Here is a 136,063-nt window from a genome sequence, read left to right on the forward strand (position 1 = left end):
CTCCAAGTGTGTCTCACTGGAAATAAAGCTGAGATGACCATCAGTCTACTTACTCCTGAGAAACAGTTATCAGAAACATTAGTCTAATTTTTATTGATGTAAACACACTGTTTTTCACAGTGAACCACTGTAGACACTGGAATGTTTCTGTCATCCTCCATGCTTGAGGAGAACAAGTTTCCCTTTGTTTTGTATTAGATTAGTAGTCATGAGTAAACAAGTGCAATCTTTTTTTTTTCTTGACACACCTGGGTAAATAATTCAAATGTAACCTTTTCTTATAAGTCATAAGAAATTATAAATTGTCTAATATGTGCTCAACTGACTTTGTGCTTAAGAGCCAGACATGACTGAACAGCTAAGCACAGCACAGTGCAATATTGTTTATATGCCAATTACAGGCTCAGTGGGTAAAAAAATACACCTGCAGTGCTGGAGCCACAGGAGACGCAGGCTTGATCCTGCATTGGGAAGATCCCCTGGAGGAGAAAATGGCAACCCACTCCGGAATTCTCCCCTGGAGAATTCCATGGACAGAGGAGCCTGTCCACGGGATCACAGAGAGTAGGACATGGCTAAAGCAGGCAGCCAGGCATATGACAATGACACTTCAGTACATCAATGAAACAGTTTAAGAAACAGTAACTACCTAGCAACAGTATCCAGTACTCTAGATATTTCCATTGTACTTCTATTAAAGTAACATGAAATATTTTTTTAAATTGGGTCTTACACTCACTTTGTTGTTGTTCAGTTGCTAAGTTGTGTCCAGCTCTTTGCAATTCCATGGACTGCTGCCTTTTCATACTGTTCATGGAGTCTTCCAGGCAAGAATATTGAAGAGGGTTGCCATTTTCTTCTCCAGTGGACCACATTTTGTCAGAACTCTTCACTATGACCTGTCTGTCTTGGGTGGCCCTACACGGCATGGCTCATAGCTTCACTGAGTTACGCAAGCCCCTTCGCCAGGGCAAGGTTGTGATGTATAAAATAGATAACTGATGAGAAACTACTATATAACACAGGAAACTCTATTCAGTGCTCTGTGGTGACTGAAATGGGAAGGAAATCCGAAAAAGAGGAGATAGGTGTATACATGTGGCTGATTCATTTTGTTGTACGGCAGAAATTAACACAACCATGTAAAGTAACTAACTATATACTCCAATAAAATAAAAGCAAAGAAAAATAATAAGACTGTTACAATTCTGTTTAAAGGCATTAGAATGAGCACAGCTCAGCTAGAGATACATGAATCTTCTAAAGCCTTATGAAGTACTCAGAGCATAATTCGTGAGATAAGAAAATGATGAATGAGAAGATGGATGTTAGCTGAGCCTACAGTAGTAATCATTTCTCAATACGTATCAGTCAAAACTGTCATGCTGTATGCCTTAAACTTATACAGTGATGTATGTCAATTATTTCTCAATAAAGCTGGAAAAGTCATAAAAATCCATTTTAAAATTAAAAAACAAAAATTTAGGTCTTATTGAGGCCATTTAGATCAGCCCCATGAGAAGACTTCTGTCTTCAGGGTGCCTTCCTTCAAACACCAAGATCCAAAATTTCCATGTTTCCTCAGTTCCTTTGTGCAAAATTGAAAGCCTCTGAAATGGTATACAGAAGTGCTCCTAACCTGAACCTTGTAAATTACCTACTCTTATACCCAAAGACTTCTTCATCTTAGGTATGCAGAGTCATTTGTGATTACTTCTGTTCATCACCTCTGCACACGTTGGTCTTTCCTGACTGCCTGGAAAACTCCCAGTATCCCATAAGAGGTAACCTGAGGGTTAAGTTCTCTAAACTGAATCCTATTCAGGGAGTGCACTTGAGCACCTCCCCAAAAGGCTTTTTTCTGTTTCCTGGACCTGCTTTCGCTGCCCCGGAGCCTGGCCCAGCCTGGCGACCCACTACGCTGAAGCCCCAGAGTGAGCCCCACAGTGAGTACGTGCGGTGAATAATTTGTATCCTAACAAACGTGAGCCAATGAACAAGGACTCGCAAGCAAAACTTTTACCGTTGCTATTGCAGGGAATGCCACACGGTGGCAGGCTTTTCTGAAGACCAATTGTGATCACCTGGGAAATGAAAGCTTTTGAGAGTTTTGGCTCATTAGAAAAGACCCTGATGCTGGAAAAGATTGAAGGGAGGAGGAGAAGGGGACGACAGAGGATGAGATGGTTGGATGGCATAACCGACTCAATGGACACGAGATTGAGCAAACTCCGGGAGTTGGTGATGGACAGGGAGGCCTGGAGTGCTGTAGCCCATGGATGGGGTCGCAAAGAGTTGGACACGACTGAGCGACTGAACTGAACTGATTGAATTCAGGGCTGTAAATTAACGTGGAATGTACCTGAATGAACACCCAAAAGCTTTTGCTTTTTTCCTGAGTATTATTTTTTAAATTAACCTTTTCCCCGTATTATAGTAACATTGATACATATGTTGTCAATGGTGGCAGGTGAACTGAATGTATTTTCTATTTTGCTGTTCTGTTATTTCTGCTTTCTCATCATTGTACCCTGATTAAATTCTAGAGATATAACTTATGTTTCTTTTTAATTTACCATATAAACCACTGGGGAAGCCCCTCATCTGCATTAACAGAACAAAAATAATACCAATGTTCTGTCCATCAGTGTTAGAAATCTGATTATGAAATCAGTCAGTTCAGTTCAGTCCAGTCCCTGATTCGTGTCTGACTCTTTGCGACCCCATGAATCGCAGCACACCAGGCCTCCCTGTCCATCACCATCTCCCGGAGTTCACTCAAACTCAAGTCCATCGAGTCAGTGATGCCAACCAGCCATCTCATCCTCTGTCGTTCCCTTCTCCTCCTGCCCCCAATCCCTCCCAGCATCAGAGTCCTTTCCAATGAGTCAGCTCTTCACATGATGTGGCCAAAGTACTGGAGTTTCAGCTTTAGCATCATTCCCTCCAAAGAAATCCCAGGGCTGATCTCCTTTAGAATGGACTGGTTGGATCTCCTTGCAGTCCAAGGGACTCTCAAGAGTCTTCTCCAACGCCACAATTCAAAAGCACCAATTCTTCGGTGCTCAGCTTTCTTCACAGTCCAACTCTCACATCCATACATGACCACAGGAAAAACCATAGCCTTGACTAGACGGACCTTTGTTGGTAAAGTAATGTCTCTGCTTTTCAATATTCTATCTAGGTTGGTCATAACTTTTCTTCCAAGGAGGAAGCGTCTTTTAATTTCATGGCTGCAATCACCATCTGCAGTGATTTTGGAGCCCCAAAAATAAAGTCAGCCACTGTTTCCACTGTTTCCCCATCTATTTCCCATGAAGTGATGGGACCAGATGCCATGATCTTCGTTTTCTGAATGTTGAGCTTTAAGCCAGCTTTTTCACTCTCCTCTTTCACTTTCAGAGGTTTTTAGTTCCTCTTCACTTGCTGCCATAAGGGTGGTGTCATCTGCATATCTGAGGGTATTGATATTTCTCCCAGCAATCTTGATTCCAGCTTGTGCTTCTTCCAGCCCAGCGTTTCTCATGATGTACTCTGCATATGAGTTAAATAAGCAGGGTGACAATATACCGCCTTGACGTACTCCTTTTCCTATTTGGAACCAGTCTGTTGTTCCATGTCCAATTCTAACTGTTGCTTCCTGACCTGTACATAGGTTTCTCAAGAGGCAGGTCAGATGGTCTGGTATTCCCATCTCTTTCAGAATTTTCCACAGTTCATTGTGATCCACACAGTCAAGGGCTTTGGCATAGTCAATAAAGCAGAAATAGATGTTTTTCTGGAACTCTCTTGCTTTTTCCATGATCCAGCAGATGTTGGCAATTTGATCTCTAGTTCCTCTGCCTTTTCTAAAACTGGCTTGAACATCTGGAAGTTCACAGTTCACGTACTAAACTAAAATGGACTGGAATGGGTGAATTTAACTCAGATGACCATTATATCTACTACTGCAGGCAGGATCCCTTAGAAGAAATGGAGTAGCCATCATGGTCAACAAAAGAGTCCGAAATGCAGTACTTGGATGCAAATCTAAAAAATGACAGAATGATCTCTGTTCGTTTCCAAGGCAAACCATTCAATATCACAGTAATCCAAGTCTATGCCCCAACCAGTAACGCTGAAGAAGCTGAAGTTGAACAGTTCTATGAAGACTTACGAGATCTTTTTAGAACTAACACCCAAAAAAGATGTCCTTTTCGTTATAGGGGACTGGAATGCAAAAGTAGGAAGTCAAGAAACACCTGGAGTAACAGGCAAATTTGGCCTTGGAATACGGAATGAAGCAGGGCAAAGGCTAATAGAATTTTGCTAAGAGAACGCACTGGTCATAGCAAACACCCTCTTCCAACAACACAAGAGAAGACTCTCCACATGGACATCACCAGATGGTCAACACCGAAATCAGGTTGATTATATTCTTTGCAGCCAAAGATGAAGAAGCTCTATACAGTCAGCAAAAACAAGACCAGGAGCTGACTGTGGCTCAGATCATGAATTGCCAAATTCAGACAGAAATTGAAGAAAGTAGGGAAAACCACTAGACCATTCAGGTATGACCTAAATCAAATCCCTTATGGTTATACAGTGGAAGTGAGAAATTGATTTAAGGGACTAGATCTTATAGATTGAGTGCCTGATGAACTATGGAGTGAGGTTTGTGACATTGTACAGGAGACAGGGATCAAGACCATCCCCATGGAAAACAAATGGAAAAGATTATGAAATAATATGTTCCAAATTATTTGGAAGTAGTTAGGTCTTTCTTTTTGAAAGGAATGGTTTTGAAATAACCCAAACTTTGGTCTATCTTGCATTTCTGTGTTAAAATAGCAGAGGTATTGGAAACATTCTTTCCATTTACTTTGAACTCTTCTCTGAGAAACTAAACCACGCAGTGCTTTTGCCCATCAGGCTCAGGCAGTTTGATAAAAAAGAATGAAAAAAAACAAGACACCTCAGATGTCTTAAGACAGTCTGGAAAGTGATTTGTCTCACAAGAAAATTCAAGGCTTGAGTTCACTGCTGCTGATGCATGATACACCTCATAAGCATGGGAGGGTCACTGATGTACATACAGGTCATTGAGCATAATCTATCAACCAGAGACCAAGGGTTTCAGGAGCTGTGACAGGAAGCTCTCACTTCCCACTGACTCTGAATCTCTGTGACTTCCTGAACTCCTTGAAAGTGAAAGTCTCTCAGTCGCGTTCGGCTTTTTGCGACCTCATGGACTATACAGTCCATGGAATTCTCCAGGGCACAGTACTGAAGTGGGTAGCTGTTCCCTTTTCCAGAGAATCTTCCTGACCCAGGAATCGAACTGGGGTCTCCTGCATTTACAGATTCTGAGCTCCTTACTTTAATGAATTCTGTCCCCTTCCTCTCTGTTGACTGATAGGACAACAGCCCACAGAGCAGAAAGTCTGGTCCAATAACTGACGATGGGCTCTTCTCTTCCCTTTCCAGTCCTGCCTTTTCACCTCTCTCTCTTTTCTCTGCTCGTTGCTCACCTTTGCCATTATCATTGGGAGGTGGTGGATAGGCATTATTCTTCATCCAAAAAAGAACAAGTAAAAATGCATTGCTATCCTAGTAGAAACATTTTAATTTAGACATAAGAGCAGTTCACAATGAATATGGATTCGTACAGTTTTCCATCGGTTTGTTGTTGTTCAGTTGCTTGGTTGTGTCTGACTGTTTGCAACAGCATGGACTGCAGCGCACCACGCTTCCCTATCCTTCATCATCTCCAGGAGTTTGCTGAAGTTCATGTCCATTGAGCTGGTGATGCAGTTCAACCATCTTACCTTTCGTCGCCCTCTTCACCTCCTGCCATCAGTCTTTCCCAGCATCAGGGTCTTTTCCAATGTGTTGGCTCTTCACATCAGGTGGCCAAAGTATTAGAGCTTCAGCTTCAACATCAGTCCTTCCAATGACTATTCAGGACTGATTTCCTTCAGGATGAACTGGTTGGATCTCCTTGCAGTCCAAGGGACTCTCAAAACTCTTCTCCAACACCACAGTTCAAAAACATCCATTCTTCGGCACCCAGCTCTCTTTATGGTCCCACTCTCACATCCATATATGACTACTGGAAAAACCATAGCTTTGACTAACAGACCTCTGTCGGCAAAGTAGTATCTCTGCTTTTTAATATGCTGTATAGGATGGTCATAGGTTTTCTTCCAAGGAGCAAGCATCTGTTAATTTCATGACTACAGTCACCATCTGCAGTGATTTTAGAGTCCAAGAAAATAAAGTCTGTCACTGTTCCCATTATTTCCCCATCTATTTGCCATGAAGTGATGGGACTGGATGTCATAATCTTTATTTTTTGAATGCTGAGTTTTAATCCAGCTTTTTCACTCCCCTGTTTCACCCTTATCAAGAGGCTCTTTAGTTCCTCTTCAATTTCTGCCATTAGGGTGGTGTCATCTGCCTATCTGAGGTTATTGATATTTCTCTCAGCAATCTTGATTCCAGCTTGTGCTTCCTCCAGCCCAACATTTCGCTGATGTACTCTGCATATAAGTTAAATAAGCAGGGTGACAGTATACAGCCTTGACGTACTCGTTTCCTGATATGGAACCGGTCGCTTCTCCTTGGGGCCCTTGTTGGCTGGGGGGAAGTGGCTGCCACATGAGCAGAGACACAGCAGCTCTGGAAAGGCACAGGTGACCCAGAAGTGGGGCCTCCTGCCTGCCCTCCCCTGTGTGGCTGGACACAGAGGTGGATGCCTCAGCTCCGTCCGGCCAAGCCTTCCAATGCCGGCAGGGCCCATGACATTCTGCCTACATCCTCCAGACACCGAGCTCCCAGATAACCTGCCCCATTAAGAGAGGGAGTGAGAAAACTCTTTCCTAAGCTTATAAATTCTGTCAGGAAGCAGACGGTGATGATGGTAGTAGCATCCTCACAACTGAGCTTCTATCCTCAGCCGCTTGTCTCTGAAGTCTGGTCCGGCCACCTCCACCCCTGTGGCCTTCTCTTTACCCCACGTGTTTCCCAAAACTCCCACTCTCTCGGAACTTTTAAAAGCCCCCTCATGTGGTACAAGGAAATCGGCTCTTTCAGAAATGTATTAACTCATACAGATTTCAAATGTATTATTCTTCCAAACAGCTGAAAACTTTCACCTTTTAAAATTATTTATTTATTTATTATTGTTTATTTGGCCACCTCAGATCTTGGCTGGTGCCCATGGGATCTTTGCCGTGTTATGCAGGATCTTTTGAGTCGCTGTGCAAACTCTAGTGGCTCTGCGGCCCAGTAGCCGCGGCGTGGAAGGTCAGTTGCCCCTTGGTATGTGGGATTTTAGTTCTCCGATCAGCAAGCGAACCCAAGTCACCCTTCGTGAACTTGGGGGCACAGAGTTTCTGGCCAGAAATGGGAACTTCTCCCTATTTTGGCCCAGGAACTTGGGATGCAGAGTTTCTGGTCTGAAATAGGAACTTTTCCATATTTCAGGCAGGGAATTTGGGGCCCAGGGTTTCCAGAGTTCTGTCCAGAATCTTGGGGTGCAGATAAAAATATGGGAAATACATCTTCAGAGTTAACACCTTTTGAATTGTTTTTGAAAACATCATCAAAATTTTTATCTATTTTATGATGGTGTTCATTATCAGAGTGTGGGCTTGGTAAAATGTGACTTTCCCATGGCTTTCTTGTCCTTAATTATCTTGCTGATAGATTCTTTGGCCTCTTTGACTAGTTAGTTCTTTTTGAAGCAAAGATTGAAATGGTCCTTCTAGTTTGTATGATTTTTAATAATCTCATCCAAAGTAATTTCTCAATTTTTTTTCTGTTATATAACATTTCCCATTTTCATTCTGTTCCTTTTTTCTTCTTGTTTTCTTTTGTGTTTATAGCTATACATCCCATCCGTATTTTTTTGTGAGAAGTACAGTTGATTAACATAACTATTTTTGTGTTGTGATACAGCATAGGGATGCAGTATTTTTATGGAATCCACTTAATTGGAATATTACCAAATTGTGAGTTTTTGTTGGTTTTGGAGATGAATTGCTTGTGGGTATCTTGGTTTGCAAATATTTCTTTGCATTCTCGGTTGCCTTCTTCATTCTTGAAGGTTTTCTTTTTGGGGACACCTGCTTTGAAATTGAAATATGTCGCATTTTCCTGGTTTTGGTTTCATTGCTCTAGGGGATGGATTCCAAAAGAAGTCATCCGAACCCAAAAAAGATAGTTTATATCCTCATGTGTCCTGCCTATGTTTTCCTTAACACTTTCATAGAATCCCTCCTGACCTTTAGATATTTATGATTTGGAGTTCATTTCGTGTATGAGGTTAGAGAGTGTTCTAACCTCATTCTTGTTTTCTTTCTTTTAATAAGCCTCGCACAATCCTTCATAGTGTCTCTTATCAACACATATTGCCAGCATCAGGGGAGGAATATTCCCTTTTCTCCATGCCTTCTCCATCAGTTAGTGTTTGTCAAGTTTCTGACTATGGCCAATCTGAGTCCTGTGAGGGGATTCCTTCCTGTGGTTTCGATTTGTATTTCTCATATTTAGTAAAATTGACCTCTTTTCATGTGATTTCTTTTCAAGGGTGAGTTCATGTTACCTCTAGATGTAGCTTCCTGTAACTCGGCCCTGTTTTAAGTTCTTTTGTGATGATCACCCTTGGCCTATAGTTGAGATCAGCTGTTTTTGCCTTACCCTTTGACCCTGAGAATACTCAATGCCCATCAGCACAGCTTTTCAAGCTGTTGTTACAGAAAATGGCCACAAGTCAGCAGCATTACTCAGCCCCATGCATTTCCCACACCCCTGTCATTTCTGTGTGGTTTTATGTTGGAATAGAAGTGATTTCTGATTTTATGCGTGTTTCAGGTGTACAGGAACTTGATAAATTCATGGATGAACATTTATCTATTCTCTTTCAAGTTCTTGTTCCCAACTAGGTGATTACAGCGTGTTCAATAAACTTCCACCTGCTGTTCAGTAGGTTGTTTTTGATCATCTACTGGATACATATATGAGGGTCTATGTTAATTCAAATCTCTTAATTTACTTCGCCTGTACCTAGAGATTGAGGGCTCCTGCTAAGGGCAAGAGGCACTCCAGGAACGTCGTGGGGTCACATTGCCTGCCACATCCTCCCAAGACCCTGAGCCCAAAAAAAATCCAGCTTTGGGACCCAAGCCTGCCCGGTCTCTAGAGATATGATACCAGCCAATGTGACCATGGGATGAGGGAAATAGAGTCAGCATATGTTTCTATATTTATCGTGTTTATCCAGTTATTTGAACCTGCGTATATAGGTGAATTACAAGGCAGTGGGTGGGTGTTGTTTTTTTTTTAAATTCATAGTTACTTGATTTACTCACACACTGATGTGTATATGCTATATTTCAGGGACTGTTCCTGTACAGATTATGACCAAAAGTGGAGTATCATTCCTAGTGTTACCCAGTAGGTCCTTGTGGCTTATTTTCTACATAGTAATGTGCACATATTGGCCAAGTAGCTTATTTCTATGTGCCCAACCCCTTCTTCTCTGCTAACAGTAAGCAAGATGAGTTTTTTCTAATTCTTTGAACTTTTTATCTTGACTCAAAAAGCTCCTATGTATCCATTTTCAGATTCCACCTGGAAGTGACATCATACTCTATCTGTCGCTCCCTGTCTCTCTTACTTCACTTGCTATGATCATCTCTACCTTCTTGCCTATGCCTGAACGTGGGGTTGTTTCATTCTTCCTTATGGTTGATTCATATACCATTGTATACATAGAACCCATTTTCTTTATTCATTTCTGTGTCCTTGTACACTTAGGCTGCAGCAGTGTCTTTCCTTCGGAAATCGGTCCGGCAGGGATGGCATGGGTACCCTTGTCTTCTAAAATGTTTCTTTTCCCTGACTGTATGCCCAGGCACGTGATTGCTGTTTCCTCAGGCACCTCCATGTTTCGTTTTCTAAAGATCCTCCATATTGTTCTCTCTAGTGGATGAACCAATGGAGATTTTTAGTAATCTCATCCAAATTAATTTCTTGATGGGAGTTTCTAGTCCTCAACTTTTCCCATTTTTGTTTTGCTAACCTTCATTCTCAATTATTTTTTCTTGTGTTTGTAGCCATCTATCCACTCTTTCTTTTTCAGTTGAGGTACAGTTGATTCACATTACTCTATTTGCTTTGGGATACAACAGAGTGATTCAGTATTCACACGGAATGAAGTGAAGTGACAGTTGCTCAGTCATGTCCGACTCTTTGCGACCCCATGGACTATACAGTCCATGGAATTCTCCAGGCCAGAATATTGGAGTGAGTAGCCTTTCCCTTCTCCAGGGGATCTTCCCAACCCAGGGATTGAACCCAGGTCTCCCGCATTGTGGGTGGATTCTTTACCAGCTGAGCTCATGGAATATATACCATTTAAAGATATTTCAAAATCATGGCTCTATTTCTCTGTGCTGCATAATATGTCCTATTATTTTTCTTACATTATACATAGTGATTTTTATTTCTTAATTTCTTCTTCAATCTGGCAACACCCACAACCAAATCCCCACAGGTATCCATTTGTTTCTGGATTTGTGAGCCTCTTTCTGTTTCATAGATAAGTCCATTTGTGTCTTATTTGAGATGGAAATTAAATGTGATTTCCTATGGCAGTTTTCTCTGTATTTCTGACAACCTTACCTTAGATGAAACATGTAAATAAATTCTTATGAAAGGAGTATAATTTTCAGGAATAGTATAATGTCAAACGGACTTTTTCCACCTTTCAGCCCCCAGAGTTTCTGGCCTGAAATATGAACTTTTCCATATTTCAGCCTGGGAACTTGGGGCGCAGGGAGCTTAACCAAGGTATAGTTTACTTACAGTTACCTGCACAGGTCGTAAGTATGATTTGAGGAGTTTAGGCAAATGTGAGAACCCATGTCACCTACACCCCATCAGGACCTGGACTATTTCAGGGACTTCGCTGGTGTTCCAAGGGCTAAGACTCCACACTCCCAACACAAGAGATCTGGGTTCAATCCCTGGTCAGGGAGCTAGAACCCACGTGCTGCAAATAAGAGTTCATGTATTGCAACAAACATGGAAGATCCTGCGTGCTGCAACTAAGACCTGGCACAACCAAATAAATAAATGCGTGTATTTTAAAAAGACCTAGAACATTCCAGCATCCTAAATAGTTCCCTCCACTCCCCAGACAACTGTTTTCCTGATTTCTAGCACTCTAGAAATCACACCTTTTCTGAAACTTCATTGAGTTGGTCATACATGAGGTGTTTTCAGGGTCTGGCTAAAGAGCTGTGACTTTACAGATGTACAGTGTAAGGTAAGAAAGTTTGTGTTCAGTGAAATTAAAAAAAATTTTTTTTTAATTGAAACATTAACACCTTTATGGATAGATGTATTGGTCTCTTCCTTGGCAGACATGGAAGGGTGAGATGTTTAAAAACTAAAGATCTTGTACTTTATTTCTCAAAAGTAATTTAACCACCTTGACCACCTATGGGTCCTAAAAATGGTGATTTGAAATAGCATCACTGGGACTTATCAGGTGGTCCAGAGGTTAAGGCTTGTGCTTCTGCTGCAGGGAGTATGGGTTCCATTGGGGGAACTAAGATGCCACAGACTGCATGAAAATGTTAGTCACTCAGTCATGTCCGACTCTTTGCAACCCCATGGACTGTAGCCCACCAGGCTCCTCTGTCCATGGGATTCTCCAAGCAAGAATACTGAAGTGTGTTGCCATTTCCTCCTCCAAGGAATCTTCCTGACCCAGGGATTGAACCCACGTCTCTTATGTCTCCTGCATCGGCAGGCCCGTCTCTTACCACTGGCTCCACCTGGTCACATCTAGAGGCTTTTATAAAAGGATTTCAGCTTAAAATAAAATGAATAAGATATATTAAAACTGATACTTGTTTCTCACATTTCAGAATATTTTCTTATGTGTTGCTAAAAGAAATGTCTCAGGATTTTAGGTTTTGAGTCATCCTTTTAGCAACAGGGTATTTATTACTAGATGCAACCTTGGGGACAAGCATCACCTATTTCACTTCCTACAAATACTTGTGTTTTCACATCCATGTTGAAATGGCTAAAGTTTTCTGAATTCTCTACATTTCCTTTAATAAAAACCCTACCAGTAGGTAAACTACTATTCTAAAAAATGTAAAATAAAATGTGACTATGGCTTTATACCAAAATTTGTTATGATCAAACATAGTAATATCTTTTGAAGCATCATTTGTGAAAACCTTTTTATTGTGAATTTTCTGTCTGGTTTCTTTCTTTCTCTTTCAGAATATTTATTTATTTAGCTGCACCAGGTCTTAGTTGCAACACTAGGGCTCTTCAGTCTTCTCATTGTGGTATGCAGGATCTAGTTCCATGGCCAAGGATCAGACCCTGGTGCCCTGCATGGGGAGCACAGGGTCTTAGCCTCTGGACCACCAGGGACTACCATATGTTTGCTGAGTTTTGACAGATGCACACATCTGTAAAAGAGATCCAGAACATGATTGCCATGGCCCTGGTTCAGTCCCTGGTTGGGGAACTGGGATGCCTCAAGCCTCTGGGCAGCCAAGAAGCAAAACAAAACAAAATATTGTATCAGGTATTATAATTAATCTAGAAATAAAATATGTATCATTTGTGTATAAGTTATAGGCCATACTACAACTTGTAATACTATGCCATTTTATATAAGGGACTTGGGCATACTTGGATTTCAGCGTGTGCAAGGGTCCTTGAACTAGTCCCCTGCATTATAGGATGACCATGAAAAATCACAGCATGTCAGGGATTATTAAAATAGGTGGAAGAACAAAGTCACATCCATGTCCCTCATTACTAACAGGTGGCCACCAGGGCCAATTGCACCAGTTACCCACCTGTAGCCATGGGTAACAGAGAAGATGACTCTGCTTGCTTAATTCCACAAACACATTTATTAGTTTACAGAACAAATAGCCGCAAGCTAGGACAGTCTCCAGGCTCACCCAGCAGACTTTTCCCCTCTTCTCCTTGGCCAGAACTGGTCATGTATGTGCCTGGTCCCTGAACCAATCAGTGGGCAAGTCACTCACACTCATGCAGATAGCTTTTGTGATCTTGGGTCTTAATTTCCAATTAGCAGTTATTTTATAAACTCTTGATCTTACTTTCATTCCCTGGATTTATATTTTATGTTGACAGATAAAACAAGGCAGAAATTACATAAATTATAATAGGATCTTCAGAGACTTACGGCTCATCAAATGATAAGAGTAAAATTATACTTTAGGTAGGGCATTTACAAAGCAGGATTCTGCAAATATTTTCTGTAAAGGGCCAGAGAGTAAATATTTTTTGTCTTTGCTGAACATAACATCACTGTAGCAACTACTCAAATCTGCCCTGGAAGCTGGATAGCAGCCATATGCACCCTGTAAATGAGTGTGTGTAGCTGTGTACCAATAAAGCTTTATTTACACCCATGGGTGATGAGCAGGTTCTGGTCCGCAGGGAGGCTGAAGTTGCTGAGGACAGCCATTATGCAGTTGTGTTAGAACTAAATTAGAAATAAGGACACAAACTCCCAATCTTTGAAATTTATTATTTCCACCTGACAACTGAAGTAGCCTTTAATGTTTTCCACCACAGATTTACGTGCAAATAGGGAAGAGTCTCAATATTGGCTCAGTGGTAAAGAAACTGACTGCCAACTAACCCAGGTTGGATCCCTGGGTTAGGAAAATCCCCTGGAGGAGGGCATGGTAACCCACTCCAGTATTCTTGCCTGGAGAATTCCATGGACAGAGGAGGCTGGTGGGCTACAGTCCATGGGATCGCAGAAGAGTCGGACATGACTGAGCAATTAAATAACAACAGCTTAATATCCAAATGCAGCCTTCAGACTTTTCCCCACCCTGAGGAATAAGGGCTCTTTGGAGACTAGCTGGTTTTATGTTTCAGGGCAGGGCAGGTACACTGTGGGCCTGGGCTATCTCATTGCCAGAAAGAAGGGGTGCTTCTCCAAGTTCTGGGGTGCTGAAGGCACACAGGAGCCCACTTAATGGTATCTCTCATCAATACTGATGAGTTAATGACCAATTTAACTACTCAAATCTGAATGCCATGAATTCATAATTATCCTCAAAGACAAGAATCAAGATTTTTGTTCTTTTTGAAAAAAAGAGATATTTATTTTATTAGGATTTTTGTTCTTTATGAAGCTGCTAGTTCAGTATTCACAGCCTGATTTTATTCTGATGAACCATTTTTAGCATCTCTACATAAAAAGGCTGACATCCCTGTACCATATGATCTATATTCATGATCCAGCTGTATCTAAAGATTTTCTCTATGAGCATGCTCAGTCGCTCAGTTATGTCTAACTCTCAGTTATGTGTGACTGCATGGACTGTAGCCCACCAGCCTCCTCTATCCATGGAATTTCCCAGGCAAGAATACTGGAGTTGGTTACCATTTCCTACTCCTGGGGATCTTGTTGAACCAGGAATCAAACCCATGTCTTCTGGGTCTCCTGCATTAGTAGCTGGATTCCTTACCACTGAGCCACCTGGGAAGCTCATAAAAAGATTCTACTCTTTGTAAAAAACAAACAATAGAACAGATAGTAGATACAGTATTAATATTGGTTACTTGGGATTTAATATAATGGATGAAGCACACGTTCTTTTCTTGAAATTTTCTGGCATTTCCAAGTTCTCTCCTTTATTTATTTATATATTATGTTTAGAATAAAAAAATAAATCTTTGCAAAAATTTTATCTACAGGTTCAAGATGCCTTTGTCTATGGTTATAACATTGTTCGCTTGACCTTCAGGAAATTTCTCACCCCAAAGAGCAGAGGATGGTACATCCTCTGAAAAGCCACTGGTAAAATCTGTAGTGCTGGGTCCTCAGCCCCTAAGGGTAGAGGTTGTCCTCAGGTAAGGGGGACTGACTTTCAATTGTGGGAAAGATATGGAGGGCTTTAATCGTTGCCTACCAGACACCTGGCTTAAGTTGGGAGGAGTCTATATTCTAAAAAGAGTAAGGAAGGTTAGGTGGTTGGGGCTGAGGGTAAGGGTTGTCTTGGAGGGGGCTGGGCAGTTTCAGGCCGTCTTGGGAGGAGGATGGACTGGACTACAGTGCAAACTTGGGGCCCCTTGTTAAAAAATTATTATGAATTTCAAGATGGTGACAGCAAGTGCAGGGGCTGCCCATGAAGCCGGCCCCTGTGGAGACCCAGGGTTCAAAGTCTACTTTGGAGGTAAGAACTGGCCGAGATTCTGGCAGAGATTGGATGCTGAGGCAGAATTTCTTGCCTATGGCTTTCCTGGGTGTCCAAGGGCCATGACCCACAGGCAGAAGTCCCTTCTCCATGGGGGAGACCAGGCTCTAGACCCCCGGGGGTCTCCCAGTCACTTTTTAGATGCTAAATTGTCACAGGTGTTATTGAAGTCCTGTGTTCAGGTAGGGTCTGGCGAAAACACCCTTATGTCTCCCTCTCTACTCAGCCCCTGCCTTCTGGGATATTAAACAGGGTACCCACCCCCCACTCCCTGTTCATCTTCCTGACTCCTGAGTCACTGGTCAGCCTCCCTTCCTTTAGGAAGGCCTCCAGGCTGCCCCTGCACCCCTGAAGTCATACCTTCTGTTACATTCCTCAGGCTGCATCTCCAGGTTGTGACCCCCAGGTTGCTCAAGAGACCCTGTTTTATGGTCTCCTAGCTGCCTGTGCCTCTTCAAGGCATTAGGGCACTCTGACATTGTGGGTGGAGTTAGCTGTTTGTGGGTTGCAGCTCTGTGGACACCGGGCAACTGACACCTGGCTCAGAGGAGGGACCTGTATCTCTGTTGATTCTGGGATGCACAGCCCTCGCCTGCATTCAGCGCTCCCCCCACTGTGGGGTCCCCTCAGCTGACCACCTGGGGTTGAGGCTAAGGTCCAGGGTCCCAGCTATGGGGTTTGGACCCTGGAGTTGGGTCTGCATTTATGTTTGGGGGTCATGGGTCAGAGATTGGGATCTGGGATTTAGGAAATGGAGCTGGGGTCTTAGTTCTGGCGTCCCGGGTCTGGAATCTGAGGTCTGGAGTTGGGATCCAGAGCGTGGGTTCTGAGGCCCAGGATGTAGGAGTGGGATTATGGGGACTGAGGTCTGCTGGTGATTCCAAATCTGAGGTCAGGGTTTTGAGGTTTGAGGTCTGGGGTCACAATTTCTGGATCTGGGACATAGAGTCTGAAGTAAGGGGTCTGGGTTTAGTACCCGGGTTCTGAGGTCCAGGATCTGGGATCTGGGGTCTGAGGTCGAGGATCTAGAATCCGGGGTCCGGGATCTGAGGTTAAGGACCTGGAATCTGGAGGTCCAGTGTCTAACAGATCTATAACCCGGAGTTAGGGGTCTGAGGTGCAGGATTTAGAACCCGGGGTTGGGGATCTGAGGTAACAGATCTAGAACCCGGGGTCCAGCGTCTGAGGCAACAGATCTAGAACCCGGGGTTGTGGGTCTGAGGTACAGGATTTAGAATCTGGGGTCGGGGTCCCAGGTCTGAAGTACGAGATCTAGCACGTGAGGGGTCCCATGTCTGAGGTCGGGGCTCTGGGGTCTAGGCCCGGGGTCTGAGGTACGGTCTCCATCGGCCTCTGCTTGCCCCCGCCCCGCCCCTCCCTCTCCCCTCCCGCTCGGCTCCTCTCCCCTCCGTCCCCCGTCTCCTCGCTCCTCCCCTCTCCTCCCGCCCCTCCCCCGCCCGGCCCGCCCCGCCGGGCGCCGCACCGACAAGATGGCGGCGGGTGGGAGCGGCGGGCGCGCGTCGTGCCCGCCGGGGGTCGGCCCGGGCGCGGGGGGCGGCCCCGGGCCCAGCGCCAACGCCGCCCCGGCCCCCGGCAACGCGGCCGCCGCCGCCGCCGCCCCGGCCCCCGCCGTCCCCGGGCCGCCCCCGCCGGTGTCGGTGTCGGGGCCGGGCGCGCAGGCCGCGGCGGGCGGGGAGCGGGCGGCCGAGGAGCCGGGGGCGGCCGCGCTGCTCCGCGAGCCCGTCTACAACTGGCAGGCCACCAAGCCCACGGTGAAGGAGCGCTTCGCCTTCCTCTTCAACAACGAGGTGCTCTGCGACGTGCACTTCCTGGTGGGCAAGGGGCTCGGCGCGCAGCGCATCCCGGCGCACAGGTGGGCCGCCGTCCGGGACCGCCGCCCGACCTGGGACCGGGTTAGCACCGAGGCCCGCCCCCCGGGACTCCGTCATCCCCCAAGACGCTGCCGCTTCCCGGGACCCGGTCATCCCCGGGACCCGGTCATCCCTGGGACCGGACCCCTACCCCCACCCCCCTCCCCAGGATTCAGTCATTCCTGGGATCCCACTCCCCGCCTCCCCTCAGGAAAACCGCCAGCCCCGGGGACCCAGCACCAGCCATTCCTGGAACCCCTGCTGTCCTGGGGACCTGCCCTCCCCCACCGCCCCCGGGTCCCAGCACCCTTAAGGCCCTGTGACCCTGCCAGGCCTCCGTCCAGCCGGGACTTCCAGATACCAGCCATAGTCCGCTCCTGCGACCCCTGCCCCTCCACCCTCATTGGAGTCTCCTGGCTCTATGATCCCTGACCCTGCGCTCATGCCCGAAATCTCCCAGGTGCGCTGACCTCTTTCACTCGCTGCATCTCTGTGACCCTTCAACCCCTGCCAGGCTTTCCAGGCCTTGCAGACCCCAGCCTGGACAGCCGAAGGACCTGCAGAGACCCCATCTCCTTCCGCCTCCTCCACTGGGCCCCAGTGACCTCCTCCCCCGAGTTCTCCCTCCTGGGGCTGGGACCCCCCAGAGCCCCGCTCAACTCCCACCTCGTGAACCCCAGACCCTGACACCGTACATCCCAGGTCTTCTCTTGAATGGGGTTTTCCTTGGTGCAGGCCCACATCTCTGCCAGTCTCAGGGGTGCAGCCTCCAGACTCCTGGGTGGGGCGCGGCTGGTATCAGAGACCACCCTGCCAACTGCTTGCTGGGGGATGCTGGGAGGGTTCTGTTGGGGGAGGGGGCTGGGGGTTCTTGCAGCTCTGCCTGGAGAGTCCCCAACCCGCTGTGAGGGTTGTCTTCACCATTCTGGCATGTGGCTTTTACTTGGCCTGTGTCTTCGAGATTCTTCTTTCTGGCCCTTTCCTGGTTATTTATGTGCAACTGGGACTAGATTCCTGTCCGAGGAAGATTCCAGGCCTGTGAGGGTGTCCCCAGGACCTCCTGGGGCTTGTCCCTGCCCTAACCCTCTCCCTTCCCCTGCGAATTCCCCAGGGGGCTGGTTGCCTTGTGACCCAGGAGCCCCAGCCTCTGTCATGCCTTTCTTGTTTGATATTCCTGCTCTGTGGATCCTTTTGATGGAAGGTTCTAGTTCCTTTTCTTTTCAGCCTTTGGGTTGTTATTTCATTTGCATTGTGAAATGTTACCTGCCGCGATCAGGTGCGTGAGTGACCCTGGGCTCTCCTGAGCCTCAGTTTCCCTCCACCTCTATGACCTGGGACCGACCATTAGACACTTCCTTCCTGGAGCCACTGGGAGGGTGGACCCTGTGACCAACCAACCCTGGGACTAACCAGGTCCTAATCACAGTGCCTGGGCTCATCCTCCACAGGCTGGCCCCACAGGCTGGTGGGGATGTAACCCGGTGCTCCAGGAAACACTCTGGAGCATTGCTGCTGGAGCAGACAGGAGTGGGGAGAATTCCTCACAGCATGCGCCCAGCTCCAGGCTGGACCTCACCCCCGCCTCCCTCCCGGATGGGCTGCATTAAGGGAGTGGCTTGTAAGGAGCAGATTGGAACCCCATCTTGGGGAAACCCAGCAGATGCCCCTTAACCAAGTGGCTAAGTTGATGGTCCTGGGGGTGTCAGCACCCCCAGCAGGAAAGACTCCTCCCCCCGGTGTGCTCCACCCCCAGCCCTGAGTCCCAGTGTCTTGGGTTGATGGTGGCCCCCAAGTTGTGTCCAAGTCCCAATGCTCAGAACCCATGAACGGGACCTTATTGGGAAAAGGGTCTTTGCAGATGTGATTAAGAGTTTCAAGAAGAGATCATCCTGGATAATCTGAACGGCACTAAATCCAAGTGTCAAGTGCCCATGTGAGAGACATGGAGAAGAGGGACCGGGCAGAGACTGGAGGGATGTGGCCACAAGCCACAGTCTGCCTGGGGCCCCCAGAAGCTGAGAAGGGCAGAGCCTTGCAGGCAGCGTGTCCCTGATCTTGGACCTGCAGCCTCCAGAACTTGAGATTGTCTCAAGTCACCCAATTTGCAGTAACTTGTTAGAGGAGTCCCAGGAAACCAGTCCACCTGGAGAAAATAACCAGATAAACCCAGTGGGGCATGCCTCAGGGCCAGGACACCGGCAGGTCCCCAGGACGGTCCTGGGAGGAGCCTGAGGACACAAGTAAACGCCACGTGGGATTCAGAAACAGGGCCTGGGGCGGGAAGGGCATTAGTGCAGAGCTGGTGACTGCTGAACTGGACCTGAGCTTACTTCACAAAGCAGACTGAGGGCAGGGCTCATGCCAACTTCCAGAAAGGCTGTTGGGTCTGCAGCCACCATTTCCCAGGATCCAGGCTTGTGGTGATCTGGGGCTGGGGCGCAGAATGGTGTGGACTCTGGGTGAAGGGCGACCTGGTGCATGGGGCGCAGGAGGGCCTGGCATACGTAACGGCAGAGGGGCCAGCTCTGGCTAGGGCAAGCTCAGGCCTCGTTCAGAGTCTGCCTCCCACCCCCATCCCCTCTCCACTGTACTGCTTTTTCATAGCTCTTTTTCCTTCTAACTTCCTCTGTGATGGCTGTCCTTGGCTTGCTATGAGCAACGTCTTGCTGCTCTCCCTCCTGCCAAGCCCAGGAAAATGCCTGGCACACTGGGTGCTCAGGAAATGCATCAGTCCAGTGTCTATACTCACAGGGTTCCCTCTGAGGAAGTGCTGAGCATCTTCAGGGTAGCACGGTACAGTTTGATGGCCCCACGTTAATATCTAAAAATACCTTTATTCACATATCACTGGAGACTTAGCAACACAGAGATGTCCCCAAAGTACAGCAATCTCTGTGTGTGCTTAGCTAAATAGCATGTTTTTTGGTGACTGGCTTTGTGGTGGATTTTGACAACTGCTGTGGCTGTTCTTCCCAGTTTTGTTCAAGACTTTTCGTGAAGGCTTTTTCAGCTCGTCTCACACATTTAGCTGTTTCAGGATCAGTTACCCATCTGTCCATCCCTTCCTCCTGTCCATCTCTTGCTCAATCCAGCAGTCTCTGAAATGGTGCTAATAAAAGACATCTCTTTCCCTGTGGAATTTACCTTCCAGGACAGTACCAGCAAATTTTTGTAAAGAGCCAGACAATAAGTAGTCAGTAGGCCACATGGTCTGTGTCCCAGCTGCTTAATTCTGCTGTAGCAGTGTGAACACAACAAGACAGAAATGAATGTGCATGGCTGTGTGCCAATAAAACTTTATTTACAAAAACAACTGGTGGGCTGGATTGGGCCCAAGGGCTGTATTTGACCAGTCCCTGGGTCAGTGGTTCCCTATAATCTTTAGAATCAGTTTGTCAAATGCTTAAGAAATAACTGGAGGGGTTTGTCTTGGCAAAGATACCAGGTTGGGAGAGCTGACAGTTTAGTATACAAAGTATGGGCACATGTTGTCTCCATTTATGCACGGTGCTTTTGTGTTTCCATAGGGAAGTTTTGTAGTTTTATGTTTTGTTTTGGTTTTTTTGGCCACGCTGCCGGATTTTGGGATTTAGTTTCCTCTCTGGGGATTGAACCCAGGCCCCCTCGACAGTGAGCATATGGAGTCCTAACTACTGGACCACCAGGGAACTCGCAGTTTTATAGTTTCTTTGCATAGCTCTTGTGCCCACCCCACTCCAGTACTCTTGCCTGGAAAATCCCATGGATGGAGGATCCTGGTAGGCTGCAGTCCATGGCGTCGCGAAGAGTCGGACACGACTGAGCGACTTCACTTTCACTATTCACTTTCATGCATTGGAGAAGGAAATGGCAACCCACTCCAGTGTTCTTGCCTGGAGAATCCCAGGGACAGGGGAGCCTGGTGGGCTGCCGTCTCTGGGGTTGCACAGAGTCGGACACGACTGAAGCGACTTAGCAGCATGTAGCTCATGCACATTTATTGCTAGGTGTTGGGTTTTTTGGTTTTTGTTTTTTCTGTTGCGCATAGTTTCTCCATTACATATTTCTTAGCTGGTTCTTGCTGTGAAGCTGTGGGGCCTTGCGCATTTACTTTTATCCACTGGAATGATTTCTTTCTGAATCCTTTTTGGTGTTAATAGCTGTTCCACTGATTCCATGGTCCAGTGCTGTCCAGTAGACTTTTCTGTGACAATGGGAATGTTCTAGATCTGTCCTCTCCAGTCTTAGCCTCTGGTCACACATGGCTACTGAGCACTTGAAATGTGGCCCTCACAACTGAAGAACCAAATCTTGTTTTCTCAGCTACACCACATGGCTCAAAGCATCTTAGTTCCCTGACCAGTGATTGAACCTTCGACCTCAGCAGTGAAAGCGTAGAATCCTAACCACTGGACTGCCAGAGAATTCCCAAACTGAGTCTTTCTCTTTTTTTCAAATCTGTTTATTTTCGGCTGCCCTGGGTCTGTGTTGCTGTGTGGGCTTTCCTCTAGTTGCATCGAGCAGGGGCCACACTCTAGTTGCAGTGTGCGGGCTTCTCATTGCAGTGGCTTCTCTTGTTGTGGAGCACAGGCTCTAGTTTTGCCATTTGTAGAAATCTCATATAATTAGAATGACAGAATGTGTAGGTTTTGACCTGGCTTCTTTCATTCAGTGTCTTATTTGTGAGATCCATCCACATCCTTGAATCGACAGCTCATTTCTTTTTATTGCCAAAGTAATTCATCTTACTGCTGAATCCCATTGCATGGATGGACCACACTTTGTCCATTCACCAGTCATATGGGTTATATGGGCATACAGGTTAAACAGGTTATTTCTAGCTTTTTATTATAAGGAATAATACTGCCATGAACATTCAACATTTGTGCAGAAATCTGCGTATGGAAGTACTGTTCCTTTTGGGTAAATACCTTGAGGGTCAAATGTTGGAACCACAAGGTAACGCTTACATGTGACATCTTAAGAAACCGCCAAACTGGTTTCCAAAGTGGCTTCTCCATTCCCCACCCCCCATGATGCCCGAGGACTCAGTAATGTCTTTGGCCTCATAGGTGAATTGGGAAATGTTCCCTCCTCCTCTGCTTTCTAGAAGAATATGCAGAGGGTTGGTGTTAATTTCTTCTGGGAATGGGCTTTTCCTTGTGGGGAGATTTTTTCTTTTTGTTTTTTTGCTGCACTGTGGGGCTTATGGGATCTTAGTTCCCTAGCCAGGGATCGAACCTGTGCCCCCTATAGTGGAAGCTCAGAGTCTTAACCACTGGACCACCAGGGACTTCCCTGTAGGGAGATATTGTTTTTTAATTGGTTGTGCTGGGTTTTCGTTGCTGCATGAGGGCTTTCTCCAGTTGTGGTGAGCAGGGGCCGTTCTTCATTGCAGTGTGTGGGCCTCTCATTAGGTGGCTTCTCATTGCAGAGCACAGGCTCCAGGCACGTGGGCTCAGGAGTTGCAGTGTGTGGTCTTTCGTTGCCCCACGGCATGTGGGATCTTTCTAGATCAGAGATTGAACCCGTGTCCTGCACTGACAGGCAGATTCTTACCCGCTGTACTACCAAGGAAGTCCCAGAAGATTTTTAGTGACTAGTTCACTTGTTATTTGTTTGTTTAGATTTCTCTGTCTTCAGTGAGTGTTGGCAGTTTGTCTTTACAGGAAGTCATCCATTTCCTCTAAGTTGTCTTTGTTGACATAAAGTTGTTTCAAAATTCTTTTACCATCAGTCGTAGTGATATTCCGTTTTCATTTCTGATTTTGGTAACTTGTGTCTTCTTTCTTGATCAGTTTAGCTAAAGTTCTAGCAGAGATTTTTCCCCTCAAAGAGTGACCTTTTGGTTTCATTGATTTATCTCTATTTTCCGATTCCCAGTTTCATTAATTCCTGCTCCCACTTTTACTATCTTCTTTGTTCTTTGGGCTTGATTTGCTCTTTCTTTTCTAGATTCCTGAGATGGAAGATTAACTTGCTGATTTTATTTTTTATTAATTTTTGGTCACTCTGTGCATGTCTTGTGAGATCATCATTCCCTGACCAGGGATAGAACCTAGACCCCGGCAGTGCAAGTGCCGAGTCCTAACCACTGGATCGGCCAGTTAATTCCCAGAAGCTTAGGTTGCTGATTTTAGATCTTTATTTAATGGATACATAATGTTTACCCCAAGCAGTGTTTCAGCTGTATTCCTTACACTCTGATGTGCCGTGTGCATTTTTGACCCAGTCAAGATCTTTTCTAATTCCCCTTGTGTTCCTTCCCTGACCCATGGGTTACTTAGAAGTGTTGTTTCATTTCCAAATATTTGGGAATTTCTCAGAGATCTTTCTGTTATTGGTGTATAATTTAATTCCTCTGTTTGGAGAATAAGCTTTGACTTCTTTTAGTGCCTGTAAGTATATTTGTTTCACCTTGTACCTGGTCTGTCCTGGAGAATATTCCTGGAGTGTGCATTCTGCCATCACCGGGCTGAGGGTTCTGTCTGGGGAGTTTAAGGAATCTATTTTCTGTGGCAGGTCTTGTTTGCAGCACGCGGGGCCTCTAGTTGTGGCGTGCAAGCTCTGCAGTTGCAACATGGGGGCTCAGTTTCCCCATGGCCCGTGGGATCCTAGTGCCCTGACCAGGGATCCAAGCTGAGTCCCCTACACTGGAAGGTGGGTTCTTAACCCCTGGACCACTGGGGAAGCCCCTGGGCTGACAGTTCCGTAAAGGTATGTTGGTGGCGTTGTTCATTCTGGCTGTTGGTCAGTTGTGAAGAGTGAGGTGTTGAAACCTCCAGTGGAAACTGTTGGATTGTCTCTTCCGCCTCTTTATGCTTGGTTTCTCTTTGTGTGGGTTGGGACTCAGCTGTGTGTTTGTTTGCGCTGTTACCCATTCCTGTGTACTGATCCTCTGTTCGTAGGAAACGTCCACTTTCCAGTAACATTCCCTGTCTTCACATCTGTCTTGTCTGGTATCAGGGCAACCACTCCAGCTCACTGGTGCTTTCTGTCTGCAGGGTGTATCTTTCCTCATCTTTCTCCTCTCACCCCCTTCGTGTGTTTAATGTAAAACTTCCGAGCCTGTGCTGTCCATCTGTACGGTGAGCCTTGGCCATAGGGCAGGTTTCTCCACTGGGGTGTCCCTGCCGTCCATTCGTCATCACCCTTCCCTCCTGAGGGATGCTCTGTGTAGACATCCCCTTTCCCCTCCTCCTTTGCCCGCTGTTGGAGTATCTGTGGATGGTGGTTCTAGCTGGAAAGAGTTGTTTACTCTGGCATCTGCCATATGGTGATTTCCTATTTCCATAACTCCTTCTCCATTTGTTAACTGGGATTCTGAAAGGAAAAGCTGTCCCTTCCCTGTTGCTCACACACCTCCTTCGTTATATATTTATTTCATCATGGACTCACAGTTGTTTATCCTGTGGGTCATTGTCTGGTATGAGCATTACTGTCCCAGATTTGGCCTTTGGAAGTCCTTACAGTTGGCTCAATTCCTTTTAACATTGACCTGTCATGTTGGGAGAATGACTACTTTTTGGCCCCACAGGATACCCCAAGTTCATCTCATCATTCTCCTCCCTCAGCCCAGGAATCAACCATTTCTCCTTTTAGTGGAAAATGGTATTTAGAAACCAAGATACAGGTGCTAGGTATGCTCACTGCTGCTGGGGTATTGTTGTTTAGAGACCTTCTTAGCAGATAGAGCGAGGAAATATACCAACACACACACAACCTCTATTTCTGTGTCTCTGTCTCCATCCATCCATTCACCCACCTAAAAGCCATGAGATCAACTTGAGTCCCTCTGGCTCTGGCTCAGCCTTGGAGAGTTCGTCCCAGCCTCCCTTCCCCTCACCTGTAACTCTCTTCTCCAGTTCTGAGAACCTGGCTCTCATTCTGCACATGTCTGCTTAGTGGCACCATATGTGTAGTTTCAGAGCTGCTTTCCCTCTCCTGTGAAAAATGCTTTTTCTGCATGAAGCACAGTATTTGTATGCAGTTCTTTTGGCCTTTAACCTGTTTCCCAAAGCTGCTTAGCTGGTCTTTCTTCCCTGTCCCTTCAGGGTACTATGTCATTCTGTCTTTCTTTTTAATTTTTAAGTTGTAAAATACACATACCATAAAATTCACCCTTTTAACCATTTTTAAGTACACAGCTTGGTGGCACTAAGCATATCCATGTTGTTTGCAACCATCCCCACCAAAACTCTGTCCCCATGGAACACTGACTCCCCATCCCCTTCCCCAGCCCCTGGCCCCACCATCTTCTCCCTGTCTCTGTGGATCTGACTCCTTTAGGGACCTGTGAGTTGAACCAAACTCTGTGTTATTCTGTGTCTGGCTTCTCTCACTGAGCATCATGTCCTCAACGTCTATTCGTGTTGTAACCTGAGTCGAAATCTCCTTCTTAAGGTGACTAACACCCCTTGTATGGACGGACCACTTTGTATGGATGATGTGCTCATTGCTCGTCTGTCATCTGTTGATGGACGTTGAGTCGCTTGCATCTTCAGGAGTCTGTGGATCATGACACGCTCAATACTCTTGCACAGGTTTTGTGAGGACGTGTGTGTTCACTTCTCTCAGGCACATAACCTGGGAGTGGCACTGCCGGGTCGACGGGAACTTCATGTTTTGCCCGCTGGTAACCCACTGGCCTATCCACCACAGCTACACACCTCATGACCCCTGCCCCTGTCATCCTGCTTGAGGACTTGATTTCTCCACATCCTCAGCAGCTCTCGTCATCGTCTAGGTTTTTTATTCTAGCTGGTGGTCCAAGGGATAAGGTCATGTCTCATGGTGGGTTTTTTTTAACTGATGCTTTTGCTTTGATACTGCATTTCCATCATACTTTCTCATTAATTTTTATCTTGCAGAGGCTTTTGACTCTTATCACTGTAAGTGCATGCATGCTCAGTTGTGTCCGACTCTTTGCGACTCTGGACTGTAATGCACCAGGCTCCTCTGTCCATGGAATTTTCCAGGCAAGAATACTGGAGTGGCTCGTGGTGGTTGTTTTTTTTTTTTAATTTATTTGGCTGCATCATATCTTAGTTGCAGCATTCAGGATCTTCATTGCCTCCTGTTGGGGTCTTTGCTTGTGTCGCATGGAATTCTCGTTATGCTGCATGGGCTCACTAGTTGTGGCACGTGGGCTTAGTTGCCCTGGGGCGTGTCAGTTCAGTTCAGTTGCTCAGTTGGGTCCGACTCTTTGCCATCCCATGAACTGTATACACCAGGCTTCCCTGTCCATCACCAACTCCCGGAGCTTGCTCAAATTCATGTCTATCGAGTCACTGATGCCATCCAACCATCTCATCCTTTGTTGTCCCCTTCTCCTGCCTTCAACCTTTCCCAGCATCAGGATCTTTTCAGATGAGTTCTTTCTTCACATCAGGTGGCCAAAGTATTGGAGCTTCAGCTTCAGCATCAGTCCTTCCAATGAATATTCAAACTGATTTCCTTTAGAATTGACTGGTTTGATCACCTTGTTGTCCAAGGGACTCTCAAGAGTCTTCTCTACTACCACAGTTCAGAAGCATCAATTCTTAAGCACTAAGCTTTCTTAATGGTGGAACTCTCACATCCATACATGACTGTTGGAAAAAAACCATAGTTTTGACTAGATGGACCTTTGTCGGCAAACTAATGTCTCTGCTTTTCAGTATCCTATCTAGGTTTGTCATAGGTTTTCTTCCAAGGAGCAAGCATCTTTTAATTTTCATGGCTGCAGCCACTGTCATCTGCAGTGATTGTGGAGCCCCCCCAAAATAAAACATGTCATTCTTTCTATTGTTTCCCCATCTATTTGCCATAAAGTGATGGGACTAGATGCCATGATCTTTGTTTTTTGACTGTTGAGTTTTAAAGCCAGCTTTTTCACTGTGTTCTTTCACCTTTATCAAGAGGCTCTTCTTCACTTTCTGCCATAAGGGTGGTGTAATCTGCATATCCAAGGTTATTGCTGTTTCTTCTGGCAACCTTGATTCCAGCTTGTGCTCCATCTAGCCTGGCATTTCACATGATGTACTCTGTGTATAAGTTAAATAAGCAAGCTGACAATATACAACCTTGACATACTCCTTTCAATTTGGAACCAGTCTGTTGTTCCATGTCCGGTTTGAAGTGTTGCTTCTTGGCCTGCATACAGATTTCTCAGGAGGCAGGTATGGTGGTCTACTATTCCCATCTCTTTAAGAATTTTCCAGTTTGTTGTGATTCACACAGTCAAAGGCTTTAGTATAGTCAATGAAGCAGATGTTTTTCTGTAATTCTCTTGCTTTTTCTATGATCCAAAGGATGTTGGCAATTTGAGCCCTGGTTCCTCTGCCTTTTCTAAATCCAGCTTCAACATCTGGAAGTTCTTGGCTCACATAGTGTTGAAGCCTCGCTTGGAGAATTTGAGCATTACTTTGCTAGCATGTAAGATGAGTCCAGTTGTGTGGTAAACATTCTTTGGCATTGCCTTTCTTTGGGATTGGAATGAAAACACATTTTCCAGTCCTGTGGCCACTGCTGAGGTTTCCAAAGTTGCTCGCCCATTGAGTGCAGCACTTTCACAGCATCATTTAGGATTTGAAATAGCTCAGCTGGAATTCCATCGCCTCCACTAGCTTTGTTCATAGTGATGCTTCCTAAGGCCCACTTGACTTCATACTCCAGGATGTCTGGCTCTAGGTGAGTGATCACTCCATCATGGTTTTCTGGATCATTAAGATCTTTCTTGTATAGTTCTTCTGTGTATTCTTGCCACCTCTTCTTAATATCTTCTGCTTCTGTTAGGTCCATACTGTTTCTGTCCATTTTTGTGCCCGTCTTTGCATGAAATGTTCCCTTGAGTTCATTTCAGTCGCTCAGTCGTGTCCAGCTCTTTGGGACCCCATGAATCACAGCATGCCAGGCTTCCCTGTCCATCACCAACTCCCAAAGTTTATTCAAACTCATGTCCATCGAGTTGGTGATGCCATCCAGCCATCTCATCCTTGGTCGTCCCCTTCCTCTCCTGCCCCCAATCCCTCCCAGCATCAAAGTCTTTTCCAGTGAGTCAACTCTTCGCATGAGGTGGCCAAAGTACTGGAGTTTCAGCTTCAGCATCATTCCCTCCAAAGAACACCCAAGGCTGATCTCCTTCAGAATGGACTGGTTGGATCTCCTTGCAGTCCAAGGGACTCTCAAGAGTCTTCTCCAACACCACAGTTCAAAAGCATCATTCCCTTGGTATCTCTAATTTTCTTGAGGAGATCTCTGGCCTTTCCCATTCTGATGTTTTCCTCTATTTTTTTGCATTGATCACTGAGGAAGGCTTTCTTATCTCCTTGCTATTCTTTGGAACTCTGCATTCAGATGGATATATCTTTTCTTTTCTCCTTTGTCTTTCATTTCTCTTCTTTTCTCAGCTATTTGTAAGGCCTCCTCAGGTAACCATTTTGCCTTTTTGCATTTCTTCTTCTTGGGGATGGTTTTGATCACCACCCTCCTGTACAATGTCATGAACCTCCATCCATAGTTCTTTAGACACTCTGTCAGATCTAATCCCTTGAATCTATTTGTCACTTCCACTGTATAATCGTAAGGGATTTGATTTAGGTTATACCTGAATGGTCTATGGTTTTCCCTACTTTCTTCACTTTAAGTCTGAATTTTCCAGTAAGGAGTTCAGGATCTGAGCCACAGTCAGCTCCTGGCCTTGTTTTTGCTGACTGTATAGAGCTGCTCCATGTGGGATGAATCACACCTGCGTCCCCTGCATTGGTGGGTGGATCCTTAGCCACTGGCCTGCCAGGGAAGTCCCCTCATGGTGGTTTTGATTTGCCATATTCATCATCATGGTTTTGAGGGTGGACGGAGAAGTGGGGATAGGAGACTCCTGGCAGGAGGCCAGTGAGGGGCCTGGTGGGCAGGGCTGCAGGTGGAGATGATCAGATTCCCCTAGACCCAGTTGCTCTTCCAGGCCTGAAGTTTGTCACCTTGTCCACTGGGAACACTGAGGACATGTATAGCCCACCATCCTGGGCCCTGCACAGACACACCAGGCCCGGTTGGTCTGCCCCTTATGTCCTCCCAATGAATCGTCAGGGAAGGTTTTCCCTATAGAAGATCAAGATGCTCTGTTGTATCTAGGAGAAAGGAGGAGCAGGAAGGCACTGCAAATATGGATTGTGTGTGTGGCTGGAGACGCAGATGCTGCAGCAAATGAGTGGGGCTCCGAGGACACAACAGGGCTGGCAGCTGAACAGGGCATGGGCATCCTGGGGTGGCCAGATGGTGGAGCAAGCCGCATCAGTCATCCTCTCTTGGAACCCAGAAGTCTACTATGGGGTATCCAAGGCTGTGCTCCCTCCAGAGGCTCCGCCAGCTTCTGGGGCCCCAGGCAGCCTGCGCTTATGGATGCTTCACCTCAGTCTCTGCCTCCCTCACCGTGCGACCTCTCCTTGGTGTCTTACCATAAGCCATTGCGTCAGGGCCCAGCCTGGATAAGGGTAGCCTGGGCTTAGCAAGTGACATCTGCAAAGACCCTGTTTCCAGATGAGGTCCCATCCTGACGTTACAGGGGGATGTGACTTTGGTGACACTCCTTTCATCCACTACATTTGGCTTCTCACCTGGCCCCCATCTCTGGCCTGGCCTTTGGGGTGCTGTTAAGCCCTGTGCAGGACTAGGGGCCCGACCAGGGCCTGGCAGAGCTGGGAGCACACATCCACGACGGAGGAGTGGGTAGGAGCAGGGGTGGACGGGCTTCTTCTTTCAGGGAGTGAGGGATGCCTGGGTGGGGTCTGCTGGGAGTTGTGGGGAGGGTCACTGGGCAGAGAGAAGCTGGGGAGTGGGCTGTCACTGCTGAGTCCAGAGATTTTGCATGGGGGTGGGTGCTCAGAGCCCTGCATGGGTCACGGTAGGACCCAGGGAGCAGGTGTGATGCAGGCATGGTGGCTTGCAATCCAGAGAAGAGGGCTTTGCAGGGGGCTGGCCTTTTGGGGAAGGCTGTCATGGGGCAGGCCTGGGGACCATGAGTACACAACTGGTGGAACCCTGAGGCCCCCAAGGCCACTCACATCCTAACTCCCCCTTGGCCTCGACACCCTTCCCCACGGACTCAACACGGTTCTAACGTTCCCTCCAGGCCTTCCCCGGCAGCCTGACCCCGGGAGATGTGTGTAGAGCAGTGGAGTGAGTGAGTGGTTGAGCGATGGTTAAACAAGTGAATAAATGAATGAGGGAGCGATGAGGGAGCAAGTGGTTGAATGAATCAGTGAGTGAATGAATGATGGGAGCGAACGAGTTGGAGGGTGCCTGAGCTGCCTGTGGCCTGTGGAACTGGCAGAAAGCTGTCATCCGTGCAGCCCCAGGGAGATGATTTTGCATCTGTGCCCTCTCACTGTTAATCCACAGGCGCTAACTTCTCAGTCCTCAGGGCCTTCCTTCCGGAAGCATCTAGGGCAGGATGCTCTGGGCAGGGTGTTACTATTGCGGGGATGCCAGCCGTCCACATCCCAGGGCCCCAAGAGACCCCAGGCTTGGGCAGTTGGGGACTGGTGGGCCTTGCAGAGGGTAACCAGGCCTTCTCTGACTCCCTAGGTTCGTGCTGGCTGTGGGCAGCGCTGTCTTTGACGCCATGTTCAATGGGGGAATGGCCACTACGTCCACCGAGATCGAGCTGCCTGATGTGGAGCCGGCTGCCTTCCTGGCGCTACTCAAGTAAGACCTTCCAAGTCCTTCCCACCAAGGGGTGGGACAGACATACCTGATGGTTAATAAATAGAACCCTGGGGATATTGCCTCCAGAGTCCCAGAAGCGACTCCCTCGAGATTTCTAGAACTCAACTCCTCAATGAGGGGTGGGCTCTGAACATCCCCCTGTCTTCATATTTTGCATTTTTTGTGTCAAAATATATTTCACATACTGTTCAACTCACCCTTGAAAGTGTACAGTGTACTATTAGTGGCATTTAGTTTTTCCACAGAGCACCCAGCTGCCACCTCTTAATTCCAGAACAGTCCATCCCCAGAACCACACCCTCCCCAGCCCCTGACAACCAAGAGCCCACTCTCTGTGTCTGTGGATCAGCCTGTTCTGGACGTTTCCCGTCCATGGGATCACACCCTGCGTCTCTGCTTCTCTCACTGAGCATCATAGTGTCAGGTTCACTCGTGTGTTGGTGAATCTCCCAGTTTTTATTCCTTGTACTCAGAATTTTTAAAGAAATAACCTAATGTAAGAATTTTTAATTCAACCTCTATTTTTTCTTTCTGAGTTTCAATTTTTTTTCCTCAAGGACTTTAAAACAAATCTAGTGATTTGGGGTAGGGGTGCTATACACAGACTGCAGGAAGCCGTGGGGGCAGCACCAAGGAGGCCGGCAAGCTCTGTGGACATATGTGTAGCTTGGAGGTTATCCTACACGGTCAAATAGCTTTTCAAACGTGGAGTTTACTTTTTTGCCTTTTTTGTTGTTGGCCTCAGGACATGGGGGACCTTAGTAGTTCCCTGACCAGGGATCAAACCTGGGCCCTCAGCAGTGGAAATGCAGAATCCTAACCTCTGGATGGCCAGGGAAGTTCTTTTCCCTTCTGATTATAAAAGTGGCATTGATTTACAGAAAGAGAGAGGGAGGGAGAGAAAGAGAAACGAAAAAGTGGAAGAAAATGGAGTGAACCTGTCCCTGCTCTGAGCACCACGGGCAGGGCCTTGACTGGCTGGTCCCATTCATATCCAGTCCCATCTGTGTTGTGTGCTCCCAGCCCCCTGCCCCAACTGTGTCATCTTCTCCCCTCTGGTATCCACAGTTACCCTCGGATGTAAATCAGTTCCTGTTAGCTCCATCTAACCACGCTGAATTCTGTGGGCTGACCACAAACACTTGGTAGAGTAATCTTACTTCCCTGTCTTTAGGTAGCTTTTCAGACCAGGGTCAACAGGCTGCCTGCGAGAAGGGGCAGAAGGTGCCGCTTCCAATGCTGCCTGCTGATCCTGCAGAAGCGGCCTGGAAGAATCTGTAAACTGTAGGCAGGGCTGAGTGCCAAGAAAAACTTATTTACAAACCAGGTGGTAAAATCACAGTGAGCTGTCACTTCACACCAACCAAGATGGCTATTATCAATATTAAACAAACAAGTTGTCTCAAGGACATGGAGAAATGGGGGCCCTGATGCACTTCTGGGGGAATGTGAAGTGGGGCAGCCACTGTGGGAACAGTCTGGAGGATCCTCAGAGTCTAAACATAAAGTCACCACGTGCTCAGGCAGTCCTACTCTGGGCACAGATCCAAAAGCAGGGGATGCAGGGACCTGAAGAGAGATTTGCACACCCACGTTCACAGCAGCGAATTCACAACAGCCAGAAGGCGGAAACACCCCAGCTGTCGTGAACAGATGAGGGATGGATAAGGTGTGACCCATCCACATGCTGGAGTATTACTCGGCCTTCAAAAGGATTCTGACACCTGCTCCAACATAGATGGATCTTGAGGACATGATGCTCAGTGAAATAAGCCAGATGCAAAAGGACAGGGACCGTCTGATTCCACTAACAGGAGGAACTAGAGGAGTCAGATCCAGAGACAGAAAGTGGATGGTGGGGCCAGGGGCTGGCGGAGGGGACGGGGAGTCAGTGTTTCATGGGGACAGAATTTCAGTTTGGGAAGTTGAGAAAGTTCTGGAGATGGATAGTGGGGATGAATGCACAGTGATACGAATGTACCTAATGCTACTGATGGTCAAAATGGTAAATTTTATGTACATATTACCATAATTTTTAAAAATTAAAATAATGTCTATTTTTTAAAATGACAAAAAAAGTGACAGATTGCAGTTAGCCAAACCCTCCCTTTAGTCTAAGCCTGGCGAGACATGGGGTGAAAGGCTGTTCTGTCTCGTCTCCATCTCTGTGTCTGTCTCTCTCTGTATATTTTTGCTGTTTCTCTTTCTGTCTCTGGGTTTTGACAACCGTGGCTGTTCCTCTGAGAGGGTGGACACTACCGCCGTTGGTATGTGAGGGGCTCTCCCATCTTCTCCCACATGTCCCGGTCTGTTCCCTTACAAGGTCCTGCTCAGCTGCTGACACTGATGGTCATTCTGGCCCTGACCCCGCCAGATCCCCGCTGCTGCTGTGCAGGCTTCCAGTGCGTTCTGGGGGTGCTGAGTGCCAGGAGAGGGGGCACCTTCCAGGAACTTGCTCTTTGGGCTGTTCCCGGTTGGGTTGGGCTTCCACCCTTGCCCTCTTGTACTCCCGCTGTGCCTGTGGATGACACTCAGGTGGTTTCCTGTGCATTGTCCTGTTGTGAACACGCGTCATTTCTCCTACATGCCCAGGGCCACCCTGAGGTGCTTCCACCAGATGGGCCAAGGGCTGCTTTCTCACTCTCTCCCCGTGGTTTTGTAATCGACCCCACTTCTGACCCACACAAAGAGTTGGCCTGAGGACAGGTGGTCACCATGGCCACCATATCTGCAATTCCAGCTGGCATTTCTGGTCCCATCAGTGGTTGAGCTTGAGCTGGCTGTGGCTGGGCCAGAGGGTTGTTCAGAGGGTTTTGGCCCCAGGGCAAGTCCCATGCTGCCCACAGAGGAGTTGGACAGAGGCTGCCTGCTGTGTAGACACATTCCGTGGGTAACGTGTGGGTAGTTTAGCTCTGCTCCTTTTTCCTGGTAACTGCCTTTGAGGAGTCAAGTCCACAGGTCAGAGGGCAACTGGTGCTGGTTTGGATGGTTCCTTGGGCCAGTCTGGAGGGTGAGGGCAGGGAGGCTGTCCTCACCACCCCCCTCTGCCCCTAGGTTTCTTTACTCAGACGAAGTTCAGATCGGGCCTGAGACAGTCATGACCACGCTGTATACTGCCAAGAAGTATGCGGTGCCTGCTCTTGAGGCCCACTGTGTAGAGTTCCTGAAAAAGAACCTGCGGGCTGACAACGCATTCATGCTGCTGACGCAGGTGCAGGGCTGGGATGCAGGGGGCGGGGCTGTGGGGCAGGGCGAGGATGTGGGAGAGGGGAAGGCGTGGGATCCGCTGGGGCACAGGTGCAGAGTCTGGGCAGCGATATAAGTGGGTGAGGACGCCGCCGCCGGGGCTGGAGAGGTCGGGTTGGTGCATTTCTGAGTTTTAGGTGTCTGCTAAATCTTGTGGAAGGATACATTCCTCCCTCACTGTACCCTGCACCCTGCGGGTGAGTTTCCCTGGTTACTCTTGTGCTCCTTTGGACGTTTTGGTGCCCTTGTGCCGGGCTCAGGTGTGGGGAGAAAGGTATTCCATTACTAAGTTTTTTAGAGGGGCACGTTTGAGGCTGTCTGGTCCCATTGACTGGCGGGGCTGGACCACTGAGAAGCTGGCTGGGATAGGGCAGCACCCAAGTGTAGGTGTGGCTCTGTGACCCCTCGCTGCTGTGGTATCTGGGCCCCAGCGCATCTGCTGAGTTGCTCTCAAGTGCTAGAGCCTGGGCTGTCATGTGGAGACTGTTCCCAACCATTTCCTGAGAGCTGCAGCCACGTGGGGCGTCCTGGCCTCCTAGCCCAGCCCTAGGCAGAGCATAATGCATAGGGGTGTGGGTTCGGGCTGCCCCACAGCTTCCCGGGCAGAAAGGAACCAGAATCTCCTCTGTCCCTGGGCCCCACCCTGTGCATGAGTTCTCGTATTAGGGGCACATCTCTGCAGTGTCCTATGGGTCCTTCTCGGCCCTTTCCCCAAGGCTCCTGCCTGACCTGGGGAGGACTGGGCCCACCTCCAGCCTGAACCTGTTAGTGTCCTGACTTTTGAGGTGCAAGCCTGCCCTCCCCCCGCCCCCACCCCCAGACAGTGGTTACTGTGAGTCTGGGACCCTGGAGGATGATCATCTCTGGGCTGCTGCTCGGCTCCCAGGACTTGAAATCCACGCCCAGTGTGGAGCCAGGGTTCATGCAGCTGGGTGTTGACATGCTCTTCTCTTACTGCCCTCCCACTCTCCAGGCAAGACTTTTTGATGAACCACAGCTTGCCAGCCTATGTCTGGAGAACATTGACAAGAACACGGCTGACGCCATCACAGCTGAGGGCTTCACGGACATCGACCTAGGTGAGGCACACTGGTCGCCGCCCAGGGGCCATTAGACCTCATCCCCGAGGTGGGGCCGCACCCGCTGACAGCCCCTCCCTGCAGACACACTGGTGGCGGTGCTGGAGCGGGACACGCTGGGCATCCGAGAGGTGCGCCTGTTCACAGCCGTCGTCCGTTGGTCCGAGGCTGAATGTCAGCGGCAGCAGCTGCAGGTGACGCCCGAGAACAAACGGAAGGTTTTGGGCAAGGCGCTGGCCCTCATCCGCTTCCCACTGATGACCATTGAGGAGTTTGCTGCAGGTAACAGGGGCACTGAGAAGGAGTGTGACCGAGTGTGAGTCACATGACCCTCAGCCTGGCCACAGTGGGTCAGGCGCCAGCCGTGTCCGTGTGAGAACAGGACTGGCCTCGAGACCCTGTTGTTGGAATGACCCCCAGAGGCCAACCATCCTGAGTCTCCACATCTCAGGTGTCCACACACGTGTGTCTTGAGTGTTGCAGATCCCCAACGGGGGCTCACATCTGGGGGATGGGCTGTGGCATCCAGGTCTTCCATGAGCTGTGAAGGGCTGAGAGGTGTCCGGAGCCATGCTGCAGGGCTCGGGTTGGCACTCAGGACCAGGCGGGGTTGGCCCTGGCCCTGCCTCCCGCCCCGTGGGGACCCTCCAATCCTTTGGACCATGTGGCAGTAGCTGCCAACTTGGCACCCTCCCCCAGGAGGCTGGGCCTCCCCTTTGGGTCATTTTCGTGGCTGATGCCAACCTTGGTCCTGGAGCCACACTGGCCTGGGAGGTTCTGGATGGGGCTCTAGCCGACAGCAGGTGCACCACGTCCGGTCTTTCCCAGGTCCATGCTGCTCCTGTTCCTGCTCTGGTTCAGGGTTGCCAGATCGAACAGCGACAGCAAACAGATCGTTTTTCAGTGTGTCTGCCATGCAGTGGCGAGGAGACACTTCTTTTATGGGTCAGCTCTCTATGATCAGAGTTTGACTTGACCTGTGTTTTGTCTGGCAGTCCCTGGTGGCACGGCAGAACTTGAGTACAGCCTCAGAGGCTATCTCCGGTACTGTGGGGCTCACTTTATCCATCAAATATTTAGCACTTCCTCATACCAGACCCTGGCAGCACCACAGTGATGGGGCCGTCCTGGGCACTGTGGGGTGTGGAGCAGCCTCCCTAGCCCCACTCCCTCGATCCCAAGAGCCCCGCTTGTCTTTTTCTTAAAATTTTAATTATTTGGCTGCGTTGTGTCTTAGTTGTGGGACGTAGGATCTTGCATTTTGGAGCATGGACTCTGGTTGTGGTGCACAGGCTTGGTTGCCCTGTGGCATGTGGGAACTTAGTTCCCCGACCAGGGATTGAACCAGAGTCCCCTGCATTGCACGGTGGGTTCTTAACCACTGGGCTGCTAGGGAAGTCCCACCCTTATCTTGATGATCACGTATGTCACAAACATTGCCCAGTGTTCCCTGGGGAGCCGGGACCTCCAGGTGAGAGCCCTCAGCTGTAGTGTTGAGATGTCCCAATCCAAGATGCCTATGTGAGCCTTGCAGGATCCCTCTTTCTCCAACCCCGCTTGTCACCCTGAAATAGCTCTCCTCCTGGTCCCTCAGCCCACCTGGTTGCCAGAGCCCCCCAGGGTCTCAGGTCTCCTGGAAGTACCACCCTCCAGCCTTCCTTGGCCCCCTTGCCCCTCCTCCCATGAGGGTCCCCGGGCTGGAGCACTCTCCCCCCACATGCAAGCTCTTGAGGGTATGTGCCAGACCTGGGCCTTGTCCTTCTGCTATGGGTGGGACCTCTGGGGCTTTGGCTGTTTGTCACTCAACTGTGTTTTGGAGAATTTTCCTGCCCCTTCTATTCCCCTTGAAAATGAAAGTAGAGAGAAGGTTGGGAAAAAGTCCCCCAAAGACTACCTTGGCTGTGTGTGTCAGGACTGAGGTCAGAGGTGGTTTTCGTTCTGTTTTCTGTGCAGAGATTTAAAGAGTGACTCCTGTCTGTGTTCACTCTTGTATCTTATTGATACAAGACATCTTACATACATTGATACAAGATATCTTATCATACACGGACATCTCTCCCCTGTTGCTGCAATCTGCGCACATGGGGCTACCGGGTCTGTGAGCCAAGCCATGGCTGACCTGCCCCAGAAACGAGCCCAAAGCTGGTGAATGAGCGATTCCTGTAAAGGAGGGCAGTGCCCTCTAGGCCTGTCGCAGGCACCTTGTCCTGCCACAGGTGGTGGGCAGGGGCGGGTGTAATCCTCCTGCCCTGGGGCCCAGGAGACCCCAGCAGGGTGATCTTCCCCACCAGAAGCTCCTCTGAGCTCTTGGGTTGCTGCATCTAGGCTCCCACCTCCAGAATCTTCCCCAGCTCCAGGCCTGTCTTGGGGCCAGCACCCCCGCATCTGTAGGTGCCTGGGGTAGACAGGCAGGGGCCATGAGCTCTGTGGACCCATGGTGTTCCCCTAGGTGGTCCCTGAGGAAGTCAGGAGACCAGAGTAGCTGAAAGGGATTTTGCCCCATTAGCCAGCAGATTGGAGCATTGGCCCCATGTCAACCTGGGACCGCTCCCCAAACGCTCTTGGAAGGGCCATTTCCCCCTCACTAACACCCACCCCCCACCCCTCCGCCCCGGGGGCTGCTTGGACCCATGACAGTTTGCAGAGAAGAGAGGCTGGGTCTTATGTCTTGCCTTCTGGTGTCTTTGTGCGCTCACGGTTTGCCCCATCCTTCCCAACTCGCTCCTGTGCCCACAGGGCCCGCGCAGTCGGGGATCCTGGTGGACCGTGAGGTGGTCAGCCTCTTCCTGCACTTCACCGTCAACCCCAAGCCGCGTGTGGACTTCATTGATCGGCCGCGCTGCTGCCTCCGCGGGAAGGAATGCAGCATCAACCGCTTCCAGCAGGTGGAGAGCCGCTGGGGCTACAGCGGCACGAGCGACCGCATCAGGTGGGTGGGGCAAATCGCAGGGGCGGGGCCTGATTGGGGCCTCTCCATTGGGAGGGGCGGGGCCTGGTTGATCAAGGTCACTCTGCATCTCCTTCCTCCCATGCCCTCAGGTTCTCGGTCAACAAACGCATCTTCGTGGTCGGCTTCGGGCTCTACGGCTCTATCCACGGGCCCACAGATTACCAAGTGAACATCCAGGTCCTGCCCCTACCTCCGGGCCCTGTCCCTCCAGATCACCCCTTCCTCTCCTCTCCCCTTCTTCACATCCCACCCCTCTCCCCTAGCCAAGGGGGACCCAGGACCATGCCTCTCTACCCCCACCATTGGCCTCCTCCTTTCAGGTTAGCTCAGTCCTTGGATCTAGGCTGTGTGGGGTCCTGTGGGTGGGCACCAGGTTGTGGGCACCGGGGTGAGCTGTGCCCGGCTCTGGCCCTTAGATCATCCACACGGACAGTAACACGGTCCTGGGCCAGAACGACACGGGCTTCAGCTGTGATGGCTCTGCCAGCACCTTCAGAGTCATGTTCAAGGAGCCGGTGGAGGTGCTGCCCAACGTCAACTACACGGCCTGCGCCACACTCAAGGTGTGCCTGACCCCACCCCACCCAGGCCCCCGACCCCAGAAACCTACCCAGGACTCCAACCCTGAACCTGACCCCCAGCCCAGACTCAGGGTCTTTGAGCCCCACCCAGGACCTCACCTCCCAGTTTAGTGCCCACCTCGAAGGATGTAAGGCTGGGAGGGCACAACCTTGTGTCCTCCTTTGGAGGCCTGCTACGCACACCGGGTGGGCCCTGAGCTTTGTTCTCATGCAGCACATCCTTGCTGACCTTCTGGGTCCTCCCTGCAGGGCCCGGACTCCCACTATGGCACCAAGGGCCTGCGCAAGGTGACCCATGAGTCGCCCACAACAGGGGCCAAGACCTGCTTCACCTTCTGCTATGCGGCCGGGAACAACAATGGCACGTCGGTGGAGGACGGCCAGATTCCAGAAGTCATCTTCTACACCTAGGCCACTGGCCTGGCGCCCCCCAGCCCAGGCAGGCCACCTGGCCCCACTGCTGTGCCTGCCGCCCACGCCGCTGCCCCCTACAGGGCCAGGAGGGCTCCTCTCTGCGTGCGGTGAGCTGGCTGCCTATTCCAAGGTGATGGAGGGGTGGGCGGGGCGGCAGAGACAATCCCCCTCAGGACTTGGGCGGCAGGGTCAGCCTAACCCCGCCCTGAGCAGAGGGTCCGCCCGCCCACCACCCCTGCAGCCCCACTCAGGGTTGGTGCAGGGTGTTGGCTCCTGTTTGTTTCAGCTGCACATGGCAATGCATCCTGAATTCCCGGTTTCTCTGGTAGGAGAGCACGTGTGGGGCCCTAGCTGGGATGCGGGGCTTGTGTGCCTCTGCTCTGTTCAATGGGGAGGCTCAGGCCCCCCAGCCTGCCTGAGGATGAGGGCTCAAGCCCTCCCAAGGTCCTGCAGGCCGGCTTCCTGCCAGGCCCAGGCCCTTCCCCTGGGCCCAGTAAAGGACCATCTGTGTCCAGCCTCCCTGGATGCCCCTCCCCGCCCCTGCAGCTGTGGACGCAGGCGGCAGACTGGGTCTGCCTGGGAGGGGTGATGTTGTGGGCCAGCCATGGTGGCCATGTCCCCGCTGACCCACCTGCCCACCCTGTAGCCCCACTCCCAGCCCCCAGCAAGTACTCTGCCCAAGGTGCTGGAGGGTGCAGCCCCCACCCCACCCCATGCTTCCGTCTGGAGCCTGTGTCCTCCCCGAAGCCATGGAAGGTGTGTCTGCACACCACACCCCAAATTTTTTTTTTTTTTTTTTAAATAAAGGAAAGAAACGTATAAGCCCTGAGACATGTGTTGCTTCCAGTGTAATGGGGTCCTGGCAGTGGAGCCAGAGACTTCTCACCTTCAGCGCATCCAGATCACATGGGAGTTTGCTCTGGGCTCCTCCTGGAGCAGCCAAGAGTGTCAGGAGCCCCGCCCCACACCAAGAATCTTGTTGGCAGGGATGCAACCCAGAGTGGCCCTGCTGGCTCTGCCCAGGGAGGGTGTCCTCTTGCTTCCACAACCCATCCTGGCCCCTCCTGTCCAGTGAGGACTCTTAGGGATGACCCAGACCCAGGACCGGGCTGGCTGCAGAGACTCCGAGCCCCTGAGCTCCAGCCCTTGGGCTCCTCGTCACTTCCTGAGACCTGCCACACTGTAGGCAGACCCCAAGTGAGGGGTCCATGGGGCAGGGGACCAGGCCTCCCACTGTAGCCCCCAGAGCAGCCTGTCCTGGGGTCACTACAGTTCAGGACAGAAGGACAGATGGTGTCAGCCTGGGGCACCCACAGGGTGTGGGCATGCCAGGAGTAAAGGCCAGGCAAGAAGCCGGTGGGCTCATTAGAAGGGCTCCCGAGACGGCTGTGCCCCACTCCCAGGGCCTGCGGCTATTCAGGGTCCCAGTGAGCTACTATGACTGTCTCCTGCCAATGGAACATGTGACCTGCCCTCTGGAGAAGGACAGCAGTGCGAGCTTCCACCAGCATCATTACAGTGTCCTACAGCAGTGCACAGATTATGAAGCAAGAGAGAAAACAAAACAAACAGATCTACATTTACTTCAGAAGCTGGAGTTATCAACGTTCCTTGACATAATAAAGGCCATATATGACAGGTCCATTTCCTCTAAGATCAGGAACAAGACAAGGATTCCCTTATTCAAGAAGGTTTTGGAAGTCCTAGCCACAGCAATCAGAGAAGAAGAAATGAGAGGGATTCATATTGGAAAAGTGAAGTAAAACTGTCACTATTTGCAGATAACATGACAGTATGCATACATTACCAGAAAACTACTAAAGCTTATCAATGAATTTGGTAAAGTTGCAGGATACAAAATTATGAAAGCTGTTGCATTTCTCTAACAATGAAATATCATAAATTAAGGAAACAATCCCATTTACCACTGCACCTAAGACAAAATACCTAGGAATAAACCTACCTAAGGAAGCAAAGACCTGTAGGCCAAAAATAATGAGATCCTGATGAAAGAAAATGAACACAGAAACATGCAAAAATATAGCATGTTCTTGGACTGGAATAATCAATAGTTAAAATGTCCATACCACCCAAGGCAACCTACAAATTCAGTGCAATCTCTTATCAAATAACCAATTGCATTTTTCATAGAACCAGAACAAAAAGTGTTTAAATTCATATGGAAACAATCCTGAATAGCCAAAACAATCTTGAGAAAAAAGAACAGTAGAAGTCCGAACACACTCATAACTTCACATCCTACTACAGAATACAGTCATCAAAACAGCGTAGTACTAACACAAAAAGACATGGAGCAATAGAACAAGCTAGAAAGACCAGAGAGAAACCCATGCACTTACTGTCAATGAATCTATGAGGCAAATGGACTTCCTTGGCAGTCCAGTGGTTAAGACTACAATTCCACTGCAGAGGGTATGGATTCAATCCCTGGTTGGGGAACTAAGATCCTGGATGCCATGCAGTGAGACTAAAAAATAAAATATGCTTCCCAGGTGGCTCTAGTGGTAAAGAACCTGCCTGCCAATGCAAGAGACTTAAAGAGACACGGGTTCAGTCCCCAGGTCAGGAAGATCCACTGGAGGAAGGCATGGCAACTCACTCTACTATTCTTGCCTGGAGAATCCCATGGACAGAGGAGCCTGGTGGGATACAGTCCATAGAGTTGCAAAGAATCAGATGTGACGGAAGCTACTTAGCATGGATGCATATATATATATATATGTATATATATGTATGTAAGGCAAGGAAATACAGTGGAGAAAAGACAGTCTCTTCACTAAGTAGTGATGCAAAGACCTGACAGCTAAATTTAAAAGAGTGAAATTAGAACTTTCTCTAACATCATATACAAAATAAACTCAAAATGGATTAAAGACCTAAATGTAAGACTGGATACTATAAAATCCCTAGAGGAAAACATAGGAATAACACTGATATAAATTGCAGCAATAGCTCTTTTGGCTCCCCCTCTTAGAGTAATGGAAACAAAAGTAAAACAGATGGAAACTAAACTTAAAGGTTTAGAAAGAAAGTCACTCTGTCATGTCTGCCTCTTTGTGACCCCGTAGTCTGTCCGTCTAGTCAAGGCTGTGATTTTGCCAGTAGCCACGTATGGATGTGAGAGTTGGACTATAAAGAAAGCTGAGCGCTAAAGAATTAATGCTTTGGAACTGTGGTGTTGGAGATGACTCTTGAGAGTCCCTTGGACAGCAAGGAGATCCAACCAGTCCATCCTAAAGGAAATCAGTCCTGAATATTCATTGGAAGGACTGATGCTGAAGCTGAAACTCCAATACTTTGGCCACCTGATGCAAAGAACTGACTCATTTGAAAAGACCCTGATGGTGGGAAAGACTGAGGGCAGGAGGAGAAGGGGCTGACAGAGGATGAGATGGTTGGATGGCATCACCAGCTCAATGGACATGAGTTTGAGTAAACTCCAGGAGTTTACTGGAGGCAGTAAACTGCCAGGGAGGCCTGGCATGCTGCAATCCATTGAGTCACAAAGAGACATGACTGAGTGACTGAACTGAAGTCTGTAGCCCACCAGGATCTTCTATCCATGGAATTCTCCAGGCAAGAATGCTGGAGTGGGTTGCCATTTCATTCTCCAGGTTAAAAGCTTTAGTATAGCAAAAGAAACCTTGAACAAAATGAATAGGCTGTCCAGCCTATGGTTTGAGAGAAAACATTTACAAACAAGTGACATATAGGGATTAATTTCAAAAATATGCAAACAGCTCATACCAACTCAGTATAAAAGAAAAAAAAGGCCCAATCAAAAAATGGGCAGATTTAAATAGACATTTCTCCAAAGAAGACATACATATGGCAAAGGGCACATGAAAAGATGCTCAACATCACTAGTTATTAATACTAGGGAAATGAAGATCAAAACTATGAGGTATCACATCTCTGATCAGAATGGCCATCATCAAGAAGTCTACAAACAATAAATGCTGGAGGGTGTGGAGAGAAGGGAACCCTCCTACACTGTTGGTGGGAATGTAAACTGTTGCAGCCACTATGGAGAACAATATGGAGAGTCTTCAGAAAACTAAAAACAGACAATCCCACTCCTGGTCATCTATCCAGATAACACCATGCACCCCTCTGTTCATAGCAGCACTATTCACAATAGCCAGATGTCCATCAACAGGTGAGTGGTTAAAGAAAACGTGGTACATATATACAATGGAACATCACTCAGCCATAAGAATGAAATAATGTCACTTGCAGCAACAAGGATGGACCTAGAGATTATCATACTAAGTGAAGTAAGAAAGAAAGGCAAATATCATTTCACTTATATGTGAAATCTAAAAAATAAGACAAATGAACATATTTACAAAACAGAAACAGACTCACAGATGTAGAGAACAAACTTATAGTTACCAAGGGTAAGGATGGGGGGTAGGGATAAATTGCGAGTATGGGATTACCTACTTAAAACACAGGAAACTATCTAGTATCTGTAATAAGAGAATAATCTGAAAAAGAACATAAATGTAACTGAATCACTTTGCTGTACATCTGAAACAATTACAACACTGTAAGTCAACTGTACTTCAAGAATAATTTATCTCCTGCAAAGCATGGTCTCTGGCTAAAGTGGAATCACACTGGAATCAATCACAGGATAGAACCAAGAAATCCCCAGATGTTTGTTAACCAACTCCTTGACATAAACATAGGCTGAAACAGAAACTATATGGAAATAAGGAGCTATTTTGAACTGAATGATACTGTGATTATAACATACCACAATTTGATGACCCCACTAAAGCAGAATTGAGAGGGACACTTGTACTTTATGCATAGACTGGAAAAGAAGGCTTATTGTTACTATTGTTGTTTGGTTGCACTGTGTTACCTGTAACGTCTCAGTTCCCTGACCAGGGACTGAAACCAGGCCCTGGTAGTGAGAGGGCTGAGTCCTGACCACTGAACCAACTGGGAACTCCCAAGAATAAAAGTTTAAAATTCACAGTCTAAGCTTTCATTTTAAGACACTAGAGAGTTAATAGCAAGTTCAATTCAAAACAGGAGAAATAACAAAATAATGAGACTGAAAATGAAGCAGAAAATGAATGAAATACAAACCATCAGTTGGTTCTTTGACAAAAACACAACAAAAATGTTTCTGTTTGTTCATTTGTTTAAAGAGAGACAACAGAAAAACAAAACAAAACAAAACAAAGAGAGACAACACATGACTAATATCAAGTGAGACAGGGCCACCATGACAGATCCTACAGACATTCAGTAGATAGTAGAAGGGGTTCAATTTCTGGACAGGATATAGACTGATGTGGCAGACCACAGCTTTAGCTGGTTATAAGAAAAGTAGAAAAAGAACAGATTCACTACAGGAATCATATATACGTACAGCCATGGTGGAAAAAAGCATAGAGGTTCCTCAAAAAAATTGAAACAGAATTACATACTTTGGCCACCTGATGCGATGAGCTGATTCATTGGAAAAGACCCTGATGCTGGAGAAGACTGAAGGCAAGAGGAGAAGGAGGTGACAGAGGATGAGATGGTTGGATGGCATAACTGACTCAATGGACATGAACTTGAACAAACTCTGGGAGATAGTGAAGGATAGGGGAGCCTGGTGTGCTGCAGTCCATGGGGTTGCAAAGAGTTGGACACGACTAAAGTGACTAAATACCAACCAGCAATCCCAATTCTGGGTATTTATCCAAAGGAAATAAGATCAGTTGCATTAAAGAGACACTCGCACCCCATGTTCACTGCAGCACTATTTATGACAGCCGAGACATGGAAACAACCTCAGAAACAAAGAAAATATGATATATATGTTGTGAATACATTATAATCACAACATTAGTTAGTTAGAAATCATTCTTAATTTGCATACAGTAGAAATACACACATACACATTTTTCAGCCTTAAAAAGAAGGAAGTCTTGGCAATTTGCAACTTGGATGAACTTGGATGACATTGAGTGAAAACACAGAAAGATTAACTACCATCTGATCTCGTTTATGTGTGGGATGTAATATTAAAGGTGAGATCACAGAGTTCAGTTCAGTTGCTCAGTCGTGTCCCACTCTGTGACCCCATGAACTGCAGCATGCCAGGCCTCCCTGTCCATCTCCAACTCCCGGAGTTCACCCAAGCCCATGTCCATCGAGTCAGTGATGCCATCCAGCCATCTCATCCTCTGTCAGCCCCTTCTCCTGCTCTCAATCTTTCAGGGTCTTTTCAAATGAGTCAGCTCTTCGCATGAGGTGGCCAAAGTACTGGAGTTTCAGCTTCAACATCAGTCCTTCCAATGAACACCCAGGCCTGATCTCCTTTAGAATGGACTGGTTGGATCTCCTTGCAGTCCAAGGGACTCTCAAGAGTCTTCTCCAACACCACAGTTCAAAAGCATCAGTTCTTCGGCGCTCAGCTTTCTTTGTGAGAGTCCAACTCTCACATCCATACATGACCACAGGAAAAACCATAGCCTTGACTAGACAGACCTTTGTCGGCAAAGTAATGGCTCTGCTTTTGAATATGCTATCTAGGTTGGTCATAACTTTCCTTCAAAGGAGTAAGCATCTTTCAATTTCATGGCTGCAGTCACCATCTGCAGTGATTTTGGAGCCCAGAGAAACAGCCACTGTTTCCACTGTTTCCCCATCTATTTCCCATGAAGTGACGGGACTGGATGCCATGATCTTCGTTTTCTGAATGTTGAGCTTTAAGCCAACTTCTTCATTCCTCTTTTACTTTCACAGAGGCAGACTGTAAAACAGTGATTGCCAAGGGCTAGGCTATGGAAAAGGGAGATGCCGGTCAAATGACACAAACTTTCAGTCATAAAATGAGTAAGTTCCAGGGATCTAAACTACAGCATGACAACTGCCGTTGATGATACTGTATTTTACACTTGAAATTGGCCCAGAAAGTAGATCTCTCATCACACACACAAAAAAGTAACCATGTGAATTGATGGATGTGGTAATTACCTTGACTGTATGCGTCTGTATATTAGATCATCGCATTGTCTACCCTATATTATAATAATTACATATAATTTAAAATATATTGATGAAACATGGATGCTAAGAAATCAAGAGGGACTAGATTCCAGTGAGGAAAGAGCCCCTTCCAGGTGAGTAGCCCCCAGCAGCCTCGGAGGGACTGGGCACTGCTGGGGCCACGTGGGCTGGCGGAACAGCCCGGACCCCAGAAGGGCTAGAAGCACTGCCCAGGTTGTCTCCTACGGGACCTTGCCTTGCGCTGGGTGGGGAGTGCATGGGGGTGAAGAGGCAGAGTGAAAAAAATGTTCTTTTCCTGCTATAATGCAGGCGTCACGGGTCAAGACAGTGAACTGACGTCAGGACGCCTGGACTAGAAACGGAGGCTAACGTGGGGAAATGCAGCCAGCCAGCCAGCCAGCCTGACTCCTGTAGGGGACCTGCCCCCTCCGCTGCTCTCTGGTGCAGATCATCCTCTCACAGTGCGTGGGATGTGATAAAAATTTAGATACACATGAAGAAGGAAAATGTTATCTGAAATGAAGAAGGAACAACAGCTGGTAGGAACAGACCTACAGGGGACCCAGCTGTTGAAGTCAGTTGTCAGGGATTTTAAAAATTACTGTAATGAATCTGTTAAAGAATATAGAGGAAAACGGCAGGAGGTTGAAAAGATGGAGGATTTCAACAGAGAAATGGAAACTTAACAAAGAAAGAAACAAAAGGAAGTTCTGGGACTAGCAAATACTTAAACAAGATTTAGAGGATGTGGGCAGCATACAGGCAGACACAACAGAAGGGGGATGGATGTCTCTGAAGACAGGTCGAAATTACCCGAATGGAAGCCCAGAGGGAAAAATCAGGGGAAACAGGCAGAGTGCAAGAGATCTGTGGGATCACATGAAAGTCCTACATACAGGCAACTGGATTACTGGGGGGAGGGGCGGATAGAGAACATGAGCAAAACAAGTATCTGGCGAAATAATCACAGGAAATTTCCCCAAACTGATGAAAAATATCAACCCGCAGATCTAAGAAGCTCACCAAATGGTCAGAAGGATACATAGAAAACTTGTCATACAGATCAATAAAAAAGCACACAACCCAATAAAAAAATGGGCAGGAAAAAAAGACCTATGACATTTCTCCAAAGACAAGATACAGATGGTCAACAAGCACATGAAAAAATGCTCAAGATTCCTAAGTATTCAGTTCAGCTCAGTTGCTCAGTCGTGTCCAACTCTGCGACCCCATGAACTGCAGCACACCAGGCCTCCCTGTCCATCACCAGCTCCCAGAGTTCACTCAAACTCACGTCCACCGAGTTGGTGATGCCATCTAGCCATCTCATCCTCTGTCGTCCCCTTCTCCTCCTGCCCCCAATCCCTCCCAGCATCAGAGTCTTTCCCAATGAGTCAACTCTTCACATGAGGTGGCCAAAGTACTGGAGTTTCAGCTTCAGCATCAGACCTTCCATTGAACACCCAGGACTGATCTCCTTGCAGTCCAGGGGACTCTCAAGAGTCTTCTCTAACACCACAGTTCAAAAGCATCGATTCTTTGGCGCTCAGCTTTCTTCACAGTCCAACTCTCACATCCATACATGACCACAGGAAAAACCATAGCCTTGACTAGATGCACCTTTGTTGGCAAAGTAATGTCTCTGCTTTTGAATATGCTATCTAGGTTGGTCATAACTTTCCTTCCAAGGAGTCTTTTAATTTCATGGCTGTACTCACCATCTGTAGTGATTTTGGAGCCCAGAAAAATAAACTCAGCCACTGTTTCCACATCTATTTCCCATGAAGTGATGGGACCAGATGCCATGATTTTAGTTTTCTGAATGTTGAGCTTTAAGCCAACTTTTTCACTCTTTCACTTTCATCAAGAGGCTTTTTAGTTCCTCTTCACTTTCTGCCTTAAAGGTGGTGTCATCTGCATATCTGAGATGATTGATATTTCTCCCGACAATCTTGATTCCAGCTTGTGCTTCCTCCAGCCCAGCGTTAATAAGCAGGGTGACAATATACAGCCTTAACGTACTCCTTTTCCTATTTGAACCAGTCTGTTGGTTCCATGTCCAGTTCTAACTGTTGCTTCCTGACCTGCATACAGGTTTCTCAAGAGGCAGGTCAGGTGGTCCGGTATTCCCATCTCTTTCAGAATTTCCGCAGTTTATTATGATCCACACAGTCAAAGGCTTTGGCATAGTCAATAAAGCAGAAATAGATGTTTTTCTGGAACTCTCTTGCTTTTTCGATGATCTAGCAGATGTTGGCAATTTGATCTCTAGAGAAACCCAAATCAAAACTACAATGAGGTACCATCTCATACTAGTCAGAATAACTATCATGGAAATGTCTACAAATAACAAATGATAAAAAGGGTGTGGGAACCCTCCTACACTGTTTCTGGGAATGCACATTGGTGCAGCCACTGTGGAGAGCAGTATGGAAGTTTCTTAAAAAGAGAACTTCCCTGGCTGTCTAGTGGTTGGGAATCTACACACCAGTGCAGGGGACACTGGTTCGATCCCTGGGAGGATCAAACATGCCAAGGGGCAGCTAAGCCCAAGCACCACAAGTACTGAGTTCAAGCTCGAGAGCCCATGCTCTACAACCAGAGAATCCACTGCACCACAACCAGAGAGCAGCGCCCACTCCCACAGCTAGAGACACATGCGCAGCCCCACATAGCCAATTAAAACCTGAGACAGGAGCTGCCATTAGATCCAGCAAGTCCACTGCTGGGCATACATCCAGACAAAACTCCAATCTGAAAGGGTACATGTACCCCAGTGATCATAGCAGCACTATATAATAGCCAAGCCATGGAAGCAACCTAAACATCCACTGAGAGAGCAACGGATAAATAAGATGTGGTACCTGAATACAAAAAAGTTTTTGGTGTTAAAAAAAATAAAGAATAAAGATGCTATAAAAATAAAGATGTGGTACATACATATAGTGGAATACTACTCAGCCATAAAAAGGAATGAAATAATGCCATTTGCAGCAATATGGGTAGACCTAGAGATTATCATAATAATTGAAATAAGTCAGAGAAAGACAAATACCGTAAGATATTACATATACGTGGAATCTAAAATATGACACTGATGAACTTATTTATAAAACAGAAATAGACTCAGAAAACAAACTATGGTCATCAAAAGGGATGGAGACTGATGGAGAAATAAATTAGGAATTTAGGATTAACAGATACACAGTGGTATATATGAAACAGATAACAAGGACCTACAGTATAACACAGGCAACTATATTCAGTATCTTGTAGTAAACTATAATGGAAAAGAATCTGAAAAAGAATACTTATGTTTATATATATATATACACAGACACATACATATAACTGAATCACTTTGCTGTACATCTGAAACTAACACTAAATCAACTATTCTTTAATAAAACAGCAAACCTCACATCTGAATCAAATAAATTTAAAACTAAGATAAAACGCACAAAGGACAAGAAAGGACACATTCCTTTGAAGGAGACAGCGCCCACTCTACTCTCATTGGGAACGATGGAGCAGTATCTTCAAAACGCTGAGGCAACAAAGTCACACCCAAGCCACCTGCCGACCCAAAGTTCCACTCCCACCAAAAATACCTTCTGCTGATGCAGGTGAAATAAAGGTATTATCAGGCCACCAAAAGGTGGGAGAATTTGCTGCCAATGAACTCACACCATGGGCATTTTATAGGAAGCTCTTCAGGATCTCAGAGAGAACCTCTGATAGATCTGCAGGAAGACTGACCATGTGGGTAAACACACAAAACTCTTTAAAAAATGTGACTGAAAGACTTGACCATATAAAGCAAGTATGACAACAGGGGAATCATGGGCTTATATGTCAGAAGTACAATAAATGGCAAACAGCACAGATACACAGTGGTATATATGAAAGTGGGTGTAAGTGGGAATGGGCCAGCAGCATACAGGTGGTCCTCTGTTCTGCACTTGTTCCCTGTTTATAACAAAAACTGCCCTGTGAACCAATGCCTCTAGGGCTCCACCACCACAGGGCTGGGCTGGCCTCCTCTGCCTGCCCTCCGGACAGCACCATTTCCACTTCCCCATGACACAGATGGCCTCCATCACCCCACTCCCCCATGCCTGGTCCGGCAGAGCTGACCTTCTGAGGCCTCAGGGCTGAAGAGACGCCTAGGACACATGTGGAAGCCTCGGCTCAGGGTTGTTTCACCAGCTTGCAAAAAGGCTGCAATGCCAGATCTTCCAGCCTGGACAATGCTACCACTTTGCCCTCAGGCATGACTAGTCATCACCTTTAAAACCCAGCTGTCTTGCGAGGACATGTCTTGCGGGTGAGTGTCCTCTAACTCACGGTGGAGACTCCAGGCTCTACCTGGAAAAGTTCCCTTCAGCAGCAGTTTTTTTAATTCATTTTTATTTTCAGCGGTCCTGGGTCTTCACTGCCTTGTGAGGGCTTTCTATAGCTGCGGTGCGTGGGTGCTTTGCACCGCAGTGCCTTTTCTTTTGTTGTGGAGCGTGAGCTCCAGGGCACATAGGCTTCAGCAGTCCCAGCTCCTGGGCTCTAGAGCGCAGGCTTAGTAAGCGTGCTTAGTTTGCAGCACACAGGCTTAGTTGCTCCAGGGCATGTGGGATCTTCCTGGACAGGTATGGAACCTGAGTCCCCTGCATTGGCAGGCAGTTTTCTAACCACTGGACAGCCAGGGAAGTGCCAGCAGCAGCTTTAAGTTCCTGCTCTGACATTTTTCGCTGACTCTGGTCCAACACGGCCCCCGCTGCCATCTCCTGTGTCCGTCTCTGGCTACTCACCACCAGCATTGCCTCTTCACACCCTTGTTCTCCTCCCCAAGCCTTTTCTCTGATCTTCCTTGGAGCCTCACGCACCTTAACAGTTTACTCTTCATTTCTAAATAAAAATTTCACTTATTTTTACCTTTGCTTCCCAAATCTGATTGGCTGGCTCTGGGTCCAGTTTTTGAGTCTGTCCTTCATGTTTGAATTTCTGATCCCAGGTGGTTTCACACCTTCCACTGCTGGGAGAATCTCGTCCATCTCAGGGCCCATGTTACATTCTGGGGAGTCTAGGCCTCCTGGCTGTGGGGGTGGGGGACCTCTACCCACCTTGGCTGGCTGCCCCCAAGGCCCAGCAGGGGTGGGCGGGAGCCAGGCTCCTGGAGGAGCTGCGCACATTATTTCATGGGCAGGACACTGCATGCTGCAGGCCTTCCTCTTGCTGTCAGTGACTTGGGGCCCCTGTGAAGCTGCTCCAGGAGCCACTACGATCTTGGTCAGGCCAGTCAGAGGGCAGCATGGCCGGATCCTAGTGAGGGCCCACCTCCTGGCCTGCAGACGGCCACCTTCCTGTTGCATTCTCCAGAGCAGTGGTCACTCTTCCTTTCTGTATAGGGACCCTGGCCCCATCCTGGGGGCCCAATCTCCTAAGACCGACCCAACTGAGGGTTTGGAGCAAACTCTAGGCCCCCAAGAAGGCATTTCCTCAGCCATTCCAGGGCTCCTTGCTTTGCTGCGGGGTTCACTTGAGACCCAGCCATCCAGACACAGCTGAGGCCCTTCTGCTCCTGGAAGGGAATCCGTCTGAGTGGGGGTTTCAAGTGGACTTGTGTAAACTGGGGCAAAGTTCCCCATCCTTTACATTTGTATTTGCGGCTCCTCTGTTCTCACTGTGATGTAGTTAACTGATTTTCCACTTGCCCCCAATAAACCAACCCAGTTATCTCACTGCAGTTCTCTTACCTTCTTTCCCACCTCCATTTCTCCTGAGCAGCGAGTTGCTACTCCCTGGCTCCCTCCCCATAGCGTGTGCCTCCCTTCCAGACACCCAGCCGTGCGTGTCCCTTCCCAGACACACCCCTTTGACAGACTGGACACCACGCTGGGAATTGGTTTCATTTTCCTTTATTTTTTTTAAAAAAGCCCCTAAGTTCTATGGCTTCCAGGAAGCATCAGAGAAACGGAAGTGCCATTTCTGTACACTTTGTAAAGCCAGACCTAGACGCACGCACCGCGAAGACGCCCCAGCTGCTCTGCCCGCAGCTCGCAGCCCCAGGGGACCACTGGGACCGCACTGACGGGGCTGCCCGCTCCACACACACCTGCGGGGCTCAGACGGGCTTTAAGGCGCTTGTCTCCAGGCTCGGCCGGCAGCGCGGAGCGACACAAAAAGCCCGCACACGCGCCGCCCACGGGCCTCGAGGTGGCTGCCCCCAGCCCAAGTTGAGGCCGGCGGCTCCACCGACAGGTGCCAGGACCCCTGAGGGCCGCGCCTGCCGGCCCAGGCTTTGGTGCAGCATTTTGGTTGGGGGCCGCCCCCACCCCGCCTTCCCCTCCAGTCTGGGGAGGCCCAGGGTGGGCTCACCCCCGGCAGCAACGCCCCGCAGCGCCCCCTCGAGAAAACGGCCTTTGGATCGAGGGAGACAAGCTGGACTTTATGACACTAACGGGCGGGCGGTGGTGCCGGCGGCCGCTCTACTCACTCAGCAGACGCGGGCGGGGGCGCAGGGCAGGGCAGCCGCTGTGGTTTCTCTTTTCCTTGTTTTAAATAGTTAATGCTCTCGGAGGGGAGGACTAGACACAGGTGTAGAAATCTCGGCCCAAGTCTTATGTGAGGGTCGTGACCCCGCGCGGGGGCGGCAGCGCTGCCGGCCTGCAGTCTGCGTCCGGCTGTGGCCAACGAGGCCGTGGACAAGCTGGCCCCGGGGGGCTGCAGCGGAAGGATTCGGGGGTCACTGCCCTGGGGTCACTTGTGTCGCTGTAGCGATTTTCTCTTTCTCCTTTTGAAGAAACAGCAGCACCTGGAAGGGGGACGCAGGCTGAAAGGGGGCACAAGCTGCGCAAGGGGTGAGGGTGGAGGAGGAGCAGCAAGGGTGCGAGGGGGCAGACCCAGAACATCCCTGCTTCCCAACCCAGCTGCGGGCCTTACTTTGTGTCGTCAGCCACCTCCACCTCTGCAGGGGCTGTGATGGGGGCGTTGGAGTGCCCGGCGGTGGGGTCGTCGGCATTCAGCTCCCCGTTGGTGGAGTTAAGTGCCTGCAGGGGGCGGGGAGTCAGGTGGGCCCCGCCTGACACCCCCCCAACACACACACTTTGGTGCGGTCCTTGGCCTGGCACTCACCTGGTTTTTGCTGTAGAGCAAGGCTTTCTCTCGAACCTGAGGCTGCGCGGGCAGGTCAGAGTGAGCCGTGCCGATGGGCGTGGGCTGCAAGGGAGCGAGAGGCAGCTGAGGCTCAGCTGGGGGCCCCCGCCAGCCACCCTCACCTACCAGGGGCCCCTCCCGTGCCAGCCCCCTCCCTCCACGTACCAGGGGCTTCCCGGCCCAGTCGTACTCGTAGTCAAACACGAAGCCGCTGCGGTCGAAGAGATCGGTGAAGAGCTTGCGCAGGTAGTCGTAGTCCGGCTTCTCAAAGAAGTCTAGGCGCCGCACGTAGCGCAGATAGGTGGCCATCTCCTCTGCAGACACCAACAGGGCTAGTGGAGGCCCGGGGCGGGGGCACTGGGCAGGGGTATGCAGAGCAAGGGGGCGGTGGTACATGGGGAGACGACTCTCACCTGGGAAGCTCTCACAAAGCACCTCGATGGGCGTGGCCCGCTTGGTGTCCCCGATCTTCTGGTAGCGTTCCTTGAGCGTGTCAGCCTGCAGGGGAGTGCAGTCAGCACTTTGGCCGGCCTCCCCACCCGCGGGAGACCTCCGGCCTGCCCACTCGGCCTGGCCCACCCACCTTGAGCCCCTGCCAGGGCAGGCTGCCGCGCAGAAAGTACATGAACATGTGGCCCAGCGCCTCCAGGTCATCACGGCGACTCTGCTCTGCGGGGGACAGCAGGTCAGCACAGCCCTCCCAACCACCACCCCCTGCCCGGCCCACACACCACTCACTCACCCTTGCCCAGGTGCGTGTTGATGCTCATGTAGCGTGCCGTGCCTGTCAGGCTCTTGTGCTCGCGGTACGGGATGTGCTTCTTGGTCTCGGGGTCGATGTACTCCTTGGCCAAGCCGAAGTCGATGATGTGGATGGCGTGCTGCCGCTTCGTGCCCGGCCGCCCCACTAGGAAGTTCTCCGGCTTCACATCGCGATAGATGAGGCTCTTGGTGTGCACATACTCCATGCGCGTGATCTGCCGGTGCGCGGGCGGTAGGTAGGCCTCAGCCCGCTCTCTGCGCCTCCCACTTCCGCCCCACCCCGCCCCTTCCGCCCCAGCCCGGCCCGCACCAGCTGGATGGCTATCATGAGCACCGTCTTGAGCGTGAACGTGCGGTCGCACAAGTCGAACAGGTCCTCTAGGCTAGGCCCGAGCAGCTCCAGCACCATGGCGTTGTACTTCCCACACGGGCCGAAGTAGTAGACCTGAGGGACGCCCTCTGCGGATGGAGGACACAGACTAGCGCGGCGCCCAGGCAGGCTCCCCCAGCTCCCCCACGCCCGGCCCTGGGGTACCTGCGGCGCTGAGCTGCTTGTAGAAGCGGTACTCCAGGTGCAGCTGCGGCGCCCGGGACTTGATGGGCTCCTGGGAGGGACAAGAGGACGCGTGGGCGGCACGCAGCGTGCAGTCCTGCCCTCCTCCCGCCCCGACCCTGGCCAAGCCCATCGGGACAGCTGCCGCTTGGGGATAGGGGCAGGTTTTGGACTCACCAATTTGATAGCTACGTATTCATTTGTATAGAGATTCTTTCCTGTGGGAGAAGCAGCACATCAGGCCTGCGGGACTTCCAGCCCATGAGACCGCGCATCTCCTGTTCCCCTCACAGACCCCCTTGCGCTGGTCCCCTCCTTCCCAGTCTGGGAGGGAAAAGGATGCCCGCAAGGGGCTCCCCCCGGCTGTGAGCACCCTCACCCATCGCCATCCCTAGGCCAACCCTGCCTCCGCCCACTGGGGGCTGCTCCCCTGTCCTCAGCGGGATCCTTCCCGCCAGCACGCCCATGCACTCCAATTTCTCCCACCTAGAAGAGTGAACACAGAACAGAGTCCTGGTGACCCCAAGGCCCTTCTTCAGCTCCGGAGACCTGGAGGAGACATCCACACCACCCTACAACCCGTCTCTGTCCCCAGATGCTCTCTGAGCCCCCATCCATCAAGCCATTTGACCAGCACTCTCCCCTCTCAGTTCTAGGGACCCTCGAGGGAGTCCCCCAACCCGCGCCCTGCCTGTAAGTCCAGATAGTTAAGTTGTGAACATCTGCTGGACAAGGCCCACCCCACCCCCACCCCAATCCCCCCATCCCCTGCCGTGGAGCAAGGGCCCCAGGGCCAAGAGCCCCTTCCCCAGCCTGAGGCTTCCTGCACAAAGCCCATCGGGAGGAAAGTAAACCTGCATCCTAGGCTTAGAAACTGACATGCCTGGGGCAAGAGGTTTCCCCTAGCCCCTCACCAGCCACCTGGACCTCCAGGTGTGCATTGAGAACCAGCTATAGTGCTCAACCTCACAAAACTGCAAACACAAAAGCTCCAGAACCCCTGCCCAGGCCAGCTTTTCACCTGCTAGTTCCCACCCTTGGCTGAACCCCAGACAGCACCCAGGGGTGGTGGCCTGTGTGCATACCCAGCAAGCTGCTGCACCCTCTCTGCCCCTCCCAGCACCAGCTGGCCACCCTCTGGGGCCTGAGTGCCAGCAGGCCCCATGGTGTGCTGTGCTCCCAGAAGACCTCATGCTGAATCACCCCGCTGCTCCATCTTGCTTCTGAGAGGGTCCAGCATGGGAAGAGGCCTCAGCTAACCCTCCATCCCCCTGCAGTGGGACAGTATGAATGCCCAAGGTGCTGGGCCCACCTGCCCCACCCATGGGGTGGCTGAGACACCAGTGTGTAGAACCACACAGGCGGAGGCCAGCGCCCACATGCCTGTCAGTCAGCTCCCTCCTCCCTCAATCCTGGGTCTCTCATCACTGTGGCCCCCGCCTGGGGTCTTCAGCTCAGCCCCTGCTCCTCCAGGGCTTCAGTTTCCACTGTGGTGCACAGTCAGCTGGTCAATTTCCCCAGAGACCTGACAACATGGCCCCCAGTTCTGCAGAGGAATCGCGTCTTGGGAATTAACTTCACAAACGCAGGACTCTGTTCTGCGTTTAGTGCTCAGCGTAGTGCGCATACCACCTTCCTTAGGTTTATCCTGGAGGCACCTGGAGGGTAGATTTTTAAATGTTTCTTTTCCAACTGTTGCTCCAACGGAGAAATACAGCTGATTCACGCTGGTACACCCAGCAGCCTTACTAAACTCACTCCCTCCTGTTTACTGAGCAGCTACTCTGGCCTCCGCACACGGACAGTCAGGCTGTCTGGAAGGGTCACGGCGTGTTTCTTCCTGTCCCATCTTTCCACATTTGGTCCGTTCACTGCCGCTGTCAGGAAAGGGTACCCTCTGGGACCCCTCCTGCAGCCTCTATTCTTCCATTCTGATAAGACACCCATGGGCAAGGAGAGAAAGCCTCCATCTAGTCCTGGTTGTTAGGTTTTGAGTAAAAAACAGGCATGCCTCATGTCCCCCAACATTTTATTATGAAAGCTTCAGATACAGCAAACGGGAGAGCTGGGTGCACAAACCCTGCGCCCTCGCCGCCAGGCGCGACAGCTCGCGGTCTGCTCCGCTCTGCCGCCCAGATGCACGGTTGTCACCTGTTCTCTCAGATTCGTCTCAAAGTTGTAGACCTCAGTCCCCTGTTCCCTAAGTACTCCCGCCTACAGACCACCTTTAGTCCGTACTTAGTCCCTGTCTTTCCCTTGGGAAGCGATTTATCATTGAAGAGCCCTGCATCTGATGAGCTCTGTGCCACCCCACCCCGTCAGGACAGAGCGCATCCCACTCACCTCCCAGAAGAGGCCTTCCTTCAGCAGCGCATCACTTCCTGGCCAGGTCTGCTGGCTTGCCCTGCCCTCCACACCCCCAGTCGCCTGGCCGCTGGCTCCTGCGAGGTGTCTGTCTGGATCTCTCGCCCGGTTTTAATCGTACAGCCTGTCTTCTGACTGAGCTATACCCTTTTCCTGTGCTGCGGACACTGGCATCTTGTCCAGGGGTGCTCTGCAAACAGTACCTCCCAGTATGCAGCTCACCTGCCCCTGCTCTTAATAACACTTCTGGATGCTTAAACTTCGATGTTGTCTAACTGGTCCCTTCCAGTAAATGGTGATCTTACTCTATGTCTTGTGGTAGAAACCTCATGTTTTGCCATTTGCGAACTCTGGGGTTCAGCTGAGTTGAAGGTGAATGTGTGGTCTGTGCACACGCACACGTGCATGCGGGCATCTAAAGTCCGTGGTTAGAGTCTCCTCGTGGACCTCAGGTGTTCTGGGCTCGGCAGAGGGTGTGAAGAGCAACAGTCTGCGAGGCATGGTGAAGAACAACTCAGGGGGGACACTGTGAGCAGAAGGGAGATGCCAGGGGCTGCCCAGGGCAGGAACGGTACAGGCACTGCATCCAGGGCATGGAGACTCCCAGAGCTCCCCTGCATTCGGCGGGAAACCCAGAGCGCCCATATATTGGGAGGGGGTGACTCCAGCCCCTAAATAATGTCTGCTCTTGGGCCAGCCTATCAAAGTTGCAAGGCAGCCCCTCATGGGTTCAAGATGAGTCCCCAGGATGAAGCATAATCCAGAACTCACGGGTGCTACCCACATTGTCCAACACATCAAACATCAGTACACATGTGAAAAACGGAACAAAACCGTAAGAAGGAAAAACAGAATCAAAGGGACCATAGACCCTGGCGTTTAAAATAGACACTGCAGACGGGAACCTCCTACACTGCTGGTGGAAATGGAAGGTCGCGCGGCTACTGTGGAGAGCAGTATGCAGGTTCTTCAGAAATCTAAAAACAGAGCTGCCATATGATCCTCCAATTGGGCATATGTCTGGTGAAAACTCTAAATTCAAAAAGACACATGCACCCCAATGTTCACAGTGGCACTGTTCACAGTAGCCATGACAGGACATGGAAGCAACCTAAATGTCCACAGACAGATGAGTGGATACAGATGGGGTACATGGATACAGTGGAATACTATTCAGCCATAGAAAAGAATGGAATAATGCCATTTCCTGGTGGTACAGTCAATAAAAATCCACCTGCCAATGCAGGGAACACAAGTTCCATCCCTGAACCACAGCTACTGAAACCATCCGCAACGAGACACCACCACAATGAGAAGCCAGTGCACCGCAAAGAAGAGCCCCTGCTAGCCTCAACCAGAGAAAGCCTGAGCACAGCAAGAAGACCCCACAGAGCCAAAAATAAATTTTTAAAAAAGATGAAAAAAGAAATGTCTATATATGTGTAACTAAATCACTCTGCTGTATGGTAGAAATTAATACAACATTATAAATCAACTATACACCAATTAAAAAATGGCTACTTTAAGTATATTCAAGAATTAAAGGAAAAGATGGGCAAAATTAACAAACAGATGGAAAAATCTCAACAGAAAAAATAAGAGGAATCAAATGGAAGTGAAAAATACCATTGTATGAAATGAAAACTGTCAGTGGATGTGCCTATTATAGATGCTGCAGGAGAGAAAAAAAAAGGGTGACCATACAATAAAGAAACGCAAGCTCTCCAGATTGAAGAAAGAAAACAGGCTGGGAAAAAACTTGAACTTGAGGGACCTGTGGGCTAGCATCAAACACTCCTGACAGGCTTCTCAGGTGGCTCAGTGGTAAAGAATCTGCCTGCCAATGCAAACCCCTGGTCCAGGAGGGTGCCACATGCCACAGAGCAACTGAGCGCATGGGCCCCAACTGCTGAAAAGCTCGCACCCTGGAGCCCGTGCTCTGCAATAGGAGAAGCCGCTCAAAGAGAAGCTCACACACCGCAACCAGAGTGTAGTCCCAACTCACGACAGATACAGAAAAGCCCACACCGCAAGAAGACCCAACACAACCAAAAAGAAACAATTAAACACCACCACCACCACCACCCTCCTGACCATGTGTGACTGGAGTATGAGAACGAGAAGAGACTAAACAAAGGTAGAAAAAATATTTGGGGAAATAATGGCAATCCTTTCTCAAATTTAATGAAGAAGTGTGCAGATCCTACAAACTCAATGAACCCCAAGCAGGATAAACAGAAAACCATACCCAAACAAGGCAGAATCAAAACCGGAAGCCAAAGATGAAAAGAAATCTTTGGGGGCTTCCCTGGTGGTCCCTGGGGACTCCACTCTGCAATGCCGGGGATACCAGTTGATCCCTGGTCAGGGAAGATCCCACATGCCATGGGGTGACTAAACCTATGTGCCACAACCACTGAACCCACGATCTTAAGCCTGAGAGTTGCAAATTCTGAACCCTGCACACCCTAGAGCTTGTGCTCTGCAACAAGAAGTCACTGCAACGAGATGCCCATGCACTGCAACTAGAGTAGCCCCTGGTGCAGGAAGAGAGGGCCTGTGCCCAGCTTTCTGAAGACCCAGCGCAGCACCCCCCAAAAAAGAAAAGAAATCTTTGAAAACAACCAGAAAACAAGACAAACGATACACAGAACAAGGCTCGACATTAGTCATTGCGGAAAAGCAAATGAATTCCACATTAGGCACCATTTCACACCCACCGACACGCTAGGCAACCCGAAGTGCAGAGGCGGCTGCAGGACAGCCAGCGCCCTCCCGCGCAGCCTGCAGGGTTTAAACAGGTTCCCCGGTTCCGGAAACCAGTCTGGTGGTCCCTCATAAGCACTTACACTCTAGAACAGCGCCCGGGGCGGTTTTATTCACAATAGGACAAAAGAAGAGAGGAACCCAGAGTCAATTAGGCAGGCGCAGGCAACCACGTGACTGAGCGGCGGGGGCGGGCGGGGGCGGGCGGGGGCGGGCGGGGGCGGGCCCGGGAGCAGCGTCGACAGGGCTGGTGCTCCAGTCCCGACCAAGCTTTACACACGAATGGCGCAGCACCCAACACAGCGGTGTTCTGTATCTGGGTTTCGGAGCAACAACCGAACCTGGATTCTTAAAAGGCATTTTCTGCTGAAATTATCCAGACCTGTGAGATTCAGGCTGCCGCCCCAAATGCCAAGGGCAGGAGCCGGGGGTGCGAGTGCGTGCGCGTGTCCGTGAGAGCAGGAGCAGACGCTTACTGGGCAGCAGGGCTGGGTTTCAGCCCCTGACGGGCAGTGGGCAGTGCTGGCCAGGCTGGAGGGAACCCAAAGGAAGGGAGGGTCTGTGTCTCCCACCCACACCCCTGCCATCAGCAGCCTGGCCCCGCCCTTGAACCTGGAGCCCTAGAGCCAGGCAGCGAGGCGCCGGCCCCACTCCAGTGCCCTCGCAATCTGCCAAGGTACAGACTCTGGCCGGGCCTCTCCACCCAGTCCCATGGGCCGCCGAACACATTTGACACTGGCAACAACAGCCACGAGCTGGGCAATGACCACCAGACAGGGACTTGGGATCGCCCAGAGCTCAACCACCAAGGGCTGTGTAGGATATGCTCCTTGTCCTCCGCTCTGCCCCGTCGGGTACCATGGGCCAGGAGCCCCCAGCACAACTGCTCCTTCCCGGGGTCGGGGGGCAGAAGCCCCACGCACTTACCTGTGTCCCGTCCCTACGACTCCCACCGCCCCCGGGGCCCCAGACGTGATCGCACGGGGCTCACCTAGCCGGAGCTCCCCGAAGTTGCCACAGCCTATCTTCTTCCCGACCCGGAAGTTGGGGCCCACCATCAGGACCCCCGAGCTGGTCCCCGAGCTGCGGACGCTGTGGCTGGCCCGACCGGCGGCCTTGGACATTCTCCGGCCCTCCTCCGACTCCCCTTTCCCTCCTTTCTTGTCAAAATCCATAAGTTTGTGGTACCCTGGCCTCTCCACGGTGACTCAGCTGCCGTGCAAATCCGGCTCCACGGAGACCTGCGGTCGCGGCGGCTCTTCGGGGCTAACACCCCATGGCGCCTGGCGCGCTCCGGCTAGTGGGACACGGGCGCGCGCGAGGGCCCGGCCGCAGCGCTCATCTCGGTGGCCTCCGGGTCGCACACGGGGGGAGGACTCATGCTGCTGACGGGTCCCGGGGGCTCAAATCTCGTGGCTCTCGCCTGGAGGAGAAACAGAGGCCCGGGTTAGGAGGACACGCGCCTCCCCGCCACGCATGCCGAGGTCCAGAGCACAGCCTGGCCGGACCTGGGACTGGGCGTTCACTGCTGGTGGAACCTCCTTCTGGAAAGATCTCTGACGCACTGGTGCAACCTGGAGCCTTCTGGGGGCTGAGGGATGGGAGGTTCAGGCCTCTTGAGAATCCCCCGTGTTGCCTGCTGCCTGCCCCCGCCCCGCCAAGGGCTGTAGGATGGCTGTACCGGCAGGGGAGATGCCCAAACGAGTGACCAAGGCGCCGCCCCCCACCCCCCACCCCACCCCGCGGCACTGAGCCCTAAGAAGAGGACAGACGCAGAGCAGTACATGCAGAGGCCTCGGAGACAGGCCCCACCACTGACATGGGGTCTCCAGAGACGCCCCTCCCTTCCCCACCCAATGTCCAGGGGACATCGAGGTCCCTGGGTCTTGTTCCAGGAGCTCGTGACCCTGTGGTTAGGTGGGTGACCCACTGCTGCAGGACAGAAAGCAGGCAAGGAGGGGCTCCAGAAGCCAACACCAGCCTGGCTTCATTTGGCCCAGCAGCCCCCTGCCTTGACAGGGCTGGCTGGGCAGTTGTAGCTGGGGTGAGTCCGGCCTGGCCTCGCCAGTACAAAGCTGGGGTTGTGGGTGGGATGGCAGGCACCCCCAAAGTCCCCCAGGTTGCAGGAGAAGCAGCCCAAGCCAGGGGGTGCGGACACACAGGGCAGGTGCCCTGAAGCAACCCAGGCTGTGTCTGTGGTGTGGGCTCCTCCCTTCCCCACCCCTCCCTACACCCTGTGCAGACCAGTCACCCTGTGTCTCAAGAGGAGGGTCTCCCCTGCCAGCCATCCTCTTTTCTCAGCCACAGTAACTGCACCCTCCAATAGGCCCTCACTGCCTCCTGTTCTCTCACACCAAAGTCACAAGAATCTCTCCAGAAAGAAAACACTAGCATCCTCTTCTAACACCTCCCTAGCCCGCCTCGGCCCAGACTGGCCACTGTGAGGCTCACACCTGTGCCCCTCCCTACCAGGCACTCAAGGGCTGGCACCTGGTAAAGGCCACGCCCACTTAACAGCCAAGGGGAGGGGAGGCAAGGCCAGAGCGTACCAACACCAGGGCCCTAGGACTTCAGCAGGATCAGCTCTGTAGAGCCTGGTGCTCCAGCCCCTAAATGGGTGTTCACACAGCCTCCAGCACTGATGGACGGAAGGGCCAGGCAGCCCCATTGTGTCACTGATGGCACAAGTGCCAAGAACAGGCCCCAAAGAGGGGACCCCCTGGCTACGTGCCCAAAGGCAGGACCACAAGCTGGTAGGACTGAAGCTGGGGTGCTCACACACACGTGTACACGCCAGTCCCCACTCAGGCACAGCCCAGGAGAGTCCCAGACAGGCAGGAGCCCGGGCTTCAGGCCAAACCTCACTGCTTACAGACGGCAGCACCCACACTTCCCAAACACATGAACAGCGTGTACAGACAATCCGACCCCAGCCAAGACCCGCGCACCCAGCTCCACCGCTGCTGGGGTTCCTGGCGGCCACATGCACCCCCGTGCTAGGGCCCAGCCTGGGGCCGTGTGAATGCGGCTCTTACCAGCAGCAGCAAGTGCCGCCGCCTGAGACCAGCGCCCTGGCACCTGTGGACAACACACCCATCACTGGGCTCAGGGGTGCTGGCCTGGCCAAGCAGCTGCTGCTCCGCCTTGACCTCCCATCTCCATTGGTTGCCCTTGTGGGAGACTGGCCGGAACCACTGCGAAGCCAAGGGGGCACCAGACAGCCCGGCAGGAGTGACCGGAGGGAGGGAGGAGCCTGACCGAGGAGTTGGGGCCTCAGGACAGAGCAGGCTGCCCACCCCCCTGCTCCATGGGCTGGCCTCCACCTCCAGGGGCCACGCTGAGCCCCATTTGCCCACAGTTCTCTGTGGGGGAGGCTGTTCAACCTCAAGGATTTGGGAGTTAACTGTGAACAGCTGCTACAAATTTACAAGGAAATAACTATATTAAAAACATTAATATGTAGTAGAGAGCAAATGACTGATAGGGACCTACAGTAGAGCACAGAGAACTCTACTCAGTACTCTTCAATGACCTATATGGGAAAAGAATCTGAAGAAGAGTGGGTATGTGTAAACCTATAAGCGGTTCACTTTACTATATACCTAAAACTAACACAACATTGTCGATCAACTCTACTCCAATAAAATTTAGAAGCAGACAAAACGGCCAGCAAGCCTACTGGGGTGGAGACTGCATGCTTGGTTCTGAGCCCCTGGGACATCTTTATTCACATCTGGAGAGATGACCACAGGGCTTACAACCCCTTCCAGAGAGGAAGATCAAAGGCTCCTACTAGACCTTGGTTTATGCTTGCAAAGTTGTGCTACAATCACCTCTGGTTCCAGAATGTTCCATCCCCCAAAAGCGAGGCCTGTTCCCATCAGCAGTCACCTGCCTCAGCCCCTGACAACCAGGAACCCACTCTCTGTGTCCGTGGATCAGCCTGTTCTGGACATTTCCCACCAGTGGAATCACACCCCGCGTGTCCTGTGTCTGCTGCTCTCCTGAGCATCGTGTTCTCAGGGTCTGGCCCCATGGTAGCGAGTGTCAGGGCTTCTCTTCTTTCCATGGCTGAGGGATGCTCCTGGGTGTGGAGGGACACACTCACCCACGGAAGGACACCCAGCTGTGTCCACTCTTGGGCCCTGGTGAACAAAGTGGCTACAGTGCTTCTGCACTGTCCCCCTCCCGGGCACTACCCACGGCTAGAATGGCAGGGCTGAGGGAGGCTCTAGCTTAACTGCTGGAGGAACTGGAGGCTGCCTCCCGTCAACTGGCCTGCTCCTGGAGCCCTCCGCTGCCTCGGGGTGGTTCTGATCTGCATTTCCCCAATGGTCTCGCTCCACCTCCAGACACACGCCTTCCCTAGCACTCCCTCCCTGCACCCAGCACCAGACACACTCCTGTGAATCACTCACTGCCTGTGGGAACAGCACCCACAGGGGATGCGCTGAAGGGCTGAGGGTCTTCACAGGGAGGCAGGACAAGGGCCTTCCCACCTTGGGAGGAGGTGAACCCGGAGCCAGAGTGCAGCCTGGCTCAGAGCAGCTGGACACCCGACTTCATGGGAGTTTGTGCCCATGACTCAGTAACACGCCAGTGTGGGATTCCTGTAGAGCGAGCCCATGCCCTGCAAACACCTGGGTACCTCCTGCTCCCAGACAACACACCTGCACAGGTGACCCTCCTTTCTCTGAAATCCTGCCAGATTCCACAAGTGGATACCGAAAGCCCCTTACCCCCAGATGGACACTCATGGTTTCCTGCCAGATTTTCTTTCCTGTCAGAAATTAACTAAAACACAGGTCCGTGCATGCAACCCCACCCACAAAGGTGCACCAGAGGGGGCCATAGAGCCCACAGGAAGCTCAGAGACAGCAAGGAGACGCTGGCATTCTCCTGTCTCCTTGCCCGAGGACACTGTGGGCACTGCCGCCCGGTGCCCCTGTCCACAAGCGGCTGAGGGGAGCGTACGGCCGGGGCAGGACACTGCAGGGGACGGAGTTCACCCAGGGGACGGAGGAGCCATGCGGGGAAGTCTGGAGGGACAGCGGCCCAACCAGGAAGACCAAACATGGGAACAAAGTAGGGGAAGGGACGGCTGGAGATTGGGCTCGACTTCCTGGCAAACAAGATATGGGTGCGTCCACGTCGATGGAGGAATGCTGGGCAGGGGCCTTGCAGTTCCCCATGCCGCTGCTATGACCTACTCATCCCACACAGGCAGGGACTGAGGTCTGGGTCCCACTTTGTGCAAACAGCTTTTATGGGGCAGCATCACCAAAAATCACTCTGCCCCAACAACACACACAAGGAACCCTCCAGGAGACCTCACTTCCCTGTACTCCAACCCCCAACTCTCCCGGAGGCCCTCCCCAGTCAGCAGCACAGGGCGCCCACCCCCAGGGTCCTGCCCTGACTCCATTCTGAGCCATGACCCCTGCTCTCAGCCCCACCCCGAGATCCACAGCAGCCTTGTCACCTCTGTCTGGCCTCGAGCTGCAAACCTTTCTGAGCCCGCAGAGCTGCCTTCTGAGAGCCGCAAAGCCAGGAGACTTGCGCCCTCCGGCTGGCTGGGAAGTCACCAGGTGCAGGACGTGAGGCCCAGGGTGGGAACTCTACCCCCGCAGCCCCTCCTCCAGCGCTGCCTCTGGGTAATGCCCAGTGCCTACTCTAAGTGAGCCTTTGCGCCAGGAGCGCCATGCTGGCCCCCATGCCGTGTCCCTGGGGTCCTGGTGTGCAGCACAGGGACAGCAACCAGGCCTGAAACTAGAAGCTGTGGCGGGTGTGCTGCCCCTGCCCGGCCCCCCAGCCCACATGGCCCTGACGAGACACCAGAGGCCCGCCTCATCCGTCAGCCCCTGGACAACAAGGCAAGCGTGTGGCCACCATGAGGTCACCGCCTGCAGGGGACAGTGGACACCAGGAGATGGGTGAGGAGCCCAGACCCTGACCCTCCAGCGATAGGACGCCAGTGCCCACTCACCCCACGAACAGCAGCTACCACCCGCCATGCCACAGGGGTCTTCCTGGGTCCTCTCTTGGGACCTCAGAGGGGGGCGGCCAGAGCGAGTCACCCACTGGCCTGTAGGGCGCAGGAACGAGACAGTGGACACAGGACTAAAAGCAGAGCAAACGCTGCCAGGAGCTGGAAGCTGGCAGGTGCCCCGGCCCACCTGGTGAACCAGGGAGCGGGTATGTGTGATGTCAGCACAGGCGCTAAAACTCATGGGGGATGGAGGGACCCAGCCCTACACCCGACCCGAAAGCAAGCCAGTCTCACCCCACCAGCATGGCCCCCAGTTCCTCCCAAGGGCACCCAGACTCACTCCTCACTCCGGGAAGGCCCCCCAGGGACACCTGACTCTGCTCAGGCCCTCGTGGTCAACTTAAGCCCCAGGCAGGCAGGGCTCCCAGCCCACCCCCAACCCCCCCAGTGACCCCTGGCCTGCCTTCCAGCTCAGGGGGCTTACCTGCTGCGTTCTCCTGGGGGTCCTCCATCTTGTCAGGGCCAGGGCCAGGCCCCCTGCCAGGGGCCCCAGGAACCCCCTTCTCTGACCGTCTCCACCCAGTGATGTCACAGTCCCCGCTGACATCACGGGCACAGCCCTGGGCCAGAGTCAGGATGCATCTGGAGGGGTGGCAGCAGCTTCCCTCCTGGGGGTGGTCCCACCACACACTGCAGGCTCTGCCGGGGAAGCCACCTGGGAAGCGCAGGGCTCCAGGGCGATTCTGGCCACAGCCCCCCTCAGGCACCTCCAGACACACACGTCCCCCTCTTCAGGCTGAGCCTACTGACTTGTGTAGGCAGGGCCTCCCTCCAGGAGTCACCCAGGTCCTGGGTCCCAGCAGCCACGGGCACCCCACGTGCCAGGTCGTGGCATCCACGCACGTGGCATCCCCTGAAAGGGACCCAGGCTCTGGAGATGCGCCAGCCCAGGGGCCGCAGCCTGGAAGCCTGAGATCACCAACAGGTAGTGTTACAGCAGAGAGAAAGGGAGTGGGCTGAGAACGGGGACCAGACCCCAGGATGAGGCCAGCGTCCAAACGATATCAAGCAGAAACAGCTCACGATACAGGGATTTACAGACAGCGGAACACAAGCCTGGATGAATGGGAAAGGAGGGGGCATCGCTGGGCAGGGGCTGCAGCAACCCCGAGGGAAAGGCCCTGTTCGAGGACATGCAGGGTTCATTGAGAAAGGCAAGGAAGACGGTCAGAGCTCACACTCGGGGTCATGAAGAGCAGGTGTGGGCAGATGCGCAGGTTCAGCCAAGTTACAGATGAGCCCAGAAGGATATGGGACGCAGCACTTTCCCTGCAGCTTTCCACGGACTTAAACACATGCATGACAAACCCCTCGGCCCCAGCCTAGCACGCAGCAGGTGCTTCCATGGGGTGGGGGGGTTTGCTGGATATCAGGAATGGGTGGGGCCAGGCCATGGGCATGCTGGAGTGACCACCCGCTCACGCCCTGGGCACACTTGAAAACCCCTACGACTGAGAGCTAAGAGAGAGACGCAGAGAAGAGGGATCGGGGAGGGACACAAAAGGTGCTCAAACCCCACGTAACGCCTGGTGAGAAGGGACAACTGAAGGCACGGAGCCGGGGCTAGGCGGCCACTCTGGCCACAGGTGAGAAGACAGGTACACATACAGAAATGGCTGTACCCCCACAGGAGAGCCGGGACTGGCAGAGCCCGGGGGCCTGGGGCAGAGAGGATGGGGGAAGCACCGGCCCTGGCTGAGGACGATGCACCAGCACCGGCCCATCAGCTGCGACACGAGCGACACTCAACTGAGGTGTGACCCACAGGGACCCCAAACTGATCCACAGACTCGCTATAAACCTAACACTGCTCTGAAACAAGAGTCTATTTAAAAAAACAACCCCCACCACCTCTGGCAGCACCCCCTCAGACCCCCTCTCCCTCTACATGGTGCCAGGTGGGCACACTCCTGCCCAGGACCTTTGCACCTGCAGCCCAGCACCCGCCCAGCCCCTCGGCCTCCACCACAGCACTCGCCATGCCGCCAGTCCAGCAAGCACCCGTCCCAGGGACACAGTGGGCGCCAGGCAGAGGCACGGCTGCTCCTTGGGGTCCACAATCCCCAGAGCAGAGCAGGGAGGCCAGGCGAGGCCCTGGCCAGTCAGAGAGAAAGATGGAGCCCCAGCTGAGCACGGGGCAGGGGCACGAGCCCTGAAAATGATGGAAACATGGGCTCTGGGGCCAGATGAGGGGGAGAAGCCTGATGACCTGCAAGGCAGCCTCCACGGTGCCCTGTGCCTGCCCCACGCCCACTGGAATCCTGGCTGGCCTCTGCTAGCAGGTGCAAACTCTCCTGAGCTCAGAACAGTGCAGAGGGGGATGGGAGAGCTGGGCCACACCACCCTCCAGGGTGTGTGGCCTCAGCCCAGGGCAAGGGGCTGTGTGGGCAGACACGTGAAAGACATTAACGGGCCAGAGCACCTGCGGACCCACCAGAAAACCACATGCCCTGCCTCCCTGTCTTACTGGAGCTGGCTGAGCATCACTCACCCACCAGCTCCCCTGCTGGGGGAGATGGCTGCTTTAGTCTGGACGGGTCCTCAGAGATTGGCACATCCTAGACAAGGACCCAGCCCCTCTGCTCGGGACTGGCGGTGGCGGGAGGACTAGCACCCGCCCACCACGTGGGATCCCGTGTCCCAACTGGAGCCTCCCCAGACCTGGTGCAGCAGCAGGAGGGCCAGGCCAAGGCACAGGAGCACATGCCCCCGGGAGGATGGCTTCACTCCTGTGGGCACAGCTGGAATGGTCTCTCTCCCCAAGAAAGAGGAGACCCACAGCCATTCCCAAGGGGGAGCGGAGTGGAGCACAGCGAGCAGCCAGACCTGTGTGTAACACACCCATGGTGTGTGGGGGTTTGGAAGTATGTCACTGACGCCTGAACAGTGCCCACCGCCTAGATTCTGAGTGAGTTCTCAAAACTTTCCCACGCTTGGCCAAAACACCCATTTTCCTCAATGTGTGCGTGTCTTTTGCCCCTGAAAAACACCGACGACAGGATGGGATCTACGGCAACACGCGGCCAAGGCACCTGGCCTGTGGGCCTGCAGTCCCTCCCGGCACCCAACACACCTGCTCAGAGAGGCACCAGGATGGAAGACCACGGGCCGGCCTGAAGGTCCGAGACATCAAGGGGCAGGGCCACCCTGGCCCATGTCCTCCGAAGGGCTGGCGCTCCAGAAAGTGCAGGGCAGCGGGAAGACGGTCTTCCAGAAAATGGCCAGGGTTCCCAGGCTCGGAGGAGGCAGAGACACCGCGACCCAGGGTCAGACCCTAACAAAGGACAGGACACAGAACCTGGAGAGGGAGCCTGCGAGGACAGAGATCAACAGGACCCTCCTCCACAGGGCACAGAAGATGAAGCAACCACCATGGAAAACGGCAATTCCTCACAAGAGTCACCACTCAATCTACTCAGTATACACCCGGGAGAACCGAGAACACATCCACACAGACCTGTGTGCCCAGCACAGGCATCCACAGCTGCTAGACTCATGACGGCTACGAGGCCCACACAACCCAGGGAACACACGTGTCCCTCCACACGGGAGTGTCCTTCAACCAAGAAAAGGGGAGAAGCCCTGACACTCATTACCACGTGGAGGGACCCTGAGAACACGATGCTCAGTGAGAGCGGCAGACACAGAAGGACCCACAGGGTGTGATTCCGCTGACGGGAAACGTCCAGAACAGGCCGAGGGGCTGCGGTTCTTGAATTGATTTTGGTGATAGTTGCACAATTCGCAAATATACTAAAACCACCGAGGTCTCCTCTCCGGTGAACTTTATGGTCGGTGAAGTGTATCTTAATTAAAGCCAGTGTAGTGTGCGGCATCACAATAAAGCTGTCAGGAAGGGCGTGGGGCTGGGCGGCGGCCCAAAGGAGGGCTCCTCTGTCCAGTGTGGGTCAAAGTCCGACCCCCAGGCCAGAGCCACACCTCCCACTCCTGTGACAGATGCGGTAACCATTTCAGACAGGAATCAAGAGGTGTGCACCCACAGGAAGAGAAGCCAGGGAGAAGGCGGGGAGGGGAGGAAAGAGAGCTTGGTCTTCCCCAGCAGCGCTGGCCCAGGCTGAGGGGACACAGAACTCACCCACTGCTCACCCCGCGCTCTTCAAACCAGCCAGGGCGGCCACCCGGCTCATGCTTACCCGCACCACCCTGGGCTGCCCTCCCCACCCGAGCCACCCCGCTGGCCTCTGGCCTGTCTCTATCCATGAGCTGGCAGCACTCCAACCTTGGTCCCCCAGATTGGCCATGAGCTGGGGAAAAACCCCTGGTCCAGAGGCTGCATCACAATCACCAGGTGCCCCACCTGCCCCCAGATGCTGGCTGGAAGGACCACCACCTGATCGCAGAGGTTCCACTCCAACCCGCCAGCGCTAGTGCAGCCCTGAGCCCCAGACGGACGGGAAGAGGACGCCAGCCCGGGGTGGCCAGACGCAGATTAAACACCAGACGCCCAGCAGACAACAGAAGGTCAGATAAGCAACGAGTTAACCTTTACTGCAAGTGTGTCCCACACACCACCCGAGGTACGTTTATGCCAGGCAACTTTCGACCGTTTGTAGGAACTACAATTGCGCCTGGCGCCCCACGCTTTATCAGCAATATCTGGCTACGCCTGACAGCAGCACCGACCTCCTGGCAGGACTCAGTCCCCAGGGCCCTGATGTTTTCCTACTCAAGCTCTGTATTTGTTAAAATAGAGTGTTTCCAATGAAAACTTAAGCTTCCAAATGGTGATAAGCCACACACCCCCAAATGTGAAGGATGTAAACTATCTCAACAGTAACCTCTCACACCAACTACGTGTTTGGCCGTATCTCAGATTCCCCAAACTAAAGGAGATAAACCTGTTTCTTTCTGCTCTCTAACCAGTACACTGTCCACCATCCATGTAGCTCTCATCCTGTCCGTATCGGGGGCAGGGGCTGTGGGTCTTGACAGATATGTGTGCCTCCAAAAGACTCCAGAACACTTGCCCCCAGGGCACCAGCATGACCATTTCTGACTGGGAAGTTGAGGCCAGGGCGTGAGGCGCCAGGCATGCCCTACAGCCTGCCTGGGTTGGGGGCACAAGTCGGGAGCACAAGCCAGGGGCATGTGGGGACTAGCCAGGCTGGAGCTTTTGGGCCAAGGGTCTCATCACAGATTCTCCCTGGGCTGGCCACACAGGAAGCCCCAAAAGCCCAGCCACAGCCTGGAGACCAGAAAGAAACCAGGAGGGATCCTGCGGGTCACCCTTGGACCAGCCGGAGAGCGGCCTGAGGCAAGAGCGGGGGACAGTGCCCTGTGGGGGGACCTCAGCCAGCCACCACATCCGGTCCACAGGAGCAGTATCCCTTCTGACCTGGTTCCACAGACTTCCTGCTCCCGAGGGCAAAGGCAGGGGGCTTGTGGAAGCCGAGACAGGCTCAGGGAGGCCCTGAAATGGGTACCTGCAAGCCCCTCAGCTGCAGCTCACTGTGCACAGCAGGCTGGTGGGAAACCCCGAGGTGGGCACTCACTGGACCCGACTGCCTTGACACCGGGCAATGCCTGGACATTGTCCCAATGTGGCGGCCCTAAAGAATGACCCGCTCCAGCGCCCACAGGGCGGAGGGAACAGACCCGGCCTAGAGAGCATGTCCCTGCCTATAGCTTCAGAGGAAACAAGCCCATGTCCCGGGGCCGGCAGGTGGAGGGAGGACTAGGCCTGGGCAAAGAGCCCCACAACTGCTCCCTGCTGGTGTGAGAGCAGAGGCCGAGGCAGCGCACTGATGAAGGGCACAAGGGGTCCTGGAATCTGCCAGTGCCGCAGGTGAAGCCAAACAAGCAAAGGGCTGCCAGGCCAGTGGGTCTCTGTGGGCGACTCCTGGAAAGGTGTGGCCTAGTACACGGTGTGATCTGGTTCCTATAAGATGCCAGGCTCCCAGTGTGGGCCCTGGAGTAACCCCCAAGCCAATTCTAGAACCCTCAGGGCTCTGCACTCTAGGCACCAACCCCATCCCTCTGTTGCACCCTTCTTCTCTCTCAAAGCCCTTGGTCTTCCCAGCATTATCTCCCTTGGATTCTTCATCTCAGCCTACTCCCCATCCAGCTGCCCTGCACGCAGCCCCGCTGGGTCACCCACCAGGCTCCCAGAGAGCCCTGCCACGTGCCCATCAGCTGGGCCCTGGGACTGCAGTGAGCATGAGGGTTACTGCAAACACTCATCAAGGTCCCATGGAAGCTGCAGGTCCCAGAGTGAGCGACGCTGCCCTGCAACCTGGGGTGGGGACAGCCAGACCTCCAAAATGGGGATCATGCTGGAGCACGCCGGGGGTGATGTTTAAGCACAACTTTTTAACACTCTGAGGTGTGTCATGAACCAACATGAAGTCGTGACGCATGAGGTGTATCTGTCCTTTGAACAGTGATGCCGTGACCCAGGATGACACAGGACACGGTCTGCACCCGGGCACCCCTGGCCGCCACCTGCAGGAGAGACTTCTGTTGCCTTTCCGCTCCTGCAGAGGCACTGCGGGCGGGGGCGCTGGCGAGAGCAGCCCTGCCTGTGGCTCAGGCGCAGGGACACCTGGCGGGCGCCCCGACGCATGCACTCACGCACACACGTGCGCATGTGTTCTGCAGGCTGGATCTGTGCAGCGAGAGGAAGGGCTCGCCCTCCTTAAACTACCTGGCTTCTGCCACTCACTGAAAGGGACTTATAGGAAAGCTCCAGACAGCTGGGGAAGCCAGATCAGTGGACCATCCTGGGTGCTGAGGGGACATGTAGGGTTCTGAGAAGGAAACGCCGCCATTAACCCCTGCCTGAGAGTCCCACCGGCCATCTGTATGGACCCCCATATCACAAGGGGATGTAGGTTCTGCCAGGAGCTTGGCGGAAAATGGGCAGGACTGAGGGGCCGAGGCCAGAGGAGCCGGTCTTCCCACCCCCGGCCTCCTGCTCAGGCTGCATCCAGTGGGCAGAGATGGTCCTGAGGAGCACCTTAGCAGAGTGAAGGTCCTCCTCCTGGAGGTCACTTGGGCCTCGCTTACTCATATGTAGAAAGGGAGCTTGGGGACTTGCACAACAAGCCCCTGAAGTGCCCAAATAGGGTGCGGCAGGTGCAGAACTGCTCAAGGTTGGACTTTCTGCACCACCAGGCCTCGTTCCCTGACCAGGCAACAGAAAGAATCCTGACTCGTGGCTAGAGCACACCTGCTCCCTAGATCACAACAGCAAGGACCCCATTCAGGTATGAAAACCCCAGAAAACACCAGACACTGACGATGACCACGACCCAACCCACATACGCATCTCCTTTACAAAAGCCCTTTCCAGGGAAACCAAAAGTGCCCCCCACCACACTGACCTGCCCAACGCCCCCCAGCCCCACTGCCAGCTCCCTCCCCAGACTAAAGCCTTGTAAAGCCTCCCTGTAAGGCCTCTGTGGTCCTGGGGGGTGAAGGGGGGAGGTCTAGAAATTTTTCAAGACAGAGACCAAGCCCCACAACAGCCCTGAAGAGAAACACTGCACCTCTGAGGCAACCATGCCAAGTCCATCCGACGAGGCTTTCCTGGTGTCCCAGGCTGTCCAGGGGACATGCCCTGTCCCCAGGCACTGCCTTGTGGGGGCTGGGCCCTCCCTGAGCGCTACCCACCAGTAAATCCCCAAGGCTCAGGTGGCCCCGCGGCTGTCCGGAACACCTCTCAGCTAGCTGGCTTCCCCAGAGCTGGGATGAGCAGATATGACGCTTTCAGTTTATTAAAAAAAAAAAAAAAACCAAAACCTCACCTACTTCCTCTTGCAACCCAGAGGTAATTACTAGGTAGTCAGAAGGAGGAGGAGGTTCAGATGGAATCAGAAGCCACAGTTCAGAGGAGTCTGTGCTCACAGGACCTGCTGTCACAGTTCAGAGCCAGATGATTAGATGCCTGTCCCCAACCCGCCTCAGAGAAATGAGAGGGACCCAGAATCAGATGAGAAGGCCTGACAGTAGTGGGGTAAAAAACCAGAGGCTTGCAATACCCGCTGCAGACCTTGGGGTCTTGCCTATAGCTGGGGTGGAGGTCCAGCCAGCTCCTTCCAGATCTCCTTCCCTCTCTCCACTGCCAGATACAGCAGACACAACTGGCCCCCAAATCTGGGAGCTGCCCCCACCAGCTAGATTCCCGGCCCACACTCACCACCCCCATTCCATTCCTCAGAGGCTGGGCCCCAGATACCACCGCAGGGGTTGAACTAAACATCTGGGGCTCCAGAGACAATAAGATGGGCCAGTAAAGTCTTGTCTAGCCCTGTGTGTGCTGCTGAGGGTGCTACAGTCAGCCTGCCCTCGCACCCCCACCCCAACCTCTGCCTGCAGAGCCCAGAGCAGGCCACAATTCGGTTGAAACACAGCAGACAAAAACAAACTCCTGTTAACAACCACAAACTTCCCCCAGCAGCTCAGTCTGTTCCCTTCGGGGGCCACATCCAGCCCCCCAGCGGCTACCCCCTTCCCTATCAGAGCCATCCTCCCCTTCAGATTCCTGTTTCCCCACTCATCCCTCACACCCTGAGCCAAAGGAGCCCCTGGGGGGTCAGGAAACGCCTATGTCCCTCAGGGCAGGAACGAAGGTGCCCAGAAACCCCTCAGGATGGACGTGTGGACACCCCGGGAGCTCCAGACACTGGCCCAGCCTGGGGCTCCCGATGGAGGGGGCTGGGGAGAGAATGCTGGACTCCACCTACGTGCACGGAACCCTCCAGGCCGTTTCCTGCAAACAATGCCATCCGGAGGCCAAGGGAATAACCCAGCTGCCCAAAGCCGGCCCAGGACGACGCCCCGGACGTCAGGGCAGGGCTTTCTTTCAGGCCCCCAGCCCGGTCCTGAACGCCTCCCCTGAGAAAACTGGGGCAGAGGGAGCAGGGGAAGCGCAGGACAGGGAGGGGGTGGTGTGGCTGCCGGGCACGCAGACGTCGGCCCCCCTCCTTCATCTGAAGTGTTTCCGGAAAACAAAGCCGGTGGCGAGGGCGGAAGGGGGAGGCGCAGCCCGGCCAGCGCCGGGAGTTCCTGAGCGCCCCACAACAGGTCCCCCAGCCCAGACCCCTCCTGCTGTTCCCCTTTCCTGACCCCAGCTCCCCCGACAAATCTGCAGGGCTACAAAGGGGCGAGTGTGCGCGCCAGCGTGGGGAGGAGCGACGGGCCTAGCGGAGAGGGCTGGAGGGGTGGGAGGCCAGGGGGAGTGGGCAGTGGGCTTGAGCACTGGGGGCGGGGCGGGGGGGGGCAGTGAAGGAGGGAGGTGGGGTGGGGCTGAGGGACGGACAGGCCAGCAGTCGGGAGTGACGAATCCGTGGAGAACACTGAGGTCTGGAATGAGGGACAGTAGGGTCTGGAGTGAGAAACGGAGGAGGAGGGGAATAGTGAGGTCAGTAGTGTGAGGATCTGTAAGGAGTGAGAACTGGCAGGACCTGAGTTTGGGAGTCACTGGCAACGACAAGGTCTGGAGTGCAAGGGGGTGGGAATGAAGAGTTGGGTTGACAGTGTGGGGGTCACTGGGTTGTAGGGGCAGATGGGGTCGCCGTGGGGGGTGCAGTCGGGAGTGCAGGGCTTCACAGGAGCAGGTCCACATTGTGGGCGTCTGCGAGGTCCAGGGGTCCGAACTGCGGGGTGTAGGAGGTGCGGGGTCTGAGGAGTCTTCGAGACATATGAGTATAGGGTCTGGGGGTTCGTGGGGGTGGGGCAGCAGGGCCAGGACGCGTGTCCGCCGCCGCGAGCGAGGGCGCGCGCGTCGTTACCTGACAGCCTCTGCCGCGACCGTGGCCCCGCGGCCGGACTGGGCGGCTCGGGCTCCCTCAGCAGCGCTGCGCGGACCCCCGCTCCGGACCCTGTTCGCGCTCCGGCTCTGGCTCCGGCGCCCGCTTGGGTCCCCGCTCCCGCTCCCGCGCCGCCGCCGGCCTCCGCATGTTGGGCGCGGGCCGTCCCCGCCGCGCGGGCGCCCGGCTCGCCCCGGTCTCGCAGCGTCGCCCGCGGCCCGCGCTTACGCCGCCAGCGTCGCGGGGGAGGGCCCGGCGCCCACTGCGCAGCCGCGGGCGGCCTTGGGGCGCGCACGAGACGTCACCAAGGGCGGGACCGGGGCGGAGCGCCCGCCGCTTTGCGGCAGCGGGTGACGCCGCGCGACAACCGCCGCGCTTTGCGGCCTCTCCAGGGTGGCCGGGCCACAGCCCGCGGGACTACCGGAGGCCCGCGGCCGTGAGGACACCCAGGGGCTGGGAATGAACCGGGCCTGAGAAAGACCCGAACCGAGTCCACCCTCCCGGGGGGCGGGGCTCCCGCCGCCGACCCTGGCCCACCCCGCCGTTGCCATGGCGACGCGTGGCCGGTCGCCGCGACACCGCCCCACCGCGCTTCTGTGACGTCAAGGTCTCGCCACTTGACGTCACGGCCGGGCGGCTCCGCGGGGCGTGGTCAGCGCGTGGACCCGCCGACTTCCGGGGCGGGCGGCTGGAGTCGGGTTGGGTGGGGCTGGGAGCGGCGAGGGCTGTAGGTGATGGGCGGGCGGCGGGGCGGCGCTTCTCTGCGTCGTAAGAAGCGGTGACATCAATGAGGAGCCAAGGAGGGGGTCACCCAAGGTACTGGTTCAGCTGGGCCTTCCGGCCGAGCTAGGGACCTGGCACGCAAGCTGGCACTCAACAAGTGTGGTCTGCAGAGTGCTAGCTCATGCACCATGTCAGTCGGGGGTGACTGGCAAGGGGCCCGCAGTGAGACCCTGCTCCACCTGGAGCCTCTTCCTGCGGGGAATTTTTACGGTGGAGGGAGACTCATCCACTCTCGTCTTTATTAAGTGCCTGCTAGCGGCTCTGAGAATAGAATGGTGAACTAGACTGTTGCCTTGGCTTCCCAGCGAGAACTCAGTCCTGAGCCCGGGGGATAGACAGGACAGAGACTAAATAGACAAGACAGTTTCAGGTGGTGTTATAAGGTGGCTTGGATCAGAATGACCGAAGGGCAGACCCTAAAGCCAAAAGCTAGATGTGGCACATGGAAGGAAGATTTCCGTGGTCTCTGATTATCGTCCTGCTGTCCAGCAGCCAAAAACTGGGAAGAAGTAAACCTGAGGGGAAAGGCGGAATGGCAGAGCTTTAGAGCTGGTTCTGCCGCACTTCTCTTCAGCCCCCTTGTAATTGACACCTCCAGGAAGCCCAAGGCACGTGCCAGTGTTGTCCTTTCTCAACTGCTTCTCACCCTCTCCAACCTGACCCTTACCTTCGTTTCAAATCCACCTCCTCTACTAGCCATGCCAGACCAGGGACCAGATTTCTTGCTCACTGCTGTGCCCACACACAGTATAAACTCAGTCTGTGTGGTCACCATGTGTGGTTCATTTGTTATGAACAAAACAACCGACGACTCTAAGGTCCTTCCAGATTCTGGAGAGCTGGGAATTGTATTTCCTCAGACTTCCTGGCCCCATCTGTCCTCTTCACACTTGATGTTCAAAAAAAAAAAAAAAAATCTGCTCTCCAGTGCTCAACTCCCAGAAGAGTAGGGGGCATGGTAGCCTCTCCTCCAGAGGTGTTTGAGCCTTAAACTTGAGCGCCAGCCTTGCCTCTGTAAAATACAGGGTGGCTGGTGCAGATGAAAGACTGCAGAAAAAGCCATGACTGGGGTTGGGCCAGCCAGAGGCTGTCTGACTATGGGTAGGTAACTGACCCCTTCTGGTCCTCTGCATCTTCCTTTGTAAATTGTAACTAATGATACCCCATGCCGGTACATCATGGGAATCCATGGGTTAGTGAATAAAGAATTCCCAGCATAGGACCTTCTGCCTCACATGGACATATTTCTAATCACCTAGGATCTGTGAAAAAGCAAACAGGTTTCAAAGCTTCCTCTTTTTTTAACCTGCTTCAAATGCGGCCCACATGTTCCTGCTTCGTTTCAGCTTTGATCATGGACACCATTTGGGAAAGTTGGGATAGGGAAAAAAAAATACCCTTAGGGGCTCTGACAAAATAATAACATTGTAAAGAGGACGAGCTTGTCTCCCCATTGCCCCCATCCCTCAAGGGTAAGTCAAACAACATCCCAGCTTTCTAATAAATCCCGAACAGCTGCTGATTTCAGCAAGAAACAAACAGGAAGTACTCTCTTCTGTTCCTTTCACCCATGAAAGAGGCAGGTCCATGGAAACATCCCAGGACAGGTTCAGGGCTGCATCCTGGTTGTCCAGCTCCAGCACACAAACACAAGTTGGGGGGCCATGTGCTTTTGTTGAACTGAATGGAAATACCTCTCCCTATGGCCAGGTTTTTCCCCCAATGGGGCAGGGACTTGGACACAGATATTCTCATTGTTGAAATGTGGAAAGTGAGGCTTATGGAGCCCAGGTAAAGTGCCCAGTGTCTCCCAGAACTGACCTCCAATTCAGCTGCCCTCCAGCAGAGGGTAGAGGGTGGGCCCAGCACCCCCACCCCAATCCCAGTGGCTGCAGGCGTGGTTTGGCAACATAAGCTAACCAGTGATTGGTATTGTGAGCGATGTAGCACAAAGCAAGGTCAGAAGACAAGAGGCTGTGTGGAGCAGCCATGAAAACTCTGCGCTTCCACTGCAGGGGGCACTGTTCTGCCCCTGGTCAGGGAATGCTGCATGGTGCAGCCAAAAAAAAAAAAAAGAAAAACCAAGGCCTCAAGGATACAGAAGCTCCTGGGGCACTTCACTCCAGGGGTCTACCCATCATCCTCTGAGAACAGCCCCAAGCAATCAGGTCTGTACCATGTGACTGCCCCGCCATATCTGATTGGCTCATGAGCCAATCAGCATCTCCTCTAGGAACTGGTCGGGAAATGGAGGCCAACGGATCTGATTTGTGTGAAATATGTCCCAGACAATGGCCTTTTGCCACTGCAGGGTCGCCATTGTTGAGATACAGTGTAGGCTGACCAAGCATCTCAACTTCCCTGGGTCTCCTGGGACCCTGACTTCTCATTGCTAAGACCTGAAATCCCACCAAACTAGAACTGTTTAGTCCCCTGAGCACAGGATATACAGTGTCCTACTTGTCCCCAAGGGGTCCCCATTAGGAACTCCTTTGCCCCACTCTTAGGAGCCGAGGTCTGGGCAGATAAAGGCTTGGATTTATTGTTTAGTCGCTAAGTCATGCCCGACCCACTTTAGCACCCCCAAAATTCATATTCCACCTGAAACCTCAGAAGGTGACTTTGCTTGGAAATAGTGTTTGCTGATGTCATCAGTTAAGATGAGGTCATGTTGGATCATGCCTCTTGATGAGGGTCAAAGAGAAAAGTGAAAAAGCTGACTTAAAACTCATTCAAAAAACTAAGATCACGGCATCCAATCCCATCACTTAATGGCAAATAGATGAAGAAAAGGTGGAAACAGTCACAGATTTTATTTTCTTGGGCTCCAAAATCACTGCAGATGGTGACTGCAGCCATGAAATTAAAAGATGCTTGCTCCCTGGAAGAAAAGCTATGACAAACCTAGATAGCATATTAAAAAGCAGAGACGTTACTTTGCTAACAAAGGTCGGTCTAATAAAAACTACGGTTTTTCCAGTAGTCCTGTACGGATATACGAGTTGAACCATAAAGAAGGCTGGGCCCCAAAGAACTGATGCTTTCAAATTGTGGTGCTGGAGAAGGCTGTTGAGAGTCCCTTGGACAGTAAGATGAAATAGTCCTAAAGGAAATCAACCCTGAATATTCACTGGAAGAACTCATGCTGAAGCTTCAATACTTTGGCCACCTGATGTGAAGAACTGACTCACTGGAAAAGACTGATGTTGGGAAAGATTGAGGGCAGGAGAAGGGGGCGGCAGAGGATAGCATCATTAACTCAATGGACAGGAGTTTGAGCAAACTCAGAGATCGTGAAGGACAGAGAAGACTGGCATGCTGCAGTCCACGGGGTCACAAAGACACCTGAGGCCAGCTCACTCCAGGGGCCAGGCTGTGGTCCTGCCCTCTCACCACGCAGGATGCTTCAGAAGATGGTGTCCTGTTAGCATCTCTTGGTCCTTACAGCAACCTTCACTCACACCTGAACAGGGTCTGACTCATGGTCCCCAGTCACCCAACAATGCCACGGGTGTCAGCCAAGTTTCCGTAAATGAATTTACTCTGAAGAATCAACTCCAGTGACCTCCTGGCTGCCTCAAGAGAGGCGCCCAGCTGACCCACTGGGTGAGCAGAAGCCATGAGGCAGTGGAGAAGACATTTTGGGTCTGGTTGGCGATAGCTTAGGTCATAGGAACAGAGATGAAGACTGACCAGGCGAGCAGGCGTGTCTAGGGGTGGCCAGAACAAAGCACCCTGAATGGATGGCTTCAACAACAGAGATTTACTCTCCCCTTTTTCTGGAAGCCAGAAGTTCAAGGTTGAGGCGTCTCAGTGGTGTTCCCTCTGAAGGCGGGAATGAAGGCCCTTTGAGCATCTGGTAGTTCTCTGACCCTGGCTGCATCACCCCCTCTCGAGCAGCGTTCTCCCAGCCTCGGTGTCTGGGTTCACATTTCCCCTTGGATAAGAACACCAGCCATCCATCCTGTGTTGGGGCCATCCCACCCCAGTCCCATTTGAACTAACCCCATGTGCACTCAAGGTGACCTGTCCACATCCTGGTCAAGGGCAGCCCCTCCCCTCAGGGGTCCTGCTGACGATGCTCTTAGCACAGCCTCCCCTGTGGGAAGCCCTTCCTCCCCAGTGGTGTCCACCACCATCATGAACATGGCTCTCATCCACCCAGGGCCCTGTCCCCCATGGCCAGACCCCTCACTGCAGCCTCAGCTCTTCCTGCTCTGAAAGTCAGGGTTTTCCTGGACAGGCTGAGCAGTGGCCCCACGTCCTAAAACCTGGGACCTTCCCTGGAATCAGGGTCTTTTCAGACATATTAAAGCTGATGCAGCTGAGGTCGTGCTGCTGTGGGGTGCACCCCAATCCAAGGATGGTTATAAGGTAAATAAAAACCACTTTTATTTTTTTTGGCCATGCTAATCTTATTTCCCTAACTACAGATCAAACCTGCGTTCCCTGTACCCCTGTAATGGACTTCCCACCAGGGACGTCCCCAGGGATAGTGTCCTTGTAAGAGACAGAAGTTTGTGAGGACAGGCAAAGCCTGGAGCCACTGGGGGCTGGGAAAGGCTGGAAGGCTGCTGCCCTGGGGCCCGAAATGCAGTCTGGCCACACCTGGATCCAGAACCAGGAGGGATCAATCCTTCATTTAGGCCCCAGGTCAGTAGTCCCACCCCAGCAGACAAGCTACCTTCTCGACCTGGCCTCCATCCCCTCACCCCTCCCCTGGGCCCACCTGGGCCACCCATCCTATCTCCAGCAGACACTGTTCATCCTCCAGGTGCTCCTGCCCACCAACCTGTGTCCCCCACAGCCTCCTTGTCTCACTTGTGGATACTCAAGGGCAGCTGTGACGGAGCATGGCGGACTACACCCACCCGTGTATCCCCTCCAGTTTGGGAGGGCAGAGGCCGCGATCTTGTGTCCCAGGCTGGCTCTTGCCAAGGGACCACCTGCCGACCCCCAGCTTTTGGAGATCGCAGCCAATCTGGGCTTATAGAGGCCTCACCCCAACTCTTCCTCCACTTTCATGCAGTCCCTCCCCACATGTCTATGTCCAAACATTCCCCCTTGTGAGGCCCAGTCCTGCTGCGTCAGGATCACCTGCTCCCACACGATGCTCCCTTAACTAACCAGGCAAGTCCTGCTCTGACATGTAGGGTCAGAACCTCACATGAACTTTGGTTTCAGGATGCAAAAGCCCCTATCACTTACTTTGGGTCCTGTCTCTCTCGGCGTCCACTGCCCTCTCCCAGTGTTTGTGGAGTGACAGACACACTGCCTCTGTCTTGCGTCTACATGGGGTGTCCACTCTGCCACCAGGGCCCCCCGAGAGTCAGGTGAGGGCCCCTGCAGACCAAGCTGCTCCTACTCCAGCCGCTTCTGTCCTTGTGTCTTCTTCACAGCAAGTGGTGCTGGTATTTCATTTTCTGCAAATTTCCTTTTTCAAGTGAAAGCTGTTGACCGTGAAGAGAACATGACTGAAAGCAAAGGGAATGACCCCAAGGTGCAAGGATATGGCCGCCGGCTCCTCTGTGGTGGGTCAGGGCAGGGTCCCCAGGCAGGGCGGCTGGCAGCGTGGATGGGACTCGGCCCAGGTGCACAGCATGGTCCTGGTTTATCCCTCTCGAGGCCACAGGCACCAGGATCCATGGGAGGAAGGCCCTCAGAAAGCTCTCTTGGAGGCTCACCTGATGCACAAAGCAAGTCTTTATTTCCCGGATATTTTCACGTAACAAAAACCACAATGCACAATGAGGAGCGGGGGTGGGGTGGGTGATGTGGGCGCAACCTACTACCTGCTCAGCGCCCATCAAGAGAAGCGCCCCAGACACGGGAGGCTTGGCCCCACCGGGAGTGCGACGCTTGCCTCATCACAGGAAGCGGCCTTGGGGACGTGAGGGGACCTGGTTTCCCATCTGGGCCCTAGACCCTGGTGCTCTCGCAGCCGTGGCCACTTTCAGGCACCACAGGGCATTCAGCAGGAGTAGCCAAGCAATCAGGCATAGGGGGTGGCCTTGGAGAGAGACCCGGTGGCCAGTGGGACAGGAAGTACAGCTTGTCCTGAGCGGCCAGGCGGCTGGGAGCCAAGGGGCAGTGTCAGGGCACCCGAGGCCTAGCCCATGAGGGCCGAGAGGACACTGGGAGGCGTCTCTGCCCCTTCCCCTCACAGAAGTGCTGGCTGCTTATGTGGGAAGGAGGACAGGGATTCAGATTCCTAATAAGGCACAGACTTATTGAGTCTCCCTCGTTCTTGTCCTTCAGGTTGGCGACTCCAGCTCCTACCCCACAGCAGGGGAAGGGCTCCTCTCTCAAGATGCACCTGTGTGCCATCTGTTTCCAGTGAGGCGGGCTGGCGGCTCCCTCCCCCTCCACCGCAGGCTCTAATGAGACTCTGCCTGAAGGTCCCAGTTCTGAGACCCCTCCATGGGACAAGCGTGGCCCCAGACAGGGAGGCTGGAGGCAAGCTGCCAATGGACAACAGACAGACAGAAGGGGAGCAGTAGTTCCTATCATGAGACGGAGGAGGTGAATCAGCCTCTGGGCCTCCCCGTGGGCTTGCCCACTAAAGGAACAGCCACCACCCAGGCCCTCAGCCTCCCACCAGACACAGAACCCTGGTGCCTGAACAGCTTCCCTCTTCAAGTCACTGGGCCAGGAGCGACTGCCTGGAAGGAGGCTGTGGGGGTGGACCTGGGCTGGGCCCTTCTCCATGTCATCAGTTCTGAGAGGGGCAGCCCGGTCAGCCCTCCACAACCCCGAGGGAGAGGGTGTGGCTGCAGCACAGTGGACGTCGCCATGACAAACGGTGCTCCAGACTATGGGGGGCGTCCTGCCGGATGGCAGTGGCCAGACAGCTTCCGGGCAGAGCTGCCGAGGAGCCCTGCCTCAAGAGTGAGATGAATGTGGGCTCGGGCCGCCAAGAGCCCCTGAGCTGCCCTCTCAGCTGCGGGGGGGCCTCACCAAACCCAAGGTGGTGGGAGTGGACGGTGAGGGCCAGGTGGGCCAGCAGCCGGCTGGCAGCAGGGCTGCTGGCTCCCTCTAAGGCCACTGGCCACCACTGGCCGGGTAACTGGGCACGGTAGGGTACTCGGGCAGGCTGTTCCCTGAGAAGTTGTTGAACTGGGCCTCCCTGGACGGTGGGTTCCTCCAGGTGCCCGTGCTCCACTCCGTCTGCGCCTTCTGGAAGCTCCCACCAGCCCCTCGGTAGATGCTGTGCACCTGCAGGGGTGAGGATGATGGTGGGGAGGACACTCAGCTTGCGTGCAAGGAGCGGCTTTTCTCAACCGATCGTGACTAACATGACAACACTTGCAAGAACTTTAGAAAACGTGCACAAGCTGAGACGGTGGGGCTCTGAGGGCCATGCCTACACTGTGACTGCTGCCGGCTTGTCCCCAAGGGTCTTCACTGTCCCAGCCAAGCCCAAAACTCGGCACAAGTGCTGCTTCCAGGGGAGGGGCTCTTCTGGGGCAGGTCTGAGGCCTGGCCACCGCCTGGTGACTCCTCCCTCAGCCACGTCAGACCCGGGACCCCCAGGTCAGAAGGGGGTGACATCATTCAATGATGTCCTCAGTAGAGGCCTAGGTGGATAGGCCACTGCCCCTGCACCTTCCAGGAAGGCCAGGCTCCTCAGATGTGGGGCTGGGATGTTTCTGGAAGTCTGGCAAATCCCATAACTGAATTCATTTAACTTGAGGCTCCTGACCAGCAAAGCTGACAGTACTGTCCTTTCCCACCAGAATGTCTTTCTTTCTTCCCAGTGAACTCCCAAACCTGGGGTGGTGCAGGGGACCCCAATGGGGTGGCCCTACTCTGGGGGGCTTGCTTGGCTCGGAAGCCCCTCCCTTCTGCCGTGACACGTCCCTGCCGGAACCACAGCCACCCTGTGTGGTCTTCATCCTGGCCTCTGGCCAAGTCTTTCAGGGTCTGTTCTGCACTGGTTATCTCCCAACCCCCTTCACATCGTCCACACAGTCAGGGGGCTTTGGAGGCAAACATAGGGGGAGCAAGTACCCCTCTGTCCTCCCAGACAGTCCCAGGACCAGGTGAACAGCCCAGGCCTGGAAACCTGAGAAACAGCTGGGACCCTGCAACAAGGAGGCTGGACGGACCCAAAACCCAGGCTTCAGGAGTTGCTGGCCAGGCTGCAGCACAGGGCAGGTCCAGCCTCGCCAAGCAGGCTACCGGGCACATGGCCAAGAAGGTCCCCTCAGGAAGGCCAGGCAGGTGCACTGTCAGCCATCAGTCTGTATGTGGTCCCAGGACAACCCTCGTGTGGCCAATGCCCCAGACTACCGCGCACACGTTCCCACTGGTGCCTCAAGGCACCTGGAGCAGGGCCAGGGAGTGGCCACGATGGTGGAGACAGTCGGGGCCAGCCTTTCAAAGCCTGAGCGCTCAGTATGAGGGCAAGTGCGATGGATGTGAATTTTCAGTTTTAGGTAATTTCACTTAATTTGGGTTTAACTGTAACTAGCAGCACATGGCCAGTGGTGGCTGAATCAGCAGTGTGAACAACCCTCCAGGACACATATGCCGGGGACTCCAGCAGACACCCAACCGCCCCAGTGTGGAAGTGGTCACCCTTGGCCACACGGCGCTGTCTGCCCTCCTCCCTGGAAGGCTACGTGGGCAGGAAGGAAGGCAGTCAAAGGCCCAGATCGCAGAGAGTCTGCCGTGCTGTCAGCACTCACTTCACTTGCCAGCGCTCACTTCACTTGCCAGCGCTTGGCCTCTTGCTCCTAAAACGAGCCAGGACGAGTCCCAGGGCTGGGAGATCAGAGAACAGGATATGAGGGAGGAAATGGAACATCCTGGGAGCTGGAGGACTCACCTTCATGATCATGATGGCCATCATGGCAGCCGACATGGAGAACATGATGGCCGGGAGCAGCATGACCACAGCGGCCCCAACGCTGGTCTGGAAGAAGCCAATGGCTGCCAGCCAACCACTGCAAGAGACGAGAACATGTGTGGGAGCCAGCAGGACCGTCAGACGGGCCCACTACCTCTCATATGTGAAGAGCTCCAGCAAATCAACAAGAAAAAGGTAACCCGCCAGCAGAGACATGGGATTCCCATGAGGACTACCACGGGGCCAGTATACTTAGGGAGTGATGCTCAACCCCACCCACGAAGATGTGCAAGTCAGATAGAGTTGTCGTTCTCACACCACTTTTCTGACACATGTTGTGCAGAGGACAGAGAAACAAACCCTACTCTGTCAGTTTGGGCTGCGCCTTTTCTGGAACACAATGGGGTCCGACCCATAACAAGGCTTAAACATTCATTTCCTTCTCGCCCAACTGTTTCACTCATCCAGTGTCTGTAATGAGGACAATCTGAGGATGATCTAAACATCCATTGGTTGGGCAAAGCATGAACGTCAGTTACACTAAGGAGATGTGAAAACAAAAAAAAGTTGAAGAGCTGGGATAGATCCTGAGCCTGCACGTGGAAGAACATGAATCTGGTGTCCAGGCAGACCAGGGGTGGGGTGGGGGGGAGGCAGGAAATAGGGTACTTTTGAGAATGTTTTTTCTTAGTGAGTAACAAAACCACACAGTTCAGGAAGCTTAGAAAAACACATAATAGATGCCTCTCTCCTGTCAATGCCACTCCCCAGCCCAGAGGGAACTGGCATCCCTCATCTGCTAGCTCACTTCCAGAGAGAGTTGACAGAAACGTGTGCAGGGGATTCCCTGGGTTTGAGGGGTTAGGACTCTGTGCTCTCACTACCAGGACCCAGGTTCAATCCCCTGTTGAGGAACTAAGATCACACAAGTCACACAGCAAAAAAAAGATAAAGTGTGTGTGTGTACCCACACATGTGCACAGGCATACAACCTGCTGGACACGCACACACATACACGTGGACAGGCCTCGCCCCTCTGTGAAGCCAGGAGGGACGTCCTCGCGTACAAATGCACACTGCTCTGCACTTTGAAGGAGTGTAAGCCCACCTGGGGGTCTGGGAAGATGACAGACCTGGAGATAAGGGGGATGGGACGCGGGTATAAGGTGTTCCCCCAGGGCCACTCAGCCAGGAGCTCAAGGGGCCAGAGCCAGGGAGATGGGGATGCAGCCTGCAAAGGCCAGGGGAGGGTCTGGCAGCTCTGATGAAGGTTCAAGAGTTACCATGTGGCCCAGAAATTCCACAGCCAGGCATCCACCAGAGAGAACTGAGAACACTTGTCTGTTTGGACATGTGTACACAATGCACAGAAGAACTACCAGCAACAGCAGAAGAGCAGAGAGCCCAAGAGTCCACCCACGACAAACGACACACACACCGCGTCCCACCAACTCGGCCACCAGAAGGGGCAAAGCCCTGACACTTGCTACCATGTGGACAGACCCTAACAATCCACTTGCTCAGTGAGAGAAGCAGACACAGAAGGACACACAGGGTGTGATTCCACTGATGGCAAACGTCCAGAACAGGCCGATCCACACACACAGAGAGTGGGTTCCTGGTTGTTAGTGGATGAGCAAGGGACTGCTCACGGGGATGGGGCTTCACTTTGGGGTGGTGGAATGTTCTGAAACTGGAGAGAGTGATGAACCTCCACCCTTGTAAACACACAGAACCACGGAGTCGTGCACCTAAGTGGCTGCCTTTCTGGGCTGGGAAGACACCTCAAGGAAGCCCCAACTGTGGAAAGGACAGGTGGTGGGGGCCCCAGTCACGGAGGGTGCACACCCCACCCCACCTGGAGTCCAATGTGGACCAACCACAAAGGCCAACTGTTAACAAGCCGTAGGGACCCCAAGGGGAAGGCCTGACATGATAGTGCTGTGGGTGAGGGCATTGCGCCCACCACATCCGGTAGAGGCGAGGGCGTCAGACGGGTGGGGAGGCAGCTCAGGGTGGACGCTCTACCCCAGATCCACAAACCGCGAAGAAGACCCATGTGAAAAGGTCACAAGCCAGCAGGGCGGACGGGTCTGAGCCTCTGTGGTCACTGTTGCTTCCTAGTGTGAAGCAGCACTGTGGTCTTTTACACATAAGACGTCTCACAGGTTTTAAAAGGCCTTCTGAATGGACTGACAGGGAAGCGTTCATCCAGTGGATGGTGAAAGTCTGGGGCCAGCAGGGAGGGATGGATACCCAGGGCCCAGGACTGGCCAGGTGTCCCTGTAGCTCCACAGCAACTGTGGACCACCCCCCCATGCTGTCCACTGCCCCCTGGAGGGGACTTCCGGGACTGCGGCCAGCCAGACTGGAGCAGGTGGCTCTCTGGAAGGACCAGCCCTGCCAACCTGTGGGTTACATGAATTCTGACCCCCGGGACTTAAAATGAAAAGTTTGTTTCAAATCACTGAACATTAATAATTCACTATAGCAGCAGCAGACACCTCATGTGTTAACGAGTGCTAAGTCACTTCAGTCATGTCTCTGTGACGCTATGGACTGCAGCCACCAGGCTCCCCCATCCATGGCATTCTCCAGGCAAGGATACTGGAGTGGGTTTCCATGTCTTCCTCCAGGGGATCTTCCCAACCCGGGGTTCGAATCCACCTCTTTTATGTCTCCTGCATGGGCAGACAGGTTCTTTACCACTAGCTCCACCTGGGAAGTAATGGAAAATGCCTCTCCCAGATGGTGGGGCATGGCCCTCCCAGTTGCTCTCTGACCCCGGGGACACACAGCTGGACATGCCTGCCAGGTTCTCTGGGGGGCCAGGTGACTGCAAGGAGAACCACTGTGCACAGGCTGCCAACCCGGCACCTCCCAGGGTAGGGGGTTTACAAGAGCGAGGAGCAGACTTCGCTCTTGTCCAGCCATTGGCATTTTGGTGTCCTGGCCAGTGTTCAGCCTGAGCTCATGTCTGTCCTGCACGTGACACATGTCCCCATGGCTGACCCCGCAAGCTTACCACGCACCCCATCCCGAGAACCCGACGGCCTGGATGATGGTCAAAATGAACTGGGCTCCGAAGATGAAGAAAAACGCCATGAAGTTGAAGGAGCTGTCGGATCTGGAGGGAAGCCAACAGCTTTGTTACCAATGCTGGAGGAGAGGGCGGGGTGGAGGCAGTGAAGAGGCGGGGCCGAGGAAGGGCCTGGGCCAACTGGGCAGGACAGCCCTGACCCACCACACCTCCAGTTCCCGCCCCAGGAGGAGGACAACCCTGACACACTCCTCACTGGAAGGGGATTTAGGAGGCCCCACTACACCCAAGGACCTGCCGGTACCCTAAGGTCAATTTGACAGGTTCCTGGAGGGTTTGCGATGCCCTGCTGCCCTGGATAAAAGAGGCTGCAAGGGGCTCACATAGGGCAAGCAAGGAGAGACCCGGAATGGAGGAGGGGCAGGGACCTCGCGGCACAGGGCTGCTCCTGGGCTGCCCCCGAAGCTCTTAGGGGAGAGGGTCCCCATTCTTGCACACAGGTGCTGGAATCAGCTTGGGACCTGAGGCCACAGCGCCCCTTTTGCTTCAGCACAAGAGGACAGGTTTCTGGTTCTTGTCTCCAAAGGGCCCCAGGGGCCCCACCTGACTCCCACTGAGGGTCTGGGATTAGGGGCCACATGGAGCAGACATAGCACCCGCCTGAGTGCAGAGGGCAGGTTTGCGGTGAAAGCCACAGAGCAAGATTCACAGTAGCCACAAGGGGGCAGCAACACCAACGCCATCCACAGATGATGGAGAAATACCACTTGGTTCCTGCACACATGGGAGCATCACTCAGACACCCAAAGGGATGAAGCCCTGACACTCGCTACCACGTGGGTAGGCCCTGAGAACATGATGCTCAGTGAGAGAAGCAGACACAGAAGGACACGTAGGGTGTGATCCCACTGATGGGAAACGTCCAGAACAGGCAGATCCACAGACACAGAGAGTGGGTTCCTGGTTGTCAGTGGCTGAGGGGGCAGGATGGTGCTAATGGGGATAGGGTTTCCTGTTGGTTTGTTCTGGAACTAGACATGCTGGCTGTCCAGCCTTGTATAAACTAGAAACACTGAGCTGTTAAGCAGGTGAGCTGAGTGGTATGTATAGTATATCAACAAAGTCATTAACAAAACAGGGAGAGATGGATGTGGCTTGTGGACCCCAGTACACAGTGTCATCCAAACACGAGAGAGAGGCAGGCTCACACCTGGGCCAGGCGGCAGCTGCAGATCAGGGTGCACCCCTCTCAGGACTTGGCCCAGAAGGGGGTGTGCACCTGCTCTTGTTTCTGAGCTGACTGTCAACCCCAGACACTTCCTAAGGGGCCCTGGAGGGTGGGGGCCACCCCAACTCACCGGAAAGCCTTGTAGGCGGGCCGGAACCAGCACACGTAGCTGCAGGGCGAGAAGAGGAGCAGCCAGAGCAGGGCCAGGCCAAAGTTAGCGCCTGAGCCACCTGCGATCCACCAGGCCAGGCAGGCAATGAGGTTGATGCCCAGGGTGGCACAGTAAACTAGGGGAGGGGAGAAGAAAGAGGGCGCTGAGTGGGACACCCCCTACTGCTGGGATGTGGCTCCCATAAGCACAGGGACCTTGGGGCCAGAGAAGGGCCTGGGGGGCCCGGCTGTGTGCGGCTGCCCACCTGCTCCTTCCACTCCGGACAGGAGCTCATCAGTGTGTATACTCAGTTATGTCTGACTCTTTGCAACTCTATGGACTATAGTCCGCCAGGCTCCTCTGTCCATGGGATTCTCCAGGTAAGGACACTGGAGTGGGTTGACATGCCCTCCTCCAGGGTCTCTTCCCAGCCCAGGGCTGAACCCACATCTCCTGTGGCTTCCGCACTGGCAGGCGGATTCTGAGCCATGAGAGAAGTTCGTCGGAAAGCTTTATTATATTACTAAACCCTCAGGCTCCCACCCACCAAGCTCAAGACAAGTCCTGGGCCGGGCCTGGGTGGTGCACCCCTCCCCCGACTCACACAGCCACAGGCGGTAGATCCTCTTCACCAGGACCTGGTGCTCAATAGGGATTTCGTCAGAGAAGTTCTGGTAGAAGCAGGGCTTCAGGGGGATGAACTTGGGCAACGGGGGGAAGTTGTTCTCCTTTCCTGCAGGCACGGGGGTGCGGAAAAAGACTCACATTGCAGTCAGCTTGTAGTGGCCCTAGGGCTGTGCCCATCTGCTCCTGGGACCTGTGGATACATCACCTCATGGGGCAGAGGGGACTTTGCCAGAGGGATTAAGCTAAGGCCCCTGAGACGGGATGATCCTGGATTCCCTAGGGAGCCCAGTGCCATCACAGGGTCCTTATGAAAGGGAAGGGGGAGGGTCAGAGGCAGAGAGACGGGAGACGCTAAGCTGTTGGCCGCGAGTCAGGGATGCGGCTCCTCTAGAAGCTGGAAAAGGGGGAGCCGGTGCTCCCTGGGAGCCTCCAGAGGGACCAGCCCTGCCCACACCTGGATTTAGCCCTGTGGTACCCATGTGGGACTCCTGACCTCAGGACTGTCAGAGAACAAATTCTATTTACCTACTTATTTATGGACTTAGTTTCTGACCACGCCACACAGCATGCAGGATCTTAGTTCCTCCACCTGGGATTGAACTCGCACCCTTAGCACTTAAAGCATGGAGTCCTAACCACTGGACCTCCAGGGAAGCCCCAGAACAAATTTCATTCAAGTATCTGAGTCTGTGGCGATTTCTTACGACAGTCACAGACACGTGAAGATTCAACAGCAGGGTCCACACATATCCACACTGTTGACTTCAGGGCAGGTTGTGGCACTTGGGACGTGGGAGGACCCTGGGGTTGCCATTACAAAGGACCACAGGCTGGGCGGCCTGACTGGACAGACGTCTGTCCCGGCTCCATTCTAGAGGCTGGACAATCAGATCCAGTGTCACAGGGCCATGCTTCCCCCAGATGCTCTGGGTACCCCAGGGTTGTGAACCCGTCCCTCCAGCCTCTGCCCCATCCTCCCTGCTTCCCTGAGTCTGTGCCCATGTCTCCTCCATCTTAGGATGTCAGTCCCACTGTTATCTCAGGCCCACCCTGCTCCAACATGACTTCATCTCATAGCCACACCTGCCATTTGGTCCTCTTCCTGGAGTCTGGACTCCACGGGGTTTTTGTTTTTGTTCTCTTGGCCTCACTGTGAGGCTTATAAGATCTTAGTTCCCTGACCAGGGATGAACCCAGGCCCCCAGCAGTGAAAGCTCAGAGTCTTAACCACTGGACAACCAGGGAAGTCCTGGGACTTCCTGTTTTCCAACATGAACACTTTCATCTTACATGTCTCCAAGGCCCAGGGGCCGAGCTCGTCTCTGTATGGTCCCTCTTTACCACCTGTGCCACCTTGGTGGGTGGTGGACAGACCTCATAGCACAGTAACAAAGTGCCGGGAGCCGCCCACTTCAGCTCCACGTCCGAGGAACTCCATGGGTGCCCCCTGGGCTCTGCTGGCTGGGCCAGATGCTCACTGCGCAGACTCGTCACCCTGTTGTCCAGTCCAGTGGCCAGAGCAACCCTGACTCCCATTCTGGGAGGAGAGCGAGGCTGTGCCCCTCCTGGGGTCACAGTGTGCCCAGCCACCCGGGGAACTTTCTAGACGGCCAGAGAAGCCAGGACCCCCCACTGCGGGGCTCGGGTGGGACTCACCTGACATTTCCGCTGTGAAGACAGGGTGGGAGTGGAAGGCTGCAGCCACCTGGAGAGGAGACAGGCACAGTCAGGGGGTCCCTATGGCTGCAGGGCGACCCCAACACCACCTGTGGATCCAGGGGCCACTGCAGTTACTGCCCTAACCACCAGAGCATCCACAGGGGTCTCTGGGCTCTTGGCTCAAGGCCAACCCAGCCCCACATGTGTGACCCCAGTCACCACCTCATGTCAGAGCCCCCCCACCCCCACCCCCACCCCGGGCAGCTTGCTACTGATGTGCAGGAGGCATCTGGGAAGAGGGTCCCAGTGACCCACCACTACTGCCCTCCTGCCTCATCCTCCCCCAACTCCCCCACAAAAGTGAAAGTGTTAGTCACCCAGCCCCCAAACTTTCCCTTTATCCGTGGATGGCTCTACACACTTCCTATGGCCACAAAGTCTCTGAGTCACTGAAAACTGAGTCCACGCTCATTGCTGTGTGACCTCAAGCAAGTTACACAACCTCTCTGGTCCATGGTTTTTGCCCCTATGAGCTTTGCAAGGCCAAGGATCCCACTGCAACCCAACTGAAATGCCTGGGGACAGGCCAGGCACCCAGAGGCCCTGCCCAGGAGAAGCCCAGAAGCCTGTCATGGAGCAGCCCCTCAGAGGAGGCACCACAGAGGCGCCAACTGCACAAGGACCTAGGAGACAGACATTACCTTCTCCAGGAAGTGGGCCAGGCAACATGGCCACACCTGGTACCCAACCAGCACAACTGAGCCTGAACGGCCCCCAGTGCTGGGCACTGGAGCAGGTGCAGAGCCCCACATGGAGGGGGTCCAAGGGAAGGATCCAATGACCTAGAGTCCCCGCGTCCACCCCCAGCCCCCAGCTCAGAGAGGGCCTCCCCTGGAACCCGGAGCCTGACCCAGCCCAGCCCTCCTGTCACAGGCCCCACCGGCCATCCACTGCTCTGGCTCCAGCAGACGCTCCACCTGCCCAGCCCCCATGGGCAAGGAGTAGCCCTGGGACGGGGGCTCAAGGCATGTCTCAGGGGCCTGCAGCACATACGTTTGCTGCTCAGAGTCCTGCACACGTGGGTTCCAGGGCTAACCACTCCAGGGCAGGCAGACCCCCACCGGCCCCTGGGAAGGATGGGAAACTGACGCAGTCAGCAACATCCAGGCTAGTGGGCCCTCTCCTTCGGCTCTAGCCATACCCATCCAGACTCTGAGGCCCCTCCCTGCCTACACTCCACTCAGCAGCTCACCTCCCGGTGCAAATCCAGGTGTCAGAGAAAATGGCCACCCTGACCCAGGGACTCTCGGCTACCAGGGCCTCACGCCGTTGTTAACAGACACCAACCTGGTTTAAGTTGTTTATTTTCACATGTCAATGCTGTTCCCTGACACCTGAGAAAAGGGGACACAACGCTGGTGACCCCAGGGGCCCACCTGGGTCTGAAGGTGCCCAGCCACTCAGTCAGCTGGACCCCCACTCCACCCAACTCTGAGGAAGACCTTCTCCAGAAAGGGACGCCCCTCATGTGCCAACAGAAACAGCATGAGTGTCCATGAGCTGAGACAAGGCAAAAGCCCCTGGCGATGTGAGGAAAGCCAAGGACGGTTTAGGCCAGCGCCTATGCCTCAGCGTCTAGCCCGTCGGGGTCCAGTCGGCGACACTGGGCCTCCAGGACACCGCAGAAGGCCTGGAAGCGGTGATTGAGGTCAGGCCGGGCGTGCAGGCGGAAGCGGGTGCCCAGCGCGCCGTCAGGCGAGGGCGCCCCATAAAAGACACGCCGCACTCGAGAGTGGACCAGGGCCATGGCGCACATGGCACAGGGCTCACGGGTGATGTACAGGTCGTAGCCGGTGCACACGTAAGGCAGCCCGTCCTCGTCCTCGTCCAGCTTGCGCACAGAGCCGGCGCGGACAGCCGGCGCGAAGGAGCAGGCAGGGTGGGGCGCCAGGTTGTAGGCACCGCAGCCCTGGCCTCGTGCCACCAGGTCAATGCACACCATGGCAGCGTGCAGCAGGGGGCTGGCGGCGGTGCTGCAGTCGTGGCCCGTGGCCAGCACGCGGCCTGAGGCCGGATCCACCACCACCGCGCCCACGGCCCTCAAGCCCCTCGAGGCTGCCTGCTGCGCGGCCCACACGGCCCGCTCCATGTGGGCCTGCATTGCAGCCCGCTCCTGTGTCGAGAATAGGCATCCAGCCAGGGCTCGGGTCACCTGCCTGTCCTCGTGAAAAGTCGTGGGCCAGTGAGTGCGTGCCTCCTCGAACTGGCTCCTGGTCAGGGGCGGCCGCACAGGCACAGGCACCAGGAAGGGCTGCCCCAAGCCACGGGTGTCCACATCCGGCCGCGGGAGGAGCTCGGCCAGTGATCGTGAGTCCCGGGCCGGCCCCGCCAGGCACAGCAGTATTTCCAGAGAGTGCGGGCGGCTGGGGTCAGGGCTGGGCCGCACCCTCTTGAGGTGAGGCTGCGCAGGCAGCGGGTGGACTGCTGACACCTCCTTGAGGAGGCGTGAGGTCTGGCTCTTGTCCAGGACGGGCGCAGCATAGGCCAGCACCAGCTCCACAGCCCCAGACTGCTGCTCTGACAGAACCGGGAGGGCTTGCCACGGCGGTTCTTGCTCAGGACTCCCGGCCTTTGCATCTCTGCGCAGCTCCATGACGCTCGGGGCGGGGTCCATCCTCAGTGGGGCTCTGACTGTGGGAGACAGAGACCGGAGCAGGGCATCATCCTGGGCTGTGGGGGGGCCTGGCGAGCTGGAGGGGTCGTCCCAGGAGCGTGCCAAGTCTGCAGGCTCGTCCCACCGAGCAAAAGGCACCAGTAGTCGTGCTCTCACATCTTACTAACGCCGTGTCTGCACAGAGTTTAAATCGCCCTTGTCTGGGTGTCTTTTCTCTCCCCCCCTTTTTTTACTGAGAAGTGCCATGAGCAAAAATGCACACTGGGTCCCAGAGACTTAATACAAAAGAGAAAATGTAACTGTCTCATTAAGTCTCTTTCTGTATTCCATGGACACAGAAGACCGACTCACTACACCACTTTATTCAAAGGCCTTGAGATCCTTGGATCGTCTTATCCTTGGCGGCCCTGGACCCAGTTCCCCATGGATGCCGAGGGATGGCTGTGTTGACTACATGGCTGAAATGGGAATACTCTACGTGTCTCAGGTTAAATAAACGTATGATTAAGGTTAAGTTTGATCGTTTCTTTGTAGTTTCCCAAAACGTGGCTTCTACACATTTCATGTCATGTACACGTCTCGCGTTATATTTCTACTGGTCAGGGCTGCCCTAGATGAGAGCAGAAATGGGCCACAGATGACCTTCACGTGGCTCCAGGGGAGCTCTGTGCCATGGCTGCAGAGCCTGGTGCCCTGGCAGTATCTGGGTTTGGACCAACCCCTCCCACCTCTTTCCCATGGACGAGGTGTGCTGAGACCGTGTCACAGCCTGGCCCTTACTGCTTCAACGCAGCCTACTCATCACTCCTCAGCCCATAGGCCCTGCAGCGGGCACAGGAGGTCCTCACCAACCACTCCAGCAAACACACAGCGTGGCTGGGGGCCCCTGGGGTACCCAGGACGCCAGGGCCAGGTCAGGCCCTGAGGAGGGTCTTGGGCGTGCTGGCTGTAAATCCGCTCCCAGCACACACCATGCCCAATGCAAAACGGCCCCCACAGCCTGCTCCAGGCCACAAAAGGCCCCACTGTGTCCTGGGCAAGACAGACACAGTCCTGTTTGTCCCTCCAAGACTGCAACCTCTGTCTGACAGAAACAAAACAAGTAACAGAGACAGGAGGCTGGCCTCGGACTGCTGCTGCTGGGGCTGCCATCCTCCAGGGAGGAAATAAAAACTACCAGGAGGCTACCATCTGGCCCAGTGACCCCACTCCCAGGTGCAGGCCCAGGAGAACTGAAACACACGTCCACACAGCCATCTACACACACGTGTTCACAGCAGCACAACTCACAACAGCAAAAGGTGGCTGCCAGCCCATGTGTTCACTGAAAGATAAACACATAGACACCAGGTGGTTCCTCCGCACACAGGAGCGTCCCTCAGCCATGGAGAGGAGAGAAGCCCTGACACTCACTGCCACATGAACAGATCCCGAGAACACGATGCTCAGTGAGAGAAGACGACACAGGACACACAGGGTGTGATTCCACTGGTAGGAAATGTCCAGGATAGGCCGACCCACAGACACAGAGAGTGGGTTCCTGGTTGTCAGAGGCTGGGAGGTGGGGAGATGGGGGGTCTGCTCCTGGGGACAGGCTTCCTATTGGAAGACACAATGTTCTGGAACTAGACAAAGGTAATGGTCATATAATAAACTAAATACACTAAAACACACTAAAAAGTATGCTTTATGTGGGTGATCCCAACACTACGTGAACCCTATCTCAGTAAAGCTGCTGCTCTTTGTGGTGGCGGTGGGGAAATCTGGCGGTCACCAGGGCGTGCATGCTTGCTTAGTTAATCAGTCATGTTGGCATGTTGGAGTTTTTGTGACCCCAAGGAATGTAGCCCACCAGACTCCTCTGTCCAGGGGATTTCCCAGACAAGAATACTAGAGTGGGTTGCCATGTCCTTCTCCAGGGGATCTTCCCGACCCAGGGATCGAATGGGCATCTCCTGCATTGGCAGGTGGATTCTTTACCAGAGCCACCAGGGTGACAGCACACCTCGAACAAGGCCCGGACCTCGTAACTGCTGCCAGTGCTGAAACTGCTGCCTGTCTCCACTCCTGCAAATCGGCTCCCCAACTCCCCTCATGACCAGGACAGAGGCTGCGGGGCTGGTCCCTTTACAGAGGTGAAGGGACTTGCCCAGGGCCATGTGCCTGGGAGGGCAGAGCTGCCGCCGGGTGGCCAACAGCTCCCAACTCTTGCCTTCTGAGCCCCGTGGTAGGGGAGGGGCTTTACCGATGGGTCACAGGTTCCTCCAGGGTGACACACCCAGACTGGGAGCTGCAGCCCACCTAGGAATGGCCCCCATGCCCAGAGATTTGCTTCAATGAACCCAGGGGACCTCAGCATGCTGGGTGGCTGATCTGTTCCTCTTTTCCTCCTCAAAACCACATGTCCACACCAGCTGTGGGCGCCCCCCTCATCCACCCCAGCTCTGGGCACCCCACTGCCCCACCCTGGCCAAGTGCCCTGCATGCGCACCCCTACACACACACTGCTCCACACCCTCCCTGCTGTGCACTTGGCTGCTCCACCCAGCTCAGGCCCTTCCCTGGCTGCGTCTACCTCCCACTGTCCACAGCTAGGGTACCTCCTAAAGGTTCCTGTGCTCCAGTGGGGTGGAAGCCAACCCCCTCCACAATTGTTTATATTTATGCTTGGAGCCTCTGTGGCTGGCACCCACTGTCAAGGCTGTGGAAGGCTCAATGGTGTGGCGAAGGTCCAGGAGGGTTCAGGAGACCAGGGAGCTGGGACCCCCCCCAACAGCCAGTCCCCTCACTGGGTGCCGGGGCCTGAAGCCCAGAAAGCATCAAAAACATGGGGCTTATTCAGTGAGCTGAGGCAGCCTCTACAACCAGAGGTAGGGGCCTTATCTCACCCCTGGGTGTGTCCGGGCCCTGCCCCCAATCTCCTGGCAGAGACCAGGCCTTAGGCCCAGGACAAGCTTCCCCCTCGGTAAAATGGGATCCACCACCACGCTGGCTGGGACAGAAAGTCAGAAAATCCATGAGGCTGGGCCTGCCCCAGGGCACAGCTCTTCTCAGGAGCCAGTGCCCTGCGAACGGCAGATTCCAGGAAGGCTCCTCCGAGGCTGTGACCCACAGCTGGACCTGGAAAGCAGGTGAAGCAGGGTGGGGAGCCCTGAGCAGAAGGAACACCCAGTGTTGGAGTCTTGGACTCTTGTTGAACAGTCAAGGTGGCGATGGCTCCAAATATGGTATCCAGAATTTGGCCCCGTGGAAGGGGGAAGGTGCGTTAATATCCACATCCGACAAGCTCCCCAACAAAGCAGGGTCCCTAGATAACATGCAGCACACCCCGCTAAGTGTGAACCCACATGAGCAGATGATTTAACATAAATGTGTCCAATGGAACCTTTGCAATACTCTTATACTAATACATATATATGTGCATATATTTGTTGTTGACACAAAATTCTAATTTAATGGGGCAACCTGCCTGGTTATTTGCAAAACCTAGCCACCCTACAAGCAGGCCTTTGTGCATGAAAAATCGAGAACCATGCGCATGTGGGGTGTGGCAGACCCAAGGCCAGAATTTTAAAAGGCCTTAAAAACTCACACTTCCCTTAAGTATCAGCTGCTGCTGCTGCTAAGTCGCTTCAGCCGTGTCTGACTCTGTGCGACCCCAGAGACGGCAGCCCACCAGGCTCCCCCGTCCCTGGGATTCTCCAGGCAAGAACACTGGAGTGGGTTGCCATTTCCTTCTCCAACGCATGAAAGTGAAAAGTGAAAGTGAAGTTGCTCAGTCGTGTCCGACTCTTAGCGATCCCATGGACTGCAGCCTACCAGGCTCCTCTGTCCATGGGATTTTCCAGGCAAGAGTACTGGAGTGGGGTGCCATTGCCTTCTCCGAAGTATCAACAAAGAATATAAATTTTTAGGGCTTCCCAAGTGGTTCAGTGGTAAACAATCCGCCTATCAACGCAGGAGACGCAGGAGATGCGGGTTTGATCCCTGCGTCGGGAAACTCTCTTAGAGAAGGAAATGGCAACCCATTCAAGTATCCTAGCCTGGGAAATCCCATGGAGAGAGGAACCTGAGGGCCACAATCCATGGGGTCGAAGAGTGGGACACAACTGAGACACTGAGCACGCGCACAAACAAGACGTACAGAAAGACTGGGCGTTTTCGCCCAAAGCGGGCGGAAAGCTTGTAAACGGACAGCACGGAGCTGGAAGGCTGACCAAGACGACCCGAGGCCTGAACACAGCGGAAGCAGTTAGGGCACGGGGTCTCCACACCGGACGGCAGGGGCGAGCGCACGCGCAGAAGGACGACGGGCGCCGAAAGAGGGGTCCCGAAACCTGGCCGCCCCACGCGCACGCGCACATGCGCCCCTCCCCCCGTTCACCCGATGCGCGCGCACGAGCCCGGTACAGTTGGCCCCCTCGCTCCCTACGCGGCCGGAGCCCCTCCGCAGGCGCGCCCCCTGCCCTCGCCCTCCTCGCCTTCCGCGAGAGCCTGGGTCATAAAAGCCCGAGACCCCGGGGCCGTGTGCTTACCTGAGGAGAAGGGCGGAAGCGCTGCGCTTCACCAAGTCTTAGCAACCAGCCCGCCTGCTCCGCCTCCGCCACCGCCTGGAACCTCGGGGCACGACGGGAGCGTAGTTCCAGGGGCGGAGTCGGCGTGAGGCGGAGGGGAGGCCGGGACTGCAATCCCCACAAGGCCGCGCGCACCACCGACTCATTCCGCTCCTTTCTTCAGCGCGGCTGCTGTGACCCGCAGGAGAATGAGGCGAGCTCTGAGTTAAGGGTTCGAAACCCAGCAGGGCGGCAGGAAAAGCTGGACCCTGGGAGTCTTTTGGGAAATCAGCAGAATGAAGAAACAGGCAGAGGGGTTCAGGCCACGTGCTTCAGTCACTCCCAGAGTGCCGTTTGCTGCTGCCACGTGGCTCCAGAGATCCTGACCCCACAGACCTGGTTAAGGTCGGCTTCCAGTTCTGGTTTGGGGTCCCAGCCGACCCTGGCCTTATTTTCTCGTCTCTGCGGTAGACGAAGAGGATCTGTTGACGCTCCCAGGCAAAACTTGCTAATTTTATGAGCAAATCCAGTTATTCATTCTAATTAGAGATTAAAACGAGAGCGTCTCAACCAGGGGCAGTTTGTCCCTCCACTCCCAGGGGTGGTTACCTGGTGGCTACGCCGGGGGTGAGGGTGGGGGTCCTCCTCGCATCAAAACCTAGGATGTCGCTGAGCAAGTGAAAGTGGCTCAGTCGTGTCCTACTCTTTGTGACCCCATAGACAGCAGCCCACCAGGCTCCCCTGTCCCTGGGATTCTCCAGGCAAGAATACTGGAGTGGGTTGCCATTTCCTTCTCCAGGATGCCCCCAAATCAGCTTCGCCAATTGTCCACAATGCAGGCTTTGGAAGACCTTGGTTTAACTCCACTGCTAAACAAGGAAAAAGGTGTGGGTCTTAAAAAAAGGATCCTGAAGAGGGGAATTTTCAATCTTTCCATTTTTTTCCCCTGCTCGCCTCCTTCAAAATCCAAGGAATCAAAAAACAAACAAGGAATCCTCTGGCAAGATACGTGCAATGTCTGGAAGCTGGTGGCTGGAGGAGAGAACCCTCCTCCTGGAGTCTCCACCGCACCCCAGCTCCGCAACCCTACAGGGCCCTGAGAGTCCATCCTCTGTGTTTCTCCTCTTAATTTGCAAAGCATCGCTTAGTGTCCCGCTCTATACCTGCGTGAAACAGCATCGGGGGAAACCATTCTACTTGAAGCTAGTCACTCTCTCTTTTTCTTTTCTCAATTAAAACTTAGATTGATGTGTGCTTTTAACTTAAAAACAAACAAAAAAAGATGTCATTCCATCCCTGGATGGCCCACTCAAGCTAGCCAAAAGTTCCTGTCTAGCTTTTTTTTTTTTTTTGGCCACAACAGGCAGCTTGTGGGATCTCTTAGTTCCCCAACCAGGGATTGAACCTGGACCATTGGCAGTAAAAGTGGGAGTCCTAACCAGTGAATCTAGGGAATTCCTTGCTGATTTTTAAAAATTGCTCTTTAATTAGTGTTTCGTTAAAAGCACTGCCTAGAGTTTTTGCATCTAAAAAGTGGATCTCTTCAACCTATTTTTCTGCTTGTTTTAAATTTCACAAAATGCAAAAACACACAAATAGGGATGTAAAATTGTGCAGCTGCTATGCAAAACATTGTGACAGCTCTTCAAAAAGTTAAACATGGACTTACCCCAAAATACAGCAATTCCATGTCTGAGTATAGACAGAAAAGAGTGGAAAGTAAGGACTTGAATGGGTACTTGCACCGCCATGTTCATAGTAGCATTATCCACAATAGACCAAGGATGGAAACAGCTCAGTTGTCCATCACCAGATGAATAGAGAAACACAATGTGGTCCATCTAATGGAATATTATTCAGCCACAAAAAGGATGGAGATTCTGACACCTGCTACAACATGGCTGAACCTTGAGGACATGAGGCTCAGTGAGAGAAGCAGACACAGAAGGACACGCACTGTCTAATTCCACTGACGGGAAGTCCCTGGAGGAGTCAAATGCACAGAGACAGGAAGTAGATGGTGGGGCCAGGGTCTGGGAGAGGGGATGAGAAGTGCCTGCTAATGAGTATGGGGTTTCCTTTTGGGGGGTGATAAACATGTTCCATAATTAGAGACTTCCCTGGTGGTCCAGTGGTTAAGACGCTGCACTTGCAGTGTCAAGGGCCAGCAGTTTGATTCCTGGTTGGGGAATTGGGTGGTATGACCAAGAAAGTCTTTTAAAATAAAGATGTTCCACAATTGGATAGAGTTGACAGTTATACACATTGTGGGTGTACCTTCTCTACCACCAAACTGTACCAAATTGGTGAATTTTTTGTTGTGTGAAATTCTCCTAAAAACAAAAACAACATAAAAGAGAGGAAAAGAAATGGTCCTTGACTTCCTACCTCCTCCTGCCTTCTTTTCCTTGCAGGACAAAGACAGGCAAGATTTCTGCAGTCCTCTCTCCACAGCCTGACAGCTGCTGGCTGGCCCCCACCTACTTGTTTGCCTGCAGGGTCCCCCTGTCCACAGTGATTGGTTTGGGGAATGATCTTATGACTCAAGTTGGACCAATGAGAGTCAGCCTGGAGACTGTCAGAAGTATTAATATAAGCAGAGTCACTCATGGTTCCTTAGGGTGAAAGCTTGGAGCTGCGAGGAGCTATCTTCTGCCACCCCACAGTTGATCTTGTCTAGGATGAAGCCACAACAGAGGAGGGCAGATCCTAGAAAGAGAAGTCCATGCCTTAACAACATTGTTTAAGCACCTCGATCCAGCCCTGCCTAATCAGGACACCCTTGGTCTTTCCTGTGGATTTGGTTTGGGTTTGTGTGCGAGGCACTTTTTTATTTATTTTTATTAATTCTTATTGGAATATAGTTGCTTTACAATGTTGTGCTAATTTCTACCGTACAGCAAAGTGAATCAACTGTACACATATACCCCCTCTTTTTTATATTTCCTTCCCTTTTAGGTCACCATAGAGCATTCAGAAAATGAAGATCATGGCATCTGGCCCCATCGTTTCATGGGAAATAGATGGGGAAACAGTGGAAACAGTGTCAGACTTTAATTTGGGGGGCTCCAAAATCACTGCAGATGGTGACGGCAGCCATGAAATTAAAAGACGCTTACTCCTTGGAAGAAAAGTTATGATCAACCTAGATAGCATATTCAAAAGCAGAGACATTACTTTGCCAACAAAGATCTGTCTAGTCAAGGCTATGGTTTTTCCAGTGGTCATGTATGGATGTGAGAGTTGGACTGTGAAGAAGACTGAGCGCCGAACAACTGATGCTTTTGAACTGTGGTGTTGGAGAAGACTCTTGAGAGTCCCTTGGACTGCAAGGAGATCCAACCAGTCCATTCTGAAGGAGATCAGCCCTGGGATTTCTTTGGAAGGAATGATGCTAAAGCTGAAACGCCAGTACTTTGGCCACCTCATGCGAAGAGTTGACTCATTGGAAAAGACTGTGATGCTGGGAGGGATTGGGGGCAGGAGGAGAAGGGGACGACAGAGGATGAGATGTCTGAATGGCATCACGGACTCGATGGACGTGAGTCTGAGTGAACTCTGGGAGTTGGTGATGGACAGGGAGGCCTGGCGTGCTGCGATTCGTGGGGTCACAAAGAGTTGGACACGACTGAGCGACTGAACTGTACTGAACTGAAAGCATCAAGTTGCTTGTGCTGTACAATAGGTTCTCGTTAGTTATGTATTTTATACATAGTATCAATAATGTATATATGTCATTAGTTATGTATTTTATACATAGTATCCATAATGTATATATGTCAATCTCAACCTCCCAATTCATCCCACTCCCCACTTCCCCCTTGGTATCCATACATTTCCTTTCTTTCTTTCTTTTTTTGTTTTTGAGTTTGTTTCAGGCTTTTGAAAATCAAGAGTTGCAGCTCCTAGTGTTACTTTGCTTCTGACATGGTCCTTCATCCAGCACATCCGACAAGTAATGTGACCCTCAAAACACAATAGCAGATTAGTGTCCAGCACTGAAAGGTAGTAAAACCATGGGATCGGTTCCCAAACTGTAAGCTTAACAGCAGCGGATTGCACCCTGGAGTTAATCAGAAGCCTGGGTCAGCTGCCAGTCATTAGCCTTTCTCCTCTGCAGGGCAGGCAGTCAACAAATGTGTCCTGGGGGAAGAGAGGCTTCCCTCCAAGCCACCCTATCTCTGTGGGGCTGGGGCCAAAGTCAACATTTCTTTTGCCAAGTTGTGTGGCTTGTGTGTATCTGGCTCTTCATCCTGTTGACTGTCTGAGGTTGCTATGGGCATCTATATGGGACCCAGGTGCTTCCCGCCTCTGTGGGGATCTTCCTGGAGATAGGTTGAGGGGGCTGCCTTCAGCTCCCCAGGGAAGGCAGATTTAAGCTGCGAGAGCCTGGAGGGAAAGTTGCCAGCCCCTGCTTCCCAGGGGCTACAGGACACTCAGCAAGTGAATCCTTACCTCATTACCCAGGTTCTAAGAGGGCTCCGTGACTCTATCACACACACACGAGATCAGCCACCAGCCATCTGTTGTTTAATAGCTAAGTCATGTCCAGCTCTTTGTGACCCCCATGAACTGCAGCACACCAGGTTTCCCTCTCCTTCACTATCTCCCAGAGTTTGCTCAAACTCATGTCCATTGGATCAGTGATGCCCTCCAACCATCTCATCCTCTGTCGCCCCCTTCTCCTCCTGCCCTCAATCTTTCCCAGCATCAGGGTCTTTTCCAATGTGTTGGCTCTTGACATCAGGTGGCCAAAGTATTGCAGCTTCAGCTTCAGCAACAGTCCTTCCAGTGAATATTCAGGGTTGATTTCCCTTAGGATTGATTGGTTTGATCTCCTTGCAGTCCAAGGGACTTTCAAGAGGCTTCTCCGGCACCGCAACTCAAAAGCATCAGTTCTTCACCATGTCTCCTTTATGGTCCAACTCTCACAGCCGTACATGACTACCAGAAAAACCATAGCTTTGATGCCAGCCATCTGTCATCTGGCAATTTCCCAAGCCCGGAAAACATTAGTTTCCTTTGCAAACTCAAGTATTGCAAAATTCTGAAATGCAACCTCTTTTCTCACAGCCCTTTAACCCTTAGTTTACACACAATGATAACCTACCTTGTTCTCTAAATTGCCATGTCTCAGATGCTGAAATTAATGATGATAATTAACAGTGATTAATATTTACTAAGTGCTTGTTTGTTACAAGACACCATTCTAAACACTTTACATCATCTCATTTAGTCTTTTCAACAACTCTGGAAGACAGCGCCGCTAGCTGTTTTAAAGATGAGCAAGCTGATGCAATCTCCTAACCACTCAGCTCTCTTTCACTGCATCTGTGTCCTGATTATTTTATATTTATCCTTAGGTTTCTGTGTGCACCGCCAGACCCACCTCCCCCACCCCCTGCCACTAACATCCTGAGGTCTGTCTAGCTTAGCCAAAAACAGGCCCTGGCACAGCTAGGAAGACCACAAACCTTTGTTCCTGAGTTGCAGCCATAGAATGACCTCTTCTTTTGTCAGGGGGACTGGGAACACACCCCACCAGGCACACATTCCAACTGATCCTCCCCAAATCCCTGGCCACCTGGGAGTGGAGTGTCAAAAAGGAAACCCATCTCCAGGTCTTCCTGTTCTTTTCTGGCCCATTCTTTATTTTATTGTCTTTCCAGCATTTATATTAGCTGGCCATTTCTTTCTCTCTTTTTTTTTTTCTTTCATTTATTTGGCTGCACCAGGTCTTAGTTGCAGCACCCATCATCTTTAGTTACGACATATGGGATCTTAGTTTCCCAGTCAGGGATGGAACATAGACCCCCTGCATTGGAAGCATGGAGTCTTAGCCACTGGACAATCAAGAAAGTCCCTAGCTGGTGATTATCTTGTTTACGCAGAATGTCTGCTCCAAGATGGCTGGAAATTTTGTCTACTGCGGTATCCCCATTGCCCAGAGAGCACATGCATGTGAACAGGGGACGTTTTTTCTTGTTATGTAAGCAAGTCCTTCCCTCACGCATCTCCCCCCGCCCCTAGCCTGCACCTGTACTCCGACCCGCCAGGATCAAGCGGGCACTTTCGCCACCTACCGGCCAAAGGCAGCATGACCCGAATCCTGGGCTTCATCTTCAGGGCCTGGGAATGCAGTTATTGGATCATTTCTCCAAAACCCTCCATGCCCACCGCCCCTGGCCCCTCCCAGCCAGAAAGCAGCAGCATCTGACTCAAGGTTGCTGTCACCAAGGCAGGGGCTGCATGGCAGATCTGGATCTCAGGGCGCGGTCCCCATCACCACCACTACAGGAGGTCCTGTAGAAATGCAGGCACTTGGGGCTTCCCTGGTTGTCCTGTGGTTAAGTCTCCGAGCTTCCAACTCAAGGGGCCCCAGTACAATCCCAGGTATCGGAACTAAGGCCTGCCGTTTCTGAGCCAAAAAAAAAAAAAAAAAAAAAGGAAGAAATAAAGATTCTTGGGCTCATCCTTGGACCTGCAGAATCAGAAACTTGGGGCGAGGCCGGGCCTTCTGTGTTTCAGTGTTTCAGTGAGCCCCCATGGGGGCAACCCTCCAGGCCCTGAACAGCAATCTTCAGCCGCCTTTGCTCCCCAGCATTTGTCACAGTTGGAGAGTGCACCTGGCCTGGTGCAGCTGGGGACCAGGGATGCTGCTTACTACCCTGCAGTGCCCAGGAGGGCCCCAACTCAGGACTGTTTGGCCCCAGTAGCAGCAGTGCCCAGGTTAAAAAGCCCCTACTATTTGGGAGGAAAAATGGAATCTGATTCAACTGAGCCCATGCTCACACTACACACCAAGGTAAATGCCAAATGGTCAGACAGCATTAATCAGGGTGGCCCCCAGTGTCTGCTTCTCCTCTTCCTCCCAGTTTCATGTGTATTTAGATGTAGGCAGCATCCCAAAGTCACTGCAGACACTGACTGGAGCCATGAAAGTAGAAGACACTTGCTTCTTGGAAGGAAAGCATTGACAAACCTAGACCACGTATTAAAAAGCAGACATCACTTTGCTGACAAAGGTCTGTATAGTCAAAGCCATGGCTTATCCAGTAGTCATGATAGATGTGAGACTTGGACCAAAAAGAAGGCTGAATGCCAAAGAATTGATTCTTTGGAACTGTGGTACCGGAGAAGACACTTGAGAGTCCTTTGGACAGCAAGGAGATCAAAGCAGTCAATCCTAAAGGAAATCAACCCTGATTATTCACTGGACGGACTGATGCTAAAACTGAAGCTCCGATACTTTGGCCACCTTATGCAAAGAAGTGACTCATTGGAAAAGACCCTGATGCTAGAAAAGATTGAGGGCAGGAGGAGAAGAGGGTGACAGAGGATGAGATGGTTAGATGGCATCACTGACTCAGTGGAAATAAATTTGAGCAAACTCTGGGAGATAGTGAAGGAGAGGGAAACCTGGTGTGCTGCAGTCCGTGGAATTGCAGAGAGTGGGACGAAACTGAGTGACTGAACAACAGCAAAAACAATTTGTTAATCCCAAACCCCTAATTTATCCTTCCCCACACCGTTTTCCACTTGGTAACCATAAGTTTGTTTTCTGCATTAATTTTCACTTTTGTGATGTTTCTTGTTGCTCGACTACATTGCTAACCATGGTACTTTTTTTTTTGGCCATGCCACAAGACATGCAGGATCTTAGTTCCCCAACCAAAAACTGAACCCTTGGCCCTTGCATTGGAAGCTCAGAGTCTTAACCACTGGACCACCATGGGAGTCCCTTATTTTTATTTTTAAATATATTGAAATAAAATTGTATTTACCTCTACAATGGAGTTTTTGTGACGTGACTCAAGTCCACCTCTGCAGAGAAGGATCCAGGCAAGTGAGCCCAGGGGATGTGCTGTGGTTCTTGGGCCTCCACCTGCTGGGGTCATGACTGGTCGGACAGGGAAGGGCCTGGCTCCTCTGGACTTACAGTTAAAAAACTGAAAAATTACTTAGCTACAATGATTAAGTTTTGTAACGTGTGTATTGAGATATAATCTCAGGGCCAATACTTCATTCATTTAAATTGTACAGATCAGTGGTTTTCACAAGCTTGTGCAACCGGCATCACAATCTATTTCAGAGATTTTTATCTCCCAGAAAGGAAACGCACCCCTCTTCATTAGTCATCATTCTTTCCTGGACCCTGGACATAGAGCATGGAGTGGACCACAGACTAGGTCCCTGCTCCAGGAGCACTCATGAGCAGTGGAAGGAGGCAAGTAATAACCAAGTCAGATAAAATAAAGATGAGGTTGGGACTTATCTGCTGGCCCAGCATTAAGGGGAACCTGGATTTGATCCCTGGTCAGAGAACTAGATCCCACGTGCTGCAACTCAGTATCTGGCATGCCACATCAGAGAGGCCAAGTGCCACAATGAACACTCAGGGCAGCTAAATCGTAAATAAGTTCGGTCATTTCCAAGACTCACAGGAAGTGCTCTACAGAAAACAGAAGGTAGGTGCTGCTCTTACCAAAGGCTCAGCCTCTGTACACCGGTGCCCAGTCAAACCCTGGAGACAGAGCCTGGGTGGAGTAGAGCTGCTCCATCAGTGTCTGACTCTGCAACGCCACGGACTGAAGCCCACCAGGCTCCTCTAGCCATGGGATTCTCCAGGCAAGAATACTGGCAGCGGTTGCCATGCCCTCCTCCAAGGGATCTTCTCGACACAGAGATGGAATCCACATCTCCTCCATCGGCAGGCGGGTTCTTTACCAGTAGCTCCACCTGAGTCAGGAGATCCCCTGGAAAAGGAAACAAATGGCATTCCACTCTAGTATCCTTGCTTGGGAAATCCCATGAACAGAGGAGACTGGCAGACTACAGTACATGGGGCCACAAAGAGTCAGACATGACTTAGTGACTGAGCACTTGGCTCTGCACATTGAAACCTGGAAGATTCCCTGGGGTTTGAGTTTGGGGAAAATCGGGGCAGGGGGAGGAGATAAGTCAGGGAGCCAGACAGCTTAGCTACTTTGGACAACCATTTGGCAGTGTGGATCAGATCTATACTCATGGGCCTTCCTCAGTGGCTCAGTTGGTAAAGAATCCGCAATCCCTGGTCTGGGAAGATTCCACGTGCCGTGGAGCAACTAAGCCCGTCCATCACAACTACTGAGACCACATGCTATGACTGCTGAAGCCCACTCGCCCTGGAACCTGGGCTCCACAACCAGAGAAGCCACTACAGTGAGACGCCTGCACACCGCAACTAGAGTAGCTCCCGCTCACCGCAGCTAGAGAAAGCCCAAACAGAGCAACGAAGACCCAGCACAGCCAAAAATTAGTTAACTAATTAATTTAATTAAACTAAAGAATACGAGTGCTTATATACAGGAAAAGACTCATAGGAACTGTGCTCATAATAGCTCCAAAGTGGAAACAACCCAAGTGTCCATTTTTGAGAGCTGGGTCAAGAAATGGTGGTATGTGGGACTTCCCTGTGGTCCAGCGCTTAAGGCTCTTCACACGAAATTCAGGGACCTAGGTTCAATCCCTGGTTAAGGAACTACGATCCTGGATGCTCCAACTAAAAAAGATTCTGCATGCCACAACGAAGACTCTGAGAGCCACAATTAAGATCTGGTCAGCAAAAAAAAAAGAAGTGGTAATGTAATAAACAAGGCCCTACTGTATAGCACAGAGAACTATATTCAATATCCAATGATAAATTACAATGAAAAGAATATATATATATGTATATTAAAAAGAGTGTAGAGACGTTCAAGGAGGTCCAGTGGTTAAGACTGTATGCTTCCACTGCAGGGGGCACAGGTCTGATCCCTGTTGGGAAAACTAAGATTCCGCATGCCACACAGTGACCAAAAAAAGAAAAAGGGAAAAATGTATATGTAGGCATAACTGAATCACTTTGCTGTACAGCAGTAATTAATACAACATTGCAAATCAAGTATATTTCAAACAATCACAATTCTCAAGTCATTGTATCAGAAGAACAAGAATGCATGTGAATTCTTGTAACCTGTATTTTGACTTAGGTTCATACAGTGCATTGAGAAAGACTTCTTTAGATAATTTGTGAACTTAATACACGTAAATTAGTAAAACTGAATGGTTTTTAACATGTTAAAAAAAAACAAACAGTGATATGTTTACACAATGGAATATTATGCAGCAAGGAAAAAGGTATCTGCCTGCTGCATGCAACCTGTTCTGCATCCCAGGGACACAGCATGGAATGGATGAATCTGGCTGGGAGAGAACAAACTGTAGGACTTCACTTAGGGAGAGTACAAAATTGTACCAAACTCATCAGTGGTGATGAAAGTCAACCGCTGGTGACCTCTGGGAGGGGAGAAACTGGGACAGGGCAAGAGAGAGCTCCTGGGGAGAGGAGGGCCAAGGATGAGGCTGGCAGTGGGTCACAGGGAGCTTGTATATATTTGTGTGCTATTTTTAAGGACTATTTCTTTCTTTCCTTTTTTTTTTTGGCCATGTAGCATGCTGGTTAGTTCCCCAACCAGGGATCAAACCTGTGTCCTCTGCAGTGGAATCTTGGAGTCCTAACCACTGGACCTCCAGAGAATTCCCAGTATATCTTTAAAAAAAAAAAATGATTTCTGGGTGTGTCCATGCAGGGGTTCCCGGATGAGGCAGTCCTTTGAATTGATGGGCTCACTAAAGCAGATGGCCTTAAGTGGGTATCAACCCACATGTTGTTGACCTGAATGCAAAGCTAAGGAAAGTGGAATCTGTCCTCTCTGCCGGATGGCTGGCAGGACCACCCATCACTTCCTGTCCTTGGTCTTACAGCATCAGCTCCCCTGGGTGTCCAGTTCGCAGGTCCAGATGGAGGGAATTCTCAGTATCCATCATCCTGATTATACATCTCTTTCTGGGCAGCAGTGTATCTACATTTATATCCTCATCTATCCTATTGGCTCTGTTTCTCTGGAGAACCCTCATCCCAGCTCCCAGGCTGGTTCTCCTGCACCGTTTTGCTCTGAAACCCAACTATTGAGACGGGATAGCCAAGCAGTGGGTGCTGGGTCTGGCTGTGTCCAAGGAGAGAGTAGGGCTGGGTTCCTGGGAGGGGTCTTCCTCAGAAAAGTCCCATGCATGCTCCCCACCCCGCTCCCCAACCACAATCAGCTGGGTAAGCAGCGCTATTTTCAGATGCACCCCCCCCAACTTCCTTCCTTGACTCTTAGAAGCCCTAGAAGCCCACTTCCTGACTGGGTCTCATTCTCTCCCACTTGGGGTGGTGCACCAAAAAACGTGTCCATGAGGGTGTTTCTCCAACTCCTAGACCCTGACCATGTGTGGGTCTTCCCCAAACCATGATGGGGCACACAACGTAGAGATCCCAGCACAGAATGTAAGTGCAGATGCCCTTGGTCAAATCCTAAGAATTTCAAGACACAAGCAAATCCCTCCTGAGCTGGGGACACCAGATAACTGCAGGAGTCTCAGGCCAGGATGCTGGCACTGCCCTAACCACCTGCAGACCTCTCCCTACCTCTTGGTTTCATCATGTTATATTTAATTGTGGTAAAATACACATTCATAAATTTGCCATCTTAACCATATTTTAAGTGCATAGCTCAATGGCGCTAAGTACATTCATATTGTCCTGCAACCATCTCCAGAATTTTCTTATCTTCCCAAACTGAAGCTCTGCCCACATGAAACACTGACTCCCCCTCCCCTCCCCCAGCCTCTGGCCCCACCATCCACTTCCTGCCTCTGTGGATCTGACTCCTCTAGGGACCTCCTGTGAGTGCACTCAGACAGTGTGTGTCCTTCCGTGTCTGGCTTCACTCACTGAGCATCACGTCCTCAAGTTTCAGCCGAGGTGTAAATGTCAGAGTCTCCTACCACATTCCACTGTGTGGATGGACCACATTTTTTCATCCATCAAGCCACTCATGCAGCTCCTATCTTTGGCTGTTAAAAATCATGCTTCTGTGAACACTCTTCTACGGTATCTGAGTCCTGGCTTTCAATTCTTTCAGGTCTGAACTTGAGAAACACAAGCATGAATTATTTTTTGGCCTCACTGCATGTCATGTAGGATCTTAGTTTCCCAACCAGGGATTGAATCCGTGTTCACTGCATTAGGCATATAGTTTTTATTTTAGCTTCTCACCAGTCCTAACAGTGAAACACTCCCTTGGCCGAGCAAAACCAATGCAAACTCAGAAGACACATCAAAGCATGAGGAAGAGAAACAAAAAAAAATCTCCTGTAACCTCCTCTGCCAGCATCCTCCCCGTTCCCAGGGTGGCGTGTTTTTCTCCAAGTGGCACCTGGGGTTGCATTGTTTCTTGGAGGAAGCAGCGTGAATCTTCTCCTTAGAATCCTCTGCTTCCAGGAAACCTCCCTGTAATCCCCACCTACAAGTGGAAAATGCCCCAGGTACTGTTTTAGTCCTGCCCATAGAGGACAATCCTAAAGGGTTGATATCCTTCCAACTCTGAAAATTCATTGGAAGGACTGATGCTGAAGCTGAAGCTCCAATACTTTGGCCACCTGATGTGAGGTGCCAACTCATTGGAAAAGACCCTGATGCTGGGAAAGATTGAAGGCAGGAGGAGAAGGGGGCGACAGAGGATGAGATGGTTGGATGGCATTATCGGCTCAATGGACATGAGTTTGAGCAAACTCTGGGAGATAGTGAAAGACAGGGGAGACTGGCATGCTGCAGTCCATGGGGTTTCGGACATGACTTAGCAACTGAATAACAACACATCGGAAACAACCTACTTGTCCAGCAGGAGGGGACTGAATACACAGCAGGGGGGCCAGCCCTGGGGTTGCATGATAGGATTGCAAGATGGGCCCAGGGGGAAGAAGTGACCATCTGGGCAGTATTGCTAAAAGCTGCTGTGTGTATCACTAATAATAATAGGGAATAATGACTTAAAAAAAAAATAGGGACTTCCTTGGGGGGTCCAGTGGTTAGGACTCTACGCTTGCACTGCAGGGGAGAGGTGGGTTTGATTTCTGGTTGAGGAACTAAGATCCTGCATGCTGAGGGAAGCAGCCAAAACATAAAAAAATAAAATAATAAACGGGACAGTCTCTTTACACCTGCTCATAGGTGGACGCAGATGCCAGGGTTTCTCAACCCTGAATCAGTTGCAGCTTAGAATAATGGCCGCCTTGAGAGATGGGGTCATGTTTCCTGGGGAACGAGATGGGGGCAGAGATGTTTTCTGCACAACCGTATTGACCCTTTGAATTTTGAACCATATAAATATTATTTCCCATAAAAATATAAGTCAAAGTAAAGCTGTTAAAAGAAAAAAAAAAAAAAAAGACCAGCGACTTTGCAATGGTTGGCATACCTCAGTGTGCTTAGTTGTTCCATCGTGTCTGACTCTTTGTCACCTCATGGACTGTAGCCCTCCAGGCTCCTTGGTCCATGGGGATTCTCCACGCAAGAAAACTTTTTTCATCAAGCGTCGACCGTAATCATTTTTTTAAGAAAATCTTTTGGCCGAACCACATAGCATGTAGGATCTTAGTTCCCAGACCTGGATTTGAACCTGTGTCCCCTGCATTGGAAACATAGAGTCTTAACCACTGGATGACCAGGGAAGTCCCCAAACATAATCTTTTTATTTAATTTCCTCTCTTCTCTTTGAGGATATTTTTCTGTTTTCACTATTGTAAATAATGCAAGGATGAATATCTATGGACAGAACTTGCAGTGTTCATCGGATGATTAACTTTGCTTCTTAAAAGAACGCCTTTCCTCCCTCCCACCTCCCCTCTCTAAGCATTTACTGAGCACCAACTGAATGCTGAGCCCCAAACTGGGCACCAGAGATATACAAGAGACCAAAAAGACACCAGTGCAGATGCTTTTTGTCTTGGAGTTCAGTGGCTAGACTGAAACTTCTAGAACTTTCCAAGTGACAGACTTGTTCTCCACCTGTGCCTTCCACAGTGGGAGCCCCCAGGGCCACATGGCTCTTGAGCACTTGAAAGGAGCCCATTGCAACTGAAGAAGTCCAATTTAAATTGTATTTACTTTTCATCCATTTATTCAAGTTTAAATAGCAGCTCAGAGCTGATGGCCTCCATATTGGATAGTGTGTGTGCCGTAAATAGCAGCTCAGAGCTGATGGCCTCCATATTGGATAGTGTGTGTGCCGTTGCTTCAGTCATGTCTGACTCCTTGCGACCCTAAAGACTATAGACCTCCAGGCTCTTCTGTCCATGGGATTCTCCAGGCAAGAATACTGGAGTGGGTTGCCATTTCCTTCTTCAGTGGATCTTTCCAACCCAGGGATTGAACCTGTGGTTCTTATGTCTCCTGCATTGGCAGGCGGATTCTTTACCACTATCGCCACCTGGGAAGCTCCTATTGAATAGCACCTGACTGGAGCATGGATCGATCGCAGAGACAGACATCAGTGAGCACTGGCTTGAAGCAAGGTCTTAGTTCCCTGCCCAGGAACTGAATCTGGGTAGCCTGGATGAAAATCAGAAATCCTGGCCACTACTGGTCCACCAGGGGCCTCAGGCTTAAATCAGAGTTCCTCCTGGCTGTTTATCCCATTGAAAAATGCTTTTCTCAAGGAGGCCAAAATCTGTAGAAACACTACAAAGCTTATTATTAGAGACACAACACAATAAGCTGGAGAGCACACAGAGAAACAATTTGTTTAGGTGAAGGACTTCCCTGTAGTTCAGTGGCTAAGCCTCTGGGCTCCCAATGCAAGGGGCCTGGGTGCAATCCCTGGTTAGGGAACTAGACCCCACATGCTGCAACTAAGATTCTGGCACAGCCAAATAAATGAATAAATATTTTTAAAGAGCTTCCAAACATTAAAAAAAAAAAAAAAGACTGAAGCAAGGTAGAGATCCCCCTACACCCAGAAAAGGGTATGAGCATCTTCCCTAGTAAGGCAGAGTGCAGTGAAGAGACGATTAAATCATTTACATATGGTAGTTCTTCAGGGTCTTTGTTTACCTTTGACCAATTACCTGGTTTATTTTTCCACACCTCACCCACCCTAGGACCCTCCCCAACATGGCACAATTTTTTTCCAAGATGGACTCCAGCCTAAAGGCCTACGGGGAGGCTTGAGATCCCCTATTATGGGGTGGCAGCCCTTCCTCTTTGACACCCAAGGAGCTTTTCTGTACATGTGCAGTGTCTCCTTTGTCCCCAGGATGGAAAACATGTAACCTCTTGATCTTTTACTCAAACAGGATTGCTTTTAAGACCATTGATTCCTGAGACTTCCCTGGTGGTCCAATGGTTAAGATTCTACACTCCCAGTGCAGGGGGCCTGGGTTCAATCCCTGGTCCAGGAACTTGATCCAACATGCCACAACTAAAAGATCCCACATGCTGCAACTAAGAGCCGGAGTAACCAAATAAATAAATAAATATTTAAGAGATAAAAAAAGACAACACTGGACAGCCACATCTAAGATAATGAAATAAGGTTACTCTTTAATTCCATACACAAAAATAAGCTCAAAATAGATTGAAGACCTACATGTGAGACCAGACATTTCAAAACTCCTAGAGGAAAACAGGCAGAACACTTTCAGACATAAACCACAGCAACATCTTTTTTGATCCATCTCTCAGAACAATGGAAATAAAACCAAAAATAAACAAATGGGACCTACGTAAACTCAAAAGCTTTTGCACAGCCAAGGAAACAATAAACAAAATGAAAAGGCAACCCACAGATTGGGAGAAAATATTTGCAAATGATGTGACCAATAAGGAATTAGTCTCCAAAATTTACAAACAGCTTATGACACTTAACAGCATCAAAACAAACAACCCACTCAAAAAATGGGCAGAGGACCTGAATACACATTTCTCCAAAGAGAAGATACAGATGGCCAACAGGCACATGAAAAGATGTTCAACATTGCTAATTATTAGAGAGAGCAAATCAAAACTCCAATGGGATATCATTTTACACTGGTTAGAATGGCTAGCATAGCGGGTGTGGCTCCCCTCCCTTCCTCCCAGTCCCACGGTTTTCATTTCAGGATCTCAGGGACAACCTTGGAGCCTCTTGTTCTGAATCACTAGGAAATTCATGCAGAGTCTGTAGGGAGTTCATAAATAAGCACTCCCCCCAAAAAAAAGAATGGCTAGCATAAAAAAAAAAAAACCACACACAAACACAAATACTGGAGAGGATGTGGAGAGAAAGGACCCCCCCTACACTGTTGGTGGGAATGTAATCTGATAGAGCCACTATGGAGAACAGTGTGGATGTTCCTTAAAAAGCTAAAAATAGAGCTATCACATGACCCTGAAATCCCATTCCTAGGCCTATATCTGGACAAAAACATGATCTGAAAGGATACAGGTACCCCTATGTTCACTGCAACACTATTTAAAATAGCCAGGACATAGGAGCAACCTAAATGTCCATCAACAGAGGAATGGATAAAGATGTGGTACATATATACAATGGAATATTACTCAACCATTAAAAAGAATGAAATAATGTCATTTGCAGCAACAAAGATGGACTTAGAGAGTGTCATATGAGTGGAGTAAGACAGAAGGAGAAACATTGTATGACATCCCTTTTATGCAGGATCTCAAAAGCAATGGTACAAATGAACTCACAAAACAGAAAGAGACTCCCAGACTTAGAAAAGGCACTTATGGTTGCCTGGTGGAGGGGGGTGCATACGTGCTCAGTTGTGTCTGGCTCTTTGCGACACTATGGACTATAGCCTACCAGCCTCCTTGCCTGGGATTCTCCAGGCAAGAATACTGGAATGGTTTGCCATGCCCTTCTCCAGTGGATCTTCCTGACCCAGGGATTGAACCCGCATCTCTTAGGTCTCCTGCATTGACAGATGGGTTCTTTACCACTGGTACCACCTGGGGGAGAATGGATATATAACTGTGTATGGCTGAGTCTCTTCACTGTTCACCTGAAACTAACATGACATTGTTAACTGACTACACTCCAATACAAAATAATATTTTAAAGTTTTGGGGAAAAAAAGACAAGATCATTAATTCCTGTGGTCACATTATTTTCCCGACAGGCTGAGGTCTGTGCCAGTGGCAACCAAAAGTTTCCAGAGCCTCCCTCCATCCTCCTGAAAGCCTTCCTCTTGGCTGGGAGTTATCCTCCTCCCATGTATCTATTGACTCCTCAGAAAGCATGGGGGACAACTGGGGACATAGTGGACAAGAGTCTGGCTCCCTGCCCTGGGGGGAGCTTGGAGCTCATGGAATATGGGGAGGATAGATGACAAACAAACAAACAACTCAGTAAAATGATGGCAAGTTTTATATTAGAAAAATAAATAGGGTGTGGTAGGGACTTTGGCCCAGGGAGGTCAGCGAGGGCTTCCTAAGGAGGTGATATTTGTGCAGGTGCCTGAGGAGGAGGAGGAGCCAGTCGTGTGTCTATCTGGAGGCATTCTAGGCAGGAGACATTGCTTGTCCAAAAGCCCTGAGGTAGGGACAAATTTGGATTATAGAAAAAGCAAGATAATTCCAGAAAAAATCTACTTCTGCTTCATTGACTATGCTATAGATTTTGACTGTGTGGATCAAAAAAACTGTGGAAAATTCTTAAAGAGATGGGACTAGCAGATCACCTTACCTGCCTCCTGAGAAACTTGCATGCCAGTCACGAAGCAACAGTTAGAATTGGACATGGAACAATGGACTTGTTCCAAATTAGGAAAGGACTACATCAAGGCTGTATATTGTCATCCTGCTTATTTAACTTATATGCAGAGTACATCATTCAAGATGCTGGGCTGGATGAAGCACAGCTGGAATCAAGGGACAGCACCCTAGAGCACACAGCTGAGGGAGGGGGCAGCTAGGTCCCAGGTAGGGGATCAGAGAGAACCAGGTGGAACCCGCCTTTGGACAGTGTCCAGTCCTGATCCTGAGTTCTCCCAGTAGCTGATCCTGGGGAATGGGGCCTTGGGGGAGGACTCTCCTCTTTTACCTTCATTAAGAGGCTCTTTAGTTCCTCTTCACTTTCTGCCATAAGGGTGGTGTTATCTGCATATCTAAGGTTATCGATATTTCTCCTGGCAATCTTGATTCCAGCTTGTGCTTCATTCAGTTTTAAGAAAAGACTGACTTAAAACCAACTTTCAAAAAACTGAGATCATGGCATCCGGTCCCATCATTTCATGGCAAATAGATGGGGGAAATCATGGAAATAGTGACAGATTTTATTTTCTTGGGCTCCAAAATCACTGCAGACAGTGACTGCAGCCATGAAATTAAAAGACGCTTGTTTCTTGGAAGAAAAGCTATGACAAACCTAGACAGCATATTAAAAAACAGAGACATTATTTTGCCAAAAAAGGTCTGTGTGGTGAAAGCTATGGTTTTTCCAGTAGTTGTGTATGGATGTGAGAGCTGGCCATAAAGAAGGCTGAGCACCGAAGAACTGACGCTTTCAAACTGCGGTGTTGGAGAAGACTCTTCAGTGTCCCTTGGACTGAAAGAAGATCAAACCGGTCAATCCTAAAGGAAATCAATCCTAGATATTCACTGGAAGGACTGATGCTGAAGCTGAAGCTCCAATACTTTGGTCACCTGATGCAAAGAAGTGACTTATTGGAAAAGACCCTGATGCTGAGAAAGATTGAAGGCAGGAGGAGAAGGGGATGACAGAGGACGGGATGGTTGTATGGCATCACTGACTCGATGGACATGAGTTTGAGCAAGCTCCGGGAGATGGTGAAGGATAGGGAAGACTGGAGTGCTGCAGTCCATGGGGTCGCAAAAAGTTGGACACAGTGGAGTGACTGAACAACCAGGGACAAACTTCTCAAGGGTAGCTTGGCTGGGGCAGAGAGAGCAAGGGCAAAGAGGTGGGGAAAATGTGCCAGTAGGTGCTGGGCAACACCAAGCAGGTGCTTTGGGAAGGGAAGGTATTGGGACTGACCTTCCAAATTTGTCCCTACCTCAGAGACCTTGGGGAATTCACAGCAGTGCCTTCATCTTTTCTGGGTGCCTTCTGGTGGGTGGGGGAACTCCGCAGGGGTGGGGCAGGCCCCATTTGGGTGGGGACTAAGCCTATCCACTCCTCCTGGCCACCCCCTCACACACACAGATGTTCCCTTTGGGGCATTTCAGTCCTGGAGAAGCTGGGCTTTCAGGTGTTGCAGCAGCTCTGGCCCTTTCTAGCCCAGGGGAGGAGGGGAAGATGGGGCCAGAGGGTGGGGGAGTGTGGAGGAAGGCTGTGGACAGGCCTCTTCCTGTTCTGGCACAAGGAAATGGAAGGAGCCTGGCTTAGGTGTGACGACATTTGGAGCTCAGGAGGACAGCTGATGCCGGGAGCCTTGAGGGGACAGCGGAGGCAGGGGTGTCTCCAGGCACCCAGGGACAGCCCCCTGGAGCAAACAACTGAGGGAGAATCAGCTAGGGTCTGGGCAGGGGGTCAGAGGGAACCAGCTGGAAACCACCTCTGGAGAGTGTCCAATCCTGAGCCTGAGTCCTCTCCCAGCAGCTGACCCCAGGGAATGGGGCCTTGGGGAAGGACTGGCCAGGGAGGCTTATCTCTGCATGTGAAGCTGAAAGTTAGATTCTCTGGGGGAGGAGAGGGAGCTGGGGCTGCCTGCAGCGGGTGGGGCGGATGTTGAGCTGCGATAGGCTGGCCTGCCCAAGGCCGAGGCTGTCCCACTAACTCACTGTCCCACTTTGGCTAGGCACTGTCAGCCTCTGCAGTTTTTCTGTCTTCTTCCCAATCACTCCTCAGAAAGGCCTGCCCTGACTGCCCGGGTCACCTTTAGCCACACTGCCACTTTGTTTCCAAGCCTCATTCTTGTCCATCTGCTTTGCCTTCAGCTGTGTCACCAGCCGCCGCCTCCCTGCCCGCAGGGTGAGCTGAGTGGGAGAGAATCGGAAACCCTAATATTTTAATACTCAATGAAAACGCCTAACGTGCTTGTGTGCTCAGTCGCGTAGGACTCTGCCACCGCATGGACTGCAGCGCCAGGCTCTTCCGTCCATGGGATTCTCTAGGCCAGAATACTGCAGCGGGTTGCTATTTCCTCCTCTAAGGGAATCTTCCCGACTCAGGGATCAAACCTACATTGCAGGCGGATTCTTTACCACTGAGCCACCAGGGAACCGGTGGTGGGGGTGGGGGTGGTTGGTTGGGGGTTGGGGGGCGTGGGGAGGGGAGCCTAAAGTGATGCAAAAGGACCCATGATGAACAACACATAAAGATTTGAAATAAAGGCTGAATCATCCCAGCCAGGGGCCTGCTGCTGCTGCTGCTGCTGCTAAGTCACTTCAGTCGTGTCCGACTCTGCGCGATCCCATAGACAGCAGCCCACCAGGCTTCCCCGTTCCTGGGATTCTCCAGGCAAGAGTACTGGAGTGGGATGCCATTGCTTTCTCCAATGCATGAAGGTGAAAAGTGAAAGTGAACTCACTTGGTCCCAAAACTTTGTTTTTTTAGTGGTGCATTAAAATAGTTCTTATGTTGACCACTGAGGTTTTTGTTCTGTGCTAAATCGCTTCAGTCGTGTCCGACTCTGTGCGACCCTATGGACTGCAGCACGCCAGACTCCTCCGTCCATGGGTCCTCCGGGTAAGAATACTGGAGTGGGTTGCCATGCCTTCCTCCAGGGGATCTTTCAGACCCCAGGGATCGAACTCTAGTCTCTTACATCTCCTGCATTGGCAGGCAGGTTCTTCACCACTAGCTCCACCTGGGAAGCCCTACTGAGTTTTTTGGCACCCTGTAAATTTTGATGCCAGAAGAGTCTCTCACTAGAGTCCTAGCCCTGGAATGAGAGAAAGATTAAGCGAACGGTTACGAGTCTCCACTCCCAGAAACCTTGATTGGAACCTGAAGCTCGGCCCCTGCCCACCCAATAGCCCCGCCCACCAAAATTCCCCGCCCATCACGAAAGTTAACCCCGCCCCCGGACGCTAGCCGCGCCCGCTCCCGGTCCTTGTCCCCGGCCCCTCCGGCTCCCCACGCACACCTGCACGTCACTTCCGGGGCGGCCGCGGGAGTGAGGCTCACTTCCGCCCGCGGGGGAGCGGCGGCGGTGGCGGCGCAGGAGACCGGTCCGGGGCGCCGAGGGATTGACGGGCGGGCGGCCGGGAGCCATGGAGCGCGGCCCCGGGGCCGGGGGGCGCAGGCCGCGGCGGTGAGTGTGAAGCAGGGGCTGGCGTGGCGGCTCTGAGTGCCTCCCGCTGTCTGTGCCTCCCGCGGCCGTTTGGAGAGCCGGGCCGGGCCGCGAGGCTGGGGCAATCCGGCCGGACGTCCCTGAGACCCCGCACTCCCGGGGCGGCCGCGGTCCCGGGTGGAGGACCACTGATCAGGGCCCGGTACCGCGGAACAGCGTCTCCGACTCTGGCAGAGCTCCGTCCGCAGTCCATTCAGTCCTCCGACGTGGGATATGCGCTCACCCTCCCGGGGACGCGGCCCCGCCTTCGTGGAGTGCGCTGTCCGAGCAGCGGACTCTGACCCCCGGCCCGGAACAGATGCCCCAGCCTGACACCCTTTCCCGCCACAGCAGCCGGAGCCTAGCCTTGCTTCCTAAACGTTTCCAAGACACCTTTGCCCTTTCGCGGGCGTCCTGCGTCCGGCTTGGACACCTGGGCAGGCTTCCCAGCCTCTGTTCCAGTCCCATCTGCAGGCTGCTATCAGGGCACCATCCACAGGCCCTAACCCATGGGCTCCACCCCAGACCCCCACTCCTTAAGCTCCCCGTTTCCCCCAGGATGAATTTCCCTCAAATTCTACAGCAGGATTCATGGGCGAGGCCTGACCCAGCTCTCTCCAGGACCCCCCTGCTCACTGTTGCTCCCAGTGTCTGTCTAGTCCAGGACCCCTAGTTCCTGGAACCCTCTATCACCTCTGGGGTTTGACTATCCTCTCCCCACTGTCCTGGTCGCTGTCACCAGGCACTTTGCAGGCGCCTTTCAGACTGACTGGGAGAGGTGCGGTCACAGTTGTCCATATTTAGGTCGTCTTGGAGAATTGTAACTGCCTGGCTCCTTGTTGATCCTCATGATACCAGCAGCCCACACTGGGCCTGGCAGCGGGGTACCGGATATGTGCTTGTGGACAGAATCTCTGGGCTCTGAGTGCTGGGAGTGCCTGCCCAGTGAGTGAGGCATCTAGGTGTGCTCTGCAGTTTGAGAGCCGGCACTCTCATTGATATCTGGCACCCTCATTGATATCCGTGTAAGACTGTGGGAGGTCCCAGGTCTGGGAGGGCTGAGAAGAGACTGTACCCGCTCTCTGTCAGGCATGGCAGACTGTAGAGACCCCCTTTCCCCCAGGTCCTTTGTCTGTTCATTCAGCCATTGTTGATTGAGTGAGAACTGGTGGTGGTCCTGCCCTCATGGACTTTCTCTTTGGTTGGAGGTGGGGGGGGGGTCGGTGAAAGCTGAATTTATACATACAAGCTGTGGAGTCAGATCTGGAGCCTAGAGCCTCTGGGGAAGGGACTAATCTGTTTGGAAGGGCGCTGGGAGATGTGAAGGGTGGATGGGACAAGGAGCCCAGGCTGTGCGATTAGGGGAACTGATGGGGCTGCAACTCTGAGGCAGGAGAGGACAGTATGGTTCATCTGGGGAAAGTGGGTTAGTGATGAGCAAGGGAGGCTGGAGAGGTCGGCCACAGCAGACAGTGGTGAGGGATTTGATCTCCATCATAAAAATAGTGGGACCCCTGGAACAGCCCAGTGGCTGGTAGGTTTGTGTTGTGAAAAGATCTTTTGGCTGGAGAGGGCAGAACAGCGTGGAACAGGGTGGCGGTGGTCAACGGTAGCGGGGAACCAGCGAAGAAGACGACTGTGTGTGCCCCAGGTGGTCGTGGGAGGGAGAGAGGCAGTCAGTAAGCCCTGTGATGGGCTGGTCTTGAGGGTGCAGGGAGGTGTCAAGGATGGCATCCTTGTTTCTGGCTTGGTCAGCGGGCCCTTGTCCATCTTGGGGTGCTTGTTCATCCTCAGGTCTCCAGGGGCCTCCTACCTGCCCACTGGCTCTCAGCCAGGCCTCCCTCTCAAAACCAGCCTCACCTTGCTGCCCAAACTCCAGACCTGCCATGCCATCAAAGCACCAATGGAATGTCAACCTGTTGGGGCCTGGAATCTCTGAGAATATGTTGGAGCAGCCTCAGTTTGATTGACACTCTGGGGGGTGTGTCCTGGGCATGGTGGGGTGTTGAGCAGCATCCCTGGGTTCCACCCACTCAGTGCCAATAGTAACCCCCCCAAGTCATGACAACCATAGATGTCTCTCCAGTGGTTGGCCCATGTCCCCAGAGGATAAATTTGCCTTTGTCTGAGAACCAATGTGATAGACTCTCCCTTCTGAACATACTTGCACGTAACACAAGTATCCCACCTGGGAGTCTGGGGGTCTTCTGGAGGCCATCTGTGTCCCTGCCTCCCTCTCCCACACCCCTCCATGTGCCCCAAGTGACTGTGAGATGTAGCTTTCTGCAGCCCCTAGTCTCAGATCACAGGTCTGCAGGGGGCAGGTGTGTTTCTGGGCCTTGGACTGCACCAACCTGCTCTGCATCCATGTGGCCCGGGCCCAGCGATTTTCAAATGCTGTGGCCGGGAAACAGAATAGGCTCAGGTGCTCTGCTGCCAACAGTGAGCTGTGAACATGTGTCCCTTCCTCGTTCCAGGCTGTAAGGACAACGTAGTAAGTGAGTAGGTTTTTCTCAGACCTCTGTATTTTCTTCCAGCCTCTCTGTTGGCAGCTCCGTGCATATTGAGTGTAGCTGCTTTAGCAGCTCAGCTGTAGTCTGCTCGAGATCGCGTTCAGGACATTCTGTGCCTGTCCTGAGCCCTGCCTGTCCCATCTCTTTCCCCTCATCCCATTTACTCTCTTTGTGACCTGTGTGGTGTCTGTACTGATGGAAGTGTAAACTGAGGCCCAGAGAGGCTAAGTGACTTCCCCGAGGCCACAGACCCCTAAGTTGGCGGAGCAGGGGAAGGTGCCCCACGCTCCTGTGGACCCCAGCCCCCACTGGGGCCTGGCCCCAAGCACAGGAGAGAGCCATTGTCCCGGCTCCTTGGGCCTTCCCAGCCTGGAGATGTATCCTGCTTTTGTTCCCAGAGCCTTTGTTTGTTGTATTTCCTCTGCCTGGACTCCTGTCTCCGGACATCGCAGGCCCTGGGAGCATGCTCACGGGTCCCTGTGGTCAGCAGTCGGTCCTTCCTCGGCTGAGCTGTGTCACCTGGGGGTGACAGATGGGAGGGGGTGGAGAGTCTGGGCCAGCTATGTGGACAGAGGTCTGGGGGTACTGGTCTCCCTGGACCTGGGGCAGGGGCAGTATTGGGGAGAGTTGGGTAGCCAGGGTGCTGATCACCTAGCACAGCCTGCAGGCAGAGGCTGGACTGATGAATGGGGTTAAATGGCAAGAGTCACCTGCAGGCTGAGGAAGTGTGGTAGCAGGCAGGGGGCTGGTTGCGTCCCACCAGGGTCACTTGGGAGGCCTTGGTGCCCCAGGGAGGGCAGGCCAGGCCATGGGGCGGTGGGTGGAGCTGTGGAGATTGGGCGGAGGGGAAAGCCCAGGGCTTGGGACCCGTGGGAACCCCAGGAGAACCCCACATCATGCTGTCCCCCTACAGGCTTTCCTTCTGTGCCACATGGACACGCGAGGCTGCGAGGCTCCTGAGGGCTCAGCTTGGACCGCGATGGGGCTGTGCCACGGCCTCCTAACGGGGCTTTTGTCTGGGGCAGTGGCCGGGGGTCGCCCTGTCCCCTGCCTGTGTCTCCGAGCACCCCCAGCCCTCCCCTGCCGGGTGAGGCCCGCCCCGGCACCCGGCCCCCGCCATGAACGGCCTGTCAGTGACCGAGCTTTGCTGCCTCTTCTGTTGCCCGCCCTGCCCCGGCCGCATTGCCGCTAAGCTCGCCTTCCTGCCTCCGGAGCCCACCTACTCGCTGGTGCCTGAGCCTGAGCCCGGGCCTGGTGGGGCCGGGGCTGCCCCCTCAGGGAACCTGCGGGCCTTGGCTGGCACCCCTGGGCGCTGGAAACTCCATCTGATGGAGCGCGCCGACTTCCAGTACAGCCAGCGTGAGCTGGACACCATCGAGGTCTTCTTGACCAAGAGCAGCCGGGGCAACCGCATCTCCTGCATGTACGTGCGCTGTGTGCCTGGTGCCAGGTGAGCCGCGCAGACACGACCCCTATGGTGGAGGGGCCAGCTGGGATGGGGGCCCCAGATATGCTCTGTTCACAGCCTCTCATTGTGGCGCATGGAGACCACCAGAGGGCCAGAGCCAGCGAAAGCCCATTTGGATGGGCGGGTGTCCCGGAGATTCTTCTTGCCAAGGAGCAGCAGATGAGATCTGCCCATGGCCACCGAGAAACTGCTTGGGGTCCTTCCACGTGCAGCCTTTTGGGGGCCCTCTCTGGGAGCCTCCTGCCTTTGGGTCTCAGTGTTCACATGCCCTGGGTCAGTTTCTTGGGCCCTGAGTGCCCAGTGAGGCCTCGGCACCCGCTTTCGGGTGGTTGCCCTGAGACCAGGCTGGCAACTGCGGCCAGGTCTGACTCCCTGAGCCCCAGGGTGGCACAGAGGTGGGGCCTTCCAACTGCTTCTGCCAGCAGAGGAGGCCAGGTCCAAAGGGCAGGCTTTTACCTCTTGGCTGGGCTGAGCTGGGGCCCAGTGGTGCTGGAGGAAGAAGATTCTAGGAGCCTGTCAACCAGGATCCAGACTGGTCAGACTGCCTGGAAGGGCCGCGTGGGACCCTGGGCAGAGATTAGGGCCCTTGTTCTTTCCCGTGGAGAGGGAAGAGCTGCCCCGCAGTGAACAGGATGTGGCCCTCCTCCCTGTGGTCGGAGCCCCGCAGTCTCATCCTCCAGGAAGGTTCAGAGCATCAGGGAGATGAACCACCATCTTTAAGCTCTCAGAGTCTCTCCATCAAGAATGATTCCGGGGGGAGGCAGCTACCACCCAGGGCCATTGATGTGAAGGTCACTGTGGCTTCTTGGGCTCACACTGGGTGGTCCCCTGGATGATGGGAGCCTGAGGTTTCACTGTCTATTCTGGCCTAAGTCCCACTGAGTAGAACCAATCCTCTGTTCCTTTTGTAAGGGCGCCAGCCCCCTCCTTCCATCACCCTCTAACTTGTGCTTCCTCGCCTCACCAGGTACACAGTTCTCTTCTCACACGGCAACGCAGTGGACCTGGGCCAGATGAGCAGCTTCTACATCGGCTTAGGCACACGCATCAACTGCAACATCTTCTCCTACGACTACTCTGGTTACGGCGTGAGCTCCGGCAAACCCTCTGAGAAGAACCTGTACGCTGACATTGACGCTGCCTGGCAGGCCCTGCGCACCAGGTGAGCCCAGGCTGCAAGGAGGGGCAGGGGTGCGCGTCTCCTCCCAGGTGACTGGACCCTGTGGGAAGAAGCCCAGGTGGGGGGCTGCAGGGTGAAGCCTGACCCGAGTTCTGTCTCCTTGATGTGCAAGGAGGCTGGATGGGGCCCCTCCGCCCTCCTTGGAGTGATCTCCTGGGAGCCACAGTCTGGGAGGGGCAGGGACAGGGCCTGAGGTTCTCTCCATGGGAACTGAGGCTCTGCCTGGAGGGAGGAGTCAGGCAGAGGACTCAGGCCTCTCCTGGGCCTGGTACGTGGTGTGTGAGGGTGGTGTGAAAGGACTCGGAGATCCCCATGCCTAAGGGAGCACTTGAAGGGTGGGGAGGGGCCAGACCTCTTGTTGTGAAGCTTGGCTTCATTCTGGGGAGGGTCTCTGGGCCTGGAGGTGTTGTCAGACAGCTTAGTTCCCAAAACAGCCCCTGTGGGAGGTCAGCTAGCAGAGGCTGGGCCTCCCCAGGCACAGTACCCAGCACAGTTGCTGGCTTGACTCAGACAGGGTCTCTGTGGTCTTGTCTACGCCTCTGCCCCTGGAGCCCACTGCCCTTGTCATCCAGGTCCTGGCAGCCTCCTTTCACCCCATGGTTGCTCACTGAAGCCAGGTGGCTCAGTCTCAGAGCCAGCACACACAACCTGTGGCCTGGTGCCCCATGCTGCCCTGGAGGGAGCACCTGACCCCCAGCCTCCCAGAGGCTGTGCCCTCTGCCTGCCCAGGGCAGCCTGACCTCAGCCCTGCCTAGCCAACTGGTGCGACCAGCTCCTGCAGGGCCCATAGCCAGCTTGCCCTGGGGAGGCGGGGCCCTGGTTGCTGTAGTGATGCACCAGGAGTCTTTGATGCAGGCCCTGGGAGCAGGGTCCCCTGGCGCCTCTGTGGTACTGGGGACTCATGCTGGGTGGCCTGGTGCAAGTGTTCCACACACAGCTGCCTCAGCCTGTCCCCGCTGGCTGGGGGTTGCTAGCAGAATCATGCCCTGCCGCAGGGTGAGGGTTCTGAGCTCTGTCATCCATCCATCTGTCCTGCTGCCAGCATTGACCTCCAGCAACCTTGTCCCTCAGCCCCAACAACTGAGAATCATTAGGAGGGCGGGAGGCATGGGCCCAAGCAGTGGTGCAGGGCAGGGAAGGGGGCTGGAAAAGCTATGGAACCCAGCACCTGCTGCGTTTGTCTAGGTAGAGACAGCCAGGTGCAGCTGGGAGTCCTGCACGGATCTGGGTGATAGGACCGGGCTGGTGCTCAGCACAGCGGTGCTCCTGGCAAACCAGGGAGCAGACTGGGGTGGAGTGGCCAAGAGGGGTTGGCACAAGGTTGGGTGGCATCCCCAAGGCCTGGGGTTGGGGCAGAGGGCAGGGACAGGTGCTGATGACCCCTGGGTGCCCAGGGGCCCAAGTGCCCTGGCCACTTGGAAGAGGGGCACCCCCTTTGAGATCGCAGCTGGGGATGTGTGGAGGGAAGGCCATGGAGACCTCCTATACCGGGAGGGTGGTGAGTGGGTCCTTGAGTGGTCAGGAAAGAACTGCGCTGAGGTGGTGCTCCGGGAGGTCTGTGTGGAGTAGGGGGGAAAGGGGCATAGGACCTGACCACTGTGTAGGAAAGATGCCCAAGGAAGGAGGTAGTAACCACTCATTCCCCTCAGGGCCACTGTCCTGCTCACCCACATTTTACTAAGCACCTGAGGGGCTGCATACTGGCTGAGATAACTGGGCAGGACTGTCTTCATTCCCCAAGGCCAAGGGAGTGGGTGAGGGTGACTGGAAGACACACCCCCTTGCAATGGGACCAGGAAGGGTTGTCAAATTCCAAACTGCATCAGCAGGAAGGCCCCAAGCAGGTTCTGCATGTGGCCCTGGTCTAGTGTGTGTATGGGTCGGGAAGGTCCGGTGACCAGAGAAGCAGAAGCGCCAGGGACCTCCCCTCCGGGAACCACAGCGCTGGTAGGGCCTTCACAGGTGTACTGCCCAGGTGTGACCAAGTAGATACTATCGAAACTGAGGCTCTGGGCTGTGGGCAATCAGTTCTCCTCACACCTGGGGATCCTGCCTCCCCTGCTGAGCCAGCCCCCTCGGTGCTGGCAGGTAGGGGAGGGTCCCAGGTCCCTATCATATTTCCTGGAGCCTGCGCAGAGAATGGAGGGCAGGCAGTGGGAGGGGTGTGTGAGTTGCTTCGCTGCTGATCCTGCCCCTACCGCTGCCAGGTACGGCATCAGCCCGGACAGCATAGTTCTGTACGGGCAGAGCATCGGCACGGTGCCCACGGTGGACCTGGCCTCGCGCTACGAGTGCGCCGCTGTGGTGCTGCACTCGCCGCTCACCTCGGGCATGCGCGTCGCCTTCCCCGACACCAAGAAGACCTACTGCTTTGACGCGTTCCCCAAGTGAGCGCGGGGCGGGCGGGGCGGGGCGGGGCGGGGCGGGGCGGGCGGGGCGGGGCGGGGCGGGGACTGGGGGCCGGGACCTTGGAGGGGCAGGGCGCGGAGGCCTAATATGCCCCGCCCCACAGCATCGAGAAGGTGTCCAAGATCACGTCGCCGGTGCTCATCATCCACGGCACGGAGGACGAGGTGATCGACTTCTCTCACGGGCTGGCCCTCTACGAGCGCTGCCCCAAGGCCGTGGAGCCTCTGTGGGTGGAGGGCGCCGGGCACAACGACATCGAGCTCTACAGCCAGTATCTGGAGCGCCTGCGCCGCTTCATCTCCCAGGAGCTGCCCAGCCAGCGCGCCTAGCCTAGTGGCCGGCCCGAGCCGCGCCGGGACCTCAGCAATAAGGCGGCGCCCGGACCCTGCCCCGGCCCCGGGGGCTGCATGTGAACCCCCGGGCGCCCCACGCCCTAGAGGCAGCCGGCCGGCAGGGGTCGGGACCTGCCCCGGCCCCTGAGCCGTGGACAATGTACGGGTGACGGAGCTATGCGCACCTTTCCTTTTGGAAGCAAAACGAAGGAAAAACGTGAAAACAAATTAAAGATTTAAAATTTTAAGCTTCCTTTTCCTTTCTTGGCTTGTGCGTGCTCTCCATGGGGCTCAGCGAGCCCAAGACGGGGGGACCAGGCTTTGTCCCCAGCCCTCCAGAGGAGTTCACAACTGCAGATGCCAGGTCAGAGTTCCGGTCCTTGAGGCTGTCGGTTGCCTAGGTGGTGATGGAGGGGCGACAGCATTCGAATCTAGGACCCTGCGTGCTCTGAGGGCACGCCTGGGGAGGATGGTTGGCTCCCTATCCGCAAGACAACCCTGGGGGTGGAAGTGGCCGCCGCGGGTTTAGGCTCGGACGGCTTTGGACCCTCAGCGAGACAGGTACCCTTCCGTACCCGTGTGGTAGACATCGCAGGGTTAGGGTTAGCTCCCCCTGCGCAGAGGACCAAGAAGAGTCTTGCACGCTTGCGTCCAGTGGAGGGCAGTGGTAGGTCCGAGGTTCCATCTGGCCTCCCCAGGAATGGGGTCACGAGGAACACTCCTGCAGCACACCTCTGGACCTTGGTCTGAGCTCAGTACTCCGCGGGGGATGCCCTTAAAGAGAGGGACGGACTAGGTCTTCCGGGACCCTGGCAGAACGCCCGGCTCACCACCGCCCCCCGAGTGCCCCGTGCGACCTCTAAGGGCGGCGCTCTAGAACTCGGAAGGCTTCAGAGACGGGCGACCTGTTTCCACGCCGAAGTCGGGCCGCAGCTCCTTGTGCCCGACAGCAGGCAGTGGCGAGGCCGGGAGCCACCGCTGCTTCCTCCTCATCCCCTCGGGGTCCTTGGCCCCTTTAAAGAAGGGGGCGGTGTCTCGGCCTTGGGGGGGGTGGGTGACGCCGAAGGGGGCGGCCGAGCGGAAGCGGAAGTGGGGTGGCGCGCGCTTGGCTGCGGTGGCAGGCGTGGAGGCCACGGCGTGGCCGGTAAGTGGCGGCGGCCAGGCAGCCGGTCCCGCCCTTGCCGCCGTCCCGGCCGTGGGGCTGCGCCCAGCGGGCTGGCCGACGCCGGCAGGTGTGTGTCAGCGCTTTCTGTGGGTCTCAACAGGGCTTCGCGCCTGGGGTGCTGGGAGAGCCGAGAGTGGCCCCGGGCACGCGAGATCGGCCCGGCGGGAGCCCTGGTCCTGCGGTCCCCGACCGAGGACGGTGCCCAGGCTTCTCCCTCCCGAGTCCCCAAGCCCTCCTGCTGGGAATCTAGCTTCCCGTTTGATAATCCAGGATGTCTGGGAGCAAAACTGAGCGTGGCTGTGTACTCCCGGGAGCAGAGAGCCTCCTTTGTACTGGCTGGTCCTGGTGACCGAAGTAGCCCGGTCTTTACCAATCCCTCCCAGCACGTCCGATTCTTCGGCCGTCAGCTGCAGTATTCCTTCCGCAAGCCCCTACCCTGATCCTCCTGCCTTGTGCTGCCACTGACCGCCGCTGCTACCCCTGTCAGAGCCTGCCTGCTTTTCACCCCATCAGAAAGCAAGTTCCCCGAGGGCTGGGGCTCCGCGGTGCAGCAAGTCCAAAGCGATGGCTTAGGATTGAACAGAAATGTTTTCAGGCACAGAGTAAAAACTTCAGAGTATGAGAGTGTTGGGTGATAACTCACTGCTCTTCCCACCCCTGGCTTCCAGTGTTGCCGTCCACGCCGGCACAGACAAGCAGTTTCTTAGGTGTCAACAGAGAAAGTGCATGTGTAGCCAAAGAGTTTATACAGTAGTGTAATCCTGTTATCATCGTGGCTTGGAGAATGTTCAGTTACCCCTACACAGATTGGATTCAGTCCTTCTAATGGCTGCACTATATTTTATTAGCACTGTAATTTGTTATTCCTGTTACTTTTTGGTTGAAAATTTTTTTCCCCCAAGTCTGTAACAGGCATTGCTAGGTCCAGTATCCTCATACACTTCTCTTCCTAAGTACCGGTATTCCTGGAAACTGAATTCCTTACTGCAGAAGGGCTTTCCATAGATCTGTAAATGGGCATATGATCTCTGAAAATAGTATTTCATTGTAGCTTCATTTGTGTTTCCTAGAAATATAATCAAACATGTCAGTGCTTCTGTCAGACTTATATTTTTTATGTTGATCATTCCTATCACTAATATGGTCATTTTGAAACTGGAAACTATTTTAAACAGTAGCTATTTAAAAGCCATTTGTATTCCACATTCTTTGTCCATTTTTCTATTGGGTTCTTGGCGTTACTGTTTTCTAGGAACAAATTTAAGAAAATTATCCCACTGTGAAGAAAAAAAAGTATTTTTTCCAACTTGTTATTGGGTTTGACTTGGATTGTATGTAGATTTTTTTGTGTTTATTAATTTTATTTTTGCCAGGCATTTAAAATCATTATCAGTCATTAATTTATCAATTATGGCTTCTGTATTTCAAATTATGCTCAGAGATAGCTTCCCTACTCCAAGATTATAAAACATTTTGACGTTTTCTTCTGTAATTTGTTTTTTAAATATGTGTTTAAATTTTTTATCTAATTCTACAACCGAATTCTAGGAAGCAGATAGAAATCCAAACTGCTTTTCCCCAAATCGTTTGTCCCCAATTCCATTTCCCCAAAAAGCCATTCTTTGCCGACTAAAGCCCACCTTTTAGCCTTGACCACAGGAAAACGCTCCGTGCCTGGGGGTCTGTTTCTAGACCCTATCATCCCAGCTAGCCTGAAGCCGGCTGACTTCTCTACTGGGTGTCCAGAGGCCCCGTCTCCCCTCAGGAAAGTCAAGAGAAAACTGTCTTAAGAAGTAGTTGATGGCTTGCACGCCTTTTGGGTAATGCTAGTTCTGTTAGAAAGGGTTCTGAAAACTTAAGACTTTAGGGACTCCCCTGCACCCCAGTGCTGACCTTGCTTGAGGCAGCAGTTTTTGTCAGGAGCCCCACACCCCTGCTTTTACCACCACCCCCCTCCCCTACATGCCTGCCCAGTGAACAGAAGGGATAAGCTAAGGCCAAGGGCTCCTCAAGCTGGCCTGGCCTCTGGGCTCTGCCCTTCTGCAGTGGGTGCCTCTCAGGGGCTCAGTTTGTGGCCTCTGGGGAATGATAAAGGGGCTTCGATGGGAGGGATGCCAGTGGTACTTTCCGGGATGCTCCCCTCTTCCTTTCAGTTGGTACATCCCATGGGCCAGGCCGCCTGGGACAGGGGCCAACTTTCAGTTCTCCATTTTGTGGATTTCCCAGGACACATATATTCACAAGTGGCAGCGTTCTCCCCCTGCTTAGCAGGCGTCACAGCTCCCCAGAACCTCAGGTCCTCCCCTCAACACCTGGCCTGCCACACCTCACCTGACACCTGGCTTCTGAGTCCCAGAAGCAGGTTTCTGGCTCTCTGTTAGCTCCTGGGTACGCCCTGACACCCAGAGACCCCAGGGGATACAGCCTGCCTGGGGGCTGTGGGGTTCTCGAGGGTGGGATCTGGGTTGTGCACAGGCCCCTCTCCCTGAGGAGCCCCTACTGGACTTCCAGTGGGCCTTGGAGTCCCAGCCCCCAAGGGCCAACCATCCATCTTCCCTTCCCTTCCTCTGGTGACCCTGCTTCACTGACCACCCATCAGTCAGACTGAGCTGGTGGGACCCACCCTTCTGGTTCTCCATGTGAACTGAGGGCCTCAGAAGTTTCAGAAGAGTTGGAGGGAGTTAAGTGTCCTTGGCCCCTGGTAGCTATGGTTGATAAGCAGAGGCCTCGGGGAGGGTGCCACCTCTCAAGGCCCCCTGCACCCCCATCTCAGGCCTGAGTGTTCCCCCAGGCAGGCACTTGTCTGTTTGATTCATGGTCAGGGTGCAGGGCCAGCCTGTTAACCGTGGAATTCCGTGAGGTGGGGGTGCCAGACTAACGTTGGGGTCCCCCTTAAGTTTTGAAGCTCCTGCCGTGTGACAAGGGAATCTTCATGTCAACAATACTGGGCTGCTGTCCCCACCTTGGGGGAGATGGCTCAGGCCAAGCTGCCCAGAGAAGCAGCCCCAGGGCTCAGGCCTAGACTCTGCTGCTCAGACAGTCTCGAGCTACGTCTGTGTCCACAGCACTTGCTGGCGAGGTGGACAGACCTGGCTGCTGTCATGGTCACAGCTGGGAGGAGCTGGGCTGGGTGTTCTCCAAAGCCTAGCAGAGTGCCACCCGACCTGCCGCGTTATAGAAGAGGGCTGGTCACCTCCAGCAGAAGGTCACGGGGAGGCCAGACCCACAGGTGACCCCCATTGCAACTGCACATCTGAAAGGCACTCTGGGAGTGGATGCTTTTCAGGGAGGGTCCTGGGCCAGCAAAGAGTGGGGGATGAGAAGGAGCCCTGATCCTGCAGGCCAGATCCTATTCCCTCCTGCCTCCTAGAGAAGGTATATGGGGGCCCTGGGTCTCTCCCTGCAGCCTCCCATGGGGGAAGACAGCCACATGCCCAATGCCTGCCTAGGCCTGGCCAGGGGCCCACTGCACCTCCTCCTTTGTGTGACGACCCCCTGGACTGCAGTGAATAATCTGACACGTTAGAAATAAACACGGATGGGTTACAGGCAAGGCAAAATGGGCATGAATCCTAAAAACACTCATCAAAGTACAGCAACCTCATCTCCAGGAGGGATGGGGGCTTTGGTCCTTTGAGAGCCACAAGAAGAACCCACATGGAGAGGCTGAAGTTCACACCCACACACACCTGGTGCCAGGCAGGTGGCAGAAATGGGTGCATCTGCCTGCCCAGTGTGCCGCTCTGAGAAGATGGACCCCCCACCCCTACTCCCTGCCATGTCCCCTTGCTTTTCTTGTGTCTCCTGGCCCCTGCAGAGGTGACCACTGTGGACAGGCTGGCAGAGGCCACTGCACCAACAGGCTGCTGAGACAGGTGGAAACACCAAGAGTTCACAGCGTGAGGGGGCACGTGACTTCCAGTGAGCTGGAGCTCATGGCTGACCCTGTCCCCCTGTCCGTGTCCTGGGCCCCCATGGTCACATGCTCCGTGATGCAGTGACCAACACTCAAAAGTTCATCTGTCCATTCTCCTTTTCTCCCATTACAACAGTGCAGCCATACACAGACATACTTGTTTCCTTAAGAATATTTCTTGGGGGACCCTCTTGCTGGTCCAGTGTTAGGCATGGGTTTGATCCCTGGTTGATGAATTAAGATCCCACATGCTGTGGGGTACAGCCAAAAATCAAAACAAAAACAAAATGGAAGTAATAGATACACATGGATTATAAAAAAGTTGAACTATAGAGAAAGTACTATTAAAAAGACTTGGGTGGGAGGAAGACCCAAGAGGGAGGGGATATGTGTATACATATGGCTGATTCACTTCCTTATACAGCGGAAACTAACACAACATTGTAAAGCAACTGTACCCTAATTAAAAAAAAAAAGTAAAGACCTCACTGTTTTAAAAAAAGAAACTATGGCCCTTCCAGCATGTCTATACATGCAGACACACACACATACACATCTGTACAACAGCCTTGATTCTGACCCAGACCTGTCAGGGACCCCCTGTATGTTGCCTTCTCCTCCGCTTCTGTAACTTCCTCTGTCTGCCACCTGTCAGCATGGTTCTGTGAGCCCCCTGGTCTGGTGAGAGACCCCTGTGAACCCCTTGGTCCCAGAAGGGAAGGCTGGAGATGGACCCATTTATAGATCAGTAAACTGAGGTCTGGAGAAAGAGGGAATGAGCATTCTGTGTCTGCCCAGACAGGACAAACGCTCTGCTCCCTCTTAGCTGTGCGTGGGCAGCCGCTCCAGGCCACTTCTGGATCCTCTCCCAGCCTTGACTTCATCATCTATGAAATGGGGCTGACAACTCTTGATGGGTAGTAGTGAGGACAGAGTGACAGAACTTAAGGTGGAAGTGAGCACACGGTCAGGAGGGGCATCAGGCTCCACGGGTCACTCACATTCCCCTGGGCCCAGGGTGTGAATAGAAACACTGCAAGTTGAGAGTGGGCCCCGCTGGGGTCTCCTGCCCACAGAGTGTCTGGTAGATGAAAACCACAGCTCCAAGACCCTGATTCTCCCTGGGAGTGGGTGCACAGTTGAGACTTGTCCAGGGCCACGGGTCTGCCAGGATGGCAGTGCTGACCACTGCTCTGACATGGTCCACCGCCGCCTTGCCCATGGGGAGAAGGCCCCCCTCAGTTACTGCCCCACCTTCCTCTGGGTGCCCCCTTGAACAGCAGGCCCCAGTGGAGCCAGCTCTGGGATATTCCCCCCGCCCCTCCACGCATCAGGTTTATGTCCCAGTTGCCTTGCCCTAGACTCTGGGCCTCTGGAGGGCAAGGCCATAGGGGGTGATGTTGCTCTGGGCCCAGTAAACACCACTGAAAGGAACTGACAAAGGGTCCCTGCCTCCTTCTTGTCCTGCTTCTTCCCCGTGTGCTGGGGTGAGCCAGGGCCCATGGGGCAGCCTGCAGAGCACTTCCTGCCTTACCTGGACCTGGGAGAGGCTGGGCTCAGGGCCTGGGGACCACCTGTGGGCTGGGGTGCTGAGGCCCTGGAGGGCTGTGGAGATGGGGGAGGGTGAATGCCTACCCAGGTGGTCCACCCTGTTTCAATTTCAAAGACATGGGAGGCGCAGGCCAGCAGGAATGGTGACGGCCAGTGCCCAGCAGGTGCTCACCTGGACAGTGGTTGTCCTGAGTGGGCTTCTCTGCTAGAGGAAGGGGCTGAGTGTCTCTGCAGCCTGAAGTCAAAGCTCCAGCAGGCCTCTCTTTCCCTCCCAGAGAGGGAGGCGCCATCAAGGATGGTCAGGCTTAAACCAGATAGACCCAAGGGACAGCGACAGGCCTGGGGACAAGGGACTGAGCCAGGGTATATAAGCCAAGGTGCGAGGGAGAGGGGGTACTGCAGATGGAGAGGGTGTGAGAATACTGCCCTGGGATGGGGGTCGGGCCCGAGTCCTCGGCTGCTGTCCAAACCCAGACCTGGGTGGGTCACTGAGAAGACTGGAACCCGTGGCGGAAGGCCCCCTGGAGGTCGCTTCGGCCACTGCATCGTCCCTTGGCCAGCCTGGGAAGGGGCGGGGGCGTGGCAGCAATGGAGGGGACCACCCTCATCGCCCCACTTCCGCCGCCTGCTGCTTCAGACCTGCGGGTTAGGCGGACCCCGGGAGTCTGCTTTCCCGCGTTACCGACGAAGTTAAACAATTTGGCCTGGACGTCCTCGGGAGCGAGGCCCCACTTTCCCTGTTCGCGCCCCAAAGCCAGCGCCAGGGAGCGAAGTTCCCGACCCCCGTATTCTGACAAGGCTGGGCCACTCCTTCTCCCCAAAGCACCCCGAACCCTGCCCGCCCTTTGTGACCCCGGTCCTCCTAACTCCCAAATGGGGCGCAAAAAGAGAAACGAGCGCAAGCTCGCTCGACACAGCCAGGAGAGGAGTTCCTCCCTCCCCTGTCTAGCTGCGGGTCTACGAGAAAGGCGATGGGGTCCCCATAAGAAAGGGTGAGGAAACGCAAGGGCGCGCGGTCCAGCAGGGCCACAAGCTGGGGAAGAAGAGAGGGGGAAGGGTCGCGCACGTGGCCGGGGGGCGGGGCTGGCCGCTTCCGCACCCCCACCGGGCCACGTGGGGAGCGGACCCCTCCCCCATCCCGACCTGGGGCGCGCCCTGGACCGGGTGGAAGCGTCCGGGGAAGGGGCGGGCCCCCGCCGGCCGCGCGCCTTAGCGCGCGGTGGGCGAGCCCGCGAGGAGGCGGGGCGCGCGCCGAGCTGGGAAGGGCTCGCCCTAGGG

The 136,063-nt window shown here is 52.9% G+C and overlaps 5 protein-coding genes across 6 annotated transcripts; 2 read left to right on the forward strand and 3 right to left on the reverse strand.

Annotated features, from left to right (window-relative positions):
* On the forward strand, positions 16,748-39,915 carry BTBD2 (BTB domain containing 2). Its single transcript, XM_018050404.1, has 9 exons — positions 16,748-17,139; positions 30,683-30,802; positions 33,878-34,034; positions 35,043-35,148; positions 35,233-35,430; positions 37,885-38,077; positions 38,188-38,275; positions 38,515-38,661; positions 38,929-39,915. Exons 1-9 carry the CDS (start codon positions 16,757-16,759, stop codon positions 39,088-39,090), a joined length of 1,554 nt encoding a protein of 517 aa, XP_017905893.1. The 5' UTR covers positions 16,748-16,756; the 3' UTR covers positions 39,091-39,915.
* On the reverse strand, positions 52,028-75,753 carry CSNK1G2 (casein kinase 1 gamma 2). Its single transcript, XM_018050405.1, has 12 exons — positions 75,527-75,753; positions 60,717-61,148; positions 54,773-54,813; positions 54,578-54,647; positions 54,353-54,501; positions 54,023-54,257; positions 53,864-53,949; positions 53,694-53,778; positions 53,446-53,594; positions 53,260-53,343; positions 53,068-53,174; positions 52,028-52,939 (listed from the first exon to the last, which is right to left on the reverse strand). The coding sequence occupies exons 2-12, from the start codon at positions 60,898-60,900 to the stop codon at positions 52,885-52,887; spliced, it is 1,245 nt and encodes a 414-aa protein (XP_017905894.1). The 5' UTR covers positions 60,901-61,148; positions 75,527-75,753; the 3' UTR covers positions 52,028-52,884.
* On the reverse strand, positions 82,013-99,187 carry SCAMP4 (secretory carrier membrane protein 4). 2 transcript variants are annotated; one of them, XM_018050406.1, is made up of 7 exons: positions 99,093-99,187; positions 91,881-91,929; positions 90,202-90,330; positions 89,577-89,733; positions 88,204-88,305; positions 85,158-85,275; positions 82,013-83,542 (listed from the first exon to the last, which is right to left on the reverse strand). In XM_018050406.1, the coding sequence occupies exons 2-7, from the start codon at positions 91,885-91,887 to the stop codon at positions 83,363-83,365; spliced, it is 693 nt and encodes a 230-aa protein (XP_017905895.1). In that variant the 5' UTR covers positions 91,888-91,929; positions 99,093-99,187; the 3' UTR covers positions 82,013-83,362. The 2 variants fall into 2 exon arrangements, with proteins under 2 accessions (XP_017905895.1, XP_017905896.1); XM_018050407.1 differs by lacking the exon at positions 99,093-99,187 and adding an exon at positions 94,100-94,161 and having other exon boundaries at positions 82,705-83,542.
* ADAT3 (adenosine deaminase, tRNA specific 3) lies at positions 93,505-100,861 on the reverse strand. Its single transcript, XM_018051650.1, has 5 exons — positions 100,850-100,861; positions 99,507-99,572; positions 99,093-99,239; positions 98,676-98,790; positions 93,505-94,574 (listed from the first exon to the last, which is right to left on the reverse strand). The coding sequence occupies exons 1-5, from the start codon at positions 100,859-100,861 to the stop codon at positions 93,505-93,507; spliced, it is 1,410 nt and encodes a 469-aa protein (XP_017907139.1).
* ABHD17A (abhydrolase domain containing 17A) lies at positions 120,102-128,401 on the forward strand. The gene is made up of 5 exons (XM_018050408.1): positions 120,102-120,233; positions 123,678-124,214; positions 125,200-125,394; positions 127,620-127,799; positions 127,925-128,401. Exons 2-5 carry the CDS (start codon positions 123,883-123,885, stop codon positions 128,148-128,150), a joined length of 933 nt encoding a protein of 310 aa, XP_017905897.1. The 5' UTR covers positions 120,102-120,233; positions 123,678-123,882; the 3' UTR covers positions 128,151-128,401.

Source organism: Capra hircus, chromosome 7 (genome assembly GCF_001704415.2).
Source record: "Capra hircus breed San Clemente chromosome 7, ASM170441v1, whole genome shotgun sequence".
Lineage (NCBI taxonomy): Eukaryota > Metazoa > Chordata > Mammalia > Artiodactyla > Bovidae > Capra > Capra hircus.

Bases quoted from the DNA above. Each gene is read 5' to 3' on its own strand.
- ABHD17A (XM_018050408.1), top strand. From the start codon at position 123,883: ATGAACGGCCTGTCAGTGACCGAGCTTTGCTGCCTCTTCTGTTGCCCG. The intron at 124,215-125,199 runs GTGAGCCGCGCA...TCGCCTCACCAG, and splicing joins CGCTGTGTGCCTGGTGCCAG to GTACACAGTTCTCTTCTCAC. The intron at 125,395-127,619 runs GTGAGCCCAGGC...TACCGCTGCCAG, and splicing joins TGGCAGGCCCTGCGCACCAG to GTACGGCATCAGCCCGGACA.
- BTBD2 (XM_018050404.1), top strand. From the start codon at position 16,757: ATGGCGGCGGGTGGGAGCGGCGGGCGCGCGTCGTGCCCGCCGGGGGTC. The intron at 17,140-30,682 runs GTGGGCCGCCGT...CTGACTCCCTAG, and splicing joins CAGCGCATCCCGGCGCACAG to GTTCGTGCTGGCTGTGGGCA. The intron at 34,035-35,042 runs GTGCAGGGCTGG...CCCACTCTCCAG, and splicing joins CATTCATGCTGCTGACGCAG to GCAAGACTTTTTGATGAACC.
- ADAT3 (XM_018051650.1), bottom strand. The intron at 99,240-99,506 runs GTCTGTGGGGTC...TGGGGATTGCAG, and splicing joins TGGAAGCCGACCTTAACCAG to TCCCGGCCTCCCCTCCGCCT. The intron at 98,791-99,092 runs GTAAGCACACGG...CGCTGTGTTCAG, and splicing joins GCTTCCGCCCTTCTCCTCAG to GCCTCGGGTCGTCTTGGTCA.
- CSNK1G2 (XM_018050405.1), bottom strand. From the start codon at position 60,900: ATGGATTTTGACAAGAAAGGAGGGAAAGGGGAGTCGGAGGAGGGCCGG. The intron at 53,779-53,863 runs GTGGGTGGGCCA...ACTCCCCTGCAG, and splicing joins TGCCCTGGCAGGGGCTCAAG to GCTGACACGCTCAAGGAACG. The intron at 53,595-53,693 runs GTGAGAGTCGTC...TGGTGTCTGCAG, and splicing joins GCTTTGTGAGAGCTTCCCAG to AGGAGATGGCCACCTATCTG.
- SCAMP4 (XM_018050406.1), bottom strand. The intron at 89,734-90,201 runs GTGAGTCGGGGG...CCCCTCCCCTAG, and splicing joins GATCTACCGCCTGTGGCTGT to TTTACTGTGCCACCCTGGGC. The intron at 85,276-88,203 runs GTAAGCTTGCGG...CGTCTCTTGCAG, and splicing joins TTCTCGGGATGGGGTGCGTG to TGGTTGGCTGGCAGCCATTG.